Source organism: Clarias gariepinus, chromosome 11 (genome assembly GCF_024256425.1).
Source record: "Clarias gariepinus isolate MV-2021 ecotype Netherlands chromosome 11, CGAR_prim_01v2, whole genome shotgun sequence".
Classification (NCBI taxonomy): Eukaryota; Metazoa; Chordata; class Actinopteri; order Siluriformes; family Clariidae; genus Clarias; species Clarias gariepinus.
In genome coordinates this window covers 4,551,124-4,673,165 of record NC_071110.1, presented here as the reverse complement: position 1 = coordinate 4,673,165, position 122,042 = coordinate 4,551,124, and the positions used below count along the sequence as shown (strand labels likewise).

The following is a 122,042-nucleotide window of genomic DNA, read 5'->3' as shown; positions in this document are numbered from 1 at the left end:
TGGTACTGTAGCATCATGTTTGGCGATTGCTGTTCATTACTGGTTCGATACTGGTAAAGTGGTAAAAAGAATCGAGACAAATACAGAGCAATCATAGAAGAAAACCCAATTTAAGATAAAAAAAAAGGGTATGACTGTGCCTTCCAGGAGGACAATGAGACTTAACATCCTGCAAATGCTTTACTGGACTGGTTTACCTCCATGAACCTGACTATGCCCTGAACAGCCCAGGCAAATGTAGACATCAATCTAAATGAAAATCATAATTGACCTTTCAGGATTATACATTAACTCTACTCAGTTAGCTTTTTCTCTGCACAGAAAGCAATACTATAGCTTGGTCCATGCTAAAACATAATGCATTGTGTGATTTTGTTTTTGATTTGTATGCTTAATTTTCTAATCTACCCTTGTCTAGAGTTCAGATTGCAAAGCCTTGGTTTTTTAGAATATTTTATCTGACCTGCTTGAGGAAGAAGCTGGAGTCAGATATCATTTTTTGAAATCAAATACATCTTTTGTAAAGAAATGTGATTAAAACCTGCAGGGTAGTTTTGTTTTTGTTTCTCTTCAACCACTTTTCCGGTACGTGGTATGACCCTGCGGGCACAGCAAAAAAAACTACAGCGGTTATTAAGCATATCCTGCAACAAAGTTGGTCATGAATCTAGATAGCACGTGCACATAAAATAGACACAAACTCTTGTTTAGCAAGGAATTGCAAGTTTTGTATAGACATGCTGTCTAGAAGCACTGCTCGCCTCGTCCCACCATCTCTCCGCGATCGAGGACGACATTCACCCAGACCTCTTTCCAGTTGTGTTTGAGTGATGGCACTAACTTAGTAACCTAGTAACACAGTGTAAGTATCTATCCAGTAATTTAAACTTTAAAGCACAATTTGTGCTTTAAAGTGCGTAAATTTAAAAGTAAAGTGCGTAAATGCGTAAATGTAAACTACAGTAATTGTAGCACTGGTATTTGTCATTTGTCATCAAGTTTAAATTACAACTAATAGGTAATGTCAGTCACGATCACGAAAAAAAGATGTCCTGTGTCAATCAAACAAAACATAATTAGGAAATGATTTTCAGTAAATCCTCATCACGAGAGCAGATCTCTCAGCAAGGCATATGTCTTATGCATAGTTGTCATATTTTATGAGAATCATGATGAAGTCTTGGTATGCCCAAAACAAAACAAATCAAGTCAAGATAGTTTTGGCTGAGACAAAACAATGTTATAGAAGGAATGTAACAGTCATTTCTTCTAAGGTATGAATTACTCGAAATGCTTTATCGCAAAAATTATAAACCCGCATGAACCTCAAACGATTATCTCTATGAATTCACAGTAACAATGGAACAACCTAAAGAAATAATGAGCTGTCATATAGATATGATTTCTATGTAGGTTATTTTGTCACTGATTAATTATGTGACTCCATTGTGTAGAAAGATTGATAGAGTTGATTAGTGTTTGGTGTTTATACAGGTTTTTTCCTTGTTCCTGTTTTTTTCCTTTTTAATAATGCATTTTAATTAAGTAATTCATAACTTAAAATTAATGACTGCCACCCTCCTTCTATAATACTGCTTTGTCAGATATTCCCTCAGCCAATACTATAACTTGATTTGTTTTGTTTTTGGCATGACGAGTTCGTCATGATTCACTTACTGAAATATGACAGCCGTGAGAAGCCTTACTGACAGATTTGAATAAAAGGAAATGGAAAATAAAAATCTTTTTCTTTTCCTAATCATGTTTTGTTTGACACATACTGTAGGATATCTCTTTTCCTGATCATGACTGACGTTAAATGAGAAATACATATTAGTACTGTAAACTGGGCATTTGCCTGCCGGAAAGAAGTCGAAGAGAAACAAAAACAAAACTACCCTGCAGGTTCTAATTACATCCCGAGACAAAAGATGTATTTGATTTCAAGAAACAATATCTGACCCCAGCTTCTTCCTTAAACAAATCAGATTAAATATTCTCAAACTGAGGCCTTGCTATCTAAACTTTAGACAGAGGTAGATTTAAAAAATCAAGCAAACAAAATATGTTTTGAATATAATAAAGAGTTTGTTATAATGTTGGATTTTTTTCCCTTTGAATATACAGTATTTTGTTTAAATTTACATTAAGGCATTCGGCAGACATTCTTATCCAGAGCGACTTACAAAAGTGCTTTCCGTGCTTTCAAGTTTTGTTAGATGAGAGAACGCTTCCAGAGTATCAGAATTGCAGATGTACAGATGACATAATTACAAGGTTATTGAGTGAAATGTAACAGCAATGGTTTTCACATTGAGATTGTTCCTAATTTACTTTGCGTTAAACACAGTATGGTCCGTTAATCATAGCTACTGTAGGGGTCTGTGATATTATTATTATTTTATTTAACAAGTTTTACTCCAAAAACACTCCACTTATCAATCATGACTTTAGAATGGAAAAACAATATGGCTAAAATATTATTTTATAACAATATGACATGTTATAAACTGTTATATCATCATTTTGTCTTGGGAATGACAGATAAAAGTCTTGCACAGTGTCCAGAGGGATTTTGAGCTATTCTTTTTGCAGAAGAGTGGCCAGGTCACTACATGATGCTGGTGGAGGAAAACGTTTCCAGACTTGCTCCTCCGAAACACCCCAAAGTGGCTCAATAATATTTTGATCTGGTGACTGTGCAGGCCATGGGAGATGTTCACCTTCACTGTCATGTGCATCAAAACACTCTGTCACCAGTCTTGCTGTGTGTATTGGTGCATTATTATCCTGATACACAGCACCGCCTTCAGGACACAATAGGTGCACATGGTCCTCCAGAATGGTTTGGTAGTCCTTGGCAGTGACTAGTACAGTATATGTATTGTGAAGTGATCTAGCACAAGTATTGGGCCTAGGGAATGCCATGATATCGCAGCCCAACCCATCACTGATCCATCCCCATGCTTTACTCTGGGCACGCAACAGTCTGGGTGGTACACTTCTTTGGGGCTTCTCCACACCGTAACTCTTCCGGATGTGGGAAAGACAGTGACGGTGGAGTCATCAGAGAACAATACATGTTCACATTGTCCACAGCCCAAGATTTTTGCTGCTGGCACCATTGAAACCAATGTTTGGCATTGGCACGAGTGACCAAATGTTTAGCTATATGACACCTTTTACCTGATAACCAACATATTTTAGTCAGCTGAGTATGTCAAACCCGAAAATCAAGCATGGTATATATCCTTTCAAGAAACAAGTTTTTATGATGGCTGAACAGCATGATTTAGACAGGATAACTAGTTCCCTTCATTCTGGCTAAATCAAGATTGTAATCCTTTTTTTTTTTTTTTTTACAAAAGGTTTTTGTGTTCAGTGTATGTTGCATCTTAAAAAAATATGTGCACAACTTGCTCTTATTAGAGTTCATTCAACATTTATTTGCACATATTATGGACAAATACATAATCGATACAAACCATTTCTGGGAAAAATAAAGCAGGTTCTCTTGATATTAAAGTTAACCTAAGCTTTTTTTCCCTATCTTGTTGTTGTGCAGTGTTTTCGCATCAGGTAGGCTACCTTAGCTTAGATCTAAAGTTTCATCATGCTGCATACCAGTAGTGTTTAATGTTTTGCTTTGTAATATTAAAAACAACAACAACAACAAAAACATGTATTCTATTCTAATTTCAGCAACCCTACCGTAAAATGTCCCACATCCCTGGCACAACTCCACACATCAAGAGTTGTGAAAGGTGCAGAACTTTATTAAAGGGGACTTTTAAATGACTTGTATAAATACTTGTATAAATTGAATACAAGGTAAATACAAAGGCTAAATAGGATTCCAAAACAAAGTCCTTATAGTAAATAAAGTAAATAATCAAGATTGAGCTCTTAACTTTACATAAAACAAGTTCTCGCTAATCTCTTGGAAACTTTGTAAACCTAATGAAAGACATGAGAAAAATGTGACGCAGCTTCATGACAAGTTATAGCAGATTAGCAGGTTGGCTTAAGAGATGATGAGTGTGATAAAAGGATGAAATGTTTAAAAGCTGATCGTTTTCAACTTATGTGTGAGGAAGTGAAAAAAACTGGACAGACTAAATGATTAAAGCACTGCTGCTTTGCTCTTTTGAGGTAAAAATGATTTAGATATTTTGAGGTTTCAGACTTGACCTCTGATCCAGATAGCTAGAGAAACCGTTTGGTTCAAAAACGACACAGATAATGATTGAGGAATAATATTTAAAGACTCATTGAATTAAATTGTCTCAGCAGTTAACTGACCTTGATATTCAACAAACGTCGGTCCTCACAACTTATTTATGTTCGCAGTAAACTATTATTACAACAAATTATTATTAATTATTATTTTTCTACCCAAAACACTCACCAACCTGTTTATTAATTTATTACTTTGTGTTAATGAAACACAAAGTTGCTGCATTCATTGCTGTTGTTTGGCAGAAAAGTAATGATACTTAATTAAATGAAAGTAATTAATTAAGATAAAAGTTAATAACATCAATAATTATAATAAAATAATAATAATAATAATAATAATACAAACCAGCAGTGGGAGTCTGTAGGCACTGCACAATGTTCTTATATCATCTGACATTATAATGTTGTACTGGGTTTGTATACTTTTGGGACTATTTAATTAAAAAAAATAATATTAATGGAATACCACTGTCCAAAACAAAGCAAAAGTAATATAAAATTAATTACCACTTGGTGAAGTGAGAGGAAATGAGTACAAGGTCAAAATATATATTAAATGTCACAATAGTAAATGCAGTATAAAATGGGTAAAGTAAATTTTCATATATTCCAAAGACAAATTTTGAAATATGCTAAATATATATATTTTTATATCCCAAGTCACATGGCTTCGGTTCTTCGGAGGACAAGGACCAGAATGCTGAGGGTGAAGATTTATTAGTCTCCAAATATGTCCTCATGGTATCTCTTCTCAGCCTTAAAACAGAAAACATGTTGATATCAAAATAATAATAATAATAATAATAATAATAATAAAAACAACAACAACAATAATAATAATAATAATAATAATAATAATAATAATAATAATTGTGTATATACATATAATTGTGTAGGTACAGTATTAATGTCCTTGACATGCCTGTAACTGAAAGTGCTATACATACAGTAATATATATTTGAGTTATATATAAAGTTGTTTGATAAACAAGTCATAAACCAGAAAAGTGAAAAATATAAAAGAGTGAAGTGTGGCGTGGAATTCAGAGACAGGAATGTTTAATTATGAGAAGGAAGTTCATTCCACCAGCACAATGGTGGGGAAAAATATGAAAAAGAAATACTCTTTCAATACGCCTTAATGAACAGGTCATACACAATACTATATACAATGGTAAAGGCCATAGTATACCAGGAAAAGAAATATCACAAATGTCATTTAAAGGGCGCAGTCAGAGTGCAATTACAGGTGTAACACTAGACATGTTAACTGAAATGTGAGACGGCTTTGTGTGTGGTTATATAATGAAATGTAAATCATATAAAGGAAGTGAAATGAATAAATGAAAGTAACGTTTTACTTCCTCTTTGCTAAAAGTGAAGCGTTCTGGTAATAAAGCTTAGCCACTATAGTGCATCTCATTCTCCTGTTACACAGTGGCATTTCTTTTGTCCTAACCAAATAGCCAAACTCATTTGCGTTAATTTATGGATTTTTAAATCAGTAATATAAACAAGGTCCACAATGATTAAATACTGTTCTTTAATATTTGCTATTAACAAATAAATAAGCTATTTAGAGTTTATAAGATAATCTGTAATAAAAACTCATTTCAATTATACTGTTTGAAGTCTTTAAATTCACACAACCCCAGGGCATATGCATGACAGAATACACACTAATACTAAATCTGAAAACGTATGACATAGTGGGAAATCACTTTAAACATAACAACAGAACATGGCTTTGGGAAAAGACATCCAGATTAAGTTTGAGTTTTTATGATTCTTGTATGTAATGCATAGAGAATAACAGTAATGTCCTATTAAATATATAAATGTCATAAATAATGAATTTAATGAATATTTCAGGCTTAAGGTTTTTAATTTGACCTTCCTCATATTTGTCCAATTAATGTGACCAGCTCTCAAATATTATTATAAAAATCAAAAAATTCAATACTACTAGCCAGACAAATGGATACCCAGGTGAGGCTGTGTCTACTTAATAATTTGTATTGTTTAAATATAGGCTTCTAATAAAAGCTGCAGCTAACTTTTACCTTAAATTGATCCAGATATTCGCCAGCCTGTGAGGGAGTTATACCCAGACGATGAACCAGGATCGCTTGTATAGTGTGTGCGACATCTCGTGCCATGTTCATGCCGCCACACACATACAGGTGTCCAGTGCTCTGGTACAAGACCTGCCAAACCTCTTCACTAAGTTGTTTCCTCAGGACATCTTGAACATACACCTGAGGACAAAGGTACCATAAATAAGAATAAAGTAATAAGTGTAACATGTCTCGAATAAATAGTTTGAATTACTTCTCCATAATTAGTTTAATTGCAACTATATATTAGTCACTGTTTGGTGGTAGGATATGTTGAGCTGTGACCTTCGGGAGACCAGCCTGGTTAGAGTACGCTGGAATGATGTCCTTAAGCGTGCCAATTTTTCTCATGTCCAAAGTCTCCTCTTTATAGAGATGATCCATGTCTTCACCACGACATCCAAACACCAGCAGCATCGGACTGACTTTCAGACCTTTTAGACATCAGAAGCAGGAAACTATTTAGCTGATATAATAAGGAACTAATAAACAACTTTATTTTTGGTCCAGCAAAGTGACTGTCCATGTATGGATCTGGGAGTACCTGTTGTTTTCATGTCATGGAAGCGCTGTTGCCAGAAACTCCTGAAAGGTGCAATACCGCTCCCTACTCCAATTAATATAGTAGGAGAACTGGGATCTGATGGAAGGTGGAACCCGCTGGATCTGTACAAGACCAAAAAAAAATTATGTTTATGATGTTTTAGATAATAAAGTCAGGAAAAGCTCTGTGAGTTAACTTATTAGTTGTTCGTACCGGTGAATAAAGCATGGAACCAGTTGGCCTTCTTTGAGGGTGTTGAGCCACGTACTGCAGACGCCATGGTGCAGGGGTCCCTTTCCATCTGCAATTGAAAACAAAAGGCTATAATTCGTAGCTTTACAGGTTTTGATTCTGAATTTAATACTTTTACACACCGGGTGTGCTTTACAGAAAACCATAATTTCAGTGACTAATACGGTGTGGTGCTTTAAGGACATTGGTGACTTAGTAGTAGGTTTCTTGCTTGCCAAGCGGAATGCCCAGGTTCAATTCCCACCCAACACCCAAACCCCAGCCACGGGATGAATGTAATAAAATGGGAGGGTTGTGTCGGGAAGGGCATCTGGCGTTAAGTTGTGGCAAGTTGTATGTGGATCAGATGGTCCGCTGTGGTGACTCCTCACTGAGAGCAGCCGAAAGACTAACAACAAGAATTAGCGTGTGTGCTTTACCTTGTGTGTGGTACTTGACCACGGATACAGTGAGGTGAAGCTCGTGGGGGTAGACATCAGGAGAACAGCTGACAGAGTAGAGACGGGGCTTCAGCAGAGGAAGCTGGCGGAGGACAAAGGCTGCAGAGAGCTCCAGTGAAGGAAACTCCTCAAGAACCTCCAGGAAGTTGGGTCTGCTGAATGCTTTCCATTCTGAGTAAGACTTGAAGTCCTGCAGAAAGATACCATTATTTAAATGACTTAAAAATTAAAATTAAATCAATAGTACTAACAATTAACACACTCTGCCTTTATTTCAAGGAAATTTTACTTTCATTTCCGTCTGGCTTTTGGTAACCGATGTAAAATTGAGAAACTGAATTAATGAATGCTACAGTTTAGCAGGCAGTTTCACAACGCTAGAATATAAACTCTTGGTTTTCTCAGCTTTGTATGTAAAAAGTCTTCTCAAATACAAAAAAATAATAATATCCTTCAACAATTTGAGTGGTATGTATTTTAGACGTGCATGATCACAGTGAAGACTAATATTTAATATTACATTTGCTAAGGTTTCATTTTGTGTTGGTATTAGTTACCTTTGCTAGAGCAAGCAGACGCTGATGATCATCCTCGCGCTTGGTCATGTGTGAGAGCTTGTGCAAGAAGCTTTGAGAAGGTGGTGTGGTGATATCTAAAAAGTATGTTAGAGCCATAGCTAGAGGGCATGCTGGGATATGTGAGTCTATTTGCCACTTTGCACTACCTGTGTGATAAGGCAGAACAAATTGTACTGGAGAATTTCCCAACAGGTAATACGTTGGCAATGTAATTAGAGTGAAATTGGACTTTTACCATTGCAAGACTCAGTAAGGTATTCAAGTCTGATGCTCTGATTGGTTGGAGGGGCATTAGGGAGATGCTTCAGAATGCCCATCACTAGCTCAGGTGAATTCCCTGGGAAAATGCCCACATGGTCCCCTGGAACATATTTCAAGCGCTCCTTTTTGTCACCGCCAACTTCCAGTTCAACCAGTAAAGTACAGTGACTGGAAACAATTCCACATCATAAAGCAGAAAAAAAATTAAATAAATAAATACATTTTGGATGACTTTCTCCAAATATGGTTAGCTAAAATGATGTGTCAACCTTGATTGTAAACTTTGAAGATTCTTTCTTCTCTTTAACTTCAAGCAAAGCACATTCTTAGAGTGTAGTCCTGAGAGAGCTGTGATAAAAGACCACATACAATATCTCGCTTGCAATATTTTACACGGCAGAATATTTCACCATTTTTAAAAAAATGCCAGCATTGAGAACTTTGTGAAATCTTTGAGCAAGATACCCGTGATGCGTTCAAAGGAGCTGCTGTCAGTCTGTACTCTGTGTCTCTGTGGGTCCCAGCTGTCTGTTAGATGTTCTTCCCATAAGTCATGGCCCTCAACGCCAAACTCCTCACATGCAGCCTACAAATGTAAAATCATTTTCATGACCCATAAGAAGCTCCTAAAAAATGTGATTTTTAAAAATATTTATTAACGATGACCAATAAACCTTGAACACGGTGCAAGCCCAGATGGAGAAAGCCTCTTCTTGTCCATTGAGCTCGTCTCCCTCTCCTATTGAAGTCACTCGTTTGGCTCCTAATTCTGCAAGCTTGTTATCCACAGCATGGGCAAAAGCACAAAACTGTGGATACATCCGAGAGCCAAGGCCAAAAACACAATACCTGTGTAATTTAAAAAGATTAGTCAAATATTTAAGTCTTACAAAAAAATAAAAAACTTTTTTAGAAGTGTCAGCAAATACTGTACTAACCTGATTTTGTTTTTGAGATATTTAGTGCTGAAAAGGTACTTCTTGAACATCTTCAAAAAGAAAGAAAAAAACATTGTTTCCTAATTCTAATAAAATGGAACACTCACATTTTATATTATTCAACAGTTACTGTAGTTCCCAAGGAGTAATCTGAGACGAGAGGCAAGGGGTGATAATAGAGCATAACTGCACTGGCACGTTTAGCTATAGACTGTATTACTCCATGCCAGCATTCAGTTTTAGCTAAAAAAAACACATCTGATAACATTATGTCATCTTAAACAACACTTTTTAGTAATAAGTAATAGATTCTAAGTTGTTCCAAATTGACTCTGAAACGTCCCTGTTTTTCTATTTAAGGATAACGAGAGCTATAAAGCTAACTAGCGCCTATACAAGGCTGAATCCCAAATCCCTCTCTAACCAATTATCAAGGGCACTACTTGTGTGTGTAACAAAGGACTGTACATCGTACATAGTGCACCAGCATTCTATTTGACACTATTTGGGATTCAGTCCTGGAACTTTTAAATGTTCTTTTAAACTTTTAAAAATTTTAATGCTAACTACAGTATATATTCTTACAACATTTAGTGTTTGTTTGTTTTTTTTTTGTTTTTTTTTTGTTTTTTTATAATGATACATTTCCTAGACTTTGCAGATTGACTCCACATGCAGGCATGATGGTGCACTTTGTGCATTTTGATTTTACCTAACATTTTGTTGAACAGAAATATTACTGCATTTCAAATTTACCTGCATGAAAAAAAGTACAAAAGATTAGGACATGTATACTGTAGCTAATAGATCAGGATAATCTTGAAATTATAGTGCATTTAAATATCTGCAGTATTAGTTTATTTCTAAGTGTCTGGATTCTAACCTGTGTTTCTGAAAATCACATACCAGATGCACATTTAGCAGAAAAGATAATGAACACGTTTAAAAAAAAAAAAAAGCATAAAACTTGGCCAAATCTTTTTTTCTGAATAAAAAAATCAAAACCCTGTTGTGAAACGTGATTCAGTACTGAGATGTATCCTTCAAATACTGCACATGCACCAGTATGCATCAAGACATGGTCTGCTACACCCCACCTGGCATTTGGCACATCAGGCTCTTGTTCCCTGTGCCAAGTGCTGGTCCTGTCCAGGTGACTCTCACCAGCACTTGCTGTTATCCAGGGTCCATAAAACCACAGGTACATATGTAACTAGCAATTTTGTGCACAATTGAGCTCATACCTGTCCATTTCCTGGACAGTCTCCATTGCCGAATGTACTAGTCACCACCATAAGGAGACTCTCTGTCTCAAAATCCAGGAAACTGTAGTCATCCATACAAATTACCTGTATTTTAAACAAACAGAGAAGGATGTTATGTACATCTTGCTTGTTATGTACATTCTCTGTGTTGTATACTGTAAATGTTCATATGCATTTTTTTATGTAACAATTATTATTTTTTTACCCTGGGATTAAAAGCACGACTGAATATTGATTTAAGCTTTTCAGCAAAGGTCTGTGATCTTCCGGTTTCGGTAGCGTAGATGATGGTACAGGGCACTCTTTTTCCCAAGACTGATTTCATGAGGATGTGAGAGAAGAGCACTGCCCTGGAGTAAGAGAATTCATATATAATCACTTACTCAGCTTGTATACATAAAAACAGGAAATAATTGTAATGAAGAATGAGTCTGGGGGAAAAGCACTCACTTTATTACACCTTTGAAAGTTATTCTTTGTCGCTTCTTTAGTCCTTTCTTTTCATCTTTCCATACATGCGTTAACCAGGGATCAGACTTTTAAATAAAAGTAATGATTATCATATAGCTGGTAAAAAAAAACAACAACTTACAATTACAGTACACTTTTTGTTAGTGGTGGTGTAAAGGTATGCTTGAGCAGTTTGACCCAAGAAAAAAGAAATCTATGATTTTAGCAATAACTTAATTTAAAAGCAAAATAAAGATATTAGATAAATATATATTTTATTCTTCTTCTTCTTATTATTATTATTATTGTTATTATAAATAAATATTTATTATTAATAATTATGTTTATCTTTGCTACCTGGTAGTAAAAGAAGGGAGACAGGATGTAGCTGATCATCTCCTGGTGAAACACGGGGGTCAGAGAGCCAGACATGGGAGGTACCAGCCAAACCCAGTCGGCAGGACAGCCACCACGCAGGCGCAATTCAGTCTCCATGTGCTTCATGAAGGACTCTGTGGCAGAGTGGTGGTCTGTTATGGTCACCTTATTTTTCTGCAGCACAAAACAAAAAGAAGAAATTAGCAATATATGAATAATTAAAATTTAACAGTGCTTTCTTTTGTGACTTTTTTGCATTACTTCCACCCTAGTAAATACTGACCGGGTTAAACACAGCCATACATAGTAAGTAAGGTTTAATGTGTAATGTTTAAATGTATTCAAATTGTTGCGTTTGGTTAGCTAAATTTACTTACTCTCGCCTGCTATTTATTTTTTTTATCAGTAACTGTTACATTCACAGCTCATATGTGTGTATTAGGAAATTTGTTGGATTTGTACTTCTAAAATTTCTAAAACTTATTCTCTAATAACATGTATGCCATACCTCATGATAAAATAATAAAAATACATAATTTTAGAAAGATACTTTGTTATTTTGTTGCTCTATAGCAGTAAGTGTTTATTGCAGTCCTTTATTCTTCAAAACCTGCTGGACTGGCTGGGTGAGTCAAAATGACATATTCAGTACTCCAATGTCATTTGCTCAATTCATGCCAGCTTGATCACTTCCTGAAAATCATGAACTCCAATGTCACAGTTCAATGAATGCTTTTTAGTTCATTAGTACAACTCTTTAGTCAGATTAGTGACATCACCTATACAGTATATTCCACTGGGAGAACTATGTTTTCTTAATAATTTTTTTCACCATCACTGTAGATACTGTTTAAACTTTTCATAAAGTCTGTCTAAATCTCATTTTCACTAGTAGACAAAAGTTTGGAAACACCATCTAATTCAATGGCTTTAAAATAATTTTTTGCTTTGTAGAACAATGTTAAAAAACATTGTAAATATGAAATAATCTCCTCTGTTAATAATAACAGGTACTGTAGGCTCTAATCTGAGATGGTGTTATTTATTCAGAGATTTCTAAGGATGGGATCTTTAAACAAACTTATTATTAACAGCAGAAGTAAGTCTTGGTCCTCCCAGAAAGGGTTTTATTATGTCTTCCATAACATTTAATGTTTTTTTGCAAATGCATTTGAAGACACCATCAGCCAAAACACAAATTTGGTGCTGACATTATATATATATCGTGCATCCCAAAAAAATCAAGTTGAAAACTTCAGCTGTTTTGAAAAGATTTTATATGTGCCCCCAAAATGGTCATTTTCCATACTTTTTACAGTATGCTTCAAACAATGATAATTTAAAATGCAATTTTAATAAATTTTTCATTATTCTTATTTCTATATGTGTATTGAAAAAACATTAAAATTGTTGTAAGCTTCTAAAAATTGTTGCTTAAATCAAAGCATTCCATGCAAAATGACAGATTTTTCCCCAAAAAATCTGTAGTGTCCGTAACCATATCAAATTCATGTTGCAATTTCTTTACAATTTTGCATTTTAGAATAATAAACTTTTTTAGGTTTATGTCTTTTCTTGTGAAATTTAAATTGGCCAAGTTTAATCTGAATGACAATTAAGATTTAAAAGATTTTAATTGAAAAAAAGTTACAGGTACAGGCATTACACCTAGGTGAGACACTTTTTAGCACCAAAACCATGGTTTAGCCATGTACATTCAAAGTTCTTGCAGAATGACTCTTATATCTTAAAGTAATGATAGAAAGTTGATTGTCTTAACTTAATTACATCATTCCACAGTTAATATTTTATAGTTTGAATATTTTCAATAATGCTTTACAGTGTAGAAAAGAAAACAATAAAGAAAAACCTGTGAATCCAATGGTGTGACCAAACTTTTGACTGGTACTGCACAATCAACCTTTAATGCAAACTACTTTTGTAAAAAAAAAAAAAAAAGTTTCTTTTTTATTAAATAAAATACATTTCATAGTTTCTTGACTTAGAAACATTTACCTGAAAACTGTGTATCACAGCAACATTGATGGCAACCAGAGCCTCGTCTTTCCACAGTGAAGACAGCTTGTGTGTATCCAACCCCATACAACGTCCAACTTTCTGGAGAAGGCATCAGAAATAGAAATTTGTTTTAAATTTATTAAGCTTACATCTTGTACTTAGTGAAATGGCTTTACCTCCAGTATGTTGTAGCGCTGAGTATCACAGAAATCCCTCACACCAATCTCGGTGCCCATGTACCAGCCGTTGAAGGGGCACGCAGTAAACTCAAGACCACCAATCTCCAGCAACATGTTGGACACTACAGGTACTGCATACCATCTAAGGTTCAGACCTTTGAACCACTCATACCTAAATTTTAATCATAATTAATTAATAATTGGTGAAACTCATGTCTAAATAGAACAAAGAACAGAAGTTTTCTTGTTAGCACCATCAGTTGCAATGCTGATTTTTAGTGGAATGTTGGGTTATGTTTCCTTTTTCTTTATATTTTTTGCAACTCTATCCTGAACCATTGTCATTGGTTGAACGGGAAACTGTACATTTAAAATATCCAGGAGGCATTACAAGGAATTATGACCTGACCAAAGTTACCATCTTCACTTTCTATCTAGAGTTCCGCTTAGCTTTTACTGTATTTTGTATTTTGTGGTAGATAGTAATTAACTTTATAAATTGGATGCAATCTGTATAGGTTAATCAGCATTTATTTTTGACTAGCATTAGTTTTTAGAAATAGTTAAAGGTTAAAGCTAAAAATAATTTGATGATCTTTAATGTAATCAGTGATATTATTATTTCAGGTTGAAGCCCACGTACATGTCTGTCTGTCTTCCTGTACGGCAGAACTATCTGTCTAACCCTCTGTCTAATCACATTCTTGTAAGGTTGAGTATCTTACACCTGGTTTACGCTAAGTTGTACTTCTTTTGTCGTCAGCCAAACACACTCCCTGTTTGGTAATCGGAGAGTGAATCACAGATGAGAAATTGCAAAGTAAATAGATAAAGATGAAGTTTTGATTTAAAATTACTCCTCAATCTCGCTGTTATTTCAGTCATGAAAATACACTCAGCAAAAAAAGAAACGTCCCTTTTTCAGGACTGTGTATTTCAACAAAAGTGATGTAAAAATTCAATAACTTTACAGATCTTCATTGTAAAGGGTTTAAACAATGTTTTCCATGCATGTTCAATTAACCATAATCAATTAATTAACATGCACCTGTGGAATGGTCGTTAAGACCTTAACAGCTTACAGAAAGTAGGCATTTAAGGTCACAGTTCTAAAAACGCAGGACACTAAAGAGACTTGTCTACCGACTGTGAAAAACACCCAAAGAAAGATGCCCAGGGTCACTAAAAGTCTTATGAAGGGCGTTAATATTAAACTGAGACTTGTGCAAAATAACAGAACATAGTTATAAGAGTAAAAACCTCCTTTATTTCTCTATATAATCCCCTGCTACACTAATGCACTTATCCCACTGTTTCACTAGTGCATAAATGCCAGCAAGGTAGAAAGTTTTCTCAGTAATCCTTCTCCCTGCTTTATATCATCATAACTGCTGAAACACTGGCTTTCCAGGAACAAGTATTTTTACAACAGCACTACATCAGACACACTACAGTTGCAGCTGTGTTGATATGACAAAGCTCTGCAGAATGAGTACTTACAATTGTTCCTTGTCTTAGAGAACACCACTAATTGAGAGCTATCATTGTCCTTGAAAAAAAAAATCCTTGAATTTGTTGCATCTCTGTGTAATGCCCTTAATCGGTTTTTTAAATAATTTTACAAACCTTAGTCTCTATAATAAGATTACATGACATTTTATTTGCATACTGGTTTCTCCTGTTAACTAGTTGTCTAAATTTTAATGGATGTTTGTAAAACTTTTGGGCGTTTCACAGCAACAAGGATGAATACTTATTTTATAAAAGCCTAGTTTTGTATGACTGAAAATAACTGCTCAAGTGTGTGACTACGATGGCAGTCAAGTGGCCAGACTTTCCTAGAAAGATTTTGGTCAGACTTTATAGTTCTTAGCATTCTTATTTGCATCTTGTGGGCTCCAGCAGTCAGCCTGTCACTGAAAGCCACATAGCATTCAAGAAAGCTACTGTGTGATGGAGTAATAGGGTCTCATGAATGAATAAGGCAAATGAGTGGTTTAATTATGCCTGATCTTTAAGTTTGAAGGATTTGTCAATTTAAAGGTTCTTTCACTTCAGACCCTGTGGAAGAACAAGAATGACTGGGAAATGTTGTGTTCTCAGAGCCTGGAGATTTACTTAGATTTTTAACCTGGAGTAAAAAGCAAGCTCAAGTAAAAAGCAAGTCAAGAGGTCTTTGAACTTAGTGTAAACACTGAAATAAACAGAGCCAGTCAGTCTCATGGTGTCTTAGTGGCTAGCACTGTCGCCTTGCACTATCAGGGTCCAGGTTCAATTCCTGCCTCAGGGTTTGTGTGCCTGAAGTTTGCATGTTCTCCCTGGCCTGGGTGGGCTTTCTCCGGGTACTCCAGTTTCCTCCCACAGTTCAAAAACATGTAGGTTAGGCTAATTGGTGTATTCTCTATACCACTTATCCTGTTGGGAGGCCTGAAGCTGATCCCAGGGGTCTTGGGGCACTAAGTAGTAAATATTAAATCTCACACATTATGGGCAATTTTGCGAATACAGTTAGCCTAACCTGCATGTCTTTTGACTGTGGGAGGAAACCCGATAAACCTGGACGAAACCCACCAAGCACAGGGAAAACATGCACACAGACATGTGGCAGAACTCAAACAGTAATACCCACTATGCCACCATGAATATGTGTCATGTATTTACATTTCACAAACTAAGATTTGCATACAGTAATTCAATTAGCTTATACTGTACAAGTAGAGTAACAGTACACATATGGTATTGTTCCTGAATATTACACCTAAAATACACTGAAAAATCTTTATTATGCATGGTTCTGCATGTCATGTTGACAACTCACATAAGGCTTCCTGAATTGTACTGAACTTTCATATAAGCCTTTAATTTGCTCGACCCAAAGCCCTTAAAGAAATATTAAAATAGTGCTATTAAGAAAGTAATAAACATGTTCATGAGGTGTTTAAGACTTACTTTGGGTGCTCTATTTCAACCTCCATTATCAGTTCTGCAGGAATTTCATACAGCTCAGGATCTTCCCCATTGGCCTGCAAGATCAGTGGCAACACATCAAAGGACCCGTACTTTGGTGTCCATCCAAGTTGGACACAAATCTGTTAGAAGGCAGTAAAATAAACATGCAGGTTTTTACAAAATTCAAGACAAATTAAGGTGTTGCCTTCAATGAACAGTAGTTATTTGACATTGGGTAATTTGTGATTTATGGATACCTTAGTGAATTCTACATTAACAGGGTCTCCTATAATATGGCCATCTTCCATCCGATAGCCAGCATATCTAATGAGCTGACTGTTCCAAACCCGGAAATCATGCTGGCCATCAGTTCTTTGAGGGAACAAGGTGATGGCTGACCTATAAAATAATATAAATTATACACAGCACAGTTTAAATCTTGAAAAATTAAATCTGATTGGCCAGGCTGCAAGGCAAATCATCTTTATACAAAATGAGAGAAAATGTGTGATAATTATTAGCTTGTTCCACAAAAACATCATCACTGTTTCCAACGGCATCATCAAAACAAAGTCTCTTTCTGTTGAAAAAGAATGAAAATGGCAAGGCAATTTTTTGGGGGGGTTTTGTTATACACTTAAGACATTTGGGTTTTACATAAAAGAGATGAATGCTATTGTTATTAAAAAAGGATAAACCAGCTTGAAAACCAGAGAGCTGTCTATGGGAGAAAAACAAGCAATATCGAAGCTGAGAAAAAAGTGATGAGTGTCATGGAAAAAAATGACAATACAGCCATTACATTTGGAATTTCCTGAAAAAACCCACTGGTGTACTAAAAAGCAGACATCAAACAAGTTAGCCAAGGCAAACAATAGCAGTCAAACATGATAAAATCCCAAAACAGCAGTTAGTGACATCACCAACAACCTCCATTGAACAGGGGTGACAGTATCACAATCAGCTGGAAAAGAGTACAGAGATGAGCTCAAAAGTTCTGGAACCAAGATTAACCTCTATTAGAGTGATGGAAGGTTCAGAATGTGGAGAAAACAAACAAGTTCATCAGTCAAGCACGGTGTAGGTAGTGTCATGGCTTGGGCTTGCATGGCTGCTTCTGGAACGAGCTCACTAATCTTTTTTGGATGATGTAATGCTTGATGGTAGCACCAGAATGAATTTGGAAGGATACAGAATCATTTTGCTTGACAATTTGCATCCAGACTAATTGGGAAGAACTTCATTATCAAGCAAGATAAAAAAACAAAACACATTGCCACCACGACAAAAGACTTTCACCACATCTTCTAAGAGATCACCAGACCTGAAGAAAGTCGCCAACTTAAGCAGCATTTCACCTCCTGAAGATGAGACTAAAGAGTGAAACTTACAAACTGAAACTACAACTGAAAGAAACTGCAGTGCATGAGTAGAAAAGCAACACACAAAGGATTGCAATAGTTTGGTGTTGCTGGTTTGATGTAGTCATTGCACAAAAGGTACATGCAACCAAATATAAATTTTTATATACTTTAATTTTCATGGGCATTGGTGGTGCAGTGGTATAGGTTTCTCGCCTGCCATGTGCATGGCCCAGCTTTAATTCCTACCCAGTGCCCAAACCCCAGCCACTGCAGTGCCAGTCCCAAGCCCGGATAAAATAAGAGGGTTGCATCAGGAAGGGCATCCAGTGTAAAACCAGTGCGAAGTTGACTGTGTGCAAGTTGGATAGCGACTTCTCGATAGAAGCACCCGAATGACCAACAACATATATTTTAATCTACATTAAGACTGTTTAATTTTGTTCCAATACATGCACTCACTACATGTGATGTTGTAAAGTGTTTTAACACATCTAAATTTAAATATTAGAAAATGAAAAGCGACACTTAACTTATCATCTTTGATATAAAACATAAATGTCTTCAGTGTATAGAAAAAAAAATTCCGATACTTTTGATCATAGATTTTTTTTTTTTTTTTTTTTGTAGAGTGATGTTTATTGAAGGGCTTTTCATTTTCTCAGTTTTGTAACAGTTTTAGTTTTACTACTATTACTACTACTACTACTACCATCTGCGTACCTCAGGTTGCCCCCATTTAAAGCAAATTCAAGATGAGCACACAAACTCTGGAACATGTCCTCTGTTGTCCTGCTTTTTCTCGCATCAAACACCTAAATAGAAGAGAATCTTGTCAAATGCATAATGATCATCAACTTGAAAGCTGAATATGAACTTTAAAAATCTCAAACCTGCAAATTGGACCACTGAATCCTGCCAATGCACCTGGGCGCGTTCCTCCAAGCCTGCTTGGCTCCAAACACGAGCTCTTCAGTAGTGAGCTGATAAGATCCGGTGACATCAATCTCTTGAGCAACCTCATTAACCCGGGCCAAATGTTCGTCTATTTTAGAGCTGTGTTAAATGATAAATACAAACGATTTGTGATTAGGCTTGTCAGCCAAACCATGCTTTCAAGGTATAAATGATCCTAACAGCAGTTAAATTAAATCTGCTGGAATTTTTTTTTTCCTGGGCTGGCGTGAATGAAAATAATAATTCAAGCAGGCTAGAAAAAGCTTATCTTGACGGCATGGATTAACATTCCTTAGATGTTAATACACAAACTGTTTATATAATGGCTACCTTTTAAAGGATTTGTAGTACTGGTTAATGAAATCAATGGCCTGCATGAGGAGCTCATTGGAAGGAGGTGGGAAAACAGGACGAGAGCGAGTTAGAGACTTCACATTCATTATGGAGCCCTCACACACCTTCGGCTTGCAGCACAGACCCTGGAATTTCAAACAGTCACAGTTCAGGACAGTTTGTGTAAAAAGAAATATTACAGACAAGTGAGTGATGTATGAATGTTTTGGAAATTACTAGTGTATATTATAAGAAATATATAATAATTATATAATATTGGTCATATAAAGTATTTCACTGTCCTGAATAGTATGTGACAAATAAGGGGTTGTTGTTGGTGTTCTATGTAGATCTGTATATTTTATAATGTGGTACATAATACTGTACTACACAATAAATGGAACTAAAAATTACAAACTGTGTTCTGTAGTATTGCAAAAAAAAAGTTAGCAATAATACCATAATCACTACTTCTACTACAACAACAACAAATAATAATAATAATAAAAATAATAATATTTATTATTATTATTATTATTATTATTATTATTATTATTATTATTATTATTATTATTATTTTAGTGTATGTATGTAAGTATGTGAAACATAAAAGCTACAGGCTTAATTGATATGACTTGTGCTATAATAAATATGATACTTTTAAACAGTATCATATTGGGTAGTATCCTAAATAATACAATAGTATCATACAGTGCCATAGTACTTAATATTTATATCAAAATGAATGTAAATATTAATTCCATATATATAACTGTATAAACAATTTGTACCACAGTAAAATACATAGTCTATAGTAAAGGATAGTTAATAGCAATAGTCAGGTAGCAAAAAGTAAATATGACTAGATAGTATTAGAGCAAAAAGATGATATAATAAAAAAATAGTATTGTATAATATTAAAATCACATTAAGTAATAATAATGTATGACATTAGTAAATAGATATACATTATTACCAAATATGAAAGCATTCTATTGTAGCACATAGCAAATAGTATTACAGTATATTAAAAATAATAATAATAAATCCATATGGTTGATTGTATGATATAATGATAATGACTGACATTATTCAATACATAATTCTAAATAGTCCTTTAATCTACAACATTCTATACCAATACATAGTAAATAGTAGTAAGCAGTTCTAAAAAGTGTATTTACTCCTGTAAGTTATTTATTTATTTATCTTATTTTCCCCAAATCTGTAGGTCGGTCTCAGTTATTTGTAATCAGACCCACCTTAACAGCTTTGTGATAAAGTGTATCTTGGTACCGAGAGCCATTCTGAAGATTGCACACATGGAGCTCTACAGGACACGGGCTGCTCCTGTTTGCAGCATGCTAAATAAGCATCCATAACAATTACATGTAAGTTGAATTACTTCCTTTTTAATTAAGACCATTTGTATATTTTTAATGAAACTGTATCATATTGGCAAAAGATACATCTGGCTACTGACCTTATTTTGCTGAGCTTGCTGGAGCTCCTTTCCTTTACCTTGGCAAAGTTTCTTACCCATAATTTCACCAAGCAGTTTCTACTAATATAAGTAAATAGTGGGTTGATGGCTAATTACTAGCATAATAATATTAATAATAATAATAATAATAAACTCATTAGTATTATTGTTTTTATCCAGAGAAATTATTTAAACATATGGTATATACCTTTGTTTACCTTATATAAGATGCCAGCTTATCATCAGTGTGCAGCGTTGTGAGCATGTTACATTTTTTTGCCCCTTTTATAGTCTGCACCTGCTTTGGATTTGGGCAGAAGGGACAAAAAAGACATGCCAAGCTCTTGAGATGTCAAACTCATGGGGAGATGGGGATAAGGAGCTGAGAGCGCTACACTGAACAGTAGGCTATTAATGCTACTTACGTTAAAAAATAACATTAAGTTTTTCAAAAGGGAAAATAATTTACAAGTAGAACATTTTATTCATTACTTCAGCTGATAAGAGACATAAATATAGTAAACTACTTACCTATATTGTGGTACTACAAACAAACATTTAAATCTCACTTGAAAATCTAGTAGTATTTTAGTGTTTTGACACAAACTAAAATTTAAATATCAAGCTCCAAACGTTTAGAGACATGAATATAATTAATTCATACAATAAGTATTTTAAAAGGTCCATAAATATATTGGTCGACGGTTATAGTAGTTGTTTTTTTTTTTCCTTAAAAATTTCTGAGAAATAAAGATATCGTTATAGAGTTCAAATCAATATGACAGAAAAAAAATAACAAACAAACAAACAAATAAACAGAACTTACAAGAGTCAAAGGGGTCTGAGCATAATTAAAAGCAAACCTAGTTATTCTTTCTTTCTATAGGCTGCTCAAGCACTGATGGTATAGAGAAACTTAAGCTTATTCTATTAACTAATTCAAACACATTTGGCAAAACTCTATATGCTTTCCCTAGGGTTAGGGAAAGCATATAGAGCTTATATAACCCTAACCCTTGCTTTATTTTAGTTTTATTGCAGTCTCAGCATAAGCAAAAATCTTCACATTTAAATACACTGCCTGGCTCCAAAACATTGTGTTCGACTACCTTGCTGGCCAGTTCATGTGTGAAAATGCCTACAGAGGCTTGTACAGTGGCCACTATGCATGATGGGTGCACTGCTTCATGCGCTTCCCTTCTTACCCTGACGCACCAATCGCTCTTGAATAGGCTCAATCTGATTAGTCTTGCTGTCCAATGCTGTAAGTTCTCATCACGGTTTGTGTGTGGAAATGCTCTTACTTTCACTATCAATCATAGCTCTGATTTCTATCTGTCCATTTTTTTAAATGCAGCTTCACCAAGCATTTAAGTTTCCTCTAAACACATCTCTTCTAATTCCAGTATGTTCAGCATTCTCCTGAGTTTTCTTTGCTTGATGAAGGCCCTGTCTTTTTGGCCAGTCAGTGTACGCTCTCATTTATTGCATTTGATTAAAGCCAGTGAAAAAAAATGGTAAACTATTTCATGCCAATTCATCATCAGTACTGATAATTTTTAGCATGATGTTCTCTCATAAAACTAAAAGGTTTAAAATAAATCACAGTAATAAATAAAACTTCCCCAAGCTTCATATAAAGCATGTCTACAGGATGTAATTACAGTCGAACCTCGGATTGCGAGTATCTGTGTCTGTAAGCGTTTTTTGCAAGACGAGCAAAATCTTTAAATAAATTGATAAATGAGCGAACTTGATAAATGAGCGAGGTCTTGAAATATGAGTAGTATGTATACGCTTTGTCTACTGGGCACCATGTGATCACAACTGAGCCGATGGTTCTTTCTCTTGCGCCACGGGATTGTGGGTAATTGTCTCCCATGCTTAGTCTTAGTGTGTACACGTTACTCGTTTAGACAACATCCATGCGTGTACTGTTTACTATAACATTGTGACCATGTTTGTGTGTGTGTGTATGTAAAGAATTTTTTTTTTTTTGTCTCCAAGTGTAGTGACTGTACTGCAACAACGGCCTCTGGTAAGAAAAAGGTTAAAAAAGCTGTGGCAGTGCAGAATATTAGTCTGTTAAACGACAGTGAAATGTTACATTTCCACTAGTTTTCCAAGTTCTCCATATACCAGGCATAGGAAGGTTTAAGATGGAATGGTTATCACACTGTATATTATAAGTTATTATTAACAGCAATGGCAAATATTTAAAAAGCATTTAACAAATACACATTAACCAGATCTACAAAATATGAGGCTTTATTTAATACAAGCACATACATGTTTGTCATACAGTAGGTCTATGAAAAAGAAATAATTATGTTATTTGAGAAAAACTGCTCATCAGTGGGTATGACTTTTTTTTATTATTTGAATGGCAAGGAGAAGCAACAGTGTTCAGATGAAGAAAACAAAAACTCAGCCGATTACTGCTGATAAATCAAAGCTCATAGAATTCATTAGCTATTCATTATACCCACTTGAATTAAATACATATAATTCAACTGAACTGTTTGCGTGAAATTTGTACACAAATCTATAGTTGGTCAGGAAGTACCAAGGTATTTTCATAGAAGGTTGGTAATAGAAATGTTGCATTATCCCCTTAGAATCCTGTAACACAATAATGACTGGTAATAAACACAACGAAGCATCCTCTGAGCTTTGAAGCAGTTCAGTGTAGCATCACCTTTGATGGAAGTTGTTTTGTCCTGTTCCATCCTGATCTGGAGATTCTGTCTGTTTAGTATACTGCAAAAGAAATGACTTATTGAAGATGAAAAGAAAAAAAAAAAAAAAAAACATTGTCAGGCTGTTATAGGAGAATAATCAATGACAGAGTAGTGTGATGATGCTGTTTGATGCAATACTGTTACCATGTCCTTAAGTTCCTCTTATAACACTCCACGAACTGGGCCAGCAATTAACATTATGTCAATAATCAAACCTTAAACTTCACCCTTAAAAAAACTACACTTGTGTGGTGCATCTGCTATACAATCCTCTGGAAAGAAGTTACTATCAAAACAATAATGTATTCAAATGAGCAAAATAATATTAATGTCATTTCTAGCCCAACTTCTTAAAAAAAAGAAAAAGTTATTTCCTAATGACACTTTCTGTGTTTACCTCATAATATATAATGAAGTAAATCATTTTAATTTAAATCATTTTCTAGTGGTTTACACATTCTTTTACCTAACCCGATGTTTACCTTGTTTAGGATCCAGTCAGCATCGGATATAGCTTGCTTAATGATCATTCGAATTCGTTCTGGGTCGTCCTCATCTGCATGGCTGTTGTAACCCTGTGCAAGACAATGCAGTCTGTTATTTTTCACTAACTGGTTGACCTGGCAATTCAATAAACATGGCTACAATCTTAGCACATGTTAGCAATTTTTAATCATTTTAAGATTCCATGTAAAACAATCATTAGATAGACAAATTCAGACAATTCAATTCCCATAATGCTTGGGTTGACATGCAAAAGATCTCAATTAATGCATAATTATTACAGCTGAACAATGAAACAGTAATTAAAATATTTACTTGGTTAAAATGATTTGTACAACATGTTTTCTGGTGGAATAAACTTACTCTAGATGTCCGTACAGCCTAGTCAATCTTTTAGCAACGACTTAAGACCTATCTGTTTCTTAGGTATTTGGGGTAAGTCCCCTCACCCCATTCAAATCAAAACTTCCCAACAGTGTTTGACTGATGGTACTTCTAGTCAATTACCTAGTAACTATTGTAAGGATCAAGCTAATGATGGGAACTTTTGTAAGTCGCTCTGTATAAGAATGTCTGCCAAATACCTAAATGTAAATGACAAATCCTGCCAAACCATTTGCATTATGTGAACATAAAAAAGGTTTTTGTCTACTTGTCTGATAAATAACTGTGGCACTCCACAAGATTAAGTTAGCTCAATAGTACTTAAAAAATATATATATATATTATACACTCATTGGCCACTTACATTTACACTTAGGCATTTGGCAGACGATCTTATCCAGAGCGACTTACATTTTCTTTTTTTTACTTATTACACATCCGAGCAATTGAGGGTTAAGGGCCTTGCTCAAGGGGCCAACAGTGGCAACTTGGTGGTTGTGGGATTTGAACCTGTGATCTTCCGAAACGTAGTCCAATGCCTTAACCACTGAGCTACCACTGGCAAAATTGTGGCAAACACCTTGTAATTTAAAGTAGAGTTCACAGAGAAAAGTAGTTTAAACGTTTAATGGCGACAACTGAATGCCGATTGTGTTGTGAAATCTGAAAAAAAAAAAAGTATCTGAAATATTACTAGATTGGTGAGATTACAGTTACTGTATTAGAAAGCTATAAATACCAAGCTAATGACTGGTTGTTTTTGGTTTGTCTTTTTATCAGCATTTCACTTAAAAGATTAGGCAGCACAGTGGTGTAGTGGTTCTCACTGTAACATTTAACTAATGTTAAGTGTTTTTACACTCAAGTGAGAACAGTTTCTGGCAGAGGTAGTGTGTTTTTACACTCAGTGTGTGAGTGGTGCCTTTACCTGACGCACGGTGTGTGTTTGTGGGTGTGTGTGTGTGTGTGGTGACTATAACTGCCAGACTGTGTGTGTTTGTCTGGAGTGTATTTTACACACCTGCTGGAATGTGTGTGTGTATCTGTCGTACGGTGTGTGTGTGTGTGTGCACCTGTCCGACGGTGTGTCTGTGTGTGTGTGTGTGTACCTGTCGGACGGTGTGTCTGTGTGTGTGTGTGTGTGTGTACCTGTCGGACGGTGTGTCTGTGTGTGTGTACCTGTCGGACGGTGTGTCTGTGTGTGTGTACCTGTCGGACGGTGTGTCTGTGTGTGTGTACCTGTCGGACGGTGTGTCTGTGTGTGTGTGTGTGTGTACCTGTCGGACGGTGTGTCTGTGTGTGTGTGTACCTGTCAGATGGTGTCTGTAGTGTGTGTGTGTGTTTGTACCTGTCAAACGGTGTGTCTGTAGTGTGTGTGTGTGTGTGTGTGTGTGTGTACCTGTCGAACGGTGTGTCTGTTGTGTGTGTACCTGTCGAACGGTGTGTCTGTTGTGTGTGTGTGTGTGTGTGTGTGTACCTGTCGGACGGTGTGTCTGTAGTGTGTGTGTGTGTGTGTACCTGTTGGACGGTGTGTCTGTTGTGTGTGTGTACCTGTCGGACGGTGTGTCTGTTGTGTGTGTGTGTGTGTACCTGTCGGACGGTGTGTCTGTAGTGTGTGTGTGTGTGTGTGTGTGTGTACCTGTCGGACGGTGTGTCTGTTGTGTGTGTGTGTGTGTGTGTGTGTGTGTGTGTGTGTACCTGTCAAACGGTGTGTGTGTGTGTGTGTGTGTGTGTGTGTGTGTGTACCTGTCGGACGGTGTGTCTGTTGTGTGTGTGTGTGTGTGTGTGTGTGTGTACCTGTCAAACGGTGTGTGTGTGTGTGTGTGTGTGTGTACCTGTCGGACGGTGTGTCTGTTGTGTGTGTGTGTGTACCTGTCAAATGGTGTGTGTGTGTGTGTGTGTGTACCTGTCGGACGGTGTGTCTGTTGTGTGTGTGTGTGTGTGTGTGTGTGTGTACCTGTCGGACGGTGTGTCTGTAGTGTGTGCGCGTGGCTCCTCCGGGTAGCAGCCTGCAGCAGCGCAGCAGGTAGCGGTAAAGCTGCACGGGAGTCCGCACGAGCTCCGCACCCGGAAGTGGAGCCATTCTCCTCGGATCACCGGAAGTCTGAACACGGGGTCTGATGACCTTCAGTCTAACGCGGGTACAGAAACACTGCAGCGCGGCTGTGCAACAGGAGAGAAAGATTCAATTTCCTGTTTATATTCTGATGTTATTCCCTTCTGAACAGTGCTGTTTAAGAGCAACCGAATCTGCTGAGGTCTACACGGCGTTCGTGTGGCGGTGTAATCATTTCAAATTAAAAGTCTTTTTTTTTTACGTTAAGCGATAAGAAACCAAATAACTACTTCCACTACTACTGTTACTACTACCACGAACAGTGAATGCTGTTACCTCTTCTTCTTTTACTAGTGCTATAAACACCACTTCAACTATTACTAGACCTAGAAAAATAATGTTCTCCCTTCACTAAAACACGTGTATAAGAAAAATCGGATAAAGATTATATGTCATGAATTCAACATCAATGAACATTAAATGGACCTTTTTTTAAAACTCTCTTTTTACTTTACGTATTTTAAGTATTATTATTATTATTATTATTATTATTATTAATTTACTTATTTTTTCTTTACTCTTTATTTGATTAATTTTTGTTCATATACTATCCTATAGATATTAAAGTGTAATTATTTTGTAAAAAAAAAAAAAAAACTTTTACCAACTATTACCCTTTCTTCTTTTTCATTTTCTAGACTACTGGATGTTTCCTGGTCCTGGTTATTTTTCTGTATTAGTTGAAAAAAAAAAATTATAAATTTGTATGGTAGCAATAACTTTTGCTTCATCGCACCACCCTGTGGTCTTGAACAACCTTAAATTGAAAATATGGAATGCATGAAATTATTGATAATTAAGTTAATGAAATTTTAATAATTAACAAATACAAATTAAATGATTAATATATTAAATTATTTAGAAGTAAATTGTTTATCAAATGTTTTAAATTATTCAATCATTCATTAATGAAAATATTTTTTAACACTAAGCAACATTGTACTTTAAAGTTTTTATTTGTTTCCCTTTATAGAGACTCATTTGGTTTTCTCATAATTACGAATGTTGAAGGGGCGATGATATTATTTTTGAAGAGGCAGGTTTGATCAACTTATGTCACAAAAGAAAATCTTATGTGCTATAAGAGTCTGACTGGACCAGTGGGTAATAAGTGTCCAGCTGGCAGAGTGAAGAATGCAGTGTTAATGTCATCAGTGAATGCTCACATTGTTCAGGAGAAGGAAAACCCCAACGACATCAAAGCCGCTAGTCAGCATGGTGTTGAAAGGAGGAATACGTGATAGAAGAAATCAACACACCTACCTGGAAAGTTCTCGGCCTTTTATGAAATGTTAGGTCTTGAAACGTAACTGACTAAATGATTAAACAATAATCTTAAATTGAATAGACCAAATAATCAGATTATTTAATTAATTGTCCTTCTTCTTCTTCTTCTGTTTATTATTATTATTATTATTATTACTATTGTTATTATTATTGTTATTATTATTATTATTAACAAGCACAGTACTGTGTGAGTCCTATAAAACATTCAAATAGTGCAAATGGTTTAAAGAAGGCTGTATGATAAATTGATAAATTGATCGATAACTTGTCATCAACTTGCAAAAGAAATGCATCTGTTTGTGGGAACTGTACACACAATCATTCATTAATACCACTTTACACGTTACCGGAACATGGCTGGTAGTTATTATCTCATGGAGAAATGACCTCGCTGTACATTTTTGGGTCATTAAAGGAGATTCCATGAGGATGAGGAACTCCTTTAATGACCCAAACATATGGAGTAACGTACTGTATAATACTACTACTACTACTACTACTAATAATAATGTGAGGTATTATGTTGTTATAACACATAAGAATAATAACACATGCTTGAGTCATTAAAGGAGCTCATTGGAGGGCAGCATTTCAGACATAAAGCAGGCAGAAAAAACTTTCTATCTTGTGTAACTTTTCTATCACTAGTGAAACACTGGGATAAGTTAATCAGTTTATCAGGGAAATATAGATAAATAAATAGAGTTATTACTTTTATAGCTGTTTTCTGTTTTTCTGCACAGTTAAAAGTAATTTTTTTTGTGAATGCCCGTCATACTATTATTATTATTATTGAGCACTGGTGGCTCAGGGGTAGGTGTTTTGCCTGCCATGCGGAAGGCCCGGGTTCGATTCCCAGCCAGTGCCCAAACCCCAGCCACTGATAAAATGGGCGGGTTGCATCAGGGGGGGCATCCGGCATAAAATCTGTGCCAAGTTGTAGTGCGGAGTATTCTGCTGTGGCGACCCCTTGTCGGGAGCAGCCGAAAGACCAACAACAATTATTATTATTATTATTATTATTATTATTATTATTATTATATACTGCTATTTTCATTTATATTGTTTTAATTAACTTTAGGTTGGTGTGTGTCATCATACCACCCTGTGCCCCTGTGCCCATGAACAAAGTTAAATGAAGGAAGATATTAATTAATATTTGCAATAATTTATAATAATAATAATAATAATAATTTTCACATTATTAAAAATAATAATTAATTAGTTCAAAATGGCATTACCTTCTTATCTTGTAATTTTATGTGGGACGGTGCTAAACTATAATTTGACTTTCTCTATTTATTTTATTTTTTTTATATTCATTTTACATGATTCTTTATTGGTCAACAGTTGTTGATTAATTTTGTCCTGGTAATTGGTATCCAAGGTCAGTATCCATTCCTTTTGAAGATCTCTATTGTATGAACCTTTGGCCCCAGTCACCACAAACTTTATTATAAAAAAAATAAATAAATCTGGGATTGTAAAAACTTACAACTCTAGCATTATTAAGTTCTCAATTCTGATTAGTCAGAAGGTGTCACAAATTACACAGGTTTATGGTAATGCAATCCACAACATTCAAAGGTTAATAATAAACAGATGAATATGTTTTGCTATTTAACAATAAAAAGTGTAATCACTGAGATGATAGAGGCTTTTTTTGACATGACTATTTACAGTTTTTTACAAAAGTTAGTACACCCCTCACATTTCAGTAACCACTGATGTAACAGCAACCGATGTTTAAATAGGACAATACTATAGGAATTAAAATTGGATTTAGTTTAGAGTAGTCAATGTGCACCTGTTATAGCAGTTCAAATTTACTGTCCTCAACAATAACTCAACTTGCAGACTTTATTGTCTAAATAACCGGCAATGAAGATGAATACATCCTAAGTGAACATGTCAAAACTTTGTCCAAAGTGTCAATATTTTGAGTGAGCACCATTGTTATCTAGCATCATTGGCTTTAATCCTCCTGGGCCTGGACTTCACCAGAGCTGCACATGTTGTTGCTGCAATCCTCTTCCACTCCTCCATAATGATATCACGGAGCTGCTAGATGTTAGACACGTGGAGCTTCGCCACCTTGCGCTTGAGGATGCCAAACAGGTGCTCAATAGGATTTAAGTCTGGAGACATTCGCGGCCACTGACAAACACATAAACATGATAAATAGGTCATGTGACTTTGCATGGTTAAAGATATACAGCTGTTATCACTCAGTGCGTAAGGCATGGGCAGCTTGCATGTCTGGAAAGGCACCATCAATGCAGAAAAATATATTCAGGTTCTAGAACAACATATGCTCCCATCCAGACATCATCTTTTTCAGGGAAGAACCTGCATTTTTCAACAAGATAATGCCGGACCACATTCTGCATCAAACACAACATCATGGCTGCGTAGGAGAAGGATCCGGGTACTGAAATGGCCAGTCTGCAGTCCAGATCTTTCACCTATAGAGAACACTATATTTCTATAGTATTGTCCTTTGAAAATATATACTAAAATGTTTGCTGAAATAAGAGGGGTTGTGAGTGAGTGCATTTAGAATGTGAACCCATTCTAAAAGCTTTCTTATACTGTACAGGAAAGTTTTGAGAACAGAGAATTTACACTTTAGTGATTTCTTGATTACATGACAAGCTTCTTTGTTTGTTATTACTGTAGCATCAGGAGAATTTGGTGTGGTGATAAAAGAAACGAATGAAGATGACATTTGGGGTTGGGATCGAAATAAGACAAATTAATAAGTGTAAATTAATCAGACATTTTAATTTCTTCAAGTTAAAATTTTCTAGCATTTAGTTGGAACACTGCACCTTTTTTTGAACCATTCAAAGACACGCACTTTACAGGTGTTTCCTGTTGACCAGATGTGTCCTATTAGATTGCTGAATCATTCTGAATGTATTTCTGAATGACTTATCTTGGTTTAAGCCCTGAAGATAAAAGAACTGTCTTTTGGTGAAAAGAGGAAAAAATTTGAAAACCATTGCACAAACATTCAGTACAACAGTTTGGAATTTCCTGAAAAGTTACAGAGTGACTACTGGTGCTTACAATCAGATATGAAACTGGTTGACCAAGGAAAACAACAGCACTTGATGACAGACATGTTGTGAAAAATGTGAAGAAAAACACAAAACCAACAGTCATTGACATCACCAGCAACATCCATATAGACATGAGGTCGTCATAATCCAAGTCTTTGTAACCAGACTTTTAGAAGCCATATCATAAATAGGGAATACAAGAAAGGACAAACTGTGCAGACAGAAATTGAGATCTTATAGTAAAATATGAGACTTTGTATACTATGAGTCAACCTAAATTTTTTCCAGGGTGAGGCAAGGCTGTGTCTGGATGATTTTCCTGTTATTAAATACGTCTGTCTGGCTTTTTATGGTTCAATCAAAAGTTGATTTGATAAGCCTGTTTAAACATAAGCTACGTTTATGGACTGTTTGTCTTCTTTCTCTTTCCCTTTTCCTTTATTTGCACCTGCATCAATGGCAGATGCGGAAGAATTACAAAATTAGGTTTTACCAACTTTGCTGTGCCCAAGATTTCATACCAATGTCTTTATGCACCTTAGTTCTCAAGTGAGCAAAGTTTCTGCTACAATTAGCAAAGGATAAATGGAATTAAATTAACAAGGAGTAAAAAATTTGAAAGCCTGCTGTTATGGAAAAAGCATTTAAAAACTTCATGGTTGGGTAATGCAGGTAACATCGAGCATGCCCTAACATTTGTAAGATTTGCCAATTAATACATGATTATATTAATACATTGTTAACTTTTTTCTAGTGGGTTTAAGAGCAATAACTCGCCAAATATAATATAAGATTATAATGAAATTTGAGAGTTGTTGCACAAAGCAGTCTCTCAGGGCCCAGGTTGATCAGGTCATGACTCCATTGTTGTTTTCCCCTTTTCTTTAAATTAACTATAATTTTAAAGAAGCTTATCAAAATGATGCCATAGTTGTAATTAAAATTAAAAAGCAGTCCAAATAAATATTTGTGTCACTATTTTTTTGCAATGCCGGATCTAATGCAAATTTTAATTTAATCTGAAATTCAATTCAATGCAAAAAAAATTATTTATATAATGTTGTCAACAAATGCTTAAAGAAATGAGGCAATGTCAACATTCTTTGTGCATCACTGCATGACCTTAGGAAATACATTCCTTTTGAGCACCTGTGTATCTCAAAACAAATCTGTCACCTTTACGTACAGTATTTAACAGACTAAACAATGATAAATTGATAATGGTTTAACATGCTTTTCATATGTGTTCTGCTGATGTATGTTTTGTACTGTATATTTCTCATTAGTGACACTACCTCATTCCCAGAAAGAAAAACACACCTGTACTATAGGTACTTTCCGGTACTTTTTGCACGTATCCTAATCCATTGCTATTCTTTCTCTTAGATTTTGTTGATTTACAAAGGACATGCAAATCAAACTGGGACTTTTGTTTGTTCAGAATAACAGAACACGGTTATAAAAGTAAAAAATCTCATTTATTTCTGGTTTACTTTCTTTTTTATTTTTACTTTTTTACAAGTGATTTGTCGATTTTTTTAAGGATCAGGTGTTCCACTTTCCAGATGTTCACGTGAACAACTGCAGTGAGCTTCGACTCACCTTACCCAGGAACTTTAAAACATTTGCATCATTATTATTATTATTATAATTATTTACTGTGGCTGTGTCTGTGCTTCATGTATTTTGTAAATAGGTTTTACACCTGTATTCAAATCTCAACACTAGTCCTGGTTTGACTTGACAGCCCCTTTTACAATGATGGGAAAATAGCGTATGCAAAAGAAAAAGAAAAACTCTTACTGTAATCAAGAGCATACCACATGATCTGTCAATTGTAGCTGAAGAAGTGTTATGGCATGAGCATGAATGGGTGCGAGTGGAATCAGGTCAGTGGTGCTTAATGATAATGTTTTATGCTGATAGAAGTACCAGGATGCATCCTAAAGTGTATAAAGCTCTGCCTTCTGCTCAGATTGAATTGAATCCGGCAAAACTGCTAGAACAGGGAATCATGGTAGAGATCCATATTTAAGTTGTATTTGTCATATATACAAAAATATTTAATTACACAAGAGTAGAATTTACAAAATGAAAGTGTAAAGTGTGAAGTATAAAAATATAAAAACATAAACACATAATGAAAGCAACTTTATGATTTGAATCTTAGAGCATAAAATGATATGAGATGTGACTCAGCAGCAGTGTGACATGTTCATGTCCTAAAGTGCATCTTAGTCCTCATTTTATTGATTAATGGCCTGAATTTTACCACACACACACACACACACACACACACACACACACACACACACACACACACACACACACTTTTAGATTTTCCTAAAAGTCATTGACCTGACCTTATCCAAACTAAGCTTCTTTTCACTTACTAAAGACCAAACCAGGCAGAAGGTGGCTGAAATATTGATGTGGCAAAGGAGCTCAATGAAGGAAACTTAGCATTCAGTGTTCTCGGGGTTGCGGACTTCAGACAGTCTTTGACTGCAAAGTGTTTAAATCCAAGTATTAAAAATGATCCTAATATTTACAATTCATTTTTTTTGTTCGTTTAATTACCTTTAAGCTAGGGAAAATGAAGAGACGATATGAAAAGGGCTATAATTTCTTAACAGTTAATGCAGTACTTTTTGCTAAACACATTGGAAGTTGAAGGTCTATAATTCAGTCTTTTTTTATTGCTTCATATAAAATCCAGTGTGATGGTTTAAAGAGGCAACAAATTGTTTCACCATCCAAATACTTCTATTAATATATATTATAATACTTTTTTTAATACTTTATTTTAATGCTAACTACCTTCTTATTCATATATCTTACTAGTTTTTGTACTTGTTAGTTTGTGAATATTTAGTTTTGCTTTTCTTTGCTGTTGTAGTATGGTAACTAGCAAAAAAAATAAAAAAAAACAATCTATTTCCTTATTCCGCCTATAAGTTTGACCCCTGCTTTAATATTAGCTCTAATTGCTAATTGTTAATGTTTTAATGGTAAACATTAACTTTTGACTCTGTGATTACAAGTTTTTCAAGCTAGTATAAAGTTAAATATTTATTCATGAAAATGTTAATGGAAAGTGTAAATAGTTATACATAACCAGCCGGAGCTCTTATCCACCAACACGGAAATGCATTCATACTTTTTACCTGACAGTTTTCCTCCTAAACACAATTAGATTTTACACGCCCAAGCCACTTTAAAAGAAATGTTTTCCGTGATGTGAATTTCCTGCTTCCACCTCATTATTTTTAAACAATACAATTAATAAGGTCACAGAAATGTTTGACGAGGCCATGTACGGTATTAGCATTTCTGTTGGAAGCAATTAAAGTTGTAAAATTCCTGTTTGCAGCAATTAAGATTGTAAGACAGGCTCTACCAGTAGTAATTGACTGTATTTTTATTTCATAAATTTCACGCATGGTAATATAGATTAAAAAAAAATAATAATAACTATGTTAAATCAGAAAACAAGTTTCTTTGAGATTTCTCTAGTATTTTTTGCATAAACAAATGTGTTAAAATACCATCCAGTAAAGAAAAGCATTATATTAATTTACAGAACACTTTTTAGGCTGAGTATTCCATGAAAAAAAATAAAAAAATAAAAGGGTGTGACAGTCAAAGTCCTCAGAAGAACTGTCGCTGATTGTGCACTGCAGGATGCTTAGTAAAACTTAGTATGATACTATATGATAGTAAAACATACCATATGAAACAAAGAGAATGAGAGCATTTTTCATTATCATCAAGCAGACATATTAAAGAAGGTAAGAAATATGAAATTGCAATTAAACACTGATTGTGATGATGTGCAGATTTTTCTGTCAGTTCTTAATACTTTTTTTAAAAGAGTAAGAATCTTTTTACCACAGTATGGGGAACCCCTCAGGGGAGAAAACATATATAATTGACATTTTATACTAGATATTTCCTTGTTGTTGAACAATGCGGCTATTCATAAACTCCATCAACAGAGGCTGAAATGAGTCGAAATACCATCCGGTAATTTTTTTTTTTCTTCTTCTTTTTTCTTTTTCTTTTTTAGGGGGTGTGGAAAGGGGTGGGAGAGACGAGCTTGTAGATTAAAAAGAAATTCTTATTTGATTCCCGCAAACAGATGAAATGTGAGCTGTTTAATGTCATGAGAAACATTGGATCTCTTTCTCAGTTGCTTGATTTATGCCTGGTTTTGCGAAAAGAATTATATCAATTACTGAATATAAAAAAACACTTAACTTTAACAATGTTTTTTTTACTTAGTTCCTTACTGTTCATAAATTAACATGCTTTGCATATAAACATCTGTGGATCTCAGCAGGAAACCAGGCAGTGATTTTTGATTGCCATCTGCCTTAACTCTAAGCAAGGAACATTAACTTTTTCCTTCAAGGAACAGACACACACACACACACACACAAAAAAAAAAAAAAAAAAAAAAGCCTGTTCATTTCTTTTTTGCTGTCGTGACACTATCAAAGTTACAGTTTTTGTACCTTTAGTGCGTACCTACTCTATAATGTATTAATGTGTGTAAAGTATGTGTAAGGTACATAATTGGACAACCTTTGAGTCTTAAGTTAGTTTTTTGAGTAATACTTTAACGGCACAATACAGTGCATTTGTCAGGTAAATGGTGCACACTATGGGAGGTGTAAAGGATGTTACTCTTGTGAGAGAAAAAGCTTTTCTCCAAGAAACAGTGCTACTATTTTTTAGGTGATACTGAATTAAAATCTTCTGATTCATTTGGTCTGCCTGTCTGTCCATTGATTTAATTATTTGTGTAGTTTATCCTGTGTAGTAATGCCCTGGATAAGGTCAACTGGACATGGCTGTTACACAACATTAAATGCAACTATAAACAGTTAAAACTACTTAATCAGTTAAAACTATTGATTATATAATTAAAATTGTAACCACTGGCTGTGCTGTCATTGAAAAATAACCCACTCCGGTTTGGTATACACGACTCCAAGATGGATTATTTTCCTAAAACTGCACAGTCACAGGTATTTTTTCCTTACTAAATACCATTATTTTTTTTCTAAAACAATTTACTGACATCTACCAAAATGTTTCATGTACTGTAATGTAAGGATAAACAGACTTGTGTGTCATGCATTTTGCTTGTAAATCTTGACAGTTGATTACACGGTTTAACAGTTAAACGCCATTTTTGGCTTTTGAAATCAAATTTGTTGCAAATTCTACCAATATCCAAAATCCAAAATGCTGAAATTTCATTGGAAATAATATGTTCACCCATGAATAATACAGGATGAGTGTAGATTTAGCTAGCGTATATACTGATATTTACAGTATATGCAGCAAATATGCCATGTGACTCAGTATAAACCTTTTAAAAAATCATTATTTATCATGTATAGAATGTTTTTTTATGTAGAAAACAGTGGCTCACAAATAAATAAATAACTAAATAAATAAATAAATAAATAAATAAATACACTAGTTGGGTGTTCACGAACTCTGTCATATATAACAATCAAGGCAGGAAGAAGAGAAACAGAAGAAACACAACCTTCTCACTTACTTTAACAGAGGAGTTATGGTTTGTGTTATTAAGGCTGGTAAAGACATAACATTTTTAGCAGATATGACAAAAGACAAAATTGCTTCATGGACTTTCCTCAGCATTTCCAAGACACTATAAAAATAAATAGATAAATAGTACATTTCTGTTTAAATGTTAAATAGTATTTTTTTGTATGTGTACTGTTTAAAAGTTGCACATGATTGTGACATTTATATCAGCCATATCATAAAAGCCAAGTTTATGTTCTATATAAACAAGTACAAATATTTTTGCTACTCTATTGGTAAGGTTTTTAAAAAAAAAGGTCCTCAAAAAGCTCAAAGACCCCAGAGAGTTTTAATTAAATGTTAAAACTGTTAACATTGCTAAAGTGCAAGTATATGAAATATGAAAATATATACATTGAAACCTTGGATTACGAGCATAATTCGATTCGGAAGTGAGCTCGTATTCCAAAATACTCATTAGAAAAAATGAATAATGAAATTAAATAAAGAAATAATGGAAACTCAAATTATTCGTTCCACAGCCCAAAAGGAAAAACCATAAAAAATAATATAGCAATAAAAAATATAAAAATAAAAAGTATTATTATATATTAAACAAAATATAAACTAAAAATAAAACAAATTAACCTGCACTTTACCTTTAAAAAAAAAAGTTAAAATAAATCCTGACAGATAAGTGTTTCCCTTTATGCGCACAGGCACTGTGTGTGTGTGTGTGTGTGTGCGTGTGCGTGTGTGTGTGTTTGGGCCTGTTGTTATGTGTACAAGTAAGTCATTTGTTTTTTATATACAGTACGTAAGACATTTCCCTAATGAAGATTTACACCTTGGTAACATGACGATGTAAAATAAACTAGAATTGTGTTATTATCTTGTTTAACGCTTGTTAATCTTTTTGCTCTAATTATTTAAATGTAACACATAGCAACTTAAATAAATTTTACAACAGATTACATGAAGCACTTGTAATTCCTGTAACAGCTTCCACATTAATTGTAAATAATCCCTCATGGATTATAGAAAAATCACATAGGAATTATCATGTGATTATTCACATTGAATTCATGTTAAATTTCTCATTGAAAGTAAAGTATATATTCTGAAAATAAACAGGATTTTTTTCCTTCCTTTACCATTAAAATGCGACAATAGTTCTGCATAGCTACCATCATATTTTTCTCATCAGAGTTCATTACTTTCTATTCACCTGCCAAGAATGAAGAAGGCCGTAACCAAAACAAAAGATGAACATCAGAAAAAAAATGAACCCTAACAAGAAAAGGTGTTGATTACAATAACAAGGATGTTCATTCATGCTGTACTGACTGAGTTGTGTTTCATTTTTCTGAGGCTTTATATAACTTTTGTCTGGAATGTGTATTGGATTTCTGTCTCAATCAGCTGTTTATAAACTGTAATAAAATAACTAAAGTTAAAAATAATACAGCATGTAGGTGGCATAGTGGCTTAGTGATTAGCACTGTCACCTTGCACCTCTAGGTCCTGGGTTTGATTCCCGTGTCGGGTCTGTTTGCAGATTTTTCCTGTGATTGGTGGGTTTCCTCTGAATTATTTGGCTTTCTCCCACAATCCAAAGACATACCAGTTAGGCTAATTGGTGTTTCCAAATTGTCTGGGGATGATCATCTGAAAAAGGAAATTGTGACCCACTTCAGTATCCTTGGCAAGAAAATTCCATGGACAGTATCTGGAAAGGCCTGGCATACTCACAAAGAGTCGGACATGACTGAATGACTAAACAAACAATTGCAGCACTGTGGTTTGTGGTTAGCCATGTGGCTAAACCTTAACCCTTAAACCTCTAGGGATGAGGGTTTGGGTCCTGTCTCGGATCTCTTGGTGGGTTTCCTTCCACAGTTCCAAGATATGCAAAGATGTGATGGACTGGCACCCTTTCCAGGATGTGCCTTTTGCGATTGGTCCTCCCATGACCATGAACAGGATAAGCAGTATCGAAAATAAACGAAGTTTAAAGTACATTAAATCAAATGTATTAAAATACTGTCAAAATTATCCATGCAACCAGTCGGGTGTCACCTACCTTTTTTTCTTTTATAGTGGTTGGCATTGTGGCCTCACATCTTCTGTGCGCAGTTTGCATGGGTTTTCCCCTGGTACACTGGTTTCCTAATACACAATAAAAACAATCAGAGTAAAACATTATAAATAATTAGTTTTTTTTTTATTGCCTCTTGCCAACCCGTTCAGGATCAACAGTATAGAAAATAAATGAATGAGTCAGTGAGTGTTTGCTTTTCCTTGACAATGTGGCAGGCGTTTTATTTTCATTTTCGTTTTCTTATAACAACTGATCAGGTAAATACAAAGCTAGGTTTTACTGTCTTACCAGAAACAGTCACACGCCATAATAAAACTAGCACTCAAGTAAAGAATAAACACTCTGACTTATGCCATCATGGGAAAATAATCAACAACAAGTGTCGTGTGTAAAGTGGTGTTACCGCTACCACCACAAAGTTAATTATTTTTCACCAACAGCATGTTCTGAATTGTTAATCCTTATAACCAAAGACATTTGCCATTAAACTTATGCTACCTCCTACTTTGTTTTTCTAACAATTAATGTTGGAGAATTTCCAGGAAACAATTTAGTTCCTGTTCTTAATTATATAATAGCAGTTTCCTCATCAGTGTCCTGTTTTCTATTCATTAATAAGACAGGAAAAATTGTAATTTAACCACAAAAAACTAAACTTCATCTGATTATCGAGTTGAAAATTCAGCAGCATTGTGATATAAACAACAATAATACAGTAAAAAAAGGAACACTGTGAGGCATGGAAGATAATTATTTGGCAGATAAAAGCACATCAACAGTTGATAACTATATCTTCACACTGACTTGCTGAGCTGCTTCTGTGGAAATGACGGTATTTGATGGAATTTGCGGGAAGAATGTAAGTCAGCAATTCAACATTGATATAAACCTGACAGTCTATTGTTTTTAATCTGATTACTAAAACTTCATGCCTTGATGAATATCCTTAACTGTAAGTATGAATGTGAGGACAGCAGCAAGAACCTGTCTTTGTTATTTACTGTAGACGTCTCAAACACTTCCTGCAAGAGCTTTTGAGATCTTAACAGATCAAATCCCAAACATCACAGATTTTTCTACCGTAAGCTGAACAGGAAAGGGAATAAATAGAAAATGGACAATTGAAAGAAGAACAAGTGCTGTGTCACATTTCAGTCTAATTATACTGGCTTTGAAGTGCCTTGAAGGTTACATATGCCTTGTTTATGTTCTTATACTGTACAATAAAGTCTTTTATTAGTTCAGACGATCCTGGACACACTGATTATAATGACAGATGGCAAATCAGTAAATCTGTGCTGACCTTCTCAGCCTGGTGGCATAATGACCCCATTCATTAATCAATTTTCCCCATAATAAAAAATTAATTCATGAATAAATACAACAAATAACCATGCTTTCTTTTCACAGTGACATTTTTCCTGTTTTAAATTAAACAGTTATATAACTGCACATATGTATGTTATACAACTACAAGACAAATCTATAAATAGGATACAGATGGATTTCCCGACAAGGAACAGAAAAAAAAAAAATCACCGTAGGGATGAAAGAGTACACAGTATATCTTGTAGATGATTTCCACACAGCCCTGCCCACGTGCTCTAGATACAGTGTGACCTGCCCCGAAACCTGAAGAGGCTGAAGCCTATAAAAAGAAGGGTTGTAAATCAGGTGTGCAGTTCTGACAACTTGAGGAGAACCTTCTGCATCATAGATAAAAAGGTGAGAAGTTCTGTCTTTCTTTCTTTTTTCCTTCTTTCTTTGTTATTGTTTAGTATAATAACATTTTAAGCACTGAATTAGAATTAGAATTAGAAGAATAAGCTACCATGATATACATAAAAGTAACTTTTTATTTTATTTTTTTTAGAAACAGACTTATTTGGCATTACAGTGATTGCGTTCAGCAGCTTGAAATTAAAGGAAAAATGGGAAAGATCTTTCACGACAGCACAAAAGAGACCCCCACGACCCAGACAAACAAGGTGAGTGAAGTCCAATAAGCTTTAGTGCATATATTTCAGTCAGGCATGATGACATCTGTAGTTGTAGTAAAACAGTGGTATAAGTGGAAAAAAAAATAATAATAAAAAAATAAAAAGAATGAATTATATTATTATTATTATTATTATTTGTAGTAGTATTATCTTTAAGTATGAAAGTATTTTTTTTCTCTGCAGGTTAAGGACAATAGAATCAGCCGATGTCCTATGTCGATACACATGAAAAACTTTGAAAATGGCTCAAGACACCAAGACACACTTTACCACAGAGCTGTCAAGGTGTGTACTGACAAAGTCTTTATATTTATTTTGTTTATAGTAGAAAAATATCGAAACTCCTTTCTTCTTTTCTTTATTTATATACTGTACACACTACTAGTTAAACGTAGATAAACCCTTATAATTCTATAGATTTTTATTTTGTTCTAAGTTTTGGTCTTGCTTTCCTGGGAAGGTCTTCATGAGAAACGGTTTCATCATGGTGCTTGATGGGTTTTGCAAATGCACTTACTAATACTGTACGTGCAAGAACTGTTTCAGAACAGCTGACCTCTGTGTCTTAAAATAGGAGCTGCCTTTTTTTTTTCTAATGCCATACAATATATATATATATATATATATATATATATATATATATATATATATATATATATATATATATATATATATATATATATACAATATAATGTTATAGAAACCAATGACAGGCAATTCTATATGGTCTAAATGGAACAAAAACCAGAACATTTGCTCCAAATTCCTAATAAATACTCTCTCTCTTTTTCAGCATCAGCTTTGCAAACCAAAAGTGTGTGAGGGGTCCATAATGAACCCAAAAACATTAATACGTTCTACTCCCGTGTCCCCACCTTCCACCAACGAGCTCATCACACAGGCTATTGACTTCATCAATCAGTACTACAAATCGTTCAAAAAGTAACCAAATCTTATAAAACATACTTCAGTATCATTGTTGCTAGTTGGAGGTTTAGTGGCTTCAGCTAAGCCTTTGTCTATTTGTTTCCTGCAGCTCTAAAATAGATGAGCACCTGGCCCGTGTTACCGAAGTGGCCAGTGAGATCGAAAACAGCGGAACTTATCAGCTCACACTAGAGGAGCTCGCATTTGGAGCTAAGCAGGCTTGGAGGAACGCGCCTAGGTGCATCGGCAGGATTCAATGGTCTAATTTACAGGTCAAATATTTTTATTTCTATTTAAATATTCTTCGATTGCATTTTGTGAATAAACTGTGAAGCACCTAATGCATAAATACAAACTTTTAACGTAAAATGGATATTTTTTCTCATCAGGTGTTTGATGCACGCAAATGCAGGACAGCAAAGGAAATGTTCGAGTACATGTGCTCTCACATTAAATTTGCCACAAATGGTGGCAATTTAAGGTACAGTTCATTTTGCATGCATGTTATGTTTGATCAGGACTAAAATGAAGAATATAACACTCTGTGTCATGCTTCTGTAGGAAAATATTCAGAGATTAGGTGTGATGCACCCAGCATAAAGCAAAATCACTGTTTAATAATAACATCAATAAAAACAACAACAACAATAATAATAATAATAATAATAATAATAATAATGGTCAAAATTGGTATGCTTATTAAATTAAGTATGCTTAATTAAATTTAGTGAAAAATAATGTCAATATGTTAAAATTACACAAAACCAGAACCGTTTTTGAGTGAAGCAATAAATAAATTAAAATAAAAAACCCAGACAAATGAATGCAGACCTAGACATGAAACTACAACTTTAATTCTGATAAAATGCTCACATCAGAGACTCCTTTCATGAATTCCCCCCAAAAAAGTCTTCTTACAATTTTTTTATTTATTTTGTAATTAGCAGAATTGTATCGTAATCTATATTTTATGTTGGTTATGTGGACCTGAGCATATTGACAAAAATCTATGATTTCTATTTTTCTGTAATTTTATATTTCTATAATTTAGATATTTATAACTTTATATTACCTTTAACAGGTCAGCCATTACTGTGTTCCCTCCAAGAACTGATGGCCAGCATGATTTCCGGGTTTGGAACGGTCAGCTTATTAAATACGCTGGCTATCAGATGGAGGACGGCCAGATTATAGGAGACCCTGTTAATGTGGAGTTCACTGAGGTATCCACAAGACATATTTAAATTTATATTTATTTAGCAAATATAAAATATTTGTTTTGAGCCATAAACTTTCGTTTATAATAGGTAATACACCCATGCACCATGTTTCATTTTGGGTTTTAAAGACCTCTGCTTTTTAACAGATTTGTGTCCAACTTGGATGGACCCCAAAGTACGGGTTCTTTGATGTGCTGCCACTGATCTTGCAGGCCAATGGGGAAGATCCTGAACTATTTGAAATTCCCCCAGAGTTGATACTGGAGGTTGAAATGGAGCACCCACAGTAAGTCATGTGTACACTGTGTATTTGGTAAAAAAAAAAAAAAAAAAAAAAAAATATATATATATATATGCGTTAATGTAATAGGTTAAAATAACCTGTCAGTAGTTTAGACTCTGATTTTATACCCATGCATTAAAACTCTTTGGTTATTCAACAGGTATAAATGGTTCAAAGATCTGAACCTCAGATGGTATGCACTGCCTGCAGTCGCAAATATGATGCTGGAGATTGGTGGACTTGAATTTACAGCATGCCCGTTCAATGGCTGGTACATGGGCACTGAGATTGGAGCAAGGGACTTCTGTGATCCTCAGCGCTACAACATTCTTGAGGTAAACCTAGTTCCGTCAGCATGGGATGGTCCAGAAATTTAGCTTTTGACACTAAATTTTTCATATCCTTATTTTCTCCAGAAAGTTGGACGCTGTATGGGGTTGGATACACACAAGCTTTCATCACTATGGAAGGATGAAGCTCTAGTTGCTGTCAATGTTGCAGTGATTCACAGTTTTCAGGTTAAAAAGCCATTATATGCTGTTTATAGAGAGTAGAAGAAGAATCTATACTATTTGAAGGTCTTATGTGAGTATCTCCTTGTTTTGTGCTGCAGAAAAATAAAGTGACCATCACAGACCACCACACTGCCACAGAGTCCTTCATGAAGTACATGGAGACAGAATTGCGCCTGCGTGGTGGCTGTCCTGCCGACTGGGTTTGGCTGGTACCTCCTATGTCTGGCTCTCTGACCCCCGTGTTCCACCAGGAGATGATCAGCTACATCCTGTCTCCCTTCTTTTACTACCAGGTAGGTACTTACTCTGCACCTCACAGCATAATAGTAAATTGTAACAAGTATAAAAGCACAATATTCAGATTTGGTGACTCAGTTTAAATTGTGTTAATATTTACTTAGGAAACGTTCTTCATGTTAAGGCTCGAGTAACACAGGTGCTCAAGTAAATTTTGTGGGCTCTTAAATTTGGGGGATTGATTTTGTTTAGGTCACATCTCTGACGTTGCCAGATTGATTTTTTTTATTTATTTGATGTCATGCAAGAATAGTTGCTTAATTTTAAGGGTAAAATCCTGTATAACTGAGACTCACTGTTGTTTTAGACAACCTCCACATTGCATACACATGTCCTGACCAATAGGATAGAACTTAGGACTGTTGTTTCATCTTGGATATATAAATTGTTGTATTTTATACAAAAAAATGTATATTATATATATTAATATATGTTAATATTGCTGTTGTTTAAAGCCTGATCCCTGGATAACATATGTCTGGAAAGACGAGACAAAAGGACTAAAGAAACGCAAACGAATCGGCTTCAAAGCACTTACAAAGTAAGATTTTTAAAAATTTATTTCAAACCTTACTTAGCAGATAATTTTAAGTGTAATTATGATCATGTATTTTAATTCTGATTTTTCTTCCCTCCCTTTTTTAGGGCAGTGGTCTTCTCTCAAATACTCATGCAGTCTGCTTTGAAAAAGAGAGTGTCTTGCACCATCCTCTATGCTACTGAAACTGGAAAATCACAGACCTTTGCCAAAAAACTAAAGTCAATGCTCAGCTGTGCTTTCAATCCCAGGGTAAGAAAAACTATCCTACATATCATTCAATATCATATTTTTATGCTCTGGAGCTGATTTGTTTATTAATTTTTGAATCTGTGAAATAATTTTGTTTTTGAACTTGTATAGCTACTTTGCATGGAGGACTACAAATTTCAGGATCTGAAGAATGAGCGCTTTATGATGATCATCACCAGCACGTTTGGCAATGGAGATCCTCCAGGAAATGGAGAGGTATGTGCAAAGATACTAATATTTAAAACAGTTTAACTGATCACAACATGGCAGTTACTTAATTAAAAGTAGTGTATGGCAGTATTTAGTTGCTCAGTAATGCTAAAGACATATTTTAATTCTGGCTTCATATTTCCTGAATGAATTATATAGTTTGTGTTGCCTTCCTAAATACTCTAATGCAACAAAATAGATAACTAAAATGAATGAATCAATCTTTTCTCAGATTTTCAAGAAGCAACTCATGAACTTGAATAAGCTACAAAACAACATGAGGTTAGTCCCAAGTATATCTGGTTAAACAAAACACAAAATTTACACACTTAAAGCTCTTAGCTTTGAATAATTAATTTTCTTCAATCACACAGGTATTGTGTTTTTGGCCTTGGCTCTCGGATGTACCCACAGTTTTGTGCTTTTGCCCATGCTGTGGATAATAAGCTTGCAGAATTGGGAGCCAAATGTGTGACTTCCATAGGAGAGGGAGACGAGCTCAATGGACAGGAAGAGGCTTTCTCAGCCTGGGCCTGCAATGTGTTTAAGGTTGGTGTGACACTGGCTAACTTTAATGGCAACTAAGCATAAAAAAATTGGATTTTTCTGAAAATTGCATTCTATCCCATAGGCTGCATGTGAGGAATTTGGTGTTAAGGGTCAACTGTCAGGGTCTCACCAACTATCAGAGACCTGGGATCCTCTGAAACACAGAGTGCAACCTGAAAGCAGCAGCAGCCTAGACTACATCACGGGTACCGTGTCTAACACAATTCTTTTAAAAGAACACAGCTATTGGATACACATTGTATTAAGAATTGTATTATGGTGCTGAACAGCCTATATATTTTGTCCTCACAGCTCTTTCAGGACTCCACTCTAAAACTGTGTTTCCCATGAAGATGAAGAAAAGGAAGAATCTCCAGAGTGCTAAGTCTAGGTCTGCTTTTAATCAACATACTCTATAGTCTTCTTTTCTCGGTTTGTTTAGGTACAGTAAAGGCCTATTTTTAAATAGTTGGTTTCACTATTTCTTCTTGATTTCTTTTTTTCAGCTGCTCTACTATACTAGTGGAGCTGGAAGTGGATGGTGGTAAAGAAGTCTTAAATTACACTGCAGGTGACCATGTGGGCGTTTTCCCAGGGAACTCACCAGAGCTGGTGATGGGCATTCTGAAGCACCTTCCCAATGCTCCTCCACCAAATCAGACTGTCCAGCTTCAGTATCTGCCTGAATCTGGCCCCGGTAAAAGCTCTACTAAATTATAAAATATAAAATATCCCCATGGATAATCCCAAATGACTGGTGGCAGAACTCAGCAACTTCAAAAGTAGTAGGCTGTTAAGTACCTGTGCTAGTGTGAAATAATATTTTATTATTGAAATAATAAAGCAGTCTGAGTGCCTAAAATGACAAATTGAACTGTGAAAACATGAACTGTCTGATATGATATTATTGTGTTACTTAGGTGCTTAATCAATTTTTATTGCAATTCTACAATATAAGTATCAAGTTTTTATACAAATCCTGATTCAGCATTAATTCTTATTTTGGGATTTGTTACAATTCTAAACAAACTTAGCAAATAATTTGCTGTGTTGCTTGCCAATGTGTGAATAGTTTATAGCATGCCCCCTGTAGGATTATAGGGAAACAAAAATGTTCTACTTTTTTAAATGGCAACATATATTTAAAAATAAACATGTACATTTAAAAGATCAAAGACTTTGTTTCAAATACTTTGTTTTCAATTTGGTCTGTTGTAGGAGGTGAAAAATGGCAGACAGATTCTCGTATCCCAGCCTGCTCTCTTACCCAGGCTCTTACATTCCTTCTGGATATCACCACATCACCTTCTCAAAGTTTCCTACGCAAACTTTCACAATTGGCAAATAACAAAGACGACCGACAGCGCCTCCTAGAACTCGCATCGGTAAGCTAAGACTCGATGAACACCTTCTTTATGTTAGAGCATAACTTTTTCAAATGTCTATTACTTATGAAACAAACTTTTTTCTTTTTTTCTTTTTTTTTTTTTGTTGTTGCAGGACTCCAAGTGTTACTCGGAATGGAAATCATTCCACAATCCCAACTTCCTAGAGATTCTAGAGGAGTTTCCATCACTGGTGCTCTCTGCAGCCTTCCTACTTAGCCAGCTACCTCTGCTGAAACCCCGTCTCTACTCTGTCAGCTCCTCACCTGATCTCCACCCTCATGAGCTACACCTCACTGTGTCTGTACTCAACTATCGTACCCAAGGTAAAAAAAAAAAAAAAAAAATCAATCTAACAAACATGAGAAATGTATGCTGTGGAAAAAAAGAGTATTTAATATTGTTTTTATTACTCATTAGATGGAAAGGGTCCGCTACATTATGGTGTCTGTAGCACATGGCTCAACACTCTTAAAGGAGGAGAGACAGTTCCCTGCTTCATCCATAAGTATGTAACCAAATGCTTTTTGCAATTATACACCACATATAACATACTTTAGAAATTTAAAATAAGTAGAAAATGAAACAGATTTCCAAACAGTTTCCCATGAAAGAATCTTGGGTATTCGATGTTGAATAGTACAGTATGTAAGAAATGAGGAGGTAACGATTGAGGCAAGTTTATCAGTAGTGTATAATTTACAGTATAGATAGTTGACGTGTAAGAATGTGTTCCTACAGTATAAACAGGTCCTTTCTCCCAAATTCATCCTTTGATTTTTAGGTACCAAATCTGTCAAGAAAGTCACTTATAATATCCTGATTGTTATGATTTCAGATCCAGTGGCTTCCACCTTCCACCAGATCCCACCACTCCGACTATCCTTATTGGGGCTGGAAGTGGCATCGCTCCTTTCCGCAGCTTCTGGCAGCAACACTTCCATGACATGAAAAAGACAGGTACTCCCAGATCCACAGATTGTGCATGGAATCAACAATATAAAATATAACAAATCAGACCAGTTTCAGTGAATAAGGTCAATGTTAATCTGTTATCACAGGTTTGCAAAAGAGTTCTATGATACTGGTGTTTGGATGTCGTGGTGCGAACATGGATCATCTATATAAAGAGGAGACATTTGAAATGAAAGAAAATGGCACTCTGAAGAGCATCACTCCAGCATACTCTCGCCAGCCTGGTCTCCCCAAGGTATGTCAATAACTGTTCAAGGGTTGCAACTAGTGTAAATGCAATAGCTAATCCACAATGCTGGCACAATGCTTAACTTGAGGTTGCTTCATACAGTAGGTGCTACAATCAGGTTTTTTTCTGCCTAGGTGTATGTTCAAGATGTTCTGAAGAAGCAGCTTAGTGAAGATGTTTGGGAGGCCTTGAACCAGAAGTCTGGACATGTGTATGTATGTGGGAGTATGAACATGGCCCGGGATGTCGCACATGCTATACAGGAGATCCTGGTTAGCCATCTGGGTGTAACACTTACCCAGGCTGGAGAATATTTGGACCAACTCAAGGTGACCTCTCATTATTTTAGAAATCCATAATTTCCTTAACAGACTGTTAAGCTTGCTTTAAAGTAAAACTGTGTGCTCGTAAACATAATGCCATTTTTTTTTTAATTTTAGGCGGAAAAGAGGTACCATGAAGACATCTTTGGAGCCTAGTTCTGGAGCACACAGAACACAAGAAGATCTGTGATAAAAATTAGGAAATAAGTTCAGGTCTGTTAATATGAGTTGGTTCAGCATCAGAGATCCAAAAGTCAGTAGTTGAGATCCAACAAGCATTAATACATACAGTTTTGCACTATGACAGTACGTAATATTTGGTCTCTGGCATCGTATCCATTATTGTTGGAATATTCAGTATATTAATCTGTTCATTATCTTAATAATTCAGTTAACAGTATGTCTATCATTTATTTGAGTTTGTTGTATCTTTTCTATGATAATAAGGCCTAAAGTAGAATCTTTGGGATTGATTGGTGTTGCTCAACTTATGACTTTCTTTAAATATACATTTTGTAAATGTGTTTTTATAAAGTTTGAAAATTGAAATGTCTATTATTTTTGATTTTCAACTGATTGCACAGCTAATGTGTACAAATGAAACTGTACAATAAAATTTATTTATGAGAAGTTTATGCACTCTATAAGCCTCATTTTTTAAAGTTGGATGCAAAGTGATTTATCTGTAAATTATTCACACAAGTGTTTACACAAGTGTATGAAAATTAAGATAAGCATATTTAGTGTTTGCTCCTGAGATAGTACTGACTGAAAGGCTACAGTTTTTATTTAAATCACATCAACCAATTTAGGGCAAATTTTGCAAAACCTCATTCATTTAATGATAATAATATAATTAATAAATAAGTAATCCAACAATAAATAATTAATAAATCCAGCAATCCAAGATTATGTTAGTGTGTCCTACTTGGAAACTATGTCCTGCAATATTATTAAAATGATAGATAGATAGATAGATAGATAGATAGATAGATAGATAGATAGATAGATAGATAGATAGATAGATAGATAGATAGATAGATAGATAGATAGATAGATAGATAGATAGATAGATAGATAGATAGATAGATAGATAGATAGATAGATAGATAGATAGATAGATAGATAGATAGATAGATAGATAGATAGATAGATAGATAGATAGATAGATAGATAGATAGATAGATAGATAGATAGATAGATAGATAGATAGATAGATAGATAGATAGATAGATAGATAGATAGATAGATAGATAGATAGATAGATAGATAGATAGATAGATAGATAGATAGATAGATAGATAGATAGATAGATAGATAGATAGATAGATAGATAGATAGATAGATAGATAGATAGATAGATAGATAGATAGATAGATAGATAGATAGATAGATAGATAGATAGATAGATAGATAGATAGATAGATAGATAGATAGATAGATAGATAGATAGATAGATAGATAGATAGATAGATAGATAGATAGATAGATAGATAGATAGATAGATAGATAGATAGATAGATAGATAGATAGATAGATAGATAGATAGATAGATAGATAGATAGATAGATAGATAGATAGATAGATAGATAGATAGATAGATAGATAGATAGATAGATAGATAGATAGATAGATAGATAGATAGATAGATAGATAGATAGATAGATAGATAGATAGATAGATAGATCTTTTTTTATCCTTGCATAGTACAAATATTCAGAAAAGAAAGAAGTTTAGCATCTACCCAAATCAACAAATCCCAAAAAAGTTGGGACAAGGCCATTTTCACCACTGCGTGGCATCTCCCCTTCTTCTTACAACACTCAACAGACATCTGGGGACCGTGGGGACCAGTTTCTCAAGTTTAGAAATAGGAATGCTCTCCCATTCTTGTCTAATACAGGCCTCTAACTGTTCAATCGTCTTGGGCCTTCTTTGTCGACCTTCCTTTTGATGATGCTTCTCCTTCTCCTACGCATCCATGATGTTGTGTTTGATGCAGAATGTGGTCTGGCATTATCTTGTTGAAAAATGCAGGGTCTTCCCTGAAAGAGATAACATCTGGATGGGAGCATATGTTGTTCTAGAACCTGAATATATTTTTCTGCATTGATGGTGCCTTTCCAGACATGCAAGTTGCCCATGCCATACGCACTCATGCAACCCCATACCATCAGAGATGCAGGCTTCTGAACTGAGCGTTGATAACAACTTGGGTTGTCCTTGCCTCTTTGGTCCGGATGACATGGCGTCCCAGATTTCCAAAAAGAACTTCGAATTGTGACTCGTCTGACCACAAAACAGTCTTCCATTTTGCCACACTCCATTTTAAATTATCCCTGGCCCAGTGAAAACGCCTCAGCTTGTGGATCTTGCTTAGAAATGGCTTCTTCTTTGCACTGTAGAGTTTCAGCTGGCAACGGCGGATGGTACAGTGGATTGTGTTCACTAACAATGGTTTCTGGAAGTATTCCTGAGCCCATTCTGTGATTTCCATTACAGTAGCATTCTTGTTTATGGTGCAGTGCCGTTTAAGGGCCCGGAGATCACAGGCATCCAGTATGGTTTTACGCCCTTGACCCTTATGCACAGAGATTGTTCCAGATTCTCTGAATCTATAGATGATGTTATGCACAGTTGATGATGATAACTGCAAAGTCTTTGCAAATTTTCGCTGGGTAACACCTTTCTGATATTGCTCGACTATCTTTCTGCGCAACATTGTGGGAATTGATGATCCTCTACCCATCTTGGCTTCTGAGAGACACTGCCACTCTGAGAAGCTCTTTTTAAACCCAATTATGTTGCCAATTGACCTAATTAGTGTTAATTGGTCTTCCAGCTCCTCGTTATGCTCAAATTTACTTTTTCCAGCCTCTTATTGCTACTTGTCCCAACTTTTTTTGGGATTTGTTGACACCATGAAATTTTGAATCAACATATTTTTCCTTTAAAATGATACATTTTCTCAGTTTAAACTTTTGTTCCGTGATTTATGTTCTATTCTAAATAAAATATTAGAAGTTGGCACGTCCACATCATTGCATTCAGTTTTTTTTCACGATTTGTATAGTGTCCCAACTTTTTTGGAATCCGGTTTGTATATATAAAACTATAATTATCAGTTTGCCCCTGATGAGTATATATATATATATATATATATATATATATATATATATATATATATATAGTAAATTAATAGATATATAAGGTAATTTATAAGTTTTATAAGTTAATTCCTCATCTCATATTTACACACATACACAAATAGACACATGATATGGTATCAAAAAGTTTTAAGATTTTTCTGTGTGTGGTGTGTTTGTGTGTCTAAATTTTAATAAGCTGTATCATATTAGTGTGTTTAGAAATATTAGTACACAGTTTATCAAAGAGGAACTTTTAAATGTATTTTTTTTTTTTAAATGTCTTACAAGCATTCTTAGCTCTTTGGTCTACAAAAGTATCAACAGAAAAATTTCCAGGAAGATTCATAAATCACTTTATGCACTGCCACATGGATATGGATAATAGATACACAGGCTTTCAGGCGTTTATTTTATAACACCGTTACTGTTTGTCCCTAATGCGTATCCGTACTGCGGAAGTAGTGTGGCATGCAGCTCGTGTGCGCTTCTTTTGTTTTTTTTTTGCTAACCGTATTTGAACAAAGCCCGCCTCTTCTTTTGTGATTGGCTGGTTTATCATAGAGCTAGGCTAATACCTCTGAAACTCGCCCGAGAATCAATTGTTAACCAATCACGACTCAGAACGTCGGACAGTACCCGCTAATCGCTGCGCAGGGGGCGGGACTTACTGAATGCGTGTAGGAAATATTAACCTCTGTTCAGGCACGGTTTTCGTCTGACCCCTGGTAGATTATTTTTTAGGATTTTGTAAATATTGTTCCTCAAGTGCACGATGGCTGGAAGCCGACTTGAGAAGGTCGGAACTGTTTTCACTCGGTACGTATCTGGGTCAAAAAACATTTTATTTTTTAACCGGTCTTCTAGGTTATTTGCTTAATTTGTTGCTTGTTGAGTTTAAAATAGAGTAAAATGAGCTGAAAGTGTAGCTCTAGTGTTAGAATAAAATGCTAAAAACTCATAGGGCTTCATAGAGTTCATAAATAAGCGTTAAAAACATCATTAAAACATAGAATTATAAGAGGGTGCACCAACTTTCACGCACGGCTGTGTGGTGCGATATCCAAGTTACGGTTTTTCGGTATCACGTTATCACGGTATGAAAATAAATAAACATTACATTAGAGGCAGTAAGTATTCAATATATAAATCTGGGAACCTCTTTAATCCAGCTGGAGACCGTTTGTGAAGTCCAATTATATATATATTTTTATTAAATCACAAAAAAGTACAATATGAAAAATATAAAGGTACAACCATCAGGTATTAAAGGTTGAATTATGCAAATAATTATACGCAGTTAAATATAAGTTAAACAATATAAACAAAATTAACAAAAATATTCAGATAATTAATAACTGTAAACAGAGTAAACCAATTAACAAACAGACAAATAGCTAACAAAAATGGAAAATAAATAATTTAAATAATTAAATAGCACAAAATACTAATATAGAAAGAAAGAAAATAAGAGAAAAGAGGAAAAAAAAATCAGTGTTCCATCGATTGAATCAGAGTGTCGAGACAATAGCAAAGCGGATTTATGATTTTCTATTAGTTTTAAGGAGTTAAAGAGGTGTTGTATTTCACAGAGGAAAGGTAATAGTTTAGGAAATGATTTAGCGAATTTATATTTATGGATGTGATGGAAAAAGATAATTATGTCCTTTAATGTAAAATTGTAAGACTCCTGAATCAAATTAAATGTATAATTTCCAAGTTGCCGCCAGAATGCTTGTACCACTCCACGTGGAGTCCAATTGTAACCATTGTATTCATTCCTATTTTTACTAATGTTGTAGGAGGGTCAACATTCCTATTGGCAATTTGGGAACGCTAATTAGCTGCATGTCTTTAGACAGTTGGACGAAACTGGAGTACCCTAAAGAAACCTACCGACCACATGAAAACTCCATGTACACAGACCCTAAGGTGGCAATCCAGCCCAGACCTTAGTGGTGCAAGACAACAGTGCTAACCACTCACACCACTGTACCGTAATGGGCCTGATGCGCCCATTGCTCTGGAATAGGCTCTGTGGACCACATGACCTTTTGTAATTGCTCCAAAGTCTGATCTTTAAGTTTTCTTGAAAAGATTAACAGTGCACCGTGGTAAACATAGAATTGAATTATTGCGATTCCTTTCTTCAACTGGGACTGCGGAAACCTGTCGGTCACAGATAATGGCAGTGGTGCCAAATACAAGACATAGAAAACCTGTTCCAGTCTGAGTGACTTAAGATGAAGATTGAAACAAAATAACACCAAAGGTGCATGGGGTTCAAAACCCAGAATCAGAACGTGTTCTCTAATCCCAGATCTTAATTCAGTTAGTGAATCCGTGGTATCTGTGGTCAATTAAATGCATTTCAAACCCAGAATGTAAAACTAAAAACCGTTCACATAAAATTTACACCTATAAAATAGTAAAGGCTATCTCTACTCTTAACATATTCTTCTTTTCTGTCTCTTCTCCAGGGTTCGAGATCTTATGCGTGCCGGAGTCATCAAAGAGTCTAAGAAACCTGTTTGGTTTGACGTCTATGCTGCGTTCCCTCCGAAGAGAGAACCCGTCTATGTGAAACCGCTGAGACGTGTGCGACAGAAAACTGAAGAGAATGTGCCTGAAATCTTTTACAAGGAGGATCAAATACGAGCGTAATGTCCTAAAGTTTTGCTTGCTTGGCTTCTCTGCGGAGACTTTTTATAATAATTATAAAACTATAATCATTGAAACAAATAAATAATAAGATATGATCTCTTCCTCTTTCTAGTAAATTTTATGATTTGTATGGAAATGGACCTAAAGCATTTGATCTCACAAGAAGCAACTTTGTATCGCCTTGCCAGAGGTATAGTGATTGTTTTATTTTTTATTATTTAATTTATTAGTTTAGTACTGTATTGCCCCTCACATTAAAATATATTTTGTCATTTCACACCATACAGGATGATAAGTAAAATGCTTATGCAACTGTCCATGACTTAATGCAGAAACATTACAGAATAGAATAGAAATGGAAGATTTCACTAAATCTAAATTTAGATAAAAATTTAAATAATTTAATTTGAGGAATACAAATAAACTAAAGATCGAATTTCAGGTAATAAAATGTAATAAAATAACAATAAAAGATGTTTTGGAATAGAATATGCAAATTAAAAAAAGTCACAAATGAAATAAAATACAAATAGAAATGTTACAAATATATGACTTACACAGAACGTGCAGTTGTAAACTGAGAAGTAAATAAAAATATAGAAAATATAGAAAGGTAAAGATATGGCGTGTGTGTGTGTGTGTGAGAGAGAGAGAGAGAGAGAGAGAGAGCAGCTGTATTATTAAAATATGAAGTATGATGATGTGTGTGTCAGCAGCAGTCTTACTGTACATGGTCTAGAGTGCAATTGTGAGTGCCTTATTCCATGTGTAAATGTGCCAATTAATTTGCTTCATCATGACCCTGATGTGTAAGAAGGAATGTCTGGTGTGAAGGAATCCAAAGCATATCCGATCAGTTTCTATATGAAAATAAGCCGGTATTTTCTTTCCCCTAAAAATTTATCAAAAAATAGGTGAAGGTGGCAAAGAAATCTCCCTGAGATGACAATAGGAAGAAATCTTGTGAGGACCCAGACTCATTTGGGTTTTATTTGAAATCAAATTAATTAAGCAGTAAAATTAATTGCATGCCATATCAATTCCTATTGGAATTTAGAGTAAAAAGTCATCATATCTTTTTAGCAGCAGAGGGCGCCTGTAAGAAGCTTCAGAGCAGTCAGTTGAGAAAAGTATTTTAATATGAATTTTTAAAAAGCACAACAGTACTCTTGATTAGTTAATCCGCCTGCTCTGTATCTTCTGACAGCCCCTCTTTCTACTCAATATAAATAGGAAAAAAAAACTTAAATCTAAAAAAAAATAACTATGTTCCTTCAAATTAATCTGAACCCAGGAATTGCAGTGCATGCAATGTATACTGTATATGCTGTATATAGAGTTTAATATAATATATTAGGGATAAACAAAGTCAGGAAAGTTTAAAATATAAAGGATAGTAATTTCTTTTTAGCTTTTTTAGCATTCCAATTAACAAAGTCAAAAGTATGCAGTGACGGATTTCTGCTTTCAGTAACTCACTATGGTTATTTGACATTATTTTTATTTTACAAAGGAGCCGATCTTTTTTTTTTTTTTTTTTTAATTATCCTATGCATTTTCCAGATAAAAATGATGAACAGAATGTCTAATGTTTGGCGGGGTCTATTTGGATATCTGCTTTACATGATGTGCTGTTTGTCTTCTCTTTGTGTGTGTTTGCTCAGGTTTGTGGAGAAGTACAGTGAATTAGAGAGCAGGGGAGATGTTGAGTCAGAAATGCTGCTCGAGCAAACGGCAAAGGTTCTTCTTGCCGATGGGCTTGTGCTCAGGAAGCGAGGTGGAGGACCTGCTGTGAGTCGCTGTGAATAAATAAGAATTACATATGGAGTCAGATTTGTGTCCAAAAAAGTTTGAACAAAAATACCTACATTAAAAAAAATGTATAAAATAGTTGCAAATAAAAAAATTAAAAAATCTGAAATGCAAAAAAAAAAAATAATAATTAACTTTAAAAAAAATTTTTTTAAATATTCTTTTTACCGATTATTTGGCTAGTTGCTTTTGGGTGCACATTACAATGATGCGTCCTCGTTACCTAGCTGCTTTTGGGCAGTGTTACAGGGATGCCTCCTCGTTACTCAGATGCTTTTTGATGGGCGTTACAGTGATGCGTCCTCTTTACTCATGCTTTTGGGTGGATGTTACAGTGATGCGTCCTCATTGGCCAACACTTTTAAAATCTTTTTGACACATTTAATTATACACTGCAGATGTATTAGTTGTGCAGTGCAGAATCCTTTCCAAAGTTAGTATGAAGTAAAAAAATAACACCATGGTTTCATAGTGTAGGAAAATAATCATCATAATAAATATTATAAAGCTAAGATACTCCTGACACTCCATAGTTTTTTTATTTTCTTATAACCATATAATAGATTGATTACTTACCTAAAACTGTTACACAGTGTTGCATGCCAGTTTGCCAAATAATGAAACTTTTTAAGGAATAAAAGGAGATAGGAAGAGATGGAAAGATAAGAGATGTGGAGAAAGAATGATATAAAGATAGTATAAGATGGATAGATATTATTTCTGACCAATCAGAAATAGAGAATTCTACCAGCACTGTACCCTAGAAATATATAGTAAATAAGTTTGCTAAATTTATCATTTTATATTTGCACATTTTTGGATTGACTATTAAATGTTGTAAAGCATGCCAGCCACTTATGAGCTCCCAAAAGACTTTAAAACTGCGGGCTTCAAACTCAAAATACCCTTAGGAAAATAGTTCTTACTGCTGGTCATTGTGTCTAAGTTGTTTTTATTTATATTTTTTAACATTATTAGGTTACATATTGATTCCTAAAAGACACAGTTATTTTATTACAATATTTTTCTGTTTTAGAAGAAAAATGCAAAGATGGATTCTAAATGTACAAATGTAGATAATACCACTCATGTGGCATTTAACTCCAATTGTCTCTAAACTAAGTAAAGATGACCAAAAAAATAATAAAAATCAAGACTAATTTTGTCTTTTGATCACCAGGTGGCAGCAGAGACACGCAGTTCTGTCCTGGCCATGAAGTTAACCGACATGCTGGCTGAACAACAAAAAGACAATCACACACACACGGAGGATCAAACACCACCTGCTCAAAGTGACTCTTCAAACATCGTATAGCCTGAAGAAAAAAAAAAAAGGACATCTGTCCTGTATGAATATACATGTATTTATGTAATGAACATTAAATTACTTGAGAAGCACCAGTTTAGTCAAAGTTTGATGACAGTTACTTTTCCTTCATTAATTTTAGTCTTAACCGCTGACAGTGAGGAATGGACGTGATCTTTTCAGTTTAACAAACATTCTGTATTACATCAAAGATGGAATGTGTACTATGTGGCCAAATTTACGTTTTAACACCTGACCATCATACCCATGATGTGTGCATCTTTTTCAAACCAGTACCACAAAGTTTAAAACACACAATCATATAGAATGTCTCTGGAGCATCAGGCTTTTCCTTCATCTAAACTAAAAGGCCCAAATCTGTTCTTGCATGACAATGCTCATGTGCAAAGGTACAAAGGGAGCTCTCTGAAGACATTGCAATTTTCTACCTGAAACCCCACAACACATTTGGGATGAATTATTAACACAGGTTTCATAAAATCTTTTTTTTTTTTTTTTAAACAAGCACATACATGTGCTTTGTCTAGGTGTCAACAAAATGAGTCAATATAGTGTATGATATATTGTTATCGAATAATCTAATAAAATGTTTCAACATTAAAAAGAATGTCTTAATGCTACATAAAAGTAATTTAAAACTTATTTTAATTTAAAATATTATTGACTGCTAAATTTGCTTCATCTAGAGGCATAAATGAGCTAAATAATAATGTACTGGTATGTTATTCAATGATGATCAATATTATTCAATACACATGACTGACCAACAATAGTTGTGTTTGCATTATGCTGCAAATGCCACTGATGGTTCACAATTTTTTCCAAGTTAATAATACAACCAGGTATACCAGGACTTGTTAATGATTCAAATTATTAAAAACTAGGGAATACATTCACTACGTATATGCAAAAGACTGTTAATACACTGACAAGACAGGGCTGGTAAGGTACCTCTATACCCACAATTCTCTGGAACAGGTGTGTAAAACTTAATCCAGAAAGTGCCGTTGTGAGTGCAGGCTTTCATTCCAACCCAGCAGAAACCACATTATATTTTCTCATGAATTTTTAACTCTGTAAAGATGCATTGCGACAATGACCATTATAAAAAGCAATATCTAAAAAAAAAATCACTTGACTTGACTATCAAACATGGCGTCTGATAGTCATTCCATGGTTTGGAATGAAAACCTGCATCCATGCTGTTGTCCCGCTTCCAACACACCTGATTCCCATGTTAAATTGCCTGGGAATAGATTAAACACAATCCTGTGTAGGTTAGGAGTTACAGTGGTGTGAAAAACTATTTGCCCCCTTCCTGATTTCTTATTCTTTTGCATGTTTGTCACACAAAATGCTTCTGATCATCAAATACATTTAACTATTAGTCAAAGATAACATAATTGAACACAAATTTTTAAATGATGGTTTGTATTATTTAGGGAGAAAAAAAATCCAAACCTACATGGCCCTGTGTGAAAAAGTGATTGCCCCCCTTGTTAAAAAATAACTTAACTGTGGTTTATCACACCTGAGTTAAATTTCTGTAGTCACCCCCAGGCCTGATTACTGCCACACCTGTTTCAATCAAGAAATCACTTAAATAGGAGCTACGTGACACAGAGAAGTAGACCAAAAGCACCTCAAAAGCTAGACATCATGCCAAGATCCAAAGAAATTCAGGAACAAATGAGAACAAAAGTAATTGAGATCTATCAGTCTGGTAAAGGTTATAAAGCCATTTCTAAAGCTTTGGGACTCCAGCGAACCACAGTGAGAGCCATTATCCACAAATGGCAAAAACATGGAACAGTGGTGAACCTTCCCAGGAGTGGCCGGCCGACCAAAATTACCCCAAGAGCGCAGAGACAACTCATCCGAGAGGCCACAAAAGACCCCAGGACAACATCTAAAGAACTGCAGGCCTCACTTGCCTCAATTAAGGTCAGAGTTCACGACTCCACCATAAGAAAGAGACTGGGCAAAAACGGCCTGCATGGCGGATTTCCAAGGCGCAAACCACTTTTAAGCAAAAAGAACATTAAGGCTCGTCTCAATTTTGCTAAAAAACATCTCAATGAGTGCCAAGACTTTTGGGAAAATACCTTGTGGACCGAAGAGACAAAAGTTGAACTTTTTAGAAGGTGTGCGTTACATCTGGCGTAAAAGTAACACAGCATTTCAGAAAAAGAACATCATACCAACAGTAAAATATGGTGTTGGTAGTGTGATGGTCTGGGGTTGTTTTGCTGCTTCAGGACCTGGACGGCTTGCTGTGATAGATGGAACCATGAATTCTACTGTCTACCAAAAAATCCTGAAGGAGAATGTCCGGCCATCTGTTCGTCAACTCAAGCTGAAGCGATCTTGGGTGCTGCAGCAGGACAATGACCCAAAACACACCAGCAAATCCACCTCTGAGTCGCTAAAGAAAAACAAAATGAAGACTTTGGAGTGGCCTAGTCAAAGTCCTGACCTGAATCCTATTGAGATGTTGTGGCATGACCTTAAAAAGGCGGTTCATGCTAGAAAACCCTCAAATAAAGCTGAATTACAACAATTCTGCAAAAATGAGTGGGCCAAAATTCCTCCAGAGCACTGTAAAAGACTCGTTGCAAGTTATCGCAAACGCTTGATTGCAGTTATTGCTGGGTGGCCCAAACAGTTATTAGGTTCAGGGGGCAATTACTTTTTCACACAGGGCCATGTAGGTTTGGATTTTTTTTCTCCCTAAATAATAAAAACCATAATTTAAAAACTGCATTTTGTGTTTACTTGTGTTATTTTTGACTAATAGTTAAATGTGTTTGATGATCAGAAACATTTTGTGTGACAAACATGCAAAAGAATAAGAAATCAGGAAGGGGGCAAATAGTTTTTCTGCCACTGTATGTTTCACCAGAACTTTGGTTCTGTGTCCTGAAATACCAACCTAGAAGCTGTACATTACTCTTAAACAAGGAACAAGAAGATCAGTCCAGATGATAATAAAAATTTCTTATCTTGGTCCAACAACTTGGTGTCATTCATCCAGCACCGTTTCTTAACTTGTAACCTTTTTAGCGATTAGAGCTACAGTACAATAGCTCTTCTATTAAATCAGACTACACATGCCAGCCTTTGCTGCCTAGTACATTGGTAAGTCTTGGCCACCCATGACACTGTCAACGGTCTTCCCTGGTTTTCCTTGCTTGGACCACTTTTTCGAAAGTCCTGCCCTTACAGACCAGGAACATCCTGCTGCAGTTTTGAAGCTGACATCCCAATATGTCCCTTGTTATTTTTTTTCCCTGCTTCCAACACACCAGTGGCAGGATAAAAGGTTGACTTGCTGCATAATATATCTCACCGACTTACAGGTACCATTGTAATGAGATATTGTGACTGTACCTTCTGTAACAAGGCTCAAATTGTGATGGCTAGAACGACTGTGTCAGAGAACTACAAAACTGCAGCCCTTGTGGGACATTTCTGTTTTTAAGGCTCGCTGATGCATGTAGGGAGTAAAAGCTGGCCTCTGTAGTCAGATCCAAAAGAAGACCTATTGTTGCTTAAATAGCTTAAAATGTTAATGCTGGTTCAGATAGAAAGGAGTCAGAAGACAGTGCATTACTGTTATGGTGGCAGAAGGGGGACCTTCTTAATGGCTGAGCAGTGTATAGTCCTTTCATGGATGAAAAGTTAAACAGAAATAAAGCTCAAGGTGTTTCCTGTTGGAACAGATTCACAATTTTTTTCTTACTACTGTAATTTCCTTCTTTTATCTCTTGGTTCTTGGGTTAAAAAGCATGGTTGGGTCAACACAACCTAGCTGGCACTGTGATACATGGATTTCTATATAGTATATATGTATATATAATGTGTCTATATGCTATATATTTGGTGTTATGTGGCTTAGGCCTTGTTCACATGGGCGGTAAAATCAAGCGTTTTTCTTGCGTTTGTAACGCCTGTAACACGTTGTCACTGCGTCAGGCTGACGGTAGACAGAGACAAACGAACGCCAGTGTAGAAGTCAATCGATTGCTATTACAAAACGCAACATAATCGTCTAGGACGTTCAGAGCACGTTCGTTTATCCAAAAACTTAACGCCCATGTGAACAAGGCCTTAGTGGTTAGCACTATTGCCTTGCACCACCAGGTCCCGGGTTCAATTTCCTTGTTGGGTCTATGAGCATGATGTTTGATTGGTTTTCTTCCAGGTACCTACCAAGATCATAAAAATGGGAATAAATACAAAGGTCACCATTGGCCTTCATGGTCCCTAGGTGGACTAAAGTTTCCTAAAAGGATGGATGGACAAATATACAGTTTCAAGACCTAAGTTTTTGATCTAATTCCAGTAATTTCAGCTATTCCCAATAATTTGATACTTTTAAACCCCAGCAACATGTTTTCCATGGCCATGTTCCATGAATGTTTCCATACATTTTGCATCATAGTTGTTTTAAAAATGAGAAGCCTTATTATTTAACAGTTTTTAGGTATTGACCTATTTAAATCCAAATGGTGGCTTTCTGGCAGTGTGCAAGACACATTATCATTTGCTTGAAATCCTGTAAGTTGTGTCGTGAGACTTCTGTGGGTTTTTACTTGGGTGGGTTTTTTTTTTACAGTCCACAGATACTACATCGAATTTAGATTTGGGGAATTTGGAGCCCAAGTAAACACTTTGAACTCTGTCATCTTCCTAAGTTCATTTTGATGAAGGATTTAGGAACATAGAAAATGGAATCCATTTTGATGACCTAGCCTTCGCTTCCAATACACATCAGTGTACTCCATGTTGAGATTTGGGCACCCACACATACGAACACACCTTAAACCCAGCTGTTTTGGGATGCCACTGATCTACTCTGCCCACTTTTCCAGCTTCCAACACACAACCATTAGAACCGACTGTTCAAATGTGACCTAAAATACCATATAGCACTTGACAGGTCCCAATGTATCGACATTATCAGCATTAATTACTTTACCTTTTAGAGAAACTGTAATGTGTACCTAAGGCTAGAGAGGTTTGGATTGTCTTCCCAGCCTGTGACCACTGCAAGCTGCACCAAAATGGAACTTGGATTAAAAAAATGAATAAATATTAACTGGTTTCTTAGAACACATTCACCATATTAAGTCATGGTAATTAGCCTGGCAAGAGTAAATAGTTATTCCTATAGTTTATATTTGAATTTGATTTATTTTCTCCTCTTTACTGTACATGTAATTTCAGGAAAATGTGTCATAAAAAAGTTGTGTTGTTGTGATGGCCTTGGTATGAGTAAAGAAGATTTTGCTAACTATCATCAGTGTGACTAAAGAAGACCAGAACATGGATAAGAGGCAGTTGGGAGTGGTTTCACATTTCACATTTCATCCACCACATTGGTCATAAATGAATGAACAAAACATTTATTTGGACTTTGTTTTACTGCAGTTTTGCTAAGATATTAAAGAGCATTATTGAGTTTATTATTTTTGTTCTTTCAGTGTTATGTATGAGCGTTTTCAAATCAAAACATTCCCACACCTCTGGGACACAGCATTAGGCTATTATGTCTTGGAACACAAATCTTTCCATTAATCACATGGATGGGGATTCGGCTAATGATATCCCACTAGCAATTGTACATAGTAATTAATCCTGTGAGACTTTGCCATGAATAAGTAGCTTGTTTTACTAATGAACACTGTTGCTAATAATGCCTTTGGGATTTTTTAACTGTTTGTGTCTGAGATGGAACCAACAAAACATAAAAATATGTTTCATCATAAAAAAATAGCAAGCTTGTATTTTAAAAAAGCTACTATTTAACAGATTATACTATATACTATTTATTATTTAACAGAAACTATTTAATAAAATATTTATAAAAGGACATAAAGCATCATGAAGTTTATTGTGTTTTATGTTTGTGCACAACTATTACCACTCATTGTGTTCTGAATCAAAGCCTAATCATGCACTTGATTAAGCTTTGTTTCAGATAACAATAAGTATGTTTTATATATGTATAATGTGTACTGTACTATATATATATATATATATATATATATATATATATATATATATATATATTACATTTACACTTATACATTTATTATATACATTTTTTTATATTTGAAATGAATGGTATATTTGTAGTTGTAGTAGTAACAACTAAATTAAATATTAAATTAATCAGTATCCAAAAAAAGAAAGGAAAAACCCATAGGGCTAGTGGGATTGAGGGAAAAGTGGACACATAATTAAGTCCATACAGCACCATGGGAGCTGTGACTAAAGACCCACATAGGCAAGGCCTAATTGAATTCTTTAATGATTAGTAATGCCAAGGAATCTTAAGGCTACAATTAAAAGACAAATTTAGAAGAAACTCCTTATAAAAAATAGACAGTGAAATAGAAGCCGAAATGGATCTGTCATCTTGTATGTATTTATTGTTTGATTCCTTAAAACAATGTGGCTCAGTGTGTTATACCTGATTATAGTGATTGTGATTGATACCTGAGAGAGAGACGCTGCTTTTTTCCGAGCTCCGCTAGACTGACCAATTTTTCAACTTTTTCGTCCGCTTACGAAGAGTGAACATATAACAGATAAGTATTTTATACTATCTTATAATATATTCACTCGAAACGCCTGTTATATCGTTACATTTTAATTGTTTTCCGTTTAACCGGCTTTTAACCGGCATTAGCATCGCTAGCCCATTAGCCCGGCTACCACAAGTTTGTTTACGCTCTTTCACACCGGTTATCTCCGTTTCTATACACCATGTCGGTTGGGTCTCTGCCCCTGTGTGCAGGTGAGGAGACACTGGAGCTGCACTCGGTGGACTTGGAGCTGGAGGTCGTGGAGAAGCTGATCCGCGACCTACAGGTGAAGTTGGCCCGGCTACAGCAGCCACGCTGGAATCGTCGCGGACCGATGCTCACCTGTCCCAGGTAAATTCTCGGCGGGAGAATTCTCCTACAACCTCAACCCCGCGTGCTTCTCTGCCCAGGTCCAATGCACCAAGGACGCAGCCCGCCCAGCTTTCCTTCACCCCGGCGCCGGGATACCACGAGGCCTGGATACTGCAGCAGCGGAAGATGCGCGCCAAGCCCCGGGCGAGGAACTCTCCTCCTCCGCCACCACCAGTCTTCGAGATCTCGACCCGAAACCGCTTCGCTCCTCTCCGCGAGACGGCACACGACGCGCTGGTCATCGGAGACTCCATCGTCCGGCACGTGCGTGCTACCACGGCTAAAGGTAAGGCGTACACTCGCTGTTTACCTGGTGCACGTGTTCTTGATGTTGCTGCACAGGTGCCTGCGGCCCTGAGGAAGAACATTCGAACATTCTTCATGCTGGTACGAACGACATCAGGCTGAGGCAGACGGAGATCCTAAAAAAAGACTTCAGAAGCCTGGTTGAGAAGGTCCGCAGCACATCACCCACGACAAAGATCGTCGTATCTGGACCACTTCCGACATTTCAGAGAGGAATCGAGAGGTTCAGTAGATTATTTGTTTTTAATGAATGGTTACAATCTTGGTGTCAACAACAGAGATTACCCTTTGTTGATAACTGGAATGTTTTCTGGGAGCGTCCTAGGCTCTACCGCACAGATGGCCTGCACCCTAGCAGAGCTGGAGCAGCGGTCCTTTCAGACAACATCTCCAGGACATTACGAACCATCTGACTGGCGGTAAGTCATACCTTAGATTGTTTAGATATCAGCCACAATACAACCCACCATACTAAGATGCACACACATAGCTTGTACTATAGAAACTGTGTCTGTTCCCCGAATAGTGAGAAATAAGAATAAATTCGTTAAATCCAGCCGAAACAATCTGGTAACCATTAAACCAGAAAAAGGCCAAATAAGCAATCGAAATCTACCTCTAAAGTTTGGACTTCTCAACATTAGATCCCTTGCGCCTAAAGCACTTATTGTTAATGAAATGATATCAGATTATTGCCTTGACGCACTCTGCCTCACCGAAGGGTAGGGCTTTTTCATATTTAGCTCCAAAACTTTGGAATAGCCTTCCAGACAGTGTTCGGGGCTCAGACACAGTTTCCCAGTTTAAAAGTAGACTCAAGACGCATCTCTTTAATCTGGCATACGCGTGACTCATCCCATAACCTCATACTCCAGTACACCTATCCTGAATGGCAACTACGCTAATTCTCTCCATCTGTTCTGTACTTTTCTACCCATCCCGAGGCATCTGGAGATTGTACCAGCTTCAGTAGACAAAGGCCAACCCTGCGAGGATCCTGAGGCATCCAGAGAAGGACCAGCTCCAGCTGAATTCTGCCTTATTATGGTTGGAGCTACACATCCTGCTCCTGTGCTCCCAGTGATCCAGATCCCATCTGCCCTCTGCACCTACTGACTCATCCCTATGTTGAACTGGACTTCATGTTAATTTAAAGAATTTCTGTTATATTGTACTGTACTTTCAGCTGCATAACACACATGGTGTTATATCATCTCTATCTGTTATCACCCAAATAAGGATGGGTTCCCTGTTGAGTCTGGTTCCTCTCAAGGTTTCTTCCTATTACCATCTCAGGGAGTTTTTCCTTGCCACTGTCGCCGTCACCCTTGGCTTGCTCATCAGAGAAATTTCATTCATTCATCTCGTTATTATCTAGACACATTTTTCTCACACATACACAAATTATTATTATTATTATTATTATTTTATAATTATATATATATATATATATATATATATATATATATATATATATATATATATTTTTTTTTTTTAATTTATTTATTTATTTATTTTTTTTTAATGAATTTCTTTCATTTTTGTAAAGCTGCTTTGAGACAATGACCATTGTTAAAAGCGCTATATAAATAAAATTGAATTGAATTGAATTGAAAGAAATAATTACAACACATCAGTAGTGATTTAAAATGTGATATTTACAAGAGGTAATTATTGTGTAAAACATAAGGCATTAATGTAATTTGGGACATCCTTATTTTCAGATCTAGATTGTACTAGTGTAGCTTGGATTAGTGATTCTATGGTTCGTTTGGTACCTCTTCATTACTGCTGCACGTGTGATTTGACTAATTTTTAATCAAATTGATGATTTGACTACTGACCTTTTAGCTTTTTTTTTTATCTTTGTGAAGTCTCTCAGATTTTTTTTAATCCCCCCCACCTCCACCCCCAATAAACAAACGATGGCCTTCAATTGTTTTGTCATAGGATGGTTCCAGCTTTAATCATTTGATATATTTTGACTTCTATTGGTAAACAAAAACACTCAAAGCATGGACAAGATTAGTATCAGTTAATTGCTTTGCGTAAATTTTAATGTAATCTCTTAAGCTAAAAACAAACAAATACTTAAAATTTATATAAACATAAGAGCATTATGGAATGTGCCATGTCTAAACCAGTCCTCTGTGGTCCTATATTAAAACAAGCATCGTTAGTAAATTGTAACATAAAACATTGGAAATTGTGATATTAAAAAAAAAAATCATGAAACTATTTGATCAATTAAGCAATTATTGTTTTTTGGTCCTTTTCTCTTTCTTTCTTCTCCTTTCCTCTTTGTAGTTTTCATCACGGTTGTGGCTTTTTGGGCTTGTTCGCGTTCAGCATTGGTCTTTACAAGTATTAATTTACTAATTTTTATAAGTAAAAATTCAGTCAGTATAAACATATGTAGTTGGTAAATGTTGTTAGTTCATCAGTATGGTTTGGAAATAATTATGCCGATTTTCATTTGGTAAGGTTGACCTTTGCATGGAATTACCCCTTTATTGTTTACAGTACATATTACAAGATGGCTGATCTATGTAAAACTGACAAATTAAATGATTTGGATCATGTGAAATATGAGTAGCATGTTCAGTACCTTAACAGAACTGCCTGCAAAAAATCTCACCATCAAATAATGAACAGCTGTACTTCAAACAATCTAATGTTGGAAATAATGTCCTAATAGGTATCCTGTATTAATACTAATCTTCATAATATCATAGGAAGTTAGTTAGATGATTTAAAGATTTGAATGATTTGGATGTACGTCTTCTTATGATCACTCAATAAATATAAGTTCTTCTTCTGTTTCATTTATATAAAAAACTGTTTATAAAGTTATCGCAAAAGTTCCAGGAAACATGGACTGATTAAACTATATGTATTTATCCTGAAAAAAAAGCATGCACAATAATATTAATAATCAGACAATTTGTGGGTATGGGTATCCCCATTAAAACGACAAGACCTATTTGGTAAAATAATAAAACAAATATTCAAAAGGTTAAGACATTGTGTTACATTTAACAGGCAAATTATTTGTTTTTTCTATGTTCTTGTGTTGTGGCTCATTTCTTTACTTAACTGAATATTTTTTCGTTCGTTATAAAATTTAAACTGACAGAATAAAAGAAGCAGGTATTATACATCTCTATTAGACTATTTTAGAACTTTTTAGATTCAAAGTTTTGTTAATCTTAATTTATGGGAAAAAGCAGGATGTGCATAGCCTTTTGTATTATCCGTTAGGTATGAGAACGCTTTCTTTGTATTAGGGTAAATATTGTTTGACGAATTTCCTTTGTTTTTAACCCGTAAATTAGAGGGTTAATAATTGGTGGAAAGATGATAACTGAAACACCGAAAGCCCTTCTTAAATGTGGAGATACTGATTCTAACCTGTGAGAAACCAGTAGTAATAATGTGTTGACCAAAAAACTTAGATAAACTACTAAATGTGTCCCACAAGTTTGCATTGCCTTACTTATAGATTTTGTTTGTTTTGTAGAAAGACAGGTCAATAAGATTTTGATATATGTCGTTAACATTATCAGTATGGAAGAACCTTGTACAAGAGCTATAGTAAACAAGCCATAATAGTTAATCGCTCTAGTATCCTCACAGATTAACTTCATTAAAGAGGGATTATTGCAGTATGTATCCACTATGTTTGTCCTGCAAATTGTTTTGCTTAATGTAAGTGCAAATACAGACCCGATCAAAGTGAAATTTATAAACCAAGCCATAAAAATTAATTTTACCAAGGTGCCACATGTCATGAGATTGTGGTATCTCAAAGGCTTGCAAATAGCAATGTATCTGTCATAAGCCATGGCATTAAGAATTAGAACTGACCCGCATAAATAAAGGTGAATTATAATACCTTGGAACGCACAGGCAAGGTAGGATATTTCTCTTGTCTGAGACAATATATTACGAACCATTTGAGGATAAAAAGCTGTAGCTCCCATAATGTCACATATAAACAAATTAAACAGCAATATGTACATAGGTTTATGCAGGTCCTTTTTTACAACAATAGTCACAATTATTATGGATTGAAAGGCCAAGATTAAACAGTAGGTTATGATGCCAAAAATGAATATAGAAATAGCGCTGGATGATGGTATGTCCAATGATTCCATGGTCAGCATCGTCATAAAACCTGATATATTTGAATCATTAAAATTCGTGTCAACCATTATGGTAACTATACAACCTGGGAGAAAAAAAACCAACAGTTAAGACATTTACATTTTGTTATACAAGCCCTAACAATAACCCTGCTTTTTTTTATTTTCCTTTTTTAATACGCAGAACTAATCAATAAGACTAAGCATGACAACTATTTTGATGAAAGTGCCCGAACATCACAAAACCCATAAACTGAAAAATTTGAGGCGAGGGTGTCCATTTTCACCTTTCTGTTATCTACCTAGAGACCTAAAGTATTTAAATCTCTGCTTTTAAACTTCATCCCACGGGTCATATGTTTTTCAAATCGTACTTGTTGATGCTAGGTTACATGGGACTGTGGGTTTGTAAGTTATACTTGGAGCTTTGCAGCTAAATTGAACTATATGTTTTTTTTTTATGAGGATAATATGCAAGGATGTATATGGAAGTGCTTTTGGAGACATGGAATAAAGATGTTTTATGTCCTTTACATGCATGTCTGTTACTGTTATGTAGAAAAAAAAATTAAGAAATACCAATCTATTAATAATAGATGTTGCCAACTTTGATAATGTGTGGCAGTTTTTTTTCACCTTCGGGGCATGCTTGTTGTGTGGCTGGTAGATTGTTGATTTCTTTATCAATATTCCACATAATGGTCCAGCAAAGTCTGGCCTTTCTGTTTGTGGCAGCACAACCCCCACTCCAACCTCTGATGTGTCGACCTTTGCCACAAATGGTATGGACAAGTCAGGGTGTATAAATGCCACCTTAAAGTGTTCAACTGGTTATAAGTTATATCATAAGCTATATGATAGATTGGCCAGACGGAAGCCACTCCTGAGTAAAAGGCACATGGCAGCCCTTCTGGAGTTTGCCAAAAGGCACCTGAAAGAATTTCAGACCATAAGAAACAAAATTCTCAGGGATTGCTGCAGAGATGCTTGTCCTACTGTAAGGTTCTCCTCTCTCCACAGAAGACCTCTGGAGCTCTGACAGAATGACCATCGGGTTCTTGATCGCCTCCCTGACTAAGGCCCTTCTCCCCCGATCGCTCAGATTCGATGGCCAGCCAGCTCTAGGAAGAGTCCTGCTGGTTTCGAACTTCTTTCACTTTTTTCACTTACGGATGATGGAGACCACTGTGCTCATTGGGACCTTCAAAGGAGCAGAAATCTTTCTGTAACATTCCCCAGATTTGTGCTTCGAGACAATCCTGTGTAGCGCGGCCACATAAAGGGGCATTTTAAATAGCAGGTAAATGATCAAGGAGCTAATGCTGCTCATCTGTGCAAGGAAATGTGTCCTATCTGGTGTTACTTGTCCCCATAGACAGTGTTGGTCACAGGGTTAAGCTCTTGCGAGCATGCGCAAACGGGGCGCGAGAGAACCCGGAAGCGTCGTCGGGTCACGTGTCACACGGAAAGATGTTCACAGCGCTGTTGTTTTTGAGAGAGAGTTTGTTTGTTGCTACCAAAGGATTACTTTTCGCTGGCTGGATTAATCTTGTTGGACACTCACAATTCACCTTTCATTCTGTTTCTCGAGCTTCCGGATTTGTCATCTATACCGGTGAGGCCGAGCCATCTCTCCAGTGCAACTCTCAACTGTGGGACCTTATATACAGATCTGGCCATTGTGAACTCACGTTTCGAGAAAAAGGGATCTCGCGGCTTGCTGCGGCTGCATGCGGCAAGCTGTGAAAATGCCCTTCATTACCTGTAGGGGGCAGTGGTGTTTCAGTGTTGAAGTATTGTGGTCACACACACGCGGCTTTTTGAGCAGATTTATCGATAAAACTACAGACATGAAATGGAACAAACAAAAAAATTTGTGCTACTCACTGAATACAATGCGACAGCACGCAGAATCCCTGGGCTTTGACTGCGCTTTCTCCATTCATTAGTAGTTGTACACTAAAAAATGCTGGATTTCTGTAAACACACTGTTGGGTTGCTTTTGCTATGAATACTATGAATAAGTGCATCAACTCGCACGTTCTGTAATATTTTATTGTCATTCATACTGCCGTTGTTTTAGAGCCCTTTACTAAAGCATTTGTTAGTTAGTTAGTAAGTAAGTAAGCAAATAAAAGATAAATGAATAAATAGCTTTAAATGGTATCTAAATGGTACTTCAGCGTAGTAAAAGTACCCTAGCATGAGATATACACTCAACAAAAATATAAACGCAACACCTTTGTTTCTGCTCCGATTTTTCATGAGATGGACTTAAAGATCTAAAATTCATGCCAGATACACAATATTACCATTTCTCTCTAACATTGTTTACAAATCAGTCTAAATGTGGGATAGTGAGCACTTCTGCTTTGCTAAGATAATCCATCCCACCTCACAGGTGTGCCACATCAAGATGCTGATCTGACATCATGAGTAGTGCACAGGTGTACCTTATACTGCCCACAACAAAAAGACGTAGCCTTCTGAGTTTGGAGGCCAGGGTTGGTTGGTTGGAAGCACCTTGAAGGAGAAGATAACGTCACAAACACCCACACAAACTCTCCTTGCATACACACCTACAGTATGAGGTGCGCGCGCGGACACACACAATCTCTCCATGCACACACACACAATTTGTGCAGATACACCATGCAGGGAACAACTAAACAACAGGATTTCACTTCGTAATATACCTGGCCAAAAATAAAAATGAATATTTAGGCCTTAAAAAAGATGCTTTCAAATTTATTCATCGGCGTGTATAAACCTGCGGCTCGCACTTTTTTCAACCATTTATTTCACCATGATTTCAATATATCATGATTTCATGATTTCAATATTTAACATGATCTTATTCAGTTTATATTAAAGATATCAAGGCATTTTAAGTTTATAGTTTCAGCTTTGTTCTTCTCTCTACGATTATTTACACTTGTCTGCCAGGGCGTGAAACCAGGCCCCATCAATGTCATGGTCATCACAAAACCTGTAGCAAATCGTTCTGCACAAGGTGGAGTGAGGTTCAGCAACCACATTTTTTTTTTTTTTTGTTACTAAGATGCTGAGAACAAAGATTCTTTGCTGAATTTCATTGCAAGGCTTTATGCTGTTAGAGTGTTTAGGCATTTAAAATAATACATAAAAAATCTAGTAAAATCATTGTAAAAAAAAAATAGAAATAGTAATTGAAGCAATAACAAATGTAATGTTAGCAACAATAATTAAGCTAAACATTTTCCTACAGAAGTGAACAGAGGGATGGTGGGCCCTTTACCAGATTCATGCATGTTTAGAGTTGAGGAGGCATACGCAGAATTCAGCCCTGAAGACAAGCCACTTGTTACCACCATGAACATGTCACCTGACAAGCCATTGTTGAAGGTGCATTCAGGTTGGTCCAGGAAGGAAGTGTATTGTCTTACCAGCAGCCTGTCTTAACATCACTGTCTGACAATCCTCAGTTTGGGCTTGTTAAAATTAAATGTCCTAATGCCAAAAACATTGTTGACTGCAAATATTTGTAAATGGACCATGGATTTCTCACCCTGAAAAAAAGCCATGCCTACTATTACCAAGTGCAGGGACAACTTCTGGTCTCAGGAATGCAGTGGTGTGATTTCATGGTGTGGGCCCAGGAGGATTATTTTGTCCAGTGTACGTACAGTGCACAAAGTTATCAGAGAGAAGGTGGATTATTTTTACTTTTACACATACATGCTAAAATACTTGTCAATAAAATAACTAAAATTTTAAAGAAGTCAGAGAAATTAGATAAATCTGTAAACCAGCACTCAAACATGTTATTAAATATGTTTTATTTGTACAATGTCTGTTTCTTATATGTTCAATTCCATTTTCTGATATGTACAATGTCAGTTTAATTTACAGTAAATTCTATTTATCTTGCTTGTCATAACAGCTTCTTCTTAAAACAAACATACTGTAGATTTAGTTAACATTTATTTAGAATGGCAATGAAACAGTAACAGTTAAAGTAAGTCATAAATATGGAATATCATTCCAGTAGTCAAAGTAAAAAGTAATCTAAGATTTGATTTCATTTGATCCATGTCTTAACTAATGCCTTGTTTTGATAATTTGACAACAGACATGCAAGTGGAAAAAGTTGATTAATGTTAGCACTGTGGGAAAGTGTGATGACACCATCAAAAAGTTTGTTTTGTTTGATCTTCCTGATGACCCGTTCCATGTGCACATGCAGTCTCGCTATTGTTCGTTTCTTTACCCTGATGTGCTGCTTTTTACCTGGACAGAAACAGTTGACAGTACACTTTGCAATTGACAGTCACTAATTAGAAAGCCTTTATCAACCATAACTGCCATATCTTCTGTCAGTATTTTTGTCATCCCACACTGTTTAAAGATCTCCCTGTCACTCACTGACCCAGCATAAAGCTGAGAGACGAATGTCACTGGACCATGAGGAGGTGTTTTTATTCCACTGTTATTAGTTCATGATTCCATAATAGATGTATTTTAAAAATCCTAGTTTACTAAGAATTAAGTATATAAAAAGAAAGATGCTGTATGCATATCATTTAGTTAAGTGTTCTGTTAAATATAAACAATTTTTCTATAAGTGTTATTATTGTTTGTCGAATTTCCTTTGTTTTCAGCCCATAAATTAGAGGGTTAAGAATTGGTGGAAAGATAACAACTGAAACACCAAAAGCCCTTCTTAAGTGTGGAGATACTGATTCTAACCTGTGAGAAATCAGTAGTAAGAATGTGTTAACCTCAAAACTCAGAAAAACAACTAAATGTGTCCCACAAGTTTGCATTGCCTTACTTATGGATTTTTTCTGTTTAGTAGAAAGACACGTTATTAGAATTTTGATATATGTTAATGATACTAACAGTATGGAAGGGCCTTGTACAACAGCTATGGTAAACAAGCCATAATAGTTATTCACTCTAGTATCCTCACAGCTTAACTTCATTAAAGAGGGATTATTGCAGTACATGTCTACTATGTTTGTCCTGCAAATGGTCTTGCTTAATGTAAGTGCAAATACAGACCCCATCAAACCAAAAGTTATAAACCAGGCCATGAAAATATGTTTTACAACTGTACCCCATGTCATCAGATTGTGGTATCTTAAAGGGTTGCAAATGGCAATGTATCTATCGTAAGCCATAGCACTGAGAAATAAAAGTGACCCACATAAGTAGAAGTGAATTAGCATCCCTTGGGCTACACAGGCAAGGTAGGATATTTCTCGATTCTGAGACAATATGGTGGAAAGCATTTGAGGGTAAAAACCCGTAGCTGCCATCAAGTCACATAAGAACAAATTAAACAGTAGTACATACATAGGTTTGTGCAGATCCCTTTTTACAATAATAGTCACAAGTATTATGGTTTGAAAGAACAAGATTAAACAGTATGTAATGATGCCAAAAATGAATATAAAGATAGCACTAGATTGCGTTATGTCCAATGATTCCATGGTCAAGATAGTCATAAAGCGTGATAAATTTGTATTATTAAGAGATGTGTCTCCCCCCATTGTGACCAAGGCCTGGGAAAGTAATATAAAAGAATATGAAATAAGAAATTTACTATGGACAAAATGTGTTTCACAGTATTTATAATTTTTTTAAAAGAACAAACCTGACTAAGACTTGCTAATGGCAAATTCAGTGAAACTTCTATAGGATCATCATGCTCTCTAACTAAAAAGGTGTAAGGTGATAGTGTTCATTTTCACTAATTGAGTATCCACCCAGAGACCTAAAATAAATGATCTGTTTAGGGGACTTGATCCCACAGGTCAACTGTTTTTCAAATCCCAGTTGTTGACACCAGGTTGCATGAGATTATCAGTTTGTGAAGTGTCCACGGAACTTTCTATAATAGCAAGCCAAGCAATCTAACGATGGCTTGGTGTATTAAAAAAAGCAAGTACTATGATGGGGACAACATCCACTCATTTCAGAGATGCATAAAATCATACAAAATGACATTTTTTATCAGATAAAATTAAGGTGCAGAACACCTAAGCATTAGTGTTATTTTTAATGCCAGATTTGCTGCATCTACATTGGTAAAATTTTGGCCATGTTGTTCCATTAAATGATTGAAGTTACATTATAGTTTAAATAAATTGGCTAGTGAATAACCTGAGGCTGCAATGATTGAACATATGAAGTAACTGTGAGCATAGTTAAAGACCACATTTATGTTAATTACCTTGCAATAGAAACAGAAGCTTAAATTACTTAAATTGATTTAAATAAGTACTATTTTGGCTTGACAAAATGGACAAGTCAAGCTTCAATAACAAGCTAAAAGTTCAAAGAAGATTGATAATGGGCTTGATAATTAGAGTTTGTTTGTTGAACGTGTCCTAGGGATGCCTTGGTGTGGTATGGGTAATTATTTAAGCAAAATAGGAATGAAGAAAGGTTAAAGGAGGGAGGAAGAAAAAAAGGGGAGATTTTTAATGCAGAGAAAACCAGAGATCCATTAACATTACTTATTACCTGACCCCTGACCCCTTGGAATTGGACTAAAAAAAACACCTTCCCAGTTGTGTTGGACTAATGGCACTTAGTTATTAACCTAGTTAACCCAGTGTAAGTATGTATCCAGTGATGTAAACTTTAAAGCATTTTTGTAAGTCGCTCTGGCTAAGAGCGTCTGCCAAATGCCTAAATGTAGATGTAAATGTAAGAGACGTATCTTACTATGGGAGCAGCTACCACACTTGGATGTCCCAATGCATCATACAGATCTGGCCATTAAAAACGCACGTTTCGAGAAAAGGGATCCCGCGACTTGCTGCGGCTGCGCTGTGAAAATACCCTTCATTACCTGTAGGGGGCAGTCGTGTTTCAGTCTAAAGTATTGTGTGTCTACTGAAGCCAGAGCGACAGAGCTCATAAATGTGTTGAATTCAAACTGTAAATACTGATATGTATTTATCCTTTGTTTTCTTCTCTCCTTCAATGATGATACTTCTTTGACTGCGCTTTCCCAATTCTGTATTATTATTATTAGTAGTAGTAGTGCTCAGAATTTATTATTATTGTTATTATACTTATTATTTTTGTAACGCACCCGCACGTGTGTGCAAAAAGATGAAGTACAACAAAGAATACAAAAATGTATGATATGTTAACCTAAAACAATATTGTTTTATTGTGTTTATGTGCTTTAAATATACACTAAACAATAAAAACTGGCTTGTGAAAAGTGAAAGTGAGTTGCACATGTGGCTTTTTGATCAAAAGGTTGATAAAAGCGTGCGCAGATATGAGCAGAGTTATCGATAAAACTACAGACATGAAATGTAACAAACACGAAAATATAAATACAACGAAAATGAATAAAACGCAACAGCATACAGAATCCCTGGGCTTTGACTGCGCTTTCTCCATCCATTAGTAGTAGTACACCAAAAAATGCTAGATTTCTGTAAACACATGGCTGGGTTGTTTATGCTGGGTCAAAATTCTGTGTTATTTCAGGTACTTTAATTACACTGTTGGGTTGCTTTTTCTATGAATATTAAAAGTGCTGCATGATTAAACTCAATGCAAAAAAAATGGAAAAAGAAGTGTCTCTGTTTTTTCCCTTTCGTGTCGGTGTTTATGCAGTAAACTCATGGGTGAACATGATGATTTTTAAAAAATTAATTTAAATATATATAATTTATAATGCAAATAGCTTCTATTTTTTGAGATCAGTTACATTCCAGTGTTACATTCCTGATTTTTAACCATGGGTGGAATGACTTTAAACAACCCATTTATGTATTTATTACATGCCTCTTCTGTAAATATCTTAAACCAGAATTTATTAATGGCAGCAATTAAAGCGATTTTGTAGTCAATTTTGCTTCTTTTTGAATATAGTCTTTCATAGCATGCCACACCATTCCAATGGTATTCATGTCCGTAGGTTCGGGTGTCTTTACCCAGTTAATTCCCTCTTCAGGGATCAAATTTTTTTGCAGCAGTAAGCTTCGAGACATTGTCCTGGAAAAAAACGGTGATGAATACCGGAGTTTTCCTTAATTTATGCGGCAGCAGTTCCTTTTACAGATCTGGCCATTAAAAACGCACGTTTCGAGAAAAGGGATCCCGCGACTAGCCGCGGCTGTGTGCGGCCAGCTGTAAAAATGCCCTTCATTACCTGTAGGGGGCAGTCGTGTTTCAGTCTAAAGTGTGTGTCTACTGAAGCTAAAAATGTGTTCTTTCTCTTAGGCGCCCATTGACAGCAAGCGACGGAGCTCATAAACGTGTTGAGCTCAAACTGTAAATACTAATATGTATTTATTTTTTATTTTCTTCCCTCCTTCTATGATGATACTTCGTTAACTGCACTTTCTCCATTTAGTATTATTATTATTATTATTAGTAGTAGTAGTAGTAGTAGTAGTGGTACTAGTAGTGCTCCGGATTTATTATTATTGTTATTATTGTAACGTACTCGCGCGTGTGCAAAAAGCCTAAAACAATATTGTTTTATTGTGTTTATGTGCTTTAAATATACACTAAACAATAAACACTGCCTTTTGCAAAGTTAAAGTAAGTTGCGCGTGCGGCAAAATGCTGATAAACGCGTAAAATAAAATAAACACATAAATATATACTACTCTCTGAATACAACGTGACAGAATCCCCGGGCTTTGACTGCGCTTCCTCCATTCATTAGTACTGTAGTAGGACACAAAAAAATGCTGGGTTTCTGTATACACATTGTTGGGTTGTTTATGCTGGGTCAAAATTCTGTGTTATTTTGGGTACTTTATTCACACTGTTGGGTTGCTTTTGCTATGAATACTAAAAGTGCTGCATGATTAAACTCAATGCAAAAAAACAGTGTTTATGCAGTTACCCATGGGGGAAAACGAGGATTTAAGAATTTAATTAAAGCAAGAATATGAAGGGATAAAGGGAGGCTCAAAATCAAAAGTACAGTACCAGGGAACTCTGACGACGATGCTGCTTTTTTCCGAGCTCCGCCAGACTGACCAATTTTTCTACTTTTTCGTCCCCTTACGAAGAGTAAACATATAACAGATAAGTATTTTATACTACCTTATAATATATTCACTCGAAACGCGTGTTATATCGTTTTCGTATAAGTTTATTTCGTATAAGTTTTAATTGTTTAACCGTCTTCGAGATCTCAACCCGAAACCGCTTCGCTCCTCTCCGTGAGACGGCACACGACGCGCTGGTCATCGGAGACTCCATTGTCCGGCACGTGCGTGCTACCACAGCTAAAGGTAAGGCGTACACGCGCTGTTTACCTGGTGCTCATGTTCTTGATGTTGCTGCACAGGTGCCTGCGGCCCTGAGGAAGAACGTTCGAGCTGTGGTTCTTCATGCTGGCACCAACGACATCAGGCTGAGGCAGACGGAGATCCTAAAGAAGGACTTCAGGAGCCTGGTCGAGAAGGTCCGCAGCACATCACCCACGACAAAGATCGTCGTATCTGGACCACTTCCGACATTTCAGAGAGGAATCGAGAGGTTCAGTAGATTTTTTTCCTTCAATGAATGGTTACAATCTTGGTGTCAACAACAGAGATTACCCTTTGTTGATAACTGGAATGTTTTCTGGGAGCGTCCTAGGCTCTACCGCACAGATGGCCTGCACCCTAGCAGAGCTAGCAGCGGTCCTCTCTGACAACATCTCCAGGACATTACGAACCATCTGACTGGCGGTAAGTCATACCTCAGATTCTTTATATATCAGCCACAATACAACCGACCATAATAATAGACGCACACACATAGTTTGTACTATAGAAACTGTGTCTGTTCCCCGAATAGTGAGAAAAAAGAATAAATTCGCTAAATCCAGCAGAAACAATCTGGTAACCATTAAACCAGAAAAAGGCCAAATAAGTAATCGAAGTCTACCTCTAAAGTTTGGACTTCTCAACATTAGATCCCTTGCGCCTAAAGCACTTATTTTTAATGAAATGGTATCAGATTATTGCCTTGACGCACTCTGCCTCACTGAAACCTGGCTTAAACCAAATGAATATATTGGTCTGAATGAGTCTACTCCGTCAGGATATTTTTATAAGCACGAGCCCCGTCTAACTGGTCGCGGTGGTGGTGTCGCCACTATCTACAAAGATGTACTCACTGTTACTCAGAAAATAAGGCCCAGGTTTAACTCATTTGAAGTGCTCGTCATTAATGTTGCACTTAATGAAATACATAATAAACCTGCGCTATATTTTACTCTGGCCACCGTGTACAGACCCCCAGGGCCATATGCAGATTTTCTTAAAGAATTTGGACATCTGCTATCCGACCTAATTGTTTACTCTGACAAAGTGTTGATAGTAGGTGACTTTAACATTCATGTAGATGATGCTAACAACACTTTAGCCCTCGCATTTATGGACTTACTAAATTCCTTTGGGGTTAAACAAAATATAAATGGATCATCTCACCTCTGTAATCATACACTAGATTTAATTATATCCCATGGTATAGATGTCTCTAATATAGAGATTTCACCTCAAAGGGATGATATCACAGATCATCACCTCCTGATATATACTCTACCCGTAGAACAGTTTAGCTGTGTCTCTCCACGTTATCGATTTGTTAGAAATATGAATCCGACTACTAAAGACAGATTCACAAGTAATCTACCGGATCTGTCCCAAATTCTTATTAGACCCCTAAATGCAGACGATCTAGATGAAGTGACTAGCAGCATGGGTACTATTTTTACCAGTACATTAGACACTGTTGCTCCCATCAGATTAAAAAAAGTTAGAGATAAAACACTTGCTCCTTGGTACAACAGTCATACTCGCACCCTAAAGAGAGCAACCCGTAACCTTGAGCGAAAATGGAGAAAAACTAAATTAGAAGTTTTTCGAATTGCGTTTAAAGACAGTATGTGCAGCTATAGACGGGCTCTAAAAACCGCTAGGACCGAGCATCTTAGCCAACTGATAGCAAGAAACCAAAACAATCCCAAGTTCTTATTTAGTACAGTAGCCCGCCTAACAAAACCTAAGATGCCTGCAGAGAGTACTCCACAACATTTTAGTAGTAAAGATTTTATGGACTTCTTTAATGAAAAAATCGATAGCATAAGGAAGAAAATAACAGAGGTTCAACCTCTAATAGCATCTCATGATCTAGTTCAGCCTAGAGCTTCACATTTAGATTTTCAGTGCTTTACAGGTATAGGACAGGAAGAGCTGTATAAACTTATCACCTCAGCTAAATCAACAACGTGCCTGTTAGACCCAATACCAACCGGTTTTTTAAAAGAAGTGATGCTTACAGTTGGAGAGCCACTTCTAGACATTATTAATTCTTCATTATATCTAGGTCACGTCCCTAAACCTTTGAAGCTGGCAGTTATTAAGTCGCTTCTTAAAAAATCTAATTTGGACGCGAATGAAATAACAAATTATAGACCGATTTCAAACCTTCCGTTCATGTCAAAAATATTAGAAAAAGTAGTATCAGCTCAAATATGCACATTCTTGCAGGAAAACAACATCCTAGAAGAATTTCAGTCAGGTTTCAGGCCCCATCATTGTACAGAAACTGCACTAATTAAGATTGCAAACGACTTGTTTTTAGCTTCAGACCAAGGCTGCATTTCAATACTAGTCTTACTTGATCTAAGTGCTGCATTCGACACCATAGATCATAACATTCTCATAGATCGCCTACAAAATCATATAGGTATTCAGGGGCAGGCATTAAAATGGTTTAGATCATACCTGTCTGATCGATACCATTTTGTAGATCTAAATGGAGTACCGTCTGATGTAATGCTAGTGAAATATGGGGTCCCACAAGGGTCAGTTTTAGGACCTCTCCTGTTCTCAATTTACATGCTTCCCCTGGGAAACATCATTAGAAGGCATGGGATTAGTTTCCATTGTTATGCTGATGATACCCAATTATACATCTCAACAAAACCAGATGAAATACCCAAGTTGTCTAGATTAACAGAGTGTGTCCAGGACATAAAAGATTGGATGTCCAATAACTTTCCTTTACTAAATTCAGATAAGACAGAGATATTGCTCATCGGCCCAAAAAACAGCACACAACAGCTTTCACAATTCAGCCTGCGTTTAGAAGGAAGTACTGTTACTACAGTAAAAGACATGGGCGTGATATTAGACAGTAACTTGTCTTTTGAAAATCATATTTCCAATATCACAAAACAGCCTTTTTCCATCTTAGAAATATTGCCAAACTTAGGAGTATCCTATCCGTATCTGATGCAGAAAAGCTAGTTCATGCATTCATGACCTCCAGACTGGACTATTGTAATGCATTACTAGGTGGTTGTCCTGCATCCTCAATAAACAAGCTACAGTTAGTCCAAAATGCAGCCGCCAGGGTTCTCACTAGATCCAGAAAATATGATCATATAACACCTATACTATCATCCCTGCACTGGCTACCTGTTCAATTTAGAATTAATTACAAAATAGTACTACTTACATACAAGGCTTTAAATGGTTTAGCTCCCACATACCCAACCAGTCTTTTGATACGCTATAATCCACCATGTCCCTTAAGATCACAAAACTCCGGACTTCTGGTAATTCCCAGAATTTTAAAATCTACAAAAGGGGGCAGGGCATTTTCATATTTGGCTCCAAAGCTTTGGAATAGCCTTCCAGACACTGTTCGGGGAGCAGACACGGTTTCCCAATTTAAAAGTAGACTCAAGACGCATCTCTTTAATCTGGCATACGCGTAACTCATCCCATAACCTCATACTCCAGTACACCTATCCTGAATGGCAACTACGCTAATTCTCTCCATCTTTTCTGTATTTCTCTACCCATCCCGAGGCATCTGGAAATTGTGCCAGCTTTAGTAGACAAAGGCCAACCCTACGAGGTTTCTAAGGCATCTTGAGAAGGACCTGCTCCAGCTAGATTCTGCTTTATGATGGCTGGAGCTACCATCCTGCTCCTGTGCTTCCAGTGATCCAGACACCATCTGCCCTCTGCACCTACTGCTGAACTGAATCTACACAACTTCTGTTATATTGAACTTTCACCTGCACAACACACATGATGTTATTTCTATCTGTTATCACCCAGATGAGGATGGGTTCCCTGTTGAGTCTGGTTCCTCTCAAGGTTTCTTCCTATTGCCATCTCAGGGAGTTTTTCCTTGCCACTGTCGCCGTTACCCTTGGCTTGCTCATCAGAGACATTTCATTCATCATTCATTCATTTCATTATTATCTAGACCCATTTTTCTCACACATACACACTTCCAAATATTTTCTTTTCTTTCCTTTTTTTTTCTTTTCTAGAAAAAAAAAAAATTCTTTAATTTTTTTTTTTGTGAAGCTGCTTTGAGACAATGACCATTGTTAAAAGCGCTATATAAATAAAATTGAATTGAATTGAATTGAATATATATAAGCGCCATTTTAATTAAAATCCAACATTTTAATGGTCAGTGATTGGTGCATTTGTGTCAACTCGCACGTTCTGTAATATTCCATTGTCATTCGTATTAAGAGCGTTCTCTAGTTAGTAAGTAAGTAAGCAAATAAAAAATAAATAAATAAATAGCTTTAAATGGTACTTCGGTGTAGTAAAAGTACCCTTGCATGAGTTATATATAATGAAAATATTATGTATAAAGTAAAATCTAAATTATATATTTGTGTTTAATTAATTTCTTAATTTAATGGTTAGTGTTCGTTGCAGACATTTACATTATTTTTGGGCAAGAGCTTGGCTTTTACAGGCTACTTTACACTGATCAACAGTCGACGCCCCGCCGTAACCAGCAAATCAAAGGATCAAGCAGTTAAGCAGTTATCGGCAATGACACGTACAGTATCTTCTGAGCTTCTGAGTTTGGAGGCCAGGGTTGGTTGGTTGGTTGGTTGGTTGGAAGCATGTTTAAAGACAAAGGTAACGTCACAAACACACACACAAACTCTCCGTGCATACACACCCACAGTACAATATGAGCTGCGCGTGCGGACACACACAAACTCTCCGTGCAGAGAACAACTTCGTAATAAACCTGGCCATTAATTAAAACTATGGCGTTATATTCCTGCCACAATTCTGAGCGTGTGGTTTGACATTTTGAGAGCAGACAAAGCACTCTATGCGTGTGCAGTGTCCCCACTGCGCGCTCAACAGCTTGATTCTGCGCGTTGTAGGATTACAAATTTATAAAAATTTTAAATCTTGCTTTCAACATAATAGTATATAAACTGAACAAGTTATCTACCTTGGGTTTTTCATTTTAAGGTAAAGTTGGTAGCATTCTAAGAAGAACAAGTCTGGTACCCCAGGTGTCAAAGACATTAACCTTTTGTCTTTATGTACTTCCTGACCACTGGGTAGGGTCCCAAAGTCAATGTGAATGCTAATCTCAAGGCCAGGCTATGCCTTTGTCTCTATGAGAATGTAAAGGTTCGGGTGATACTGTCAGGCTGATTAGAATAGTACCTATGCATTTGAAAGCCACTGTTATGCTGATGAGATCAGGGCTGGGGAACTTCCGTTACCAGGCTGACTCCTGTACTAGACTATGCTTTGTTTGGGTTGTCTCCACCTCTTTGTATCCCTCCCTCTTGTAAAGTATAAACTCTCCAGAGCTGAGTTTTTAGTCAGACTTGGATGATTACAGCGACGCTCGGCGAGTTCTCAATAAATTGTAACTTCTGCTTAAATGATAAAGTTCCCAACAGCGTGCAGAGTTTTCCCTGCTTGCTCAACATGGTCTCCGCGCACGTGCGACTTCTCAATTCTGTGCGCCCTCGACTCTGCCTGTACGCTCGATCAACTTTATCCAGTGTTACAAAACTGCCACAAAACTAGCCAATCACAGACATCCACACACTACTTCTGATTGGCTGTTCCTTCTCTATCAGCTGGCAATATTGACCGCATAACAGAAGCGTTGTAAATAAAGGTTTATAAGTAAAGCGACCGAGTTGTCCGATTCTAATTTTAGTCGATGTAGTCTAACAATGAGCTATATGGATAATTAGATAAGTAAATAAAAACACACATTGAACAAATGAAACTGTATAGTATATACTAATACTTCATTGAATAAAAAATGAATACTATAATATTTGTTTATAATATTTATAAATAAATACAACTGTATTTATAATGCTTCCCCTATATTATTACTTTTCATTTGTATTCTTATTATATACAATAATATGATTTTAATTTCTTAAAATTATTATTTATTTTTGTAAGGCTGCTTTGAGACAATGACCATTTTAGAAGCACTATATAAATTATAGTATGCGTTATGCGGTCGATATTGCCAGCTGATATAGAAGGAACAGCCAATCAGAAGTAGTGTGTGGATGTCTGTGATTGGCAAATTTTGTGGCAGTTTTGTAACATTGGACAAAGTTAAGCGAGCATACAGGCAGAGTCGAGCGCGCACAGAAAATTAAATGTTGCATGCGCATGCAGGCAAAGTCAAGCGCGCATAGAATCGGGAAGTCGAGAACATGTTGAGCGAGCAGGAAAGACTCTGCACGCGCAGAATCGAGCTGTTGAGCGCGCAGTGCTTTGTCTGCTCGCAAAATGTCAAACCACGCGCTCAGAATTGTGGCAGGAATATAATGCCATATAAAATTAATATTTAAGCCTAAAAAAGTTGCTTTAAAATCCATCTAAAATTCATTTATCAGCGTTTATAAACCCGCGACCCGCACTTATATAGGCTACTCGATAGATAAACGCTGGCTTTTCCAACACGCCAGCGCGCTCCGATGTAAGACGATTTATTCAAGTCATAATTAGAGAATATATAGGGAGATAAATAACATAGAGAAAGCATCATGCAACTGTCCATACAGTAAATAAAAAAAGGTATAAAATCCAACCAAAGCTTAATGAATGCTCAAATGTAAAGCAAACGCAATTATTAATGTATTGTGTATATTTAACTTTATTCAGCTGTTTAATATGAAAAATAACGTTTATACCAGCCCACTATTATTTTCTGTTCGAATTTAAAGATGCCTGCATGTGTGTGCAAAAAGACAAATACAATAAATACAAAAATGAATAATCTTTAATAAAGTTATCCTCAATACAATATTGTTTTCAATGCTGAAGCAAACATGATTCTGTTTAAATCTATTCTCTGAATACAACGCGACAGCGCTCTCTCAGGTGACACCCAGAACGCCAGACTTGTAATCCCTCTAATCACCTTTCATTCATGATACTGTAGGTGTGAAGTTGTCAAATCGGTTTCGCTGATGGGGAAATTCGAAGAAATGGGGAGTTTAAAACGATTTAACAAGACCGAGCAGACGTCTCTGCCTAAAATGTATTTCGCCAGCAAAACATAAAATATTCTATATTTAATAAAACTGTATTGAAACAAAATTGTGTATTCTCCTTATTTAATATCGCTTCCGGAACATTGTTGTCCAAACGTTGTATGGAAAACAGTGAAACCTAAGCACAAACAGAAAGGACGAATAAAGAAATGTACGAAACATTAACACCTTTACCGTCTTCAAATGAATAAAGAGTTACTGCATTATGTTTTAAGGCTTAATTTAATTTTTTTTTTACTAATTATATTGTTATGGGGTGCGGTGTGGTGATTTGCACCAAGAGATGTTTTACTGAATATAATAGCCCTGATGCAGGGCTTTAGACAGGGTCAGTGAAATAGGAGTTGTTGTGAAAGCTTATGACAGACACAGGAAGACATTTTTGTTTAGAGATAGCATGGGATTATTCATTAATAAACTTAAAACTAAACCAAAAGAAAAATGAAAACACAAAATAAACAGAGCTCCGCCGTCTACGCGAGACTGGATGGGATTCTGGAAACTAAAACAAAAAACTAATAAACTAAAGATGCTCTCGGGGCTTATGCCCTTACTAAGGATTTATAGTAGAAAGAGAGAGAGTAGAGTTTGTGCTTTGTGCACTTTAACCCTAAAGCGCGCGCTAAGCTGATGCGTGTTGCTCTTCCTCACTCTCTCGCCAGTGTCTCAGACAGACAGAGGCTTGGGCTTTGCCTGTGTCTTCTTCAGTGAGCTTTGTCTTTGGCCCTGACACCTTGTACTGGTGCGACCGAATGATCACACAGAGTGTCGCGGTATCACGACCTGGCCCGTTCTGAACAGTTTATGCACGGCTCTGCCCCTCGCGTAAGCCGCTTCCTTACATACATATCCACAAATACTTTAACAACATACACTTATCATGAATTGCATTTTATATTAATGCCACATATGAGACACGCGCACAAACACAAACTTATATAATATATTTACATGCAAACACATACTGTATACACATAAAAACATAATATATTCAGTACATTTGTGAATTACACTCAAAGGAATTATGAAGTCTGAGTTAATTGGTACCATTAAATATTTTATTTCTATTTATTCTATAGCTGGCGAAATACATTCTAGGCAGAGACGTCTGCTCAGTCTTGTTAAATCGTTCTAAATGCCCTAATTCTGCCAATTCCCCCATCCACGAAACCGGTTTGATAACTTCACACCTACATCAGAGGTGAGGAAAGGGATGACAGTAACTGAGCGCGCTTTCTCGTTGTATATACTGTACAACACGCGTTTCTCAGCCTTTTGATAAAAACGCTGCCTTTTGTAAAGTGAAAGTACGAGTCACATCAGTCATAAATTCCCATATGACTAAATAATTTCAGTCATAAATTCACAATCACATTCCAGCTATAATTTCCAGCGCTGGTCAAATAATGGATTTTTTTTTTAAATATCTTTTTATATTGTTAATTCATGATGGCGACACATTTTTACGTTTTAAATAAGATATGTTGGCATAGTCACGAATCAGGACATTCGCATAGTTTACACTATCAGGTAGCTTACTATCAGGAAATTAATTTAATTTTAAGACGATTTAAACCAAGGCATTGCCATGTCTTTCATTTTTTTGTCCCTGTTAAGACATTACAAAAACTATATAAGAAACTTTTAAAGCATGAATTTGGGCATCTCATTTCATCATTATGAAAATAACATAAAGCACATATACACACATTCATCATGAAAGATCTATTGTAAAACAAAATGAAATTCATGTTTGCTTCAGCATTGGAAACAATATTGTTTTAGGCTAACTAATTATACACAATTCTCCGTCGTACTTTGTCTGGCTTTTAGATAAAGTCCTTCCATGCGCCATCTGGCGGATATTCAGTGAAGCACAAAACATTTATTTAAATTCCCAAATGTTGCTTATGGCAAGTCGTGGCACGTCGCGCGCCAAATTGCGGCATCCCGCGGGAAAACACGCGCATTCTTAATGGCCACATCTGCATTATTGCCTTTTTAAAAAAGACAGTAAATACACATACAAAGTTAAGTCCCAGTGGTCAACCAACTTGTGCTTCCCCTGTTCTCTTAAATTCCTGATCAAAACTCTCTCCCCAGGCTGTAACTGTGAACTTTGAACTGTGAACTATGATCTTTCGGTCAATACCTCTGCTTATTGCCTTTGTTTTGCTTGGCAGCGATGGACTCAACAAGTTCATATGCTGCTTTCAGCTCCTTTCTCACCTCAGCCACATACTTAAGGTAAGTTCTGTTTTGTGTGTTGTCACTGGAAGTCCCAAAACACAGATCCACAGGCAATCTTGCCTCACGCCCAAACATAAGGTAATATGGAGAAAATCCAGTGGCCTTATTAGATGTACAATTGTAGGCATGAACAAGATGTGCGATATGTTGACTCCACCTCTTTTTCTTATTTAGCTCTATGGTTTCATAGCAAAGTCCTATTAAACCTTTCAGGCTGGGGATCACCCTGTGGGTGATAGGGAGTAGTCCTTGATTTCTCAACCCCTAGCATACTCAACAACTCATGGATAAGGCGACTTCCACTTCCCTGATGACTATGTATCCTCTTTGGTAAACCATAATGGAGAAAGTACTTATCTACCAATACTTTTGACACTGTAGAGGCTTTTTGGTCCTTTGTCGGAAAGGCTTGTGCATACCATGTATGGTAATCAGTAAGACTAAGACATTTCCCGTATTACTCAAATCTGGCTAAATGGATAAAAAGTCCATGCACACAAACTACAATGGTCCATTACTCCGCTAGTGAGATAGCGGAGCAACCTTGTGGGGAAGGGTCTCTCTTTATGCACCACACACAAGATTTACAATATCCTTCCACATCTGACTTCATACCTGGGAAATAAAATCGGTCTCTATTTAAACCATATGATTTCTCACAGCTTTAATGACTAGAATCATTATGCAGTGATTTTATCAATATCCCCCTGTGTTTGTCTGGCAAAACCAATTGGGATTGCCATCGTTTTCCAGGTTGACTGGTGATTCTGTACATTAAATTTGGCGTAGCTTTAACCGTTCCCACTCCCTCACAAGCTGAACAGTGGTTTGATTCTTTGCCTTGTTAACCTTTGTCACATCTTCATGACTGAGAGCTGACCATACTTCACCTATACCAGGATCCTACTGAGCATTAGACAGTCCGAGTGGACTCAGGACAAGCATCTCCTTGGCACACAAAGTAGACATATTACAATAAGCTTGGGGAATAGCATTCACAGAGAACCCCAAATGATCTGTCTCTTTCTATGCTTTGTCACACCAGACATTTGACATAGAGCTTTTACTCCCCCTGGAGATATGTCCTCCCACAGTCGTTATGCTATAGGTACAGGGTGTGGACGGCGAGAGAGAGCGTCTGCGTCAATGTTTTGAACTCCTGATCTGTATTTAAGGTTCAAATTGTAGGTGGATAAGGCAGCCAGTGTTGCCAACTCGTCAGTAAGGAAAGTAGCTATTGGCTGTCGTAGAAGTCGCTAGATGATAATGCATGCTGCACAGTGTGAAAAAGCAGCTTTACATGCTTCTCCAACGTGATCACATGCCAGCATAGAACAGTGTTCAGCGATAACTAATGCCATGGTGGCTTCAGTTTTTTTTGAAGAGTCATTTTTTTTTACCATAAATTGCAGTTTGTTTTGTGTGAAACTATTGTAAGACTTTGCCTTTTGTGTATGTTTCTGAGTTGACGTGTTTTTTTATATCGCAAAGTTTGGCATAAAAATCAGTCTTGCAATACAGGCAGTATGCCCGTGTATTATCTCCAATAAAAGGCTTCAACCATCCGTTGAATTCAGGATTTGATTCCCACTCCTTTCTAAATTTCTGAGAGTATAGTTTTGACTGAGACATGATGAACTAGCGAGCTATATGTTTATGCTAAAGTCACAGAGAAGCACACACACAGTAGATGAGGTAAGTAATGAGGCTGTTTAAGTCAAATGCAGCGATTTGTTCTTGTGCAGCAATTTATTTTAGACAAAGAAATTTTTTTAATATGTATCGGAACAGGATATTTTTAATTTACATCCAGCTTACAAGCCAGGGCGGGATCACTTAACAGCGGATTCGCGCATGGGCAATTCATTTGCAGCCGAGACTCCTAGAAGTGAGCATCTCCTGCTGTAACTGCAGCTGGGGGGGGGGACTCCTGCGAGAGGACAGGCCTGTCTGTGAGTGCTTTGGGACGGGGGAGGGGCCGGCGGCGGCAGCTGCTGTGGCAAGTTGAGAAGAGTCAGTACAGACACATCAGAGTCTCCAAAAGTCTCCAGTAACACAAGAAAAAGTCGCCAGATTTGTCGCTAGTCACTTCTTTAAAAAATTGTTGCTAGAGGGATTTGAAAAGTCGCTAAATATAACGACAAAGTCGCTAAGTTGGCAACACTGAAGGCAGCAGGCCAGCGGTGGACTGTTGCATCCAATTTTGCAGACTTTAAATTAAATTTTTATTTGTTTTATTATTATTTATTTTAAAGAAGTTTCCTGTCAGGATGGTCTCTATGAAGCAGGAGTAAAAGTTCCTGAGCACCTTGGAGGGCAGTCTAAAGTCTCTTAAGCGCCTGAGGGGGTAGAGACGCTGCAAGGCCTTTTTCACCACGGTGTTAATGTGACAGGACCATGACAGGTCCTGCGTGATGTGAACACCGAGGTATTTGAAGCTGTCCACTCTTTCCACTGGGCTCTTGTTAATGATGGGGGTCTGGTAGTTCCTCTCCTGCTTTGTGCTGAAGTCCACTATCAATTCCTTCGTCTTGCTGATGTTCAGGAGGAGATTGTTCCTCTGGCACCAGTTCTCCAGATTTTCAATCTCCTCCAGGTAGGCTGTCTCGTCGTTGTCAGAGATCAGGCCCACCACAACAGTGTCGTCAGCAAACTTAATGATGGTGGTGGAGTTGGTAGTGGCTATGCAGTCATACCCTGGGGGGCTCCAGTGCTGAGAGTGAGAGAGGCTGGGACATGACCACCCATCCTTACTGCCTGTGGTCTGTCAGTTATGAAATTTGAGATCCACTCACACATAGATGAGCTAAGTCCCAGGTGCTCCAGGCTGGTAGTGAGTGTGGAGGGAATTATGGTATTAAATGCAGAGCTGTAGTCTATGAAGAGCATTTTCACATAATTCCCTCTCCGAGTGTCCAGGTGAGTGAGTGATGTGTGGAGGAGATGGGAGATTGCACCGTCTGTGGAACGGTTTGGGCGGTTTTCAAACTGTAGTGGGTCCAGTGTGTCGGGTAGTGAAGAGATGACCAGCCGTTCAAAGCACTTCATTACTACTGAGGTAAGGGCTACAGGGCAATAATCATTGAGAAAAGCAGGATGAGGTTTCTTGGGGACAGGAACAATGATGGACTCTTTGAAGCATATGGGGATCAACGACTGAGATACAGAGAGGTTGAATATCACTGTGAACACAGGTGCTAACTGGTCTGCGGATACATTTACATTTAGGCATTTGGCAGACGCTCTTATCCAGAGCGACTTACATTTTTATCTTATAATGCATCTGAGCAGTTGAGGGGTTAAGGGCCTTGCTCAAGGGCCCAACAGTGGCAACTTGGTGGTTGTGGGGTTTGAACTTGGGATCTTCTGATCAGTAGTCCAATGCCTTAACCACTGAGCTACCCCTGGCTAGGATATGACCTGAGATGCTGTCTGGTCCTGCTTTTCCTGGTGTTCACCCTCTTGAAGGTTCTCCTCATATCATGCTCAGTGATAATGAGCGCGCTTCCGGTGGCAGTGTCTTCTTGTCTGCAGCTGTTAGCGCTGCTAGCATAAGCATCACTAGCACCTTTAGCTGCAGCCTCGAAGCGAGCATACAATGTATTCAGCTCGTCTGCCACTCATGTCCGCGTTCGTCATACGGATGTTGGTGCTTTATAGTCCGTTATTGATCTTAGTCCCTGCCACAGGCTCCTAAGTCACTCTGTTGGAGCTTTGACTAGTTTTCTCCTGTAATGCAGCCTTATACGGTTCCATGTCCCCCGACGCAAGTCCCGTGTTGTAGGCAGGGGTGCGAGATCGTCGCGGATAGTTTTATCCACTAACGGCTTCTGGTTGACAAACGTTCTGATAATATTTTTCTTCACGGTATCATCCGCTAGTTTCCCGATGAATCCCACAACCGCTTCCGTAAACACGCTGACGGCATCATCAGAGCTGTTTTTGAACATGTCCCAGTCTGCAACATCGAGTGAGTCCTGTAACGCGGCCACCGATTGGTCCGTCCAGCGCGCGGAACTTCCTGTTTCAGCCTTTGTTTGTATTTTGGCATGGGGAGGATGGTGGCATGGTCGGATTTACCAAATGGTAGACAAGATTGTGCCTTGTAGCCATCCTTGACTGTCGTGTAACAATGGTCCAGTGTCCTTTCGCCCCTGGTTGGGCAGGTGATATGCTGATGAAAGTTTGGCACTGCGCATTTGAGGTTGGCACTATTAAAGTCCCCCGCCACAATGAACACAGCATCCCGGTGTTGTGTTTGTTGTTGTGTAAGTGCCTCATGCCGCTCGCATAAGGCAGTGTCCGTGTCTGCTTGTGGTGGAATATAAACTGCGCTGATTATGACTGATGTGAACTCCCGAGGGAGATAAAAAGGACAACACATGATGGACAATAGTTCCAGGTTTGGTGTGCAGAAGCGTGTGAGAGGAACAACGCTCACGCTGTTGCACCAGCTGCTGTTCACCATTAAACACGTGTTTTCAACATGTAAGTTAATGGGTTGTTGTCAGTTCTCACCTCAAAATTTGCCCCATACAAATAATAATGCAATTTGTCAACTACTGCCCACTTCAAAGTAAAAAATTCTAAATTATGAGCAGTATAGTGTCGCTCAGAGTGTGCAAGGCTCCAACTTATAAAAGCAACTGGTCCTCAACCTTGATCTTGGTATAGCACACCACCTAGACCTTCTCGGGTACACTGGGCGATTGTGGCCAGGTGGTAACTGCTTCGGTTTTCTTTGGGTCAGTAGATACTCCATCGTAAGAGATAATATGTCCCAAATAAGTCACTGACGATTGACAAAACTGGTATTTGTCTAATGACAGTTTGAGATCTTTCAAGCGATCAAGCACCTTTAATAGTCTTCTCTCATGTTCTTTGAGCGTAGAACCAAACACGATTATATTATCAAGATAGACTAAAACCTCAAAGAGATTCATGTCACCAACAGTCTGTTCCATAAGTCACTAAAAGGTAGCCGGAGCTTCGGATACTCCTTGTGGCATTCTCTCAAACTGATAGAAACTGGCTGGGCACATGAAAGCAGTTTTCTTCTTGTCAGCTTTATTCTTAGGAACTTGGTAATACCCACTTCGGAGGTCCAACACACTAAATCATTTGCTGCCACTGAGACAAGCCAGCGCATCCTCAATTCTTGGCACTGTGTATTGGTCAGGATTAGTGCATTTTTTTAGCGTTCTAAAGAACACACACATCCTGATTCTTCTCTTCCTAACGACAACAATAGGTTTGGCGTACAGCATTTTTTAAATCCCAGAGATGCTGTCTTAATGCCTCCAAATCAGCTGGTGGCAGTCGACGAGATCTCTTTTGAAAAGGTTTATTCCCAGTGGTTTCGATAGTGTGGTGGACATTTGTACAACAGCCTACATCAAATACGTGTCAACGGCAGATGTGCCAAGTTAAAGGATATGTACAGCAAGGTCACTTAAGAACCAGTGTCAAGTATAGCTTTAGCATATATGCCCTCAATCTGCACTGTTACTGCTGAACTTGCGCCCACTAAGCCTTCGGGTATAGCATTTTCTGCTTCCTACACTGAGTTGATGCACTTTGTGGAACGTGTCTTCACCACCGGGACACCAGGCCGTTTTTCTACTGGGCCCCGTGATAGTTTCCCGACTTAATTGAATGAAAGTTTTATAAGGCACTTGTTGCCTGTTTTAAATTCTCCTCACTTAAAATGTCCATCCTCCCCACACCTGTAGCAGACACTCCAGGTCTTACTTCCTCAGAATTAGCCCTCGGGGAGGGTTTAAATCTTCTATGCCTAGTCTTGACAGAAATTTAGGGCAGTGGATCTCTAGTATCAAGCTGAGGTGTAGCTGTGACCGCCTTGAGGTTACTCATTTCAGCTTTCATCACGCTAATATTCTTTCTCAACTGTTACACTCCAGGATCAACTTTACCTTGAACAAGCTGAGCAACCGGTATTATGGTCCTTGACACCACAGTGCTCTTAATGTCACTCCTACTTTGGAGCATATCCTCCCTAACCTCTTTTAATAACTAATTAAACGTAGGAGGGTCTCTCAGCTTGTGTGTCATGCAAATAAAAAGGGCAACCATATTTTGATGTAATGTACCCCTCATGATTTGCTCAATACGTAGCCGGTTCATGTCTGACAGCTCCACCCCCCCCCTTTCCTAAACACACAGCATAAAAATTTATCTAACCTAAGCAAGTAGGCTGACAGTTTTTTTTCTTCACATTGAAATGTGTGTCGGAATCTAACAAGGACGTCAGACGCATTCTTAGTAATGCCGAATACTGTTTCAAGAGCATGCATATAATCACTAGATGTAGCATTGGGGTTCTGTGTCCTTAACGACCTTACAATGCCAGCAGCAGAACCTTTTAGACTTTCAACTATCCCCTGTTTCTTTGCCTTGTCACTACATAGCCATTCCTCCAATAGATGCATTGTCTGTTCTGCCCAAGCTTCATACTCCTCTTCCCCACTTCGAGTGGGTTTTACACCAGAAAATAAGAGAAAATGTGCCTCATAAATTAAATTGAAAATATACTTAGCCTACCATATATTAAATTCTAATTCAAATTTTATTTGTATTAAAATTTGTATTTTAGTGTATTCTTTCTGTACATTTGTACTATGATTTTTATATAATGATTATAAAAAATATACCAAAAATAAAATGAAAAACAAAGTTTAAATAAGTGTGCTTTGTAAATGTCATGCGCACTCGCTCCACGACCGGCACTAGGACCCGGAAGTAGTACGGTTGCAACTCAGGAAGCATAAAAGAAGACAAGTTAGCGCATCACATCATTAGTCATTGAGTTGCCCATGCTGGTCCTGCTTACCTGTACCTGTAAAATGTTAGCTAATATTATACTTCATAGATCCTGTGTCCTGTGTCTGGACTGTAAACTACTGTACATCTGAGCTGGAAATTGTTGCTGGGCACCCTGCAATATTTAAGCAGTTTTACTACTATGGTAGTGCAATAAATTAATCCCACATACTGTCCCTTAGATACAGGTCCTGCAAAACTACTAAAAGAGGCTTTTCTCATCTTCATCAATAGTTGTCTTACTATTGGCTGTGTCACAGATCCTTTCAAACATTCTGTGGTCACTGCTCTTCTCAAACAACTTTACCTTGATTCTTCAGTTCTGACCAGCTTTAGATCTATTTTTTATCTGTTATTTCTCCCTGAACTTTAGGATTAATTTTAAATTACTGATTGTTTTTAAAGCCCTACATGGCCTAGACCCTTTTTTTAAAACAAAGCTCTTAATACCGCGTAACCAAGCAAAGAGCTCCGATTATCTCGTCAACTTCATTTAAAAGATCCAAGATCCAGATGCAAATGGGTTGGTGATCAGGAATTTGCCTTATTGGCTCCCAAACTATGGAATTCGTTGCCACCTGAAATTCCCTGTGGTATGAATTTGACCTTTTTTAAATCTAATTTATTTACACCAAATCACACATATGGAAGCATGCACCTGATCCAGGTCAATCATTAGTTGGATTATAAATAGCCTGACTGAAGCTCAGTCAGGCGTGTAGCATTTGTTATGTTTATTTTGTGATGGTTGGTTTTTGTAAGTGTTATATTAAAGATTTCCAAGTGCTCTTTAAAAATAGCTTTCATTTTTGCTTTAGTATAACATTAAAAAGATTATCCGGAAGTTCTCATCTCAGCCTCTGCATCTATGCCACAACGCTGACACAGACAACCAGTTCGTGACAGCTTATAGTCTATAGTAGTGAGATAAAATAATTCTTTTATTTATAATAACTTTCTCTTGAAATTCCGTTTTTATTTTCTAAGTGTTTGTAAACATGCACTTATCAAAACTATTATTTGATCCTATCTATGCATTCATCTGGGGAAGATTAGAAGAGTAGAATAAAAATCTACATAAACTTTTCAATTAAATAATTAAATTTAATAGTATTGTAGTTTTTTATGACTACACACCAGTCTCTCTCAGTCATACACACACATATGCACACATCAGCAAATTACTATTATGGCATTTAAAAATTTATTTTGAATGTTTAGTATCCAAGCATCTACAGTAGGTGAAGCCACAAAGTCTATTTTTTTTAAATAAAAAAATAAAAAACTCTTCTTTAAATTACACAAATTGGTTAAAAACACATTTAATCTAATCATTAAAGATGTCAGCATTAAACTTAATGCTTAATTTTTGTTGTGTCTTCTCTGAGAGAGTTTGTGTGTATGTATCATATCTTTGGTTTTCTCCTTTTTGAAATATGTCAAAAACTGTGCTTGAACTGTTCTCTTGGCCATTGAAAAAATGCAAACGGTGCAAAAAATGATGCAAATGTGCATAAGCTTGTGAACAGCGCATTACAATATTGAATTCTAAATGGCTAATCGCCAATAATAATTTATTATTATAATTATATAAATAATAATTTATAGTTCATAGATGAGTTCAGAGAGTTTTAATATATTTTTTTTCATGAAAAGTTTTACATAATACACAGGATTATTACTCTAAAGGGGATGGTAAGGGGGATGGTGGTTTTACAGAAGGGATGGTTTTTGTCATTTTTTTTAACAGGGGGGATACCATCCCTCTGCATCCCCTTTCAAATCGAGCCCTGCTTATACCCACTGCATATATGCCTAGAGATGTGCCTTTTCCATGTGAACTTCAGTTTACAGCATTTTATTTACAACATTTGTGCCGGAGCTGATAGACAAATGATTACAGACGGGAAGGATGATGAACATGACACAGAGGTAGGAGAGACGTTTAGACGAGAGGGCAGGAGATGAGGTGTAGAACGATCGCTGTGAATAGCCGATCATAGAGTTCTTTACCGTAATGGAGATCAGACGCTGGGTGATGGGAAGTGTGGTGTTTTTATCTTGTGCTGGTGATGAGGTCTTCTCTTCTGGACCAGGCTCTGTTGATAAAGGAAAAACAGGTGAGTGATACGGCTTGAGCAGGGAGACGTGAAAAGTGGGGTGAATTCTGTATGTGTGGGGTAAACTTAGCCTATATGTGACAGGGTTGATCTGTGCAAGGATCTTGAAGGGGCCAATAAATCAGGGACTCAGCTTCTTGCAGGGCATTCGAAGACGGATGTCGCGTGTGGAGAGTCAAACCTTTTGTCCAGGCTGCAAGATAGGAGTGCTTGCTCTCCTCACATCAGCTGTGATACATTGTCTTGTCCTGTAGCTGTTAATGGGCTGAGTGCCAAACCCTTTCACTCTCCTGGAACCAGTGGTTTACTGATGGTACTTCTGACGGTTCTCCATTTCAGGTAAACAGAGGAGGTTGGTAGCCGAGTACACACTAAAATGAAGTGATGCTTTTGGAGGGTTAGTGGAGTGAGTTATGTAACATACTCGGCCCAGGCAATGAACTGGCTCCAGGAGTGCTGATGATCATGACAGAAGTTACAGAGATATCTCCTGGATCTTACGCTCGGTTTGGCCATTGCTTTGAGGGTGGCATCCAGTAGATAGGCTTACCGTCACACTTAAGAAAAAGCTTTCTAGAATCTTGACACGAACTGCGGTCCCCTGTCAAATACAACGTCCTCCAGGATCCCAAAAATCCAGAAAACCTGGTTGAAGAGGGTTTCCGCTATTTCTTTCACAGATGGGAGAACTTTTAAAGGAACCAGACGACATGGCTTTAAAAACCAATCCACAATGACCAGGATGCAGGTGTTGCCTATGGAGTGATATCCCGGACAATATTCAAAAGGAATTGAAAATTACATTTGCAATTGCGTTTCCCATATGTGGACACACGAGTGTGCCATAATTCAAATGCAATTGCAAACTTTGCATTACCGTTTGCTGTTTTGCCTTCGTGATCGTACACTGACTGCCAATTTTCAAATGAAAAAGAAAAGTCTATTTGCATTTGTATTTCCCATGTCTTACAAGTTATGAGCCTGTCATATTTACATAGCAAAATCAATGACCACGTTTGCTTTTTCGCTTTCTCTGCGTCGGGCGTCAAGCCGGCCAAAATTCAAACGAAATCGCTAATCCATGTGCAATTGCATTTCCAACGTTTACACAAAAAAACCTGTCAATCAGCGTCAGGGGCGGGTCTATACTGTGGGGCGGGATTGTGTGGGGAGTGACGTCACTCGCAGTCGCCGACCAAGAAGGGGAAATTTGAGCATTGGAGGTGAACCGCAGTATAGTTGTGTTATGCGCTAAAATGCCCCCGGTCACGGATTGCACCCCCCACAAAATCTCTATAAAATATATTAGGACATCATAATCAAAAATTTATCCTATTATTATTATCAAATATATTATATTATTATTATCAAATATATTATTACTGTTATAATTAACCCTAGGCACGTAACAAATTAATACAAGAAAATTAAGACACATACTGTAATTAAATAATGTTTATTTTGTGAAACATTTATTTTGCAGGGGTTTGTCATGTAATACAAAAATGTTTACACTAAATAATATTGTTTATGATGAAAAAATACACAAAGCGATTTTTATTATAAAGAAGTAATATAAAAATATACATATATATAAAAATATATATAATTTATTTTATTTTTTTCCCTATACAACATGTCTTTTTTTATATTGCTTATTTTATAATCAGATTAGTTTGGTGTAATTTGTAAATCACGGTGGGCCCTCATTAGCAGGTGTGAGCCCAGCCATTATACATTTGTTAATAGGTGGCTCCCCACAGACAGCAACCATCACAGTTGAAGATGTGGCTGACGTTGACATCAGGGAGACAATACAGATGGTAATTTGGTAGATGCCAAATTGATAAAGGTAAATGAGTTTGCATATTTCATTGTATTCTTTCACTATTTATAAAGCTTGCTGCAGGTGATTCAATGAATGATTTTACTGAAGATGAGAAGGCAACCATTAACCAGCTGGCAATATCTTGGGACTTTCCAGTGTTGACGACAACAAACCGCACTTGGCTGTTACACAATCTTCTTCAGGATGCAGTAAGTGTTTTTTTTTTTTTTTCTCCTCATGCAAGGATTCAGCAGTCGAGCAATAAGTTAGAATTGTATGTGTTTATATGAAAAACTGTAAGAACAGAAAGCAAAACAAACCACAATAATCCATTAACACAACCGTTGTTTCCTAATTACATTAATGGTCAGTCAAATAGGATTCATTAAATGATTGTCATAATCAGGTGCTGACACAAACTTGGCGACAAGTAAAACAGCTCAGAGAAGAATTGAAAGACACAATGGTATGGCAGTTACTGGAGGCCCAACCGGATGTGGCATCTGTGGTTTTTTCAAGACAATCAATGACTGACTGCAGTACACAGGTGATTTATTTAATTATACTACCTAAGTTAATTATCAGAATGTTAATTCCAGTGTCGTTTAATACATTTAAAGTATGCCCTTATTAACTACTAAAATTATAATTAGGTTCTCTTAAAGGGGTCATACAGGCCTACATGCACTTTTTAAAGCTGTTTGGACTGAACTGTGTGTTAGGAGAGTGCGTACACAACCACTCTACGATGATAAAGAGCCGCCCAGTGATTTTATTACAATTACATGCCCCTTCTGAAATCAGGCCAATCGCAAATGCCTGTCACTGTGACGCCACACCACAAGAGGCCGCTCCTACACTAGTTGATTGACACTGGTGTTTTAGCAAAGACCCGCCCCAAGTGAGAAGAAGCTGTCGGCCATTGTTTTTTGCCGCTGAAGCAAAATGTCGCCTAAGCGAGTGTGGTGTACAGTTGTTGGGTGTAATAGCGAACACAGCAGTCGTCATTCACTACTGACATCTGAGCCGCTGAGGACGCAGTGGCTGAATTTAGTTTTTAAAGCTAACGTCCCCGCCGATTTACCTAAATGCGTTCATGTTTGCACTAATAATTTTTCACCAGACTGCTTTATAAACGCAGGTCAATATAAAGCAGGTTTTACTAGGAAGCAGCTCCTGAAGTGTTCCTGCTTAATCTTCACCAGGCTCAGTGAGTAATTTCTTTTTCTATGACTCTTTGCAGATCGCTTTTTCTAATAATTATGATGAATGCGGAGCATTCTTTTTCTCTGTGTACACCCGTCTCTATATAATCCCTAATCGCCCGTTTATAATAAACAATGCATTAAGGTGATTGTCTAGTTGCAAACTGTGTACGTAGTCGGAAAACTATATTATGCTTACCTTTGTTACGTTAGATGGTTTATAACGATGTCTGTCGAAGATTAAGAAGTCATGTAAACACATCAGTAAACACATCGCGTTCGTATCTCTCTCAGTAAGTTTCTCCGATTTTGTAGTTGTTGCTTGCGGCAGCGTAACAGCCCGTTAATTCATTCCCATGCAGTGATGAGAAAGACAAATCGAGTCGATGCATGTCCATTCTTTTAATTTCTGCGTTGTCAGGCGATATTACAAACTTCCGCGTGGGTTCCGTACTTAAATCAAACCAAAAACAACTTAAGAAAACGGCTTAGGCTCTATATTCCAGCGTTTTCCAGTTTGGACTGCATTACCCAGAAAGCACTGCGTTGTGGGTAATGCAGTCCAAAGCATTGCCAGCACTGGACTACACTCCCGTGGCTATACCCCACGTGTGTTGTGAAGACACGCCCCACAGAACTGGGGGGGCGGGCTCAGCAGAGATCATAAGCAGAACAGTTAATTGCTTGTGTGGATTGTTGAGTCTAGCTCTCGTCTGTTATGTTGCTGTAGGTTACCTTCACAGACAATCCCCATTCCACCATGCGTTTATGAATTGTGAATTTAGACACCCCAAGCAATCTTGCAATACATGCCACAGGCAATCCTAAAATAATTAGTTGGGATACAGAGTTGTACAGAAATTACAATCCGCGGACGATCATTGTTTCTTTTTTTTCTGGGAAACCATGACGTGTGGATCCATGTTAGTGCTGCTTACAACCATATGATGTACCTGATAAAGTGCAATAGGTGGAATAGGTACCTGATTTGTGGATGGCTCTAAAAATTACCAGCTCCTGAGAACATGTAAATGCAAGGTCAAGAGGAACATGTTCCAGCCAAAGTGACAGACGGGTATAGAGCCGTTGTAATAAATGGTTCAACAACAGTTCTTGAAAGATAATATTAATATATTAATAGAAACCATTACATTACAATTATTTTATATTAAAGTTATATATACATTTTAACTATACATTTAAAACAATTTGTATTATTAAGATGTAGTATTTTAAACAGGTAAAGGCATGGGATGTCCCTTTAAAAACCAGCATATGCTGGCTAGATAGGTTTTGAAATACAGTTTAAGCTGGTAATGTGCTGGTCGTGAGCAGGAGCACTTTGCTTAGGGCCATCTCAGGACCAGCACATGGACAGTTTAAAACAGCTAAGGACCAGCACATTACCAGCATAAACCAGGTTTCAAAACCTACCTTAGGCAGTTTTTTTTTTTTGTTTTTTTTGTCAACAGTGGTAGTAGCTAGTAAAAGGATATCACATAGCAGCACGCTGGAATACTTAATTATGATGTGTAATAAACAGGTTACTGTACAGTACTGTACGGCCATTTATGTGATAACACTTTGAGGTAAAACTTAAATTTGGAGCTAAAAACCTTGCCGATTATTTAAAAAATTTTCACTGTAAGTTACAATGTCCATTGAATATTTAATATTATCAAAGAAACTGCCTAGAATGATGAATTATGTTGAGCATTTAGAACTAACGTTACATGTGGAAAAACGTTAACGCTAAGTGGGGTTCCACTTTGTGTACTTGCATGTTTTTACATTGTACTTTTTTTTAACCTATATGTATTTACAGTTGTAATTTAATTTCTGTAATTACCACTGTTGACCCATCCCTTACACACTAACGTTAACCCACACTTAAACCTACCCATACCACCAAAGTGGTACTCATTAGTAGCCTAATATACCGAAATATCACTCAAGGAAACCTTAATAAGTATTTTATTCTTTAGAACGGTTATAAAAAAAAAATTAAAAGATAAACTTACCCTCGGATTGTTTGATTCAGCCATCAGCGAACGACGACGACCACCACCACCGAAACGGCGCGAGCTGCTCTGTGTAGTCTGTGACGTCATCGCGCACAAAACGTCCCACTTCATTGGCTGGCTCCAACCAATTAAACAACATTGCTGCGCTTTTACTGGTATATAAAATCCAGTAAAACTAATGATATTTCATAAAAATATTTTCCAAGCGTTTAAAAACAAATAAATAAAAAAAATAAAATGACTTCATTCCCACCCCAGCCCCGCCCCTGACTCTGCTCTCTCAAGTTCGCATTTACAAGTGCACAAGTGAGTTTTGCTACAGGAATATCGCAAAATGAGTAGCAAAGCTCAGAGCGCTGGGATTTGAGGTTGTACTGACAGATCTGAGAGGTTGTGAGTGCCGACTTGTGGTTGTACAGCAAAACTGAAGTAAAGCGGAAAGATAAATGTGTAGTACACATTGTGCCTGTCATTTTGTTTATGTGAATGACACTTTACACATTTGTCACTATTAATCTGCAACTTCAAATTCGAAACACAGGTGTTCTGAGTATTGTCTATGTATGCAAATCGATAGATGCAGCTTTTCACATCAGAGCTGTTAGTATAAATTTCAACTTACAAATACAAATATTAATTTTACCAGTTCTCACATTCAAATTTGCAAGCCCGCGGGTATGGGTGACAATACAGCAGCTTCAGCAGTGATGTTTGTTCGGGTCAGTTCTCTAAACATTGAATTCCCAAAGGACTGGACGTACACCTATGAAGCCATCCAAATGATTATTATTGGACTTGGAGAGAGGCGCTTCCCTCAGATTCAAATGCTGAGAAACAAACGATTGTTGCCCTTTTTTAGTATCTGACACATTGGGGTCTTTAAAAGTATTCATAGTCTTCAAAAGTCAAATCATTGCTAGTTTTTAAAAAATGGTTATTATTTTGTAATGTAAAATAATTAGTAAAATTCTGATAAGCATCTGGTGGTCTCCAGGTATTTTATTGACTTTTAAGCAAAATTGAATGTGTATTCTCCTGTTTTATGCAGATCACTGTTTTAACATTGACTAGGTTTGGAAAAATAATGTTTTCTTAAGTAATTTACTGAGCTTCTGAGAGTGACCCATCCTTTTACAAATGTTTGTAAAAGCGGTCAAGAGCATTATATTATATATATAAAAATAAAACGGCATGCAGTTTAGGAAAATATTCATGAGAGAATCAAATGAAAACTTTGAATATATTAAGTGAAAAGTCTAAAAATCTTAAATGGATTCTGAATATTTTGAATGAAACGTGAGAATATTAAATTTATTCTAAATATATTGATTGAAAGTCTATATATATTGAATGAAAATTTTGAATATATTGATTGAAAATTCTGCATAAATTAAATGAAAAGTCTGAATATATTGAATGGATTTTAAATATATTGAATAAAAAGTCTGAATGTATTGAATGTAGGGTAAACGTATTCGAGTGTGGAAATCTCTTCTGTAGCGCTTGTCAGAAGTGCGCGCGGTGGGAAATGTGTTTAAACTTCCCACTTACAACATACATTTTTATCACTGTAATCTTTTTTCTTATTATTTGCCTCTTCCGTACAGGGACCTTCCGAGTGAACGGACGCAGACTGTAGACAGGGGTTGATACAGGCGGCTCCTGAGAAGTGAGAGGGACGTTTTCTTTTATACCAATACTCGTACTGCCAGCTAGATGGCCATAAGTAGCCTGGCACTTTGGGCCGTACACCCACTCGCCAATGTGTTGACCATCTCTTTAATTCTTAGAATCGCAGCAACCAATTTTCTCGCTGACTCACTCATTCTTTTCTAAAGATGGCACTGTTTCGATGATGTCATGTTTTAATCAATATATTCAGACTTTTCATTCAATATATATCAAGTTTTCAATCAATATATTTAAAATCCATTCAATATATTACGACCTTTTATTAAATATATTCAGAATCCATTTAATATATTCAGACTTTTCATTTGATTCTCTCATGAATGTTTTCCTAAACGGCATGCCATATACAGTAGTCATGGGTTCAACCATTTTTTTTTTTACTGGTGGCACCACAGACACTCGGACACGAAGCGAGGTCTTACAGAAGGTGTGCATATGCAGGCCAGGAAAGTTGGCAACCTCTGTGCACTACGGTTGTCAGCTTTCCATAATCCCGCTCTGTACGTACCCTACCACAATCAGTAATCTGACGGCCATGTAAAGTTTGCAGGTCCATAGCTATTAACTCTGCACTGTGCACTACGCGTGATGGACACACCATTACTCAGCATAGCTTTGGCTATTCCACTTTTCAATTTTTTTCTACACGCCATTATTTAGCATAGCCTCTTTAAATTAATCCTGGGAAGGCATGAAAAAGAAGCAATTAAAATCTGTTAATGGATATAATTCATTATAGATTAAAAGATAATATATGAAGAGCATAGACAGCTCAAGTGCACATTACATTATAACATGTCAGTGCTATTTTTTTTACATCACATGTTGGCCAAGGATAATTGTAAATACTGACATTTCTGTTGTTGATATGAAAAAATATTTTTAGTTCGACTAATATGTCATGTTGTTTAACTGGAAGCTGTATATGAATCATGCAGGAATTACATGCAGGAATTACATGCAACTCCTGCAGACTGGAGCAAGCAGAGGAAGCGCTCCTACACGCTTCCATGATGACGACCTATCCCACTGACACGAGCCAAGACTGGCCATTTGTTCATTGAAGTACATTTGTTAGGCGGCCTATGGAGTAAGCAAGGAGTGACAACAGATTGAAGCACATGCCCCATCACAGAAGCTGCCTGGTATTATTGGACTATTATTGAACAATAATTCAACAAGTATTATTGGAACTTCAGTTTACAGCATTTAAGACTATTAACAAACAAATTATTTAGTTTTAACATAATATTGTGTCGTTCAATTTCTATAAGCAACTGTATAAATTGTATTACTTTTATAATTTACATTTGTTGGATAGAAGTAGATATTCCATTGTTATTAGTTAAAAATTAACTAAGTAAAAAACAGATTTATTTTTACTATCATAATGAATTAATGATATTAAAATAATAATATGCATATTCTTAGTTTAGTTTTCTGTTTAATAGAAACAATCTTTCTATAAGTGTTAATATTGTTTGCCGAATTTCCTTTGTGTTCATCCCATAAATTAAAGGGTTGAGAACAAGTGGAAAGATAACAACTGAAACACCAAAAGCCCTTCTTAAGTGTGGAGATACTGATTCTAACCTGTGAGAGACTAGTAGAAAGAATGTATTAATCTCGAAACTCAGAAAAACAACTAAATGTGTCCCACAAGTTTGTATTGCCTTACTTATAGATTTTTTCTGTTTAGTAGAAAGACAGGTAATTAAAATTTTAATATATGTTAATGATACTAAAGTTATGGAAAAGCCTTGTCCAACAGCTATGACAAACAAGCCATAATAGTTAACGAATGTTATATCCTCACAGCTTAACTTCATTAAAGAGGGATTATTGCAGTACGTGTCCACTATGTTTGTCCTGCAAATTGTCTTGCTTAATGTGAGTGCAAATAAAGACCCCATCATACCAAAAGTTACGAACCAGACCATGACAACAAGTTTCACCAAGATACCCTGTGTCATCAGATTGTGGTATCTCAAAGGTTTGCAAATGGCTATGTATCTATCATAAGCCATAACACTGAGAAATAAAAGTGACCCACATAAGTAGAAGTGAAATAGCATTCCCTGGGCTACACAGGCAAGGTAGGATATTTCTCTATTCTGAGACAATATGGTGGAAAGCATTTGAGGGTAAAAACTCATAGCTCCCATCAAGTCACATGAGATTAAATTGAACAGCAGTATGTACATAGGTCTATGCAGATCTCTTTTTACAATAATAATCACAAGCATCATGGACTGAAAGAACAAGATTAAACAGTATGTGATGATGCCAAAAATGAATATAAAGATAGCACTGGATTGTGGTATGTCCAATGATTCCATGGTTAGTATAGTCATAAAGCGTGATAAATTTGTATTATTAAGAGATGTGTCTCCCCCCATTGTGACTTCAAGACCTGGTAGAGTAATGTAAAATAACATTAGTGAAGACATTTTCCATGGGCAAATTATAATCTTTTACACCAACTATCATTCTGTAACACGAACAAACCTGACTCAGTATGCTTACAAAAAATTCATTGAAACAGCCACAAGTTCATCATGCTCAGAAAATTTAAAGGGTCTGAGGTGATGGAGTTTTCACCATTTGGGTATCCACCCAAAGATAGTAAATTATTAAATCTATTTATGTTGACTTGATCCCACAGGTCAGCTGTTTTTTAAATCCCAGTTGTTGACACCAGGGTACATGAGATTATGGGTTTGTGTGGTATCCTAGGAGCTGTGCAGCTACAGTAACAGTGGCCTGTAGTGTGAAAAAATCAAGTACAATAATATAATGAGATTAATCTGAGATCTGCACAATCACATCATTTTTAAGATGCATGATAATCATTTTATTTGAATGTAAAATATAGAAGATTTACCTTTCTTATGAGAAATTCTACAGTAAAGTTGCACTGTTGGAAATTGTAAAATCATAATTTCAAGCAAAGATAGTACCACTGTACTTAAATACATTGGGAATGAAAACAAATGATTTCAGACTTTTATGGCAAATTCTGTCAGTATCTGCAGGTTCACAATGAAAGCATGTACAGATGGGGCATTTAAAAATGAGCGTTTTTTTTTTTTTTTTTTTGCGGCATGACACAATTCTTCCCGCTGACTACCGCACTATTCTGCGAGTGCGTGCCTTGCAATTGCAAAAGTGTTGTACTTCACAGAATTCCCACCAGGGGTCACATGGAAGAACTCTGCCAGAGCACATTATATGTATAATCATTCAAAGTCTGCAATGTATATAATATAGTGTTGGGAACTTTTTCAGAGACCAGAAGACGTTGGGATATCATTTAAGCAGAAGTTACTCTTTATTGAGAACTCGCTGAGCGTCGCTGTAGTCATCCAAGTCTGACTGAAAACTCAGCTCTGGAGAGTTTATACTTTACAAGAGGGAGGGATACAAAGAGGTGGAGACAACCTAAACAAAGCATAGTCTAGAACAGGAGTTAGCCTGGTAACGGAAGTTCCCCAGCCCTGATCTCATCAGCATAACAGTGGCTTTCAAATGCATAGGTGCTAATCTAATCAGCCTGACAGTATCACCCAAACCTTTACATTCTCATAGAGACAAAGGCATAGCCTGACCTTGAGATTAGCATTCACATTGACTTTGGGACCCTACCCAGTGGTCAGGAAGTAGATAAAGACAAAAGGTTAATGTCTCTGACACCTGGGGTACAAGACTTGATCTTCTTAGAATGTCACCATCTTTACCTTAAAATGTAAAACCCAATGTACATAACTTGTTCAGTTTATATACTATTACGTTGGAAGCTAGATTTAACATTTTATAAATTTGTAATCCTACAGTTCCCCCTTTGAGAGTTCTAATAACTCTCACCAAATACAAATTTAGACATTTAATTCTTGTAACTTGTGATCGTTACAGGCACATAGCACTTGTTCTGTTGTTGATTGCAGTGATAAATGCCATGATGACATATTAACAAACATCTAGCTAGTGTCTGTGAAGTTTTTATGGATAATAGTCTTTTCTGGTTGGAGCGGCTATTTCTTCTTGATGGGTGTGGGATATTTGTTTAATAAAACACTTGATACTGTGAACGCATAGATAGTACATCAGTAAAAAAAAAACAGCAGCAGAATTGCTATTTCCTTGATTGACAGCCAGGGTTTCTCCAACATGTCTCCAAACCATGAAAATTTATCTTCAGTCATTTGGTGTAATTTTGTTGAAAGATCAAGAATGTCTTGTCCAGCAATCCTGATCATGTTCTCAGTTTTTTTTTTTTTTTAAGTTCTCGTATTTGATACTCTGCGTTGTGTATTTTTTTCTCTTTTGTGACAGTTGGCTCGGTAGTGAGTCTAGTTGTCTGTCAAAAGTTGTGGCTTCCTTTGTAGGTGACGAGGTCAGCGTGTATGGGTCTCGGGACAGCCATCAAGTGGTATCTGCACAGAGTAAGAAAGAAAACAAAAGACGACAAAGCAGTATCTGTTGTAAAATACTTCAAACCCTAGGGTTGTATCCTCTGTTCAATCTGTGTCTGCTATTGTTGTTCCCCTCTTTCCCTGTTTCTTAATTCCCATGACACCTAAAGAACAGTGAGGTAAGGATAAACTAATGAATGGGAAAGGCCTATGAGGGAGTCTTCACCACAGGGTTTGGCCCCCGATGCCTATTGCATTCGGTTCTTCCCTCACTGGTCCGTGTGTCCTATCCTATCCCTGCAGGTGGGGGAACAACTTTACAATGTGACACGTGAGTCCAAGTTTTCCTTCCCTGACACAACACTGCAGCTGCTGTAATTAACATCACTTGATGTGGTCTGTGCCACTTAGGCTCTAATGGCTTGTTCTTAAATGATTTTATCATGACCCACTGACCTGGGATGATCGTGTGTCCACCTTCTGGTGAAGACTGCCAACACGACTCAACTCTCTCTCTCTCTCTCTCTCTGGCACTCTGTACTGCCTTTGTGAGGTTTTCACAGTAAGCAATCAGGGCATCTGAAGCAAAGTGTACGTCAGCATTTCTAAGATCAATCACACCTGGCATTTGCATTGGGCATCCCGTAATAATCTTATGAGGGCTCAGTCCTACTGATCTATTAGGTGATGCTCTCATACTACACAGTATCGCCGGCAGCGCTTCAACCCATGGTACTCCTTCCTGATGCATTTTGCTTAGCCTGGCTTTGATTGTTCTGTTTGCTCATTCAACCTGTCCTGATGCTTGTGGTCTGTATGGGAAGTGAATATTCCACTTAATCTTCAACATTTTAGACACTTCCCTGACTACCTGTCCTGTGAAGTGTGTTCCTTGATCTGAGTCGATGTAATCTGGTAATCCCCATCTGGGAATGAAATCAGTAACAAGACATTTAGCAGTATGTGCAGCTGTAGCACGTCCTGTTGGATAAGCTTCTATCCATCTTCACAATTCGTCTATTACTACCAAGACATCATTTTTTTCTTTACAAGGAGGTAACGATATGCAATCAACTTGCAAGTGACAAAATGGTCCTAGTGGAGCTGGACTATGTGTTGCTGCTGTAGTTACTGTAGTCAGTTTTTCTGACATGAAACGCATCTCTTGATGCTTTCGATGGCTACAATTCTGAATTTTGGATTCCACCTGTGATTCATCGTCGCTAGACCACTGTGACCCAAATTGTGAATTTGTTGTGCCAAATATGGCAGCAGTGATTCAGGAGCGACATACTTTCCCCCTTTGGTCCGGCAGCCAGATGAATCCACTGAGGCTCCTTTGTTCAACCATGTCCATGCTTCATATAGAGGGACGTCTTTGTACAGATCAATGATCGATTCAGGAGGCAGAATGGTCTTCTGTGCTGTACTAGCTGAACACACTTGTACAGTTGCATAGAAACAAGCCTGTTTAGCAGCTACATCTGCAAGAGCATTACCTTTAGCTTCCATTGTGTTAGTAGTAAAATGTGCTTTCACTTTAATCACAGCTAATTTCTTTGGAGGTTTCATAGCAAACATTAGATCTTTCACTACTCCAGCATGCTTAATGGGGGATCCAGCAGAAGTTAGAAACTGTCTACTTTGCCAAATGACACCAAAATCATGATACTCCAAAAGCATACCCGGAAGCAGTGTAGATATTTGCAACTGACCATGAAGCTAGCGTGCATGCTCTAGTTAAGGCTACTAGTTCTGCAGCTTGAGCTGAAAAATGATCTGGAAGACGACCTGAAGCTACCACTTCAGTGATGGAAGTTACTGCATAACCTGCTCGTTTATGGCCTTCAATAACTTGAGCTGAACCATCAACCAACAACTCCAGTTCTGCATTCTCTATAGGAGTTTCTGCTAATTCACTTGTGGGTGTGTATGTAAGTGTAACACAGTCGTGAGTCATTTCTCCTTTATCCTCTAACACAACTTAAGTCATTGCAGACATCATACATGTAGATGGATTTGTAACTGACGCACACTTTAAAACAATGTTCGGGGCTGTAAGGCTCGCTAACTAATTTCCCCAAGAAGAAGAAGTGCTTTTTTCATTGTGATGGATTACAGGGGAAAGGTAGCTACTTACAGCCCCAACAATTAGTTTTTTTCCTGTTCGTGTTGTGCTCTAAGAAGAGCCTGAGCAAGCTGTTCTAAAGTTTGAGTAGACAATGGCGGAACTACTTCAGGGTTGTAGGCAGGCTGAGAAGAAGTAGAATTATGCATAGTATTTCTTCTACCATGTTGCAACTTCTTTCTACACTCTTTCTTCCAATGTCCCAGTTTTCCACAGTAGTTACTTTTGCTTTCTCTTTTAGGCCATCTGTTGTCTTGGTCTGTTGTGCTAAACGAAGCTGCTGCTACTCTCACCTTTGCCTTAACATCAGCATCCCTTTCCCAGGCAGCTAACCTGTCGAGATTACTTCTGAGAGTCATGGAAGATCAAGTTACTGTAGATCTAGAAATGGCAATGCTTTTCTGTACTCGGCTATAAGGCCATCTGACCAGATGCGGACTAGGGGTCCCTTATCTTCAAGCACACTTTTAGAATCCTCAACTATTCCACTGTAAGTTACAGCTGACTGACAAAACCGTTCAGTGTATTCATTTACAGATTCTTCTTTCTTCTGCACACAGTTAATAATTCTGGACCAGTCTACCTTGGGTCCCAGGATGTTCTTCAGAATTTTCAAAACACCTTCTCTTAAATCACTTTTACTGGCGTGTTGTGGTTCCGACGTAACAGCAGACTCAAAACGGTTGAATTAAGACTCAGTTAAAATTTGTGACATCAGCTGTGTGACTTCTTCTAATGTCATGTTGTAGAGACGCATTTTACTGATCAAAGCTCTTCTAAATTTAGAAAAATAAGTGCGTGCTGAGGGTAAGCTTTAGGATAGTCTCTCTATATCCTTAGGTCCTAGTGATTTAGCAACAGTTTGGACTTGGACAACCAAAGAGTTGGGAGTAACACTTGCAATTCCCTCAATTACCTGAGATCTTTTCCTAGCACCACATACATTCAGTGGATCTACAGGCACATCAGTTACTGACTGAATGGCTACATCTGTGTCAAAGAAAGCTTGTAAGTCAGGATAGTTGTTATCAGACTGATTAACTTTATCAGTTCTTACTGAAGCTTGGTTTGCGGTTCAGTTTCTTTGTCAAAGAGGATACTCTAGCACATAGCTCCTGGATCTGTTCCTCTAGCTCTGAGATACACTGAGACTGTTGTGTACTTAGCATTAAACCAATTTTTTTATGGCAGCAGATAATGCCTTTCACATTTTTCTTACGAATGCATGCTCCTAATACCTTTTTGCACTCATCTACAGACCAAGTCTTGTCTGAGACAAGAGGTGGAGCCAACCTAAACAAAGCATAGTCTAGTACAGGAGTCAGCCTGGTAACGGAAGTTCCCCAGCCCTGATCTCATCAGCATAGCAGTGGCTTTCAAATGCATAGGTGCTAATCTAATCAGCCTGACAGTATCACCCAAACCTTTACATTTTCATAGAGACAAAGGCATAGCCTGGCCTTGAGATTAGCATTCACATTGACTTTGGGACCCTACCCAGTGGTCAGGAAGTACATAAAGACAAAAGGTTAATGTCTCTGACACCTGGGGTACAAGACTTGATCTTCTTAGAATGTCACCATCTTTACCTTAAAATGTGAACCCAATGTACATAACTCGTTCAGTTTATATACTTATACGTTGGAAGCTAGATTTTTAATTTTTATTTGTTATCCTACAATAGTCTATATGCACATGTAACTTAGTGATTGTGTGAAAAAAGCCACAATAAATTCTAAACAAATAGACACAGTTCTTATATATTTGTCTATTTCTTCAGAATTTTACACCAAGTTTCTTCTTTGGGTTCTGCCAAAGTCGCTTGCATTTTCGGAAGTAGAGTCACGCAGGTTTTATGTGACGGACTGATGTGAAATAATTTAAATATCTATATATAATAATATTGTTGTTGTTGTTGTAACAGTGTTTTCAAAAATACACACTACACTAATGTTGGCAAACAGCGTTTAATCTCATCGCTGGAGGAAACAGTTGTGTGAGGACAGGTGAATGCAGCTAAACTTTACTCAAAAAGGAAACTGATTACTCCCTCATGATATTTTATTAACTGTATTTATAGTAAAGAACTGAACAGATGTAAATCTATCAATCTATTCATAAACACACACCCTGAACTTTACCAGGGGGGTATTCCAGAAAGCTTGGTTAACTTACCATTTGGTTATTCTTAACCTCTGGGTTGATTAACCGCAAACATGCATACCGAGAGTATGTCGGTTCCAAAACACCTAATAAGAGTAAGTTTAATCAACCTCCTGGTTACCCAGAGTTAGTGCGCTTGCACGGTGCGTACATAAAGACATTTTCAATGGATCACGGATTTCACGAGTCAATTCGAAAAATTCAAATGAAAAAAAGAGAGCGGCATACTTATCGGAGGCGGAATTGGAGGTTTTAATGCACGCTTTTGAGAAATTAAAGCCTGCATCAGCTAAACAAAGAGAGTTGGCTTGGCAAAAAATAACAGACAGAGTAAATGCGTGAGTATATTAAATTGCAAATTTGACATCGCCTCCCCTTAAATTATAATGCAAACTAATTAATTATCCTCTTGACTGTTAAATCACTATGAAAGCATTTACTTTTCCTGCCATTAATTTCTTTAGGTTAAAATACCAATGTATATTGACTAGGAATTTATGGTTTCTTATTTAATAAGCTGTAATCCGTCTGGAGCCAAAAGAACTTTGAGCCAAGTCAAAATAAAACATAAGAACATTCTGCAAAAAGGTAACATTTGATAGCACATTCACTGAACTATTTATTAAACATGATTTCGTATATTATTTCTGTCATGTAGCTAATAGAAATAAGGCTGCTGAGATTTTCATAATTCTCCCTGTCTTAATAGTTAAACAAGCACCTTAAAATCGAGTCCCCTCACCAAGCAGATTTTTCAAATAAAAAAAACACCCTGAACAAATTCTTATAATAAATAAATACGTATATAAATAAATAGATATATAAATGAAAGAAATATATGAAAGAAATAAATTAAATTAAATAAGTGAATGAAACGATGTCTAGCGCATAAGCATCGTTATCCCCCCCCGCGCTTACTTTTTATCGAAAACTCCAGGTCATAAAAATCCCAAAGGTCATCAAAAGGTCAACTAAAAGGTTAAATAAAAGGGGCAATAAAACTGTCAAGATTCAGTTTGACGAAAGCTTTTCAGGTACTATTTTTTTTGTGTTCAAAGTACCCAAAATAACCTAGAAATTAAATACTAATATACACATACAGAGATACGCTATATAACTATTTACATTTTGTACAAAAAAAAATGTCAGTAAAAATGTCTAGTAAACTTGTTCTAAACAACATTTAACCAATTATTTTTTTGACTCATTAGTGTACAGTAAATATCAATAGCTCTGTGTAACAATGCGAGTTTCACGAGGGGTAGAGCCGCGCAAAAATGCTTTGCACTGTTTGGAACGTCCTAAACAGGCAAAGGCACGGCCATTTATAGACACACAGTTGCCAGGCAATGCCGCAATCAGCCTGGATAGAGCACCATACCTCCATACCGCACCACGTAACAGAATGATCGCACCACCAGAAGAGCCTGCGGGCTTGGGGAGGGTGCAGGAAATAGTTGAGGGTCAAGCAAGAGTGCTTGATAGGCATGAGGAAGCACTAACTACATTAATTTCAGAGATGAGTGGGATGAATAAGTGCCTCAAGTAAACTTTTGGGCAGCTCAAGGCGCGCGCCACTTCTAGGTTTCCATCTGGCCGCGACATACAGTGGTGTGAAAAACTATTTGCCCCCTTCCTGATTTCTTATTCTTTTGCATGTTTGTCACACTTAAATGTTTCTGCTCATCAAAAAACGTTAACTATAAGTCAAAGATAACATAATTGAACACAAAATGCAGTTTTTAAATGAAGATTATGTTATTAAGGGAGAAAAAAAACTCCAAATCTACATGGCCCTGTGTGAAAAAGTAATTGCCCCCCCTTGTTAAAAAATAACTTAACTGTGGTTTATCACAGTTAAAAGTTCAATTTCTGTAGTCACCCCCAGGCCTGATTACTGCCACACCTGTTTCAATCAAGAAATCACTTAAATAGGAGCTACCTGACACAGAGAAGTAGACCAAAAGCACCTCAAAAGCTAGACATTATGCCAAGATCCAAAGAAATTCAGAAAAAAATGAGAACAAAAGTAATTGAGATCTATCAGTCTGGTAAAGGTTATAAAGCCATTTCCAAAGCCTTGGGACTCCAGCGAACCACAGTGAGAGCCATCATCCACAAATGGCAAAAACATGGAACAGTGGTGAACCTTCCCAGGAGTGGCCAGCCGACCAAAATTACCCCAAGAGCGCAGAGACAACTCACCCGAGAGGCCACAAAAGACCCCAGGACAACATCTAAAGAACTGCAGGCCTCACTTGCCTCAATTAAGGTCAGTGTTCACGACTCCACCATAAGAAAGAGACTGGGCAAAAACGGCCTGCATGGCAGATTTCCAAGGCGCAAACCACTTAAGCAAAAAGAACATCAAGGCTCGTCTCAATTTTGCTAAAAAACATCTCAATGATTGCCAAGACTTTTGGGAAAATACCTTGTGGACCGACGAGACAAAAGTTTAACTTTTTGGAAGGTGCGTGTCCCGTTACATCTGGCGTAAAAGTAACACAGCATTTCAGAAAAAGAACACCATACCAACAGTAAAATATGGGGGTGGTAGTGTGATGGTCTGGGGTTGTTTTGCTGCTTCAGGACCTGGATGGCTTGCTGTGATAGATGGAACCATGAATTCTACTGTCTACCAAAAAATCCTGAAGGAGAATGTCCGGCCATCTGTTCGTCAACTCAAGCTGAAGCGATCTTGGGTGCTGCAGCAGGACAATGACCCAAAACACACCAGCAAATCCACCTCTGAATGGCTGAAGAAAAACAAAATGAAGACTTTGGAGTGGCCCAGTCAAAGTCCTGACCTGAATCCTATTGAGATGTTGTGGCATGACCTTAAAAAGGCGGTTCATGCTAGAAAACTCTCAAATAAAGCTGAATTACAACAATTCTGCAAAGATGAGTGGGCCAAAATTCCTCCAGAGCGCTGTAAAAGACTCGTTGCAAGTTATCGCAAACACTTGATTGCAGTTATTGCTGCTAAGAGTGGCCCAACCAGTTAGTAGGTTCAGGGGGCAATTACTTTTTCACACAGGGCCATGTAAGTTTGGATTTTTTTTCTCCCTAAATAATAAAAACCATCATTTAAAAACTGCATTTTGTGTTTACTTGTGTTATCTTTGACTAATAGTTAAATGTGTTTGATGATCAGAAACATTTAAGTGTGACAAACATGCAAAAGAATAAGAAATCAGGAAGGGGGCAAATAGTTTTTCACACCACTGTATATACCTTATGGCTGCGTATACTCAAGGGCTCTTGGAGCGGCTGAAGGATGAGCTAGCTATACGTGATCCTTCACAGGATCTGGAGTAATTCTATAGGCTAGCCATCCAGGTGGATAATCGCCTTTGTGAGCATCAGGCCGGACGTTCCGGCAGCTCCAGCCGGGAACCATCTCCTCCACCCCATAAAAGCCGCTCCAAGCGTCTAGCTGGTCACTCCCCGGCTATAGGCGCAAAGCCTCACCTCCGCTCACGGAGACAGAGTCTGAGGTTTCATATCCCTGATGTTGAGCCTGAAGAAGAGCTGGAAGAGATGGGAGAGCCCACGCAGATAGGCATTGCTACGCTTGTCCCTCAGGATAGCAGCCCACAGGGCTCCCAGAGGGCAAGCGATGCCTGTGGCGCAGTAAGCCACAGACGTTGTCACCACAGAAGAAGGGGCTCAGATAGGACCCAAAAGTTAAGACATCATGCAGGGCTCTTTCTTGCAGCCATGCTCTCAGGGACCAGGATTCGGAGAGCCCAAACAGAGGCGCTCATCGATTCAGGGACCATGGGAAATTTTATTGATGGGAGGCTAGCCACGGCACTGGGCATTTAAGTTTGCCCGCTCCCTTCCACCATCCCATTGGTCTCCCTGGCCGGCCAGCCAATTAGGTCGGGGTGTGTGACGCAGAGGACGGCCCCAGTCATACTACGGCTCGGACATCATTCCGAGCGGATCTCGTTTCTGGTAACCCGGGTGCCAGAACAGAGAGTAGTGCTGGGGTTCCCCTGGCTTCAACGTCACAACCCTCAAATCGACTGGCCGACCCGTTCTGTTTCAAACTGGGGATGTCAGTGCGCCCTAAGCTGCCTTAAGGGCGCCCAAACCCCAGTTCCAGTGCCTCCTGCCCCAGTACCCCTTACTATCGCCCCTCAGGGATACTGGGATGTAAGACCGCATCGCAGGCCCATACCAAACCGGTGTTCATCACGCACCATATTCCCCCACATACACCCACCCAAGGTGACCGAGCAGCGGACTGCCAGGCTTGGTGTTAAGAGCCTGGGCGATCAAGTGCACTGGACCCCGAACCCATGAAAGAGTTGCGCAGGGTCCAAATTGACTCTGGGACGTCAGGGGACGTCCATGGGGGGGGGGGGGGGGTGTTGTGCTGGTGGTGTACTGTACCGATGCGGGTTTCACGACACGTCCGTCCTTACGTAAAAGGCGGAGCTCTGTTTATTTTGTGTTATTAGTTTTTATTTGTTTCCTTTTCAGTTCTCTTAATTAATAATTTGACACCATCTCCAAACTGGAAGGTCTTCCCTTTCTTCACAAGCACTCTCACAGCCTCCTATTTCGTTGTTCCCCTCTAAAGTCCTGCATCAGGGCTCTTATAACTATTAATACATCTCGTGGTGCGTCTCTCCATACGGCACCACGTAACACTCTGGTTCAGATTTTTCATGTTTTTTTTTGTGTAAAGTACTTATGTGGAAATTACCATCAACATTGTATTTCTTCGAGACAACATTTTTTTGACTAAATTGTATTTTAAAACTGTGGCGAGTGAAAATGTCACTTTTGCGCCACCTGGCAGACATTTCACAAGTGACTTTGAAATGCAACTGATTTATTTTGGCTGCTGCCGCGGCGGTAATACCCATTTCGACTGAGTACCTACTGTATGTCCTTTGTGAGCCCGGCCCGGAACATTGCCTAACAGGCTGCCTCATTCCAGTCACAGGAGGCTGCTAAGGTCTTGAACTAGATGGCCAACTCCACTGCCTCCTATCCTCTGACAGACCGGTCAAAAAGTCTCATCATCTCCTGATGAAAATCATTTAATAAGTCACAGCATGGGGCTCTGGATTCCCAGACAGAAGTTCCCCAATCACGAGCCTTGCCTTTAAGGAGTATCAAGACGAATGCCACCCTTGTCTCTTCTGCGGCGAACATATGTGGCTGAAGGGCAAACACATAATTAAACTATGAATTATTTCTGAATTTTACAGAAAAAACACATTAACTGATGCATATATATGCAAAAAACACAGCATTCATTCCATGCTTTTAACAGCTCCAAGGATACCTCAGAAACCCACAATTTCATGTTACCTACCATAAACAACCAAAATTTTTAAATATTTGACACAAAGTTAAAATGAATAATGTGATTCCCCATTATTCATTCATTAATTTATTTTCTATATATTGCTTATCCTGTACAGGGTCACAGGAGTCCTAGAGTCTATTAGAGAGATTTTAGGCATAAGGCAACATACAGCCGGGACATAGCACCAAGCCATCACAGGGCAAACACGCACACACATTCATTCACACACTATATACAATTTGGAAATGCTAATTAACCTAACCTTTGGAATGTGGAAGGAAACCGGAGTACTTGGAGAAGACCCACCAAGCAGGGTGAAGAAAATGCAAACTCGACACACTCAGATCCGAGACTGGAAACAACCCCTCAATGTTAATAATAATAATAATAATAATAATTTATTGGAATTAATTGGAATTGGAATTGGAATTAATTGGACCACAGGCATTGTTAACTAAAAATCTCTAAAAAGACCTCACAAACTCACAATCCCATGTACACTTGTGTCAACAACTGGGATTTGGGGAAATGTTTAACTTGTAATAAAAACAACAAGCTATAGATTCCTGCATGGTATAAATAAGCACCTTTTTTTAGATCTATTCTGTTTGTGAGTATTATGAGGCTGTGGGATTTTCAGTGAATTAGTCCTCAACAGATTTATTCTCATATAATCTTGCTATAGATTTCTTTTCAGGGTTTGAAGTTCCAAAGGCAGGAAGGGAGACATGTCTCACAATAATTCAGCACGTTTTATGGTTACTCTCACCTTGGAATCAATGGACATACCACCGTCTGGTACCATTGCTATATTATTTTTTGGCATAATTGCATACTGTTTAATCTTGTTGTTTCAGTCTATGCTACTTGTGACTATTGTTGTAAAAAGGGATCTGCATAAGCCTATGTACATCCTGCTCTTTAATTTGTTTATATGTGACATTACAGGAGCTACAGCTTTTTATCCCCAACTTATTTGTAGTACATTGTCTCAGAGTAGAGAAATCTCTTATCCTGCCTGTGCATTACAAGGATTCCTCATTCACATATATGGCACTGGATCTCCTTTATTTCTCACTGTTATGGCCTTCGACAGATATATTGCCATTTGCGAGCCTTTGAGATACCACACCATGATGAGAAGGGTCACCTTAGTGAAACTTATTTTTATGGTGTGGTCACTAAGTTTTGCTATGGTTGGGTGTTTATTCATGCTTACAACAAGCAAAGAAATCTGCAGGACAAACATAGTGGACACGTTCTGCAATAATCCCTCTTTAATGAAGTTAAGCTGTGAGGATATAAGTGTGGTTAACTATTATGGCTTGTTTGCTATAGCTCTTGTACAAGGCTCTTCCATTTTCATAATATCATTAACATATATCAAAATTCTAATTACTTGTTTTTCTACTAAACAGGCAAAATCTATAAGTAAGGCAATACACACTTGTGGCACACACTTAGTTGTTTATCTGACCTTTGAGATTAACGTATTATGTTCACTGATTTCTCACAGGTTTGAATCAGCATCTCCACACTTAAGAAGGATCTTTGCTGTATCAGTTGTTATATTTCCTCCAATTATCAACCCTCTAATTTATGGGTTGCAAACAAGGCAAATTCGACAAACAAGTTTAACATTTATACAAAGAAAGATTTCTTCTATTTAACAGAAAACTGAACACTACAATAAAAAAGTATTATATGGAATAAAGATGTAAATTAAGTACTAGGTCAATTATTATGTAAATACATTTGTGGTCATGCTGTCAACATGAACATAAATGTCATGGCAATATTTGGCTTTTCTGTAGTGGAGGCAGCGTACCACATGCACTCTTAATAAAACAAGCTATGCAGTTATAAGTATATATATCCTTGTGATTAGCACCACTAAATTATTAATAATTTGTAGGTATTGTGGGTATATTTTTGACCCTGTATGTTCCATTTTGACCCTGTGTTCATATCAGGAAACCCAAAATACTGTAAATGAAACATTGTACTCTTCAAAGTAATTAAAACTGCACTATTGCCATGATATTTATGTTGATGATGATGGATATGTGGAAATATCTAACTGCAAATGTATACACATGTACTTATAGGAAATGAATCACAACACCATTATAGTGAAAAATATATTGGCTGTTAAATACCTTAATTCGATTGTTACTTTATTTTTTCCTGCCATATTCTAACCATGGAAACATTGGACAGACCACTATCCCTTGCTTTTTTTGACTTGCTCATATACTCTTAAATCTTTTGAATTACTGCATAACACTTTCTTAACTTTTGTAAATATCACTTTATTTTACCATATCATTCATGAGATTTTCTATGCAAAATGAGGATACATTCTACTCATGATTTAATAAAAATCAGAACTCCATTTTTATTTATTTTAAATGAAGCAAAAAGTATTGCAAACTGATAAAGAAAACATGCACAAAACATTCTGAGTCACAAGGCTATTAAAAAGTACAAATGCCAAAATATTAAGTCAAAACATTTTGAGTTATATATCCTGTAGGGCTGCACCAAGGAGTGTATCGATGTGTCACACTGTTTACTTTCATCTCCAGTTTTGCTGGTGCATGGTGGGACACACTATTTTAAAGAAACACCTAATAAAATGATGCTGTGTGCTCTGTCAAGTGTAACATTTGTTTGTTCAAAAACCTTTTCACTTTACCACAGCCTTGTAAAAATTGATAAATTAACATGTGTTATTTGGGCTAAATTAAGTATGCAGTGTAGAATTATATACAGCTGGTAACATGTTGGTTTAGTTTAAAATAATTAAAAAAAAAAAAAAGCAGAATGCACATGCCTCTTGTCTCCCTTGTCCACAAACTGCTAATGCAAATTTTATGTTTTGTAACATTATTTTTCTGCTCCACCACAATACCTTCACTACAATACCCCATATTTTTTGTTAACTATATAACATGGTATTTGTCCACAATGTCCTGTTTCTCTGAACATTTCACAGACATTAAACACATACCTGAAATTCATTAATTCTGGAGTGACTGCAATAGCATTTAAGTGTAACTATCTTTTTTCTTGCCTTCAACAATACCGAAATTAAAAAAAAACCTGTTTTAAACAGTTATGCCTGTTAACTTCTTGTTTAATAGTTATTTAGTTAGTTTAGACGTGTTAAACTAACTAAATAACTACTAAACTGGTAGTTACCCTCGATTCTCTCAATTTGACTAAAAAGCCCATGTCTACATATCATACTTTGCTCAAAACTTATGAGCAAAATGTAAAACTTCTAAAATAAGGTTATGTAGCAGTTTCTAAATTAAACACTTAGTTTTTTCGACAATCATGTGTTTCAGAAAATAACTATTATTCAAAATTGGTAAAAGTCCAACCTGTTCATATTAAGAAAAAAAATATATGGCTGTACAATAATAAAGTGTCACATTCAGGGTGTAATGGCAGGTGTAAAACACCGTGGGCGGAGAGAGCAGGCATAGAGGCAGAGGTTTGTGTAACCACAAAAAAAAAAAAAAAAAATTATAATCTTTAATGAACAGTAAACACAAAAGTATAAGTAAAAACTCAACAAACAAAAGAAACACCCAAACTCAAATACTTAACTTTGTGGCCAGACACAGGCAGGAGGAACAGGGGCTTCTGTGGCCAGACACAGGCAGGAGGAACAGGGGCTTCTGTGGCCAGACACAGGCAGGAGGAACAGGGGCTTCTGTGGCCAGACACAGGCAGGAGGAACAGGGGCTTCTGTGGCCAGACACAGGCAGGAGGAACAGGGGCTTCTGTGGCCAGACACAGGCAGGAGGAACAGGGGCTTCTGTGGCCAGACACAGGCAGGAGGAACAGGGGCTTCTGTGGCCAGACACAGGCAGGAGGAACAGGGGCTTCTGTGGCCAGACACAGGCAGGAGGAACAGGGGCTTCTGTGGCCAGACACAGGCAGGAGGAACAGGGGCTTCTGTGGCCAGACACAGGCAGGAGGAACAGGGGCTTCTGTGGCCAGACACAGGCAGGAGGAACAGGGGCTTCTGTGGCCAGACACAGGCAGGAGGAACAGGGGCTTCTGTGGCCAGACACAGGCAGGAGGAACAGGGGCTTCTGTGGCCAGACACAGGCAGGAGGAACAGGGGCTTCTGTGGCCAGACACAGGCAGGAGGAACAGGGGCTTCTGTGGCCAGACACAGGCAGGAGGAACAGGGGCTTCTGTGGCCAGACACAGGCAGGAGGAACAGGGGCTTCTGTGGCCAGACACAGGCAGGAGGAACAGGGGCTTCTGTGGCCAGACACAGGCAGGAGGAACAGGGGCTTCTGTGGCCAGACACAGGCAGGAGGAACAGGGGCTTCTGTGGCCAGACACAGGCAGGAGGAACAGGGGCTTCTGTGGCCAGACACAGGCAGGAGGAACAGGGGCTTCTGTGGCCAGACACAGGCAGGAGGAACAGGGGCTTCTGTGGCCAGACACAGGCAGGAGGAACAGGGGCTTCTGTGGCCAGACACAGGCAGGAGGAACAGGGGCTTCTGTGGCCAGACACAGGCAGGAGGAACAGGGGCTTCTGTGGCCAGACACAGGCAGGAGGAACAGGGGCTTCTGTGGCCAGACACAGGCAGGAGGAACAGGGGCTTCTGTGGCCAGACACAGGCAGGAGGAACAGGGGCTTCTGTGGCCAGACACAGGCAGGAGGAACAGGGGCTTCTGTGGCCAGACACAGGCAGGAGGAACAGGGGCTTCTGTGGCCAGACACAGGCAGGAGGAACAGGGGCTTCTGTGGCCAGACACAGGCAGGAGGAACAGGGGCTTCTGTGGCCAGACACAGGCAGGAGGAACAGGGGCTTCTGTGGCCAGACACAGGCAGGAGGAACAGGGGCTTCTGTGGCCAGACACAGGCAGGAGGAACAGGGGCTTCTGTGGCCAGACACAGGCAGGAGGAACAGGGGCTTCTGTGGCCAGACACAGGCAGGAGGAACAGGGGCTTCTGTGGCCAGACACAGGCAGGAGGAACAGGGGCTTCTGTGGCCAGACACAGGCAGGAGGAACAGGGGCTTCTGTGGCCAGACACAGGCAGGAGGAACAGGGGCTTCTGTGGCCAGACACAGGCAGGAGGAACAGGGGCTTCTGTGGCC

The 122,042-nt window shown here is 37.2% G+C and overlaps 7 protein-coding genes and 1 pseudogene across 7 annotated transcripts; 3 read left to right on the top strand and 5 right to left on the bottom strand.

Annotated features, from left to right (window-relative positions):
• Positions 1-4,645: 4,645 nt before the first annotated feature.
• Positions 4,646-20,803, bottom strand: LOC128533052 (nitric oxide synthase, inducible-like). The gene is made up of 25 exons (XM_053507255.1): positions 20,744-20,803; positions 20,523-20,624; positions 19,258-19,406; positions 18,864-19,026; positions 18,694-18,785; positions 16,867-17,008; positions 16,610-16,749; positions 13,658-13,832; positions 13,479-13,580; positions 11,442-11,636; positions 11,085-11,170; positions 10,840-10,984; positions 10,614-10,718; positions 9,370-9,419; positions 9,106-9,280; positions 8,897-9,017; positions 8,701-8,779; positions 8,406-8,599; positions 8,150-8,316; positions 7,572-7,782; positions 7,114-7,201; positions 6,901-7,022; positions 6,642-6,790; positions 6,303-6,497; positions 4,646-4,995 (listed from the first exon to the last, which is right to left on the bottom strand). Exons 1-25 carry the CDS (start codon positions 20,801-20,803, stop codon positions 4,957-4,959), a joined length of 3,246 nt encoding a protein of 1,081 aa, XP_053363230.1. The 3' UTR covers positions 4,646-4,956.
• Positions 20,804-22,995: 2,192 nt separating this feature from the next.
• Positions 22,996-26,650, bottom strand: lyrm9 (LYR motif containing 9). Its single transcript, XM_053507727.1, has 3 exons — positions 26,330-26,650; positions 23,967-24,059; positions 22,996-23,503 (listed from the first exon to the last, which is right to left on the bottom strand). Exons 1-3 carry the CDS (start codon positions 26,453-26,455, stop codon positions 23,438-23,440), a joined length of 285 nt encoding a protein of 94 aa, XP_053363702.1. The 5' UTR covers positions 26,456-26,650; the 3' UTR covers positions 22,996-23,437.
• Positions 26,651-40,104: 13,454 nt separating this feature from the next.
• LOC128533019 (nitric oxide synthase, inducible-like) lies at positions 40,105-48,680 on the top strand. The gene is made up of 26 exons (XM_053507197.1): positions 40,105-40,231; positions 40,380-40,494; positions 40,690-40,791; positions 41,300-41,448; positions 41,543-41,705; positions 41,823-41,914; positions 42,515-42,656; positions 42,800-42,939; positions 43,097-43,271; positions 43,353-43,454; positions 43,550-43,744; positions 44,204-44,289; positions 44,394-44,538; positions 44,650-44,754; positions 44,981-45,030; positions 45,123-45,297; positions 45,380-45,503; positions 45,610-45,688; positions 45,804-45,994; positions 46,516-46,682; positions 46,798-47,008; positions 47,103-47,190; positions 47,521-47,642; positions 47,744-47,892; positions 48,021-48,215; positions 48,327-48,680. Exons 2-26 carry the CDS (start codon positions 40,438-40,440, stop codon positions 48,363-48,365), a joined length of 3,243 nt encoding a protein of 1,080 aa, XP_053363172.1. The 5' UTR covers positions 40,105-40,231; positions 40,380-40,437; the 3' UTR covers positions 48,366-48,680.
• Positions 48,681-52,042: 3,362 nt separating this feature from the next.
• On the top strand, positions 52,043-57,773 carry mrps23 (mitochondrial ribosomal protein S23). Its single transcript, XM_053507675.1, has 5 exons — positions 52,043-52,174; positions 53,836-54,015; positions 54,132-54,209; positions 55,684-55,810; positions 57,012-57,773. The coding sequence occupies exons 1-5, from the start codon at positions 52,131-52,133 to the stop codon at positions 57,144-57,146; spliced, it is 564 nt and encodes a 187-aa protein (XP_053363650.1). The 5' UTR covers positions 52,043-52,130; the 3' UTR covers positions 57,147-57,773.
• A 9,913-nt stretch (positions 57,774-67,686) lies between these two features.
• Positions 67,687-68,691, bottom strand: LOC128533566 (olfactory receptor 4E1-like; annotated as a pseudogene).
• Positions 68,692-73,136: 4,445 nt separating this feature from the next.
• On the bottom strand, positions 73,137-74,151 carry LOC128533254 (olfactory receptor 52B2-like). Its single transcript, XM_053507508.1, has one exon. It carries the CDS (start codon positions 74,106-74,108, stop codon positions 73,137-73,139), a length of 972 nt encoding a protein of 323 aa, XP_053363483.1. The 5' UTR covers positions 74,109-74,151.
• A 30,154-nt stretch (positions 74,152-104,305) lies between these two features.
• On the bottom strand, positions 104,306-105,328 carry LOC128533253 (olfactory receptor 52K2-like). The gene has a single exon (XM_053507507.1). It carries the CDS (start codon positions 105,326-105,328, stop codon positions 104,306-104,308), a length of 1,023 nt encoding a protein of 340 aa, XP_053363482.1.
• Positions 105,329-117,635: 12,307 nt separating this feature from the next.
• On the top strand, positions 117,636-118,580 carry LOC128533565 (olfactory receptor 52B2-like). The gene has a single exon (XM_053507853.1). The coding sequence runs from the start codon at positions 117,639-117,641 to the stop codon at positions 118,578-118,580; it is 942 nt and encodes a 313-aa protein (XP_053363828.1). The 5' UTR covers positions 117,636-117,638.
• Positions 118,581-122,042: the final 3,462 nt, after the last annotated feature.

What these genes read in the sequence shown, in the direction of transcription:
- mrps23 (XM_053507675.1), top strand. Translation starts at nt 52,131, where the DNA reads ATGGCTGGAAGCCGACTTGAGAAGGTCGGAACTGTTTTCACTCG. An exon ending in GTCGGAACTGTTTTCACTCG is followed by an intron (nt 52,175 to 53,835) that starts GTACGTATCTGG and finishes TCTCTTCTCCAG; the next exon opens with GGTTCGAGATCTTATGCGTG. An exon ending in AGCGAGGTGGAGGACCTGCT is followed by an intron (nt 55,811 to 57,011) that starts GTGAGTCGCTGT and finishes TTTGATCACCAG; the next exon opens with GTGGCAGCAGAGACACGCAG.
- lyrm9 (XM_053507727.1), bottom strand. Translation starts at nt 26,455, where the DNA reads ATGGCTCCACTTCCGGGTGCGGAGCTCGTGCGGACTCCCGTGCAGCTT. An exon ending in ACAGACACACCGTCCGACAG is followed by an intron (nt 24,060 to 26,329) that starts GTACACACACAC and finishes TGTCTTGCACAG; the next exon opens with GGTTACAACAGCCATGCAGA. An exon ending in CTGACTGGATCCTAAACAAG is followed by an intron (nt 23,504 to 23,966) that starts GTAAACATCGGG and finishes TTTCTTTTGCAG; the next exon opens with TATACTAAACAGACAGAATC.
- LOC128533565 (XM_053507853.1), top strand. Translation starts at nt 117,639, where the DNA reads ATGTCTCACAATAATTCAGCACGTTTTATGGTTACTCTCACCTTGGAA.
- LOC128533052 (XM_053507255.1), bottom strand. Translation starts at nt 20,803, where the DNA reads ATGGGTAAGAAACTTTGCCAAGGTAAAGGAAAGGAGCTCCAGCAAGCT. An exon ending in CTCCTTTGAACGCATCACGG is followed by an intron (nt 8,780 to 8,896) that starts GTATCTTGCTCA and finishes CTTTTATCACAG; the next exon opens with CTCTCTCAGGACTACACTCT. An exon ending in CCTTACTGAGTCTTGCAATG is followed by an intron (nt 8,317 to 8,405) that starts GTAAAAGTCCAA and finishes CTTATCACACAG; the next exon opens with GTAGTGCAAAGTGGCAAATA.
- LOC128533254 (XM_053507508.1), bottom strand. Translation starts at nt 74,108, where the DNA reads ATGGGGGGAGACACATCTCTTAATAATACAAATTTATCACGCTTTATG.
- LOC128533019 (XM_053507197.1), top strand. Translation starts at nt 40,438, where the DNA reads ATGGGAAAGATCTTTCACGACAGCACAAAAGAGACCCCCACGACCCAG. An exon ending in CCACGACCCAGACAAACAAG is followed by an intron (nt 40,495 to 40,689) that starts GTGAGTGAAGTC and finishes TTTTCTCTGCAG; the next exon opens with GTTAAGGACAATAGAATCAG. An exon ending in TTAATGTGGAGTTCACTGAG is followed by an intron (nt 42,657 to 42,799) that starts GTATCCACAAGA and finishes GCTTTTTAACAG; the next exon opens with ATTTGTGTCCAACTTGGATG.
- LOC128533253 (XM_053507507.1), bottom strand. Translation starts at nt 105,328, where the DNA reads ATGTCTTCACTAATGTTATTTTACATTACTCTACCAGGTCTTGAAGTC.